This window comes from Erinaceus europaeus, chromosome 13 (assembly GCF_950295315.1).
Source record: "Erinaceus europaeus chromosome 13, mEriEur2.1, whole genome shotgun sequence".
NCBI lineage: Eukaryota > Metazoa > Chordata > Mammalia > Eulipotyphla > Erinaceidae > Erinaceus > Erinaceus europaeus.
The window spans coordinates 23,210,332-23,354,510 of record NC_080174.1 but is presented as its reverse complement, the minus strand read 5'-3'; the positions used below and the strand labels follow the sequence as shown (position 1 = coordinate 23,354,510).

Sequence of the window (144,179 nt, the reverse complement as noted above, 5' to 3'; positions counted from 1 at the left end):
GTCAAAAAGCAGTTGACTCTAGGTGTGGGAGCTGATTTTTGGGCTCTCAGTTATATTACATTATTCTATGTGTCTATTTTGGTTCTAGTACCAGGCTGTTTTGATTATAATGACTCTGTAGTATGTTTTGAGGTCAGAAAGGATACTGTCTCCACTCTTTCTTTTTCCTCCAAGATTGCTTTGGCTATCTGGGGTGTTTTCTGTCTCCAGATAAACTTTTGTATCTTTTGTTCTTCTCTCTTGAAGAAGTTTGCAAAGACATTGATAAGGATTGTATTGAATCTGTACATGGCCGTGGATGAAATAGTCATACTGATGTTAATTTTCCCACCCATGAGTATGGCATATCTTTCCATTTCTTTGTAACTTTTGCTGTTTCTTGGAGAAGTGTCTCATAGTTTTCAGAATAAAATTTTTTCATGTCCTTTGTTGTGTATATATCTCCATAGGTATTTTATTGTTTCGCTGCTAATGGTGGAGTCAATTTCTGGATTTTTTTTTCTTATTCTTGTTTGGTGTTTGCATAAAGGAATGCCACCTTATTTTTGTATGTTGATTTTATAGACTGTCACCTTATTATATTGCTTGATAACTTCCAGGAGTTTCCTACTGGATTCTTTCTGATTTTCTATGTATATTACCATATCTTCTGCTAACAGTGACAGTTTAAATTCCTCTGTTCAATACTGTGTCTTTTTAATCTCTTTCTCCTGTCTGATTGGTATGACTAGGACTTCTAAGAATATGTTGAATAGCAGTGGAGACAATGGACAGCCCAGTCCTGTACATGCCCATAGAGAGAAAGCTTTCAATTTCTCTCCATAGAGTATGATATTTAATTATTTAATTGTACTCCATGTACAGCCATTTCTGAAAAAGTTTATCTTAATTCTTCACTAAAATATAAGCTTTAAAAATTGGTAATTAACCAAATTCAAGTCATGGAGTGACATATAACATTCTGTTGGATTTTTTTTTTTTTTTTTGTCGTCTACAAGTAGTGAAAGTCCTAGATTATCTGGCGAATTGGAAAGTAATATGCAATATATGTCTAACTGAAGTGAACTAGGGCATCCAAATAGGTAGCCAGGATATTCTTACTAAATAAGATTGTACAGTAGCTCCCATGTATTCTTACTGAAAGGCACATAGACTCTAAAATATTATTTTATTTTACTAAAGTATCCTCAAAGTGGGTAACATTAACAGGGCAAACATTACAGAGATTTACACATAATGAACAGCTGTTGTAGCAAAGCTTCTTTTCCTCTGGAGTGTTTTGTCAGAGCTTCTGTTTTCTTTGCTTAGTACAGATGCTTCTCTAAGGGAAGCAATCCATTGGAAGCAACCATGCAGACCTGTTGCTGAGGACTTACTCTGATGCAGTCTCCGCCCCCAGGTTTTTCTATGCCCCGCTAAATCCTAGAGTGCCCCCTTTCAACCAATCCTGGCTCCGCCCCCAGGTTTTTCTATGCCCCGCTAAATCCTAGAGTGCCCCCTTTCAACCAATCCTGGCTCCACCCCCAGGTTTTTCTATGCCCCGCTAAATCCTAGAGTGCCCCCTTTCAACCAATCCTGGCCCTACACGTCACCCCTGGTTGTCGCCCAATAAAAAGCCCCCTCACCCCTCCCCTCTCTCTCTGGGCTCTGGCTCTCCCTCTCTGAGGTCTCGCTCCCTGCTCTCCCCCCGTGGTCGGCCATTGCTGGCTGGCTCCACGTGGTCTGAACCAAACCTCCCCCCCAACCTATAATAAAGATCTGTGTACCCCTTTGCTCTGGCCGTCCGCTCTCTTCTCCGTGGTGCAGCCCGACACCAGACCACCTCAACAACATCTGGCGCCCATCGTGTTCCGTACCCACACCACGCCCGGCCTGAGGTCTCCGAAACCGCCCAGACACAGATAAGTGGAATCCGCCCGCTTCTGTGGCCCCGCGTTTCCCTCCACCATGGGATTTTTTCCGTTTTATGAGGAGGTGTCCCAGACATTCTATCCTTCTCTCCTGCGACAGGCTTTCAATCTCAGAGACGCTTTAATTTTTGCTACACCATGGGTTCTCATGGCTATATTTACTATTTTCAGGATATGTACAAGGCCTCCTGCCAAAAGGTTAAGTGACCTTGAGGCTGAGATACAGGAGTTAAAGGATATTTGCTTAGGACTTAAACACCCTAAGCAATCTGCAGTCAGCCCCCAAACCACTGCCTCCGGGGACACGTGTTCGGTTTCTCCTACGGCAGCTTCCGCTTCCACGACCCCTCCCCCCACTGCCCCTGAAGACATGTGTTTTGCCGCTCCTTTGACCTCTCCCCCAGCTGTCCCCACAGACACGTGTTCGGCTCCTTCTGCAGACAAGTGTTCGGTCCCTTCTGTGGCAGACACGTGTTCAGTTCCTTCTGCTTCTCTGGCCCCGCCCCCTGCTTCCCCTGAGGCTTCCGGTTCTCTAGCCCCTCCCCCTGCCGTTCCGGTTTCAGCTCCACCCCCGGCCCCTGCCGCCGCGGTTTCAGCTCTGCCTGCAGCTTCCGTTTTCCTGACCCCGCCCCCGGCCCCTGCTGCCGCGGTTTCAGCTCTGCCTGAGGCTTCCTCGTCCCTGACCCCGCCCCCTGCTGATACGTCACCATTAAGGGACCTAGTGACTGAGATACGAGAGCTAAAGGATATTTTTTCAGCACTTAAGGATTTTAAACCATGTGCAGTCCACCCCGGGAGCTCCGTCCCCGTAGATATGCGTTTAGTCTCCCCTGCAGCCACTACAGCAGTTTCTACTGAACTTTCCACTTCTGTAGCTCCCTCTCCCGTGCCATCGGACCAAATCCACACATTCCCAGTAAACTTGGCCCCTTCTAAACAAAACCCTCAGCCGTGGCAGCCATATTCCTCGAAAGCACTTGGAACGCTCAGGAAAGCAGTCAGGGAGGACGGTATGCACTCTCCATGGACCAAGTCCGTTTTGAGAAGCTTTTACCAGCATTTAAATACACCACAAGACTGGAAAGAACTGGCTCGTGCTGCACTCCCAGACCCACTCTATCTTCAGTGGCAGGCATGTTTCCGCGATGAGTGCTCTAGGCAATCGCAGGAAAATAGTAACAAACAGATAGAATGGAATTCTGATGCTTTGTTTGGAGCAGGAGCTTATGAATCTGGAGCTCAGCAGGCAGAAGCCAGGTTTCCAACTGGTTATTTTGAACAGGTATGCATCTGTGCAACACAAGCATGGGAAAGGGTGACCACACCTGATGTAGATCCATCAGCTCCCATTAACTCTTTTCACCAAGGCTCTGATGAGTCATTGGCGAGCTTCATCTCAAGGGTGAAGAGAAGCTTAGAGAGAAAGGTTTATAATCCTGACGTCCGCACACTACTCCTGCGCTCTATTGTCTGGGAAGGCATGACACCACAATTCCGTCAGGTATGCCTTAATCTTAAACACCTACACCCAGATAATTGGATTCTAGCGACACAGGAACTTACATCAGGCAATTATGGGACACCCGCTACGACGCAGGTCTATGCAGTTGCCCCACGTAAGCAAAACGGGGCCTGCTTTCAGTGCGGTCGCCAAGGACATTGGCGTAACCAATGTCCTGATAAGTTGCGACCACGCCTCCAGTCAGGGAAACCACGCCTCCAGCCAGAGCAACCCCGCTTTCAGTCAGGGAGCCAGAGACCACGTACTGTTTGTCCAAAATGTCGTAAGGGGTTTCATTGGAAGAGAGATTGTTGGTCCCAATTTCATAAAGATGGTTCGCCCCTGAATAGTACAAATTCGGGGCCTGAGATTTTGTGGACCACTCCTGTTTTAGAACAAGGTCACCCTTCTATGACAGTAAAGATAGGCAACATTCCTTTTAAATTTTTGATTGACACGGGGGCAGCTAAGACGATTTTAAGTCAAGAAGAGGTTCCCCAAGATTGGGAACTCATCCCTGGACCCAGTTTACATGGAATAGGAGGGATGACGAGAGCATTTTACACACGAGACTCGCTTATGTGGGAAGACCCAGAAGGGTCTACTGGACACTTCCGCCCTTTGGTAGCTAATATTAGCACCAACTTACTGGGCAGGGATCTTCTGGAATGTCTTAATGTTAGGATATCCACAGACGCCTCTGCAGAGCGTAAAACTCATTCCCGCGATACCAGGTCTATTCAGCACCCCCAATACTAAATGCCACTGTTCGTAGCCAAACACCCCGCTTAAGCTGGCTTTCTAATGAACCTGTCTGGGTGGAACAGTGGCCTTTACCTAGGGATAAGCTAAAAATTTTAAAAGAGCTCGTCCGAGAGCAGTTGTCCTTGGGACACATTCGTCATTCTCGAAGCCCATGGAATACTCCTGTCTTTGTGATTAAAAAGCGCTCGGGAAAATGGCGCCTCCTTCAAGATCTCCGTGCAGTAAATAAAACCATGCAGGTCTGGGGCTCCCCCCAAAGGGGTTTGCCTCTTGCTTCTTCAATTCCCACGGGAATTCCAATCATAGCTATTGATATACAAGATTGTTTTTTCTCTATCCCCTTGCATCCGCGAGATTGTAAACGTTTTGCCTTCCCTGTTCCGTCTATTAATAATGCCAGCCCCGCTGATAGATTTGAATGGGTGGTGCTGCCCCAGGGTATGGCCAATAGTCCTACGATTTGTCAGGAGGCTGTTAAATCTGCCCTTGTCCCATATATTCATAAGGGCCTTAATATTTTTCATTATACAGATGATATTTTAATATGGGGAAAATCAGATACAGATCTCTATGCCTTACGTGATTTTCTCATTCCTGCATTAAAGAAAAGTGGCCTTAATGTAGCCCCTGAGAAGATACAGCTAATCCCTCCAATATCCTTCCTAGGTTCAGAGATTTCTCTAACGCAAATTCGTCCCTTAAAACCTAATGTTACCTTCCCTTCTAACCTTACTCTTGCTTCTTTACAAAGTTTCCTAGGAAATTTAAATTGGCTTAGGCAGTATCTCTATCTGCCCACAAGCTGCCTCCAACCACTGTTTGACCTGTTGAAAGGAAACAAACAGCCCTCTTCAAAACGTAAGTTAACTCCCGAGGCCTCCTTGGCACTGGAAAGGGTTAACCAGGCCCTCCAGGACATGCACCTTGTTCGATTCTCCCCCTCCTCTCCGGTAAACCTTCTAATCTTCAACTCCACCCCCACAGTAGTAGGGGCACTGTGGCAAGACCATGGGGTTCTCGAATGGCTTCACACACCAGTAGGAGGAGCTCCAAGACTCCTCACTGAGATAGATGCGTTAGCATTCATGGTTCGCCAAGGGAGAAATAGGTCTGTGCAGGTCTTAGGGAAAGAACCGGATTTAATCATTCTGCCCTTTTCTCTCACAGATACAGAGTGGCTTATACGCCATCATTCCTGCTTTGCCATAAGCTTCGTGGGGTTTCCAGGACAAATAGATAACCATTTTCCTTCTAATAAATTGATAGCTTCTTTACCTCTTCTGCCTCTACTAGCACCTAAACTTTTCTCTCGGGATCCCATTCCCTCTGCTCCTACAATCTTTACTGATGGCGGAAAAAGGGGAGCTGCTGCCCTTATATATTACCCAGACAAACAATCTCCTAAACCTCTCTTTACTGAGCTTCCTGATAATTCCCCTCAGTACAAAGAACTTTATGCTGTTTTTCTTGCACTAAAATCTGTACCAGAATCCTTCAACCTTTTTTCTGACAGTGTGTATACTGTTAACTTACTTCCATGGCTTGCTCGTTCGTATGTGAAAATTGATGACAACCCACTTTCCCCTCTCTTGATTCAAATCGCCTCTATGCTCTGTTCTCGAACCCAACCACTGTATATTCAACACCTTCGCTCCCACAGCCCTCTTCCTGGTTCCCTGTCCGAAGGGAATGCCGCAGTTGACCGCCTTGCCTCCACAGGAACTTTCCCAGTCTCTGTCTCTGATCCTGCTAATTTTCACTCTCTAACCCATGTTAATCTTAAAGGCCTTCAAGCTCGATTCCCTGATGTTCCTGTATCACAGTTAAAACATATCCTCGCTACATGCTCTTCTTGTGCAAGTCTCATAAAGACACCTGCTATCCAGACCCTTGGGGTTAATCCCCGAGGTTTAAAAGCTAATGCTATTTGGCAAATTGATGTCACCCACATACCAAACTTTGGCAAACAAAAATATGTGTTTGTCTCAATTGATACCTTTTCTAAATTTATGTGGGCTACAGCTCAGACAGGAGAAAGTGCTAAAAAGCTTGTAAGCCATATGCTCTCTTGTTTTGTCGTTATGGGGGTCCCATTAATTTTGAAAACAGACAATGCACCTATGTTTACAAGCAAACAATTTAAAGAATTTTGTTCCCTCTGGAATATTACTCATACCACAGGCATTCCCTACAATCCACAGGGACAAGGCATTGTTGAGAGGGCCCATCAAACTCTGAAGGCTCAACTAAATAAAGATAAAGGAGGAACATATCCCCCAAATATCCAGCTAGCAAAAGCCTTAACTACATTAAATCTCTTTAATATTTACAATAACTCGGCCTTACCCCCTATTATTCTTCACTGGCAAACACCATCTACCCTCCCATCTATTAAGGTCAAATGGAGAGACCCACTCGATAAAGTTTGGAAAGGGCCTGACCCATTATTGACCATGGGAAGGGGTTTCGCATGCATTTTCCCTCAAAATTTCTCTAAACCTGTCTGGGTTCCTGCCCGCCATGTCTGACAATACCCGCAGGATGGCGCTGTTATTCCTGAAGAACAAGAAATAACACAAGAGGACCAGATGCAGGATACATCCCAGGATCCATAATATGGCATGGCAGAACCTACAAAAGTTGGCTCACAGAGCCCTCTCTCCTACCCCTTCCCTGAATGTCTTATGTTATGAATGGCCAGTTGTGTTTTGTGAGTGAGTGTGCTGAATGACCAAAAATTTTTTGTATGACCCATCTGCTCAGAAGTACTCTAAATGTTAAAACCATTGTTACTAACATGCATTAACTCTCTAAGTAACCTGAGTCTGCTTATAGTCCAAAGTCAATTATAGTAAACCTCTAACTTGTTACAAGTTTTATTGTTCTTCACAAGTAAGTGATTACAGCTATCAAGCCTTCATATGAGGAATCATCTGTTCATACGGTAAGGTATTACACTGTAAGAAGTTCCTCCATATCCAACCTATGTGAATTAGCAACATTCACATATTCTTGTAAACTTAACTGGTGTATCTTGTCTTGCCACCATAGGCCTGCCTTTGTCAGCCAACAATTTAAAGATGTTCCTCTTTATAACATCACCCATGCCACGGACATCCTTTACTACCCCCAAAGACAAATGGCTGTTCCCCTGGACATCACATTCACTGACTGCTTCCCTTAGACTTGAGATATGATCCTACCTCTTCATATCAATGGATACATTCCCCCTTCCTTACCTGTATACCCTTAGTTGTGGGACCCTAGCTTGTTTTACTTCTTCTGCTCACAATAGGTCCTATAATTCTTTTCTTCAATATTTTAAATTTATTTATTAATGAGAAAGAGAGAAAGAACCAGACTCACTCTGGTACATGTGCTGCCAGGGATCGAACTCAGGACCTCATGCTTAAGAGTCCAAGGCTTTAGTCACTGCATCACCTCCCGGACCACAGTCCTATAATTCTTAACAAGCTCATGGCCTTTTGCAGCAACAGATTGATGCCATAAAGATGCAACCTATACAAAGTCACTATCATAGGCTGGACATGGCAGAATATTGAGTTGCTGTGGAGGATTTGCCCCCCTCCATCAGAACGTCCACCATGTAGAGGGCTGCCTAGCCAATAACGGGTAAGAGGAAACTAGCGCTATCCAGTCAACCTAAGACAGGGCATCTGGTACTACTGGGCAAAAATGACCAGGTGTTCCAATGACGGGTAAGACGGAAGGCTGATCCCCAACCTAAGACAGGCAGAGTCCACCCTGCCACAAAACAAAGTCCGCCAAACATCAAAACATGATATAAGACAGGGGGACATGTGGGGAGCCACATGTGCCCTCAAGGTTGCTATTGGCATGGCCATAGAGTTTATGTTAAAAGATAGTTCCTGGGAATCAGGTGGTGGCGCAGCGGGTTTAGCAAGAACTGGCTTGAGGATCCCAGTTTGAGCCCCCAGCTCCTCACCTGCAGGGGAATCACTTCACAGGCGGTGAAGCAGGTCTACAGGTATCTTTATCTCCCTCTGTCTTTCCCTCCTCTCCATTTCTCTCTGTTCTATCCAACAACCACAATATCAGCAATAACAACAATATAATTACAACAAGAACAACTAGGGCAACAAAAGGCAAGATACAAGATACAAAAAAAAAGGGATAAGATAGTTCCCGCTTCCCTACACCTTAGAGTCTTTGTTAAAAGATAAGGTCTTTTTCCCCATGAATCACCCAGGACCTTCCAGATAAACGGCTGACTACCATGACAAATAATATAAAATATAATCATAAATGAATAGGAAAGATACATCTCCCAATACTCAGTTGGTCAAGGCACCAAACCTCTTCTTCTATAAAGCATTCAAATCAGATGCCCTGATAACCACGAGAAGCAGATTGTTTGTGTTTCTTTCACAGGAATCCCGGAAAAACCATCTGAACCCCTGCACACCCTGACGTCACTCACTAGATGGCACGACTACCGTGGCACACCCACCGAAACCCTAGATGTCACTCAACGTGATCTGAAGAATCTGATTCGCAGACTCCAAGGACAGAACCTTTTTACTGCCTGTCTGCCTTTCCTGCTTTTGCTTTGACCTGTCACGTTTTGGCGGTTCCAGCTCACAATCTACAGAAAAGCAGAATTCCAGAGGCTGACCTTCCTCATGCAGCATTTCATCCCCTGCCATTTCTCCCCCTAGTCACCTACTTTGGACTGAGACTTCTATCGGACTTGCTGGTATACCCTTTGGACACTTTAGACAATTTTACAGCAGCTTCCTTGCCTTCACGTTGCTGGTTTTTCATAGACTGATCCTGAGTAATTCATAGACTTTACAGACTGTTGCCTTGAGGACTATACAATGCCAAATAGCCCCTCTGTTTGGTGGGTCATGCCTCCCGCCTCCCCCTCATTATGTACCCTTGCCCCTTTCCCCACCCAAACAGGGAATGCTCCTTTACACACCAATCCTTCCCTTCACACCACACTGGCTTTTACTTCTCCCCTACTTATCTCTTCCTATTTTGTTATGTCATTTAGGCTTATGCCCAAAAGGTTTCTGCCCCATGATAGTCTTTTATAGACTTTGTACATCTTATGCTATTACTAGGTAGAAAGATAGAAAAGATGTAGAGATATTGTGAAGAGATGGTTGAGCAGGCTGCGCTTAAACCTATGAGATGAGTCTCTCCAGGTAAGTCTCTCTCACTAAAGAGGGGTTGAGCACAGGAGGACGCATAAATCTCACAAGGTTGGCAGCCATTTAAGCCTTCCCTCCTCCACAGAAAGTCCTACATCTTCCCACCCGAGCATGGCATTCCTCTAAAACATTTAAGCCTGCTCCATTCCATTTTTCTTTACTGTGTCCATTTAGATATAAAGGGATAGGAGGAGATGTTGCTGAGGACTTACTCTGATGCAGTCTCCGCCCCCAGGTTTTTCTATGCTCCGCTAAATCCTAGAGTGCCCCCTTTCAACCAATCCTGGCTCTGCCCCCAGGTTTTTCTATGCCCTGCTAAATCCTAGAGTGCCCCCTTTCAACCAATCCTGGCTCCGCCCCTAGGTTTTTCTATGCCCCGCTAAATCCTAGAGTGCCCCCTTTCAACCAATCCTGGCCCTACACGTCACCCTTGGTTGTCGCCCAATAAAAAGCCCCCTCACCCCTCCCCTCTCTCTCTGGGCTCTGGCTCTCCCTCTCTGAGGTCTCGCTCCCTGCTCTCCCCCCGTGGTCGGCCATTGCTGGCTGGCTCCACGTGGTCTGAACCAAACCTCCCCCCCCATCCTATAATAAAGATCTGTGTACCCCTTTGCTCTGGACGTCCGCTCTCTTCTCTGCAGTGCAGCCCGACACCAGACCGCCTCAACAACACAGACCAGAGATAATTAACTTTCTTCCTAGTGCATCAGTCTTATAGAATTGGCTCAGAGGTAGCAGTAAATAAAAGATCATGTATTGACTGAAACAGAAAAGTGAATAGATGACAACAGTATTTTCCCAAACAAAAACTAAGTAAACTTCAAATATGAGAAACAGAGCACACCATAGCTCATAAGTTTTCAGCTTCAAAGCTTGGGTTCTATCATATCTTATACAACTTTCTGATTTACTTTTTGCCACCATCTAGGAAACAATCATATATTTATATACTTGCCTAACTTACATTCATCATGCATTCAACCTTTATCAGGAGCTTATAACATTACTACTGTTCAAGTCATGTCAGTGGGTAATACAATGAAGAAAACTTGACCCTTAGTACATATGCAGCTTCATAAGATTTCCTTATGTTTGACCCTCATGTTACCTGATCTTCTGTCCAGTGTGATACTTAGCCATCAGTGTGATTTGTGCAGACTACAGATAATAGAGATGGAAAATATTCTAGACTATAGTGTAGTTGCTTTATTATTTATGCATTTACTTATTTATTCAGTCCATTATTCAAAAGATATTAACTGAGTTTATTATAGTATTCTACTTTTGGAAGATAACAATATTGAAAAAGACAGGCAAAAAAAAAATTCTCTCTTCATCTAGATAGGGCTTTCACTACTTGATACTCCAGGGCTACTAGAAAGAACAAAAGAAATGACTACTCAATTTTGTTTCCCTAAACATGAGCCATATTCATGAGTGAAAACCTACTGACCACTTTTTTTCTTTATGGGGAATTGATGTTTTACATTTGACAGTAAATACAGTAGTTTGTACATGCATAACATTTCTCAGTTTTCCATATAAAAATACAAATCCCCATTAGGTCCTCTGTCATCCTTTTTGGACCTGTGTTCTCTCCCCCCCACCCCCGCCCTTCACCTACCCCAGAGTCTTTTACTTTTACTTTGGTGCAATACACCAATTCCAGTTCAGGTTCTACTTGTGTTTTCTCTTTTGATCTTGTTTTTCAACTTCTGCCTGACAATGAGATCATCCCATATTCATCCTTCTCTTTCTGACTTATTTCACTTAACATGAATTGTTCAAGGTCCATCCAGGATCAACTGAAAATGGTGAAGTCAATGAGTCAATGTTTTTAATAGCTGAGTAGTATTCCATTGTGTAGATACACCACAACTTGCTCAGCCACTCATCTGTTGTTGGACATCTGGGTTGCTTCCAGGTTTTGGCTATTACAAATTGTGCTGCTCAGAACATATGTACACACAGAACTTTTTGGATGGGTGTGTTGAGTTCCTTAGGATATATCCCAGGAGAGGAATTGCAGGGTCATAGGGTAGGTCCATTTCTAGCCTTCCCAGAGTTTCCCAGACTGTTCTCCACAGCGGTTGGACCAATTTACATTCCCACCAGCAGTGCAAGAGGGCTCCTGTGACCCCACAACCTCTCCAGATTTGCTGCTGTTACCTTTTCTGATGTATGACATTCTCACAGGAGTGAAGTGGTATCTCATTATTGTCTTTATTTGCATTTCTCTGACAATCAGAGACTTGGAGCATTTTTTCATGTGTTTCTCAGCCTTTTGGATCTCTTCTGTTGTGAATATTCTGTCCATGTCCTCTCCCCATTTTTGGATGGTGTTATTTGTTTTCTTGTGGTTAAGTTTGGCAAGCTCTTTATATATTTTGGTTATTAGCCTCTTGTCTTATGTATGGCATGTAAAGATCTTCTCCTATTCAGTGAGGAGTCTCCTGTTTTGGGTATTGGTTTCTTTTGCTGTGCAGAAGTTTTTTAATTTGATTTAGTCCCATAGGTTTATATTTGCCCTAGTCTTCTTTGTAATTGGATTAGTGTCATTGATGATGTCCTTAAAATTTATGTGGAAAAGTGTTCTGCAAATATTTACCTTTAAGTATCTGATAGTTTCTGGTCTAACATTTAAGTCCTTGATCCACTTGGAATTTACTTTTGTGTTTGGTGAAATATAGTGGTTCAGTTTCATTCTTCTGCATGTTTCAAACCAGTTTTTCCAACACCACTTGTTGAAGAGACTCTGCTTTCCCCATTTAATAGTCTGGGCACCTTTGTCAAAGATTAGATGTCCATAGGTGTAGGGGGGTTTACTTCTGGCCTCTTAATTCTACTGCACTGGTCAGTCTGTCTATTCATGTTACTGTACCAAGCAGTTTTGATGAAAATGGTCCTATAATAACAAGTTGAGATCTGGGAGTGTGATGCCTTCAGTTCTGTTCTTTCTTCTCAAGATTGTTTTGGCAATTCTAGGGCTTTTCTGGTTCCAGATAAATATTTGTAACATTTGTTCTATTCTCCTAAAAAAATGTGGTTGGGATCTTGATGGGGATAGCATTAAATTTGTATATGCCTCTGGGTAGTATATTCATTTTGATGATGTTAATTCTTCCAACCCATGAACATGGAATATCTTTCCACTTCTTTGTGTCTTTTTCAATTTCCTTCAGTAGTGACTCATAATTTTCAGTAAATAAGTCTTTCACTTCTTTGCTTAGGTTTACTCCTAGATATTTTATTGTTTCTGTTGCTATAGTAAAAGTAATTGATTTCTGGATTTCAGCTTCTTCTAACTTAGTGTTTGAATAGAGAAATGCCACTGACTTTTGAATGTTAATTTTGTAGCCTGACACCTTATTGTATTGCCTGATGATTTTCAAAAGCTTCATGCTGGATTCCTTAGGTTTTTCTATGTCTACTATCACGCCATCTGCAAGTAGAGAGAGTTTGACTTCTTCTCTTCCAATCTGTATCCCTTTAATTCCTTGCCCCTGCCTGATTGCTATGGCAAGAACTTCCAACACAATGTTGAATAGTAATGGTGATATTGGGCAGCCCTGTCTAGTACCTGATCTGAGGAGAAATGCTTCCAGTTTTTCACCATTGAGTATGATGTTGGCTGTAGGTTTGCTAGATATAGACTCCACTATCTTCAGGAATTTTCCATTTATTCCCATTTTGGTAGTGTTTTGATCATAAAGGGATGTTGTATTTTGTCAAATGCTTTCTCTGCATCTATGGATATGACCATGTGGTATTTGGTCTTGCTTTTGTTGATGTGGTGGACACGTTGATTGATTTACATGTATTAAACCAACCTTGCATCCCTGGGATAAGTCCCACTTGGTCATGATGAACAATCTTTTTAATATACTACTGTATCTGGTTGGCTAGAATTTTGTTCAATATTTTAGCACCTATGTTCATCAGAGATATTGGTCTGTGGTTTTCTTTTTTGGTTGTGTGTCTGTCTGCTTTTGATATCAAAGTGATGTTGGTTTCATAGAAGCTGGTAGGCAGTATTCCAGTGTCTTCAATCTTCTGGAAGACTTTTAAAAGTAGAGGTATTAGTTCTTTGAAGGCTTTGTAGAATTCATTTGTAAAACCATCTGGTCCAGGACTTTTATTTTTGGGAAGGTTTTTGATATCTGTTTCAATTTTATTAGCCGTGATGGGCCTGTCCATGTTATCTAGTTCCTCTGTACTTAATTTTGGAAGTTCGTAGGTATCTAGGAAATTGTCCATTTCTTCCATGTTCTCTAGCTTGGTGGCATATAGTTGTTCATAGAAGGCTCACATGATATGTTTAATTTTTGTGGTGTCTGTTGTGATATCTCCTCTTTCATTTATGACCCGGTTTATTTGGGTCTTCTCTCTTTTTTGTTTTGTGAGTCTGGCTAATGAGTCTGGCTAATGGTTTGTCGATTTTGTTCACTCTTTTGAAGTACTAACATTTACTTTCATTGATCTTTTGTATGCTTTTCTTATTTTCAATGTTATTGATTTATGCCTTAACTTCAGTTATTTCTGTCCTTCTGGTTGCTTTAGGGTTCCTTTGTTCTTCTTCTTCTAGGTCTTTAAGATGGACAATCAGGCTGTTTATTTGTGCTTTTTCTTGTTTCCACATTTGGAATTTTAATAGGTGTAGAGGTGAACTAGAAAGGAAGTGAAGACAGGACTACTGAAAATTGGAGGGTGGGCAGGATGTCTAAATATGTGTACATAGATATAAATAGATAGTTATAGAATCAGGCTGTATTGTGACCTTGGGAAAACTACTTGGGGACACAGACCACCAGTGGTGGGAACCGTATGGAATTATACCCCTATTATAATGTTGTAAATCATTATACAAAGAAAAGAATTATGATTAGCAGTACAATTCTAGAACTGATTTTAAACCTTTAGTGTGTATGCACTCTGAAAGAACAGTAGGGAATGTCAACATATTCAATAACAAAAAGTTGTAGTAGGTTTGGAAGAAGATTTGATGGTGATGACATGACAAGAATAGCAAACATTTGGACAGCACTAATGTAGATTTAACACTGTTCTAGGCATACAAACTTGTTACCAACTCATCTCATCCCTACAGAAATCTTACCATGCAGGTACTGCTATCTCCATCTTACTGACAAGAAAATTAAACAACCTGCTCAAGGACATTCAGCTAACATTATATAGTTGAAGCCAGTTTCAAACCCAGGTGGAATAATGCCTATGCTAAAAAAAAAAAAGGGTTCTGCTTGGAAAAATGCTAAAAGGATGTCTTTACTCAGCAAGTCACAGCAAGTCTGGGTTTTATGTTCTATATAATGAAATGAGAAAGGTGGGAGATGAATCAAAACACATTTCAGAATGCTGATTAATACAATGGTGCCATTCTATGTCCCTTTCTAGTCAGTAGTTACATCAAGAGTAGATATACATTGTAGGGATGACAAGCTGAGAGTATCTGCAAAGGTAGGCATGACACATCTTTCATGAAATTTGTGTCACATATTCTTTGGAAAGAGAGTGACAGAGCATTCTGCGAATAACCCAGTCATTTTCACTTTCTCCATCAGCATATCTCCCTCTCCCTTTCCCTCTCCCTCTCCTTTTCCCTCTCCCTCTCCCTCTCCTCTTCTCTCTTCTTCTCTCTTCTAGTCTGCTTCCTCTTCCTTATTTCCAGCCACAATCTACATAATGGCCCATGGAAACACTGATACTGGTTATGGGAATCGCTGGTGATAGTGACTTTCATGTTCCCCTGCTCTCTTCTGAATACTCAACAGTGTCCCTGGTTACACAAGTGAATAAAAATAAAGCAGACAAACTGAGAGTATGGATCTACTTGTCAATGCCCATGTTCAGTGGGGAAGCAATTACAGAAGTCAGACCTTCCACCTTCTGCACCCCATAATGACCCTGGGTCCACACTCCCAGAGGGATAAAGAATAGGAAAGCTATCAGGAGAGGGGATGGGATACCAAGTTTTGGTGGTGGGAACTGTGTGGAGATGTACCTTTCTTATCCTATGGTTTTGTCAATGTTTCCTTTTTATAAATAAAAATTTTAAAAATAAAGCAGCCAAAACAAATTTTGAAATCACTTCATTATTTCACTTGTAAAGCAGCAGTCTGTCCTGCGGCATCTTCTAAACACATTAATGTTTAATTCTTGGTCAATTTAAACACAATGAGTTTCAAAGTGCACATATAAATTCTTGATAGTCCCCATGTAAAAATAGGATGACTCACGAGGCTTTCCTTTTCCTGTAAACACACTTGCTGCAAAACACTTGAGCCCTGTGTGTTTTCAATGTCTCTAACCTCCAAATGTTCCTGTCTGGTAAGAACAGTTTATCAGCTAAGTATTAAAGAACAGGGTTGGTTGAGAATGAGCCTTAACAATTGAAATCGGAATTGTGCATTTCCTGTGAACAGGTGGAAGCCCCCTTGGCGCTAACTTCCGGCTGCGCCCTCTGCTGGCGTCACGCCTGCTCAGCCTTTTTGAAAGGTTCCTGGTCCCCAGCGGGCTTTGTAATCAGCATTAGTGGAAAATAAACAAGAAGCCTCTGATAATGAGCTCCGGAAATTCTGAGATTTCCCTAGCAGAAGTCAACATGTAGAAGTCAGCAGTACTCTTTCCAGCATCATATCTGCCCTATCTGACTCGCGTCCTGCACTACTAAGAAATTCACACCCGCAAGTTCCCAGGTGGTCAGCACAGAAATTTACTGAAATTGATTTTTCTCTGGGTTGAACCCTGACTTGTGGTGATGAAATATTGAAGTTACTTTTAGAAAACATCAAACATCTTAATTTATTGATCCTTTTAGGTGCCTAAAGAGATTATGGCCCTGGGAAGATGGCAGTTTATTTCATTTCTGTAGGGGGGAAAAAAGGAGACCACTAGAAACTGTTTCCTCCTGGACAGACATACTGATGAAAAATTGTTTGGTACACAGCCAGACTTCTGTCTCCTGCTGAATGCTTAATCTTGTTCCTTTTGGATGAATCCCCATTTCTCTAGTTCTGACCGCAGACACTGGTGGAGGAGTGTGATTCTATTTGGAGACTATAGATTTTGTTTGAGAGAGGCTAATGCTGCACCTGGAAAAACTGGCTGGAGAAATAATAGTATTGTTTTATTAGCTCCCTAAGCTCGGTTTCTATTCTTTATAGTTTTCTTGAGAAATTGCGCTAATAATAAAACATGTTTTCAGTGAGCAATTATAGTTCACAGATTTTTCCTTTCTTTACTGAAAAGGCATTACTTCTAAAGAGTTGACAAATAACTCTTGTGCATTCAAAATAGGAAAGTTATGTGTTTTAGTACTTTCTAAATCATTCGTGCAATTTGCAGTGCCAAAAAGGGAGTGAATGTCCTTATGTAAAATTCAAAAGAAATACTGAGACAATATCTCCCGTAGCAACAGCAGTTTTAGAAGTTCCAGCATGATTAACAAGCGTCTGTTTCATCTTTTCCTTTGTTTAAAGTAAAACCATAGCCTGCCCAATAAGGAGGTCAAAATAGTACAGTTTCACAAAAGAAAAATGTGATTACTATGGGTTTTTATATTTTTTCTGGAGTTCAATGATTTGCCGTGTAACTTATCTGCTTTCAATTAGTCACTATCCAAATCCATCCAACCATGATTAAGTAAAAAAAAAAAAAAAAAAGTTGATTGCTTTAGAGAATCAGAAATTACTGGTAAGACTTATATCTTAATACCTATATCAATTAATTTACCAGAATTAATTTTAATGCAGCAGTCACTTCTAGAATTTTCTGTCAATATTTAGTGTCGTCAAGACATTTGACTTCTCAGGGGCCAGGTGGTGGCGCACCTGGTTGGGCGCACATGTTACAGTGCGCAAAGACCCAGGTTCAAGCCCCCGGTCCCCATCTGTAGGAGGAAAGCTTCACGAGTGGTGAAGCAGAGCTACAGGTGTCTCTCTGTCTCTCTCCCTCTCTATGCTCCCCACTCAATTTCTATCTGTCTTGATCTATTAATACAGATAATAAAAAAAAAAATTTTAAGACATTTGACTTCTAAGTCAATGAGCACATTTCACAGTTTAGGTTTCCTAGACCAAGCACTTCTGAGAGGAAGTGTACATATGGGAGTGTTGCTGGAGTTAACATCTGTAGAAGGGAGGGCTGGATAATAGAGAACTTGGGCTGTGGTGTAATCCTAATGTCAACATCAATCTTAGCTAGAAAGCTGGGTCTTCATATTCCAGATGATCAGTCATTACATCAAACTGTTTCCAGCAAATGCTACACCCTCACCAAAGAGGAGTGATAGTTGAAGAACTTCTTTTTATTATTCCTTTTGTATGGATTTACTATGAGCTTACAATACAGAGACTTTCCCAGTTTACAGCTTCACACGTGTACGTGTGCACAAGCCTCCTCGCTGTGTCCACAAACAAAAGTCCAGTGTCATCTCACTCTCAAAATGACCCCATGCCCATTCTACATAAACCCTTCCCTTTTCGCTTAGACAGCCATCATAATATTGAGGATCTCAGAATTCGTTTCGTTGTGATTTGCCTTTTTTATCAGTATTACATATGAATGAGCTTGTTCTGTTATTGTCTTTTACATCCTGACTTATTTCCTTAGCATAATTGTCTCAAGTTTCAACCCTCTCATCCCAAGAGGCACACTTTCAACTTTAATAACTGGCTTCTATTCCATGAGTATTTATGCTACAGCTTCTTCATCCAGTCATCTGTGGATGAGCAAGTAGACTCCAGTGCTGCTATAAACACAGGGGTACAAATTCTCTTTTGATCTATTGTTCTCCAGCAGAACTCCAAAAGCTGAGAGAACAACTTATGCAAAAGAGACTTGAGTGGGTACATCACACAATTTACAATAATATGTAAAATGTAGCACTCCTTATTTTTCAATAAGTAGCACAGAAATTAGAGAACATAGCAAGAAGACTAAGCCCAGACAATCAACATTACTAAAAAAGTGATTAAACACTTTTGGGCTTGAAATAAAGCATCAGCTCAAAAACACAATACCTACCAGCTCCTACTATATTTGAATAAAATACAAAATGGATTTTACTTTCATCTTAAAGGTATTAAAATCTAATTTCAGGAAGATGGCGGCCTGAGAAGTCACTGACAGCGAGCGCTCTGACCGCATCGTCAGCAATGGTAGGATTTTCTGCCTTTAGCAGGCCAGTTAATAAGGGATGACACCAAAAAGTGAGTACAATTTAATTTGGGTTAAGAATTAGAGTAAAGGTGACACGGACTAGCGGGGCTCCAGAATTCCCAGGGCGCTGGGCAAGGCGAGTGCGCCGGGCATTGTCCTCCGCCCGCCCAAGAAGGCGGCTCCTCCGCCGGTTGCAGAGGGTGGCGGGCAGAGGACCCGGAGAGAGCACTTTAGCTCGGGGGCTTTCTCTTGGGAGTCTACAGGGTCCACCGCGGCCCTGAGACAGATCCAAAGACTTCTTGAGTATAGCTTTCATTGGATCAAAGGATTTGGAGCTAGTTTTCATTTTCGAGAAATCCTTTAAAAAGGTCTGGAGGGAAGGGTTTCCCGGAAGATGGCGGACTGAGAAGCGGCTAGCCTTGGAGCTCCGGACACATCTCGTATAAACAATAGGATTTTCTGCCTTTAGCAGGCCAGGCAATAAGGGGCCATAGCGGTCATACCAAGGAGGTGGCTATAACTTAATTTGGGTTAAGAATTAGAATAGGGGAAAAAAATTCTTTTTTCTTCCTTTTAATTTTCAAGCATACATCCTTCCCGCTGCCCCCCCCCCCATAAGCAGTGCCTGGGACCAGCTACTAGCAGGATACCCCATACCACCAAACAGGGTTTTTTTTTTTTTTTTTTTTTTTTTAAACTCACTGATACACATTTGGGAAGTTCCTCACACTACTCTTTAATTACAACCCTTCTTCTTATCTTCTCCCTTTTCTCTCTCTTATCTCTCTCTATCTCTTTTTTTTTTTTTTTTTATCTTGTCATACACTTCTTTCTTCTTTGCCTTTCTGAATTTGTGAATTACTTTGGGGAAGAAATCTGACCCAGAGTGGACTCTCTATGTGTGTATATCTGCTCTAGTTCCCTTTACACTCTTGTTACCCCTAGAATATACACTGGATAGTAGATTTGCATAACTGTCTATTCTTGCTATCCTCTCTTTCTTTTCTCTTTCTTCACTGGGATTTGGTTACTATTTTTCCACGGACTGGAGAAATTTTTTGGCTAACTGGTAACGATTAAACTCCTTCAATACTTATTTCAGTTGCTACTGTAATTCCGGAGGTTGGTGAGTGCAATTGTCATAAAGGTATTTAGTACAGTGTTACTTGTGCTCAAATCACAACAACTGAGGAACAACAGAGCATTAAAAAAAAAAAAAAAGAGAGAGAAACACATAAATAAAAAAAAATGGGTAGATTAAAAACAAATAAAACTGATACCCCAATGAATGAAGACAAGAGCCCAGAAGAAACCACAAATGAGTCAGAAGTAACCATAGATAAGAAAAGTATGCAAGCAATAATAAACTTATTAATCACAGAAATGAAAACAACATTGGAGGAAAGGAATGGCAGTATTAGGGAAACAACAGTTGAGACCCCCAAGGAAAATACTGATTATCTTGAGACAATTAGAGAACTGAAAGCTGAAATAGCTGTAATGAAGAAAGAAGCTGAGGCAAGGGAAAGCAGACTAACAGAAGCAGAAAACAGAATTAGTCAGACAGAGGATGAGTTAGAGAAAACGAAGAAAGAGGTGAAAGAGCTTAAAAAGAGATTGAGAGACACTGAAAACAACAACAGAGACATATGGGATGATCTCAAAAGAAGTAACATTCGTATAATTGGCCTGCCAGAGGAAGAAAGAGAGGAAGGGGAAGCAAACATTCTAGAGGAAAAAATACAAGAAAATTTCCCAGACCTGAATAACAGAAAGGATATCAAGGTGCAAGAGGCCCAGAGAGTATCAAAAAGAATCAACCCAGACCTGAAAACACCAAGACACATCATAGTCACAATGAGAAGAAGTAAGGATAAAGAAAGGATCCTAAAGGCTGCAAGAGAGAAACAAAAAGTCACATACAGGGGAAAAACCATAAGACTTTCTGCAGATTTCTCAACTCAAACTCTAAAAGCCAGAAGGGAGTGGCAAGATATCTATCGAGCCCTGAATGAAAAAGGGTTTCAACCAAGGATAATATATCCTGCTAGACTTTCATTCAAGCTAGATGGAGGGATCAAAACCTTCTTAGACAAACAACAGTTAAAGGAGGCAACTATCACCAAGCCGGCCCTGAAAGAGGTACTAAAAGACCTCTTATAAACAAGAACATCACTATAATACTTGTAATATATCAGAGTAAACAAATCATTTTTTAGAACAATGGCACTACAATACATTAAATCCATAATATCAATAAATGTCAATGGCTTAAACTCACCCATCAAAAGGCACAGGGTGGGGGATGGATCAGAAAACATAACCCAACCATATGCTGCTTGCAAGAATCCCATCTGTCACAACAAGATAAACACAGACATAAAGTGAAAGGATGGAAAACTATCATACAGGCTAACGGTCCACAAAAAAGGGCAGGAACAGCCATTCTCATCTCAGACACGATAGATTTTAAATTAAATAAAGTAATAAAAGATAGGCAAGGACATTACATAATGATTAGAGGATCAATCAGCCAAGAAGACTTAACAATTATTAACATCTATGCACCCAACGAGGGACCATCTAAATACATTAAACACCTATTGAAAGAATTTCAAAAATACATCAATAGTAATACAATAATAGTGGGAGACTTCAATACCCCACTCTCACACTTAGACAGATCAACAAAACAGAGAACCAATAAAGATACAAGAGAATTGAATGAAGAGATTGACAGACTAGACCTCTTGGACATTTTCAGACTCCTCGACCCCAAAAAACTGGAATACACCTTCTTTTCAAATCCACACAATACATACTCAAGGATAGACCACATGTTAGGCCACAAAGACAGCATCAACAAATTCAAGAGCATTGAAATCATCCCAAGTATCTTCTCAGACCACAGTGGAGTAAAACTAACATTTAACAACAAACGGAAAATTATTAAAAGACATAGAAGTTGGAAACTAAACAACATGCTCCTTAAGAACCACTGGGTCAGAGACTCACTCAAACAGGAAATTCAAATGTTCCTGGAAACTAATGAAAATGAAGACACAACCTATCAAAATATTTGGGACACAGCGAAAGCAGTACTGAGAGGGAAACTTATAGCTATACAATCACATATTAAACACCAAGAAGAAGCCCAAATGAACGACCTTACTACACACCTCAAGGACTTAGAGGAAGAGGAACAAAGGAACCCTAAAGCAACCAGAAGGACAGAAATCACTAAAGTTAGAGCAGAAATAAACATCATCGAAAATAAAAGAACCATACAAAAGATCAATGAAGCCAAATGTTGGTTCTTTGAAAGATTAAACAAAATTGACAAACCCCTAGCCAGACTCACCAAACAAAAAAGAGAGAAGACTCAAATTAATAGAATTGTAAACGATGCAGGAGATATCACAACTGACACCACAGAAATCCAGAGAATTCTGCGAAACTTCTATAAAGAACTATATGCCACCAAGCTAGAGAATCTGGAAGAAATGGAACAATTCCTAGAAACCTATGCACTTCCAAAACTGAACCAAGAAGAACTACAAAATCTAAATGCACCAATCACAGACAAAGAAATTGAAACCATTATTAAGAATCTCCCCAACAACAAAAGTCCTGGACCAGATGGCTTCACAAATGAATTCTACAAAACTTTCAGGAAACAGTTAATACCCATACTTCTTAAGCTATTCCATAAGATTGAAGAAACAGGAATACTCCCTTCCACCTTTTATGAAGCCAACATCACCCTGATACCAAAAGCTGATAGGGACAGAACAAAAAAGGAAAACTACAGACCAATATCTCTGATGAACATAGATGCCAAAATATTAAACAAGATCTTGGCCAACCGGATACAGCAACACATCAAAAAGATTGTTCATCATGACCAAGTGGGATTCATACCAGGAATGCAAGGCTGGTTCAACATCCGTAAATCAATCAATGTCATTCATCACATCAATAAAAGCAAAGCCAAAAACCACATGATTATCTCAATAGATGCAGAGAAAGCCTTTGACAAAATCCAACACCCATTCATACTCAAAACTCTACAGAAATGGGATTAGATGGGAAATTCCTCAAGATAGTGGAGTCTATATATAGCAAACCTGCAGCCAACATCATACTCAATGGAGAGAAGCTGAAAGCATTCCCATTCAGATCGGGGACTAGACAGGGCTGTCCACTGTCACCGTTACTCTTCAACATAGTATTGGAAGTTCTTGCCATAGCAATCAGGCAAGAGAAAGAAATCAAAGGGATACAGATTGGAAGGGAAGAAGTCAAGCTCTCACTATTTGCAGATGATATGATAGTATAAATAGAAAGACCTAAAGAATCCAGTAGAAAATTACTGGAAGTTGTTAGGCAATATAGCAAGGTATCAGGCTACAAAATCAGTGTACAAAAATCAGTGGCATTTCTTTATGCAAACACTAAATCTGAAGAAGAAGACATCCAGAAATCACTCCCATTTACTGTTTCAGCAAAATCAATCAAATACCTAGGAATAAAGTTGACCAAAGAAGTGAAAGACTTGTATACTGAAAACTATGAGTCGCTACTCAAGGAGATAGAAACTGATACCAAGAAATGGAAAGATATCCCATGCTCATGGATTGGAAGAATAAATATCATCAAAATGAATATTCTCCCCAGAGCCATATACAAATTTAATGCAATACCCATCAAAGTTCCACCAGGCTTCTTTAAGAGAATAGAACAAACACTACAATCATTTATCTGGAACCTGAAAACACCTAGAATTGCCAAAACCATCTTAAGGAAAAGAAACAGAAATGGAGGCATCACACTCCCAGACCTTAAACTATATTATAAAGCCATCATCATCAAAACAGCATGGTACTGGAACAAAAAATAGGCATACAGACCAGTGGAACAGAATTGAAAGCCCAGAAGTAAATCCCAACACCTATGGGCATCTAATCTTTGATAAGGGGGCCCAAATGATTAAATGGAAAAAGGAGGCTCTCTTCAATAAATGGTGCTGGGAAAACTGGGTTGAAACATGCAGAAGAATCAAATTGAACCACTTTATCTCACCAGAAACAAAAATCAACTCCAAATGGATCAAAGACCTAGATGTCAGACCAGAAACAATCAAATACTTAGAGGAAAACATTGGTAAAACACTTTCCCACATACACCTCAAGGACATCTTTGATGAATCAAACCCAATTGCAAGGAAGACCAAAGCAGAAACAAACCAATGGGACTACATCAAATTGAAAAGCTTCTGCACATCCAAAGAAACTATTAAACAAACAGAGAGACCCCTCACAGAATGGGAGAAGATCTTCACATGCCAGACATCAGACAAGAAACTAATCACCAAAATATATAAAGAGCTCAGCAAACTTAGCACCAAAAAAGCAAATGACCCCATCCAAAAATGGGCAGAGGAAATGAACAAAACATTCACCACAGAGGAGATCCAAAAGACTAACAAACATATGAAAAACTGCTCTAGGTCACTGATTATCAGAGAAATGCAAATCAAGACAAGACTAAGATACCACCTCACTCCTGTAAGAATTGCATACATCAAAAAGGACAGCAGCAACAAATGCTGGAGAGGATGTGGGGACAGAGGAACCCTTTTACATTGCTGGTGGGAATGTAAATTGGTCCAGCCTCTGTGGAGAGCAGTCTGGAAAACTCTCAGAAGGCTAGACATGGACCTTCCATATGACCCAATAATTCCTCTCCTGGGGTTATACCCCAAGGACTCCATAACACCCAACCAAAAAGAGGTATGTACTCCTATGTTCATAGAAGCACAATTCATAATAGCTAAAACCTGGAAGCAACCCAGGTGCCCAACACCAGATGAGTGGCTGAGAAAGCTGTGGTATATATACATAATGGAATACTATGCAGCTATCAAGAACAATGAACCCACCTTCTCTGACCCATCTTGGACAGAGCTAGAAGGAATTATGTTAAGTGAACTAAGTCAGAAAGATAAAGATGAGTATGGGATGATCCCACTCATCAACAGAAGCTGACTAAGAAGATCTGAAAGGGAAACTAAAAGCAGGACCTGATCAAATTGTAAGTAGGGCACCAAAGTAAAAACCCAGTGGTGAGGGGTAGGCATGTAGCTTCCTGGGCCAGTGGGGGGTGGGAGTGGGTGGGAGGGATGGGTTACAGTCCTTTGGTGGTGGGAATGGTGTTTATGTACACTCCTAGCAAAATGTAGACATATAAATCAGGAGCTAATTAATATGAGAGGGGGAAATCAATTGTATGTCTCAAAGTTTCTCAAAAGACAAACTGAATCTTTTTAATATATAGGCTATGTATTGGATATGCAGACTCTCTCAAAAGCCTAGACCAAGTAGATTAGAAGCTTCCAATAGCACAGCTATATACAAGATACTGGGTACTGTACAGCAAACCATAACAAAGGGACTTTTCAAAGTTAACCCAATTAACAAATAATGTGATGATAATATTAACTATTGATTGTCTTTTTGAACCCTAAGACAGCAGGAACCTCACATCTTCACTATAGAGCCCCTACTTCCCCCAGTCCTGGAACCCTTGGATAGGGCCCACTTTCCCGTATGCATCTCCCAATCCAAACCAAATAACATTGCATCTGCCGATCACAACCTAACCAAAGCAACGATTGCTACCTCAACATGCTTCACCTCAGAATGTATCCAGAGACTTCACGTGTGGAATGACAACCCTTCAGCTTCATTACTCGGGTGAGACCTTTCCTTTAATAGTACACTCTAATTTCATCTCAGGTAGTTCACTTTCCAACAAAGTCCCATAACCTAGATATACACCAGTTTCTGTGAGAGAGAGCTTATGTGCAAACGTATCCATAAACTACTGCAAAATATATACCTGAAAGCAGGACTACACTAGAGTTTGCAGTGAGTACCTCCCTAACACTTCCTCTCCACTATTCCAAGCTTGGGATCCATGATTGCTCAACAAATTGTTTGGCTTCATATGTTAACTCTCTTTTCAATCACCAGGTTCCAGATGCCACCAGGATGCTGGCTAGGCTTCCCTGGATTGAAGACCCCACCAATGTGTCCTGGAGCTCAGCTTCCCCAGAGTCACACCCTACTAGGGAAAGAGAGAGGCAGACTGGGGGTATGGACCGACCAGTCAACGCCCATGTTCAGCGGGGAAGCAATTACAGAAGCCAGACCATCTACCTTCTGCAACCCTCAACGACCCTGGGTCCATGCTCCCAGAGGGATAGAGAATGGGAAAGCTACCATGGGAGGGGGTGGGTTATGGGGATTGGGTGTTGGGAATTGTGTGGAGTTGTACCCCTCCTACCTTATGCTTTTGTTCACTAATCCTTTCTTAAATAAAAAATTTAAAAAAAAAAGTGAAAAAAAATTCAGAGAAGAAGGAAGAGGTAAAGTTAAGGAATTTTATCCTTTAGTTATTTGTGTTCAAGGACTTTTCTTCCTATATTTTATATCTGTTACTAAATGCCATGCTTTTCTCTGAAAGACAACTACTGGGTAGTTTGTTTACATAATATATATATATATATATATATATATATATATATATATATATATATGATTAAAATACATAAACTTCTTAAAACAAATAAAAAAGTATCCAATCTGTCAAAAAAAAACATCTAATTTCAGATTCCTGACAATCAACAAGTAGAATATATTTAGAGAGTCGGGCGGTAGCACAGCAGGTTAAGCACATGTGGCGCAAAGCACAAGGACTGGCATAAGGATCCCGGTTTGAGCCCCCAGCTCCCCACCTGCAGGGGAGTCGTTTCACAAGTGGTGAAGCAGGTTTGCAGGTGTCTGTCTTTCTCTCCCCCTCTCTGTCTTCCCCTCCTCTCTCCATTTTTCTCTGTCCTATCCAACAACATCAATAACAACAACAATAATAACTACAACAACAAAACAACAAGGGCAACAAAAGGGAATAAATAAATAAATATTATAAAAAAAATTTAAAGCTAACTAGTGTACAGTGAAGACATTATACCCATTAATTTATATATAAAAAATTCTAAGTGTCTGTAGATAAAAATAATGATAATAACTAGTAAAAAAGTAAATGATACATAAACTATAAAAATGACAGTAACATATAGCAAAACAAGGAATGATATTATACACACACTGTCTAATAATGTCATTGGGGGGAAGAAACTTGAAGATGTCCCACTCTCCTTTGGGGTGCCTAATGCTTCTAATTTCTAAAAAAACAAATGTTGCATGTGATTGCCCAATTTCATTTTTAAAATAAAAGCAAAAGCCCTCTTTACATTTCCTTTAGCTGACAAAAAAATAAGATGACAATGTAAATCATCAAAAGAAAAATGTGCCTGTGCTAAAAATCATATGGAAATTAAAATATTTCCCTGTGTCAGTTTCTAAAGTGAACTTCCAAGAGGCTCGATAGTGGTACACTTGGTTAAGCACACATGTTACAAGGCACAAGGACCCAGGTTCAAGTCCCCGGCCCCCACCTGTTGGGGAATACTTCCTGAGTAGTGAAGCAGTGTTGCAGGTGTCTCTCTTTCTTTTCGTTTATCTATTTTTTCCTCTCTCAATTTTCCTCTGTCACTAATCAGTAATAAATATAGTATTTTTTAAATGATTAAAGTGAACTTTCATGCCAAAATTATTTTAATACTCAGCAACCAGATGCATGATAAATGTTTATAATGTGATAAATGTATCTTTTATAAATACTGTGTGTTGATGCAAATTACATAAATGTTAATAATAACTTTAGAATATACATTCACCTAGGTATATATGCTTAAAACACAGTTTTGATGCATGAATATTCTGTCCCATTTCGGAATGTTTATAGAGAGCATTTTGGATAACAATAAAATGCAATCATTCAATAACAGTGAAAGTATCTTCCTGTGAATAAACATTTCAGAAATACCAAGAATTTTGAATCAGTCATTATTTTTGTGATATAAGTAAATGAAGGGGTAAAGGAGGAATGTAAACGAGGAGTTAGAGGAATGGAGGTTCCTATAGGACCATTGGAATAGACCTAAAATAGACTTCTGAGCTTCTTCCAACATGAAGACCCCAAATTTCATCTGCTATACTCTTACCTTCAGGTTCCTGATTATTAAACTATTTGTTTTGCTTTATATCCTAATACTTTTCAGTCAACAAGCTGCAGATTCTACCATGATGCCAACCTGACACCCTTGGACAGACGACCTCACCAATATGTCCTGGAACCCGACCTCCCAAGAGCCCTGCTCCATCCACTAGGGAAAGATAGAAAAAAGCTGAAGGGATGGATTGACCTGCCAGTACCCATGTCCAGTGGAAAAGCAATTACAGAAACCAGACCTTCCACCTTCTGCACCCCATAATGATCTTTGGTTCACACTCCCAGAGGGATAAAAAATAGGGAACTTACCAATGAAGGGGATGGGATACAGAACTCTGGTGATGGGAATTGTATGGAATTGTACCCCTCTTCTCCCACAATCTTGTTATCTTGTTTATCATTATTAAATCACTAATGGGAAAAAAAAAAGGAGAAGTCCCTATGGCAGAACAGGATGACTGGCAGAGTGTGAAATGCACTGACTTGTATCTGGGGAAGTGTGAAAATATGCCCAGGTGACAACAGCGATCCTATAAATCAACATTCCCTCAACAAAGTGACACTGAAGTTGGAAAAAAATAAACAGAAAAATAAAAATTTCCGATTGAGTGTATTTTACCAATTTGGAAGGAAGCACCAAAACTCAACCACCCCCAGATCTTTGGCACTATAGTTATAATTACATACTTTAATCTAGAAATAGAAGCATAGCCAATCTGTATTTATGTTCTATTAGTGGCAGAGTTTTGGAAATCATGCCAAGAGGATTCCAGAAAAGAAAAAAAATAAGATTTTGTATGAGTCATTACCAAAATTACTATATAAATATCCAAGAATTTGTAACAGAGGAGAGAATGGAGCATTATGTCAGAATTCAATTAGCTCTGATATGATTGGAAAGTCACATTTATCTGGGAGTCAGTTAAAAGATTCTTTCATTTTTTTCACTTCTTTCTTTCTTTTTGGCTACTTTTTTTTTTTAAATGACGTACAAATTTAAGTCTGAGTCTGATTCAAAAAAAGATCCACATCACAGTAAGCATGTCACAGTGTGATCACATCAGTGTGTGGTCAAGTGTTCAGTTCTTCTCTGGTGCCTGTGTTTCAAAGCTCACTTCTAAACATTTAAAGCACTTTTAGAATAGCAATACACAACAACTGTGTTCAGTAGAATCATTATCATCAACAATAACTTTCTATGCTTTTTAAAAATATTTTATTTTATTTATTTATTCCCTTTTGTTGCCCTTGTTGTTTTATTGTTGTAGTTATTATTGTTGTTGTCATCGTTGGATAGGACAGAGAGAAATGGAGAGAGGAGGGGAAGACAGAGAGGAGGAGAGAAAGATAGACACCTGCAGACCTGCTTCACCACCTGTGAAGGGACTCCTCTGCAGGTGGGGAGCCGGGGTTCGAACCGGGATCCTTATGCCGGTCCTTGTGTTTTGCGCCACCTGCGCTTAACCCGCTGCACTACAGCCCAACTCCCCTTTCTATGTTTTTAATACATGCTGGCCTAATTTTCCTCAAGAAATTTTTCTGAAAATTATTGATTCATTCTTAAAATGTTGGATATAAATAAATATAGTTTATATCCTTCAGTTTATTTAAAAGTCACTTGGAAAAAGATAGGGTTGACTTTCTTTTCTAGTTAATTCTAATTTTATTAGCTTCAAATATTTTTTAAAAATAAACAATAGTTTGTACATGCATAACATTTCCCAGTTTTCCATATAACAATACAACCCCCACTAGGTCCTCTGTCATCCTTTTTGGTCCAAAAAAGATGTTTCATACTTATGGACCATATATCTTAATATTGTTAAATATTGTTTAGAAATCTTAAAATTTATTAACTCAGTGCAACCAAATGCTCAGATTATTATTACTTGCAAAAATTGGCCAGCTGTTCTTAAAATAAACATGGAATTGCAAGGGACCTAGATTACCTAAAATGGTATTGAAAGAGGACTATATCAAAGCCCCCACACTTAAAACGTCTAAAAATCATCTTTTTATTGGCACAAGAAATTTTTGAAACAAGATATTGTAAATATGTGAACTAGCTAAATAATGGGAAGCACTTCATGATTAATGTCCGGGTTAAATATCATAGACAAAGATCTCTGCAGAGGTTAAAAGCAGGGCAATAATATGGAGCTGAATATAGTTTAAAAAGACTTCACAGTGGACTTAAACAGTATCCTAAATTTTAATTACTTTCTATTGATGTTGATTTAATAATGATCACAAGACCATAGGATAAGAAGGGTACAATTCCACAAAATTCCCACCACCATCCCTTTCCCTCCATTGGAAGCTTTCTTTTTTTTTTTTAAAGGCGAAACCACCATTTTTAAAAATTTATTTATTTAATCCCTTTTGTTGCCCTTGTTCTTTTTTATTGTAGTTGTTGTTGTTATTGATGTCATCGTTGTCAGATAGGACAGAGAGAAATGAAGAGAGGAGGGGAAGACAGAGAGGGAGAGAGAGAGAAAGAGATACCTGCAGACCTGCTTCACCGCCTGTGAAGCGACGCCCCTGCAGGTGGGGAGCCAGCCTCAAACCGGGATCCTTATGCCGGTGCGCCACGTGTACTTAACCCGCTGTGCTACCGCCGGACTCCCAGCTTTCCTATTTTTTATCCCTCTGGGAGTATGGATCCAGGATTATATGGTGCAGAAGGTGAAAGTTTTAGCTTCTGCAATTGTTAATATACAAAAATCAGTGGCATTACTTTATATATCCTAAAATTTGAGTGAAAATGTAGCAGTCATATTGAAGAAAGGATGCTATTCCCAACTGAAATAAAACCACCAGAAAAGTGTTCATTACAATAAATAAAATTACCTATATGTACATATTCCTGATTTGACATAAGTGTGACAATTGAGGTAAAAGCAACCTTAGAGACCCCCTCATGCTGTGCCATCTGGACTCTAAATCTATTTTCCATGCTGATCCACTCAGCTTATGGCTCAGGAGGCTAATCTTAATGGTCCTTATGAAACTCTCTTTATTAAATTCTCTTTGTAAAAATTTTCTTAGTGATTTAGTAATTATTAACAAGATTGTAAGATAACAGGAGTATAATTCCACACAGTACTCACCACCAGAGTTCCATGTCCCATCCCCTCCATTGGAATGTTCCCTATTCATTAACCCTCTGGGAGTATATACCAAAATTCCTTATGGGATACAGAAGGTGGTAGGTCTGGCTTTTATAGTTTCTTCTCCACTGGACATAGATGTTGGCAGGTCAATCCATACTCCCAGCTAATTTCTATCTTTCCCTAGTGTTCCCCACTATCGAGGTGAGTTTCAAGGACACATTGGTGATGTCGTCTGCCCAGAGAAGTCAGGATGGAATCAGAGTAGCATCTGCATCTTGGTGGTTGAAATGCAGTAAGATATAAAGAAAGACAAGTTGTTTAATAAACAGATATCCAAAGGCAGGAATAGAGCAGATGAAACCAGGGGTCTTTGGGTGGGAAGAAATTCTTAGAGGTAAAACTCTGGGTCTTAAATTACCCACGTTTTTCTTATACCCTACAAACATTAAATATATATGAAATACTGACAAGACCATAGGATAAGAAGGGTACAATTCCACACAGTTCTTACCACCAGAGCTTAGTATCATATCCCCTCACTCAAAAGCTTCCCTATTCTTTATCCTTCTGTGAGTATGGACCCAGGATCATTATGGGGTGCAGAAGGTGGAAAGTCTGGCTTCTGTAATTGCTTCCCCGCTCCATATGGGCATTGGCAAGTGGATCCATACTCCCAGCCTGTCTCTCTCTTTCCCTAGTGGGCAAGGGTCTGGAGAGGTGACATTCCAGGACATATTGGTGAGGTCATCTGTCCAGAGAAGTCAGATTGGTGTCATGATAGAACCTGCAACTTGGTGGCTGAAAAAGAGTTAAGATATAAAGCAGAACAAATTGTTAAATAGTCAGGAACCTAAAGGCAAGAACATAGCAGCTCAGATTTGGGGTCTCCATTTTGGGAAAAGCTAGTAGGCCTATCTTAAGTATATTCTAAGTAACTCATGGCTTCGTTAATTTTTGTCTGAGCCCAACAGTTAACATAAAGATGGACCAAAGGTATTGTCTGGGGAGATGGTGTCAGAGTTGGAAAAGGGACTAGAAAGCTAGATCAGGAGATAGAGAGTAGATCCCAAATATGAGAATAGTATATAAATATTGTTAACTGTAACCCCCATCGATTTTATGTGGGGCCCATATTCATCGCAGGAGCCTGTGTAACCTCTGATCCCTGTAGGTCTGAGCTCACACTCTGTGGTCATAGCTAAGAACATTCTAGGCTGCACTAACTTCAGGACCCAACTTCCTTGAGTGGTAGAGTATGTTGGCCCAAGCTTTCTTAGGAGAATGGGACTGTCCCTACCATTGTCGATCCTTATAGGGGGCAAGGTTCTTTAGGGGCCCACAAAGAAGTACACTATGTTGTTCCTGATGGAGAAAACCAGTGACAGTAGAGAAAAGAATCTGTTAGAGGTCTAGGCCCATCATGTCTGTGAGGGAATCCCAGGATTCCCTAATTAGTGCCCTGGGTGATAGGGTGGACTGGTAGTAATCAACAGAGTCATCATTAAAGTATGCCATTCTCTTGCCCTTATCCAGCTTTTGTAGGCCTTACTTTGTCTAACAAGATTAGCCTTGGAGTGATTGAGGGAAGTGAAATGGGAGGTAGATGAGGAGGGTATCTAGGTCTAAGTAGAAATTATTTGATTATGGTGTCTTTTTTAGGTCTTTCTACTTGGTAGCTTCACTTATTGAGTCATTTCAAAGTATTGTGCAATTTTGCTCTAAGCAATATATTTCCCCTAACTTACGAATACATGTGTACATATGCCCTTATCTCATGGGCCCTGGACTATATCTAGGTTCTGAGACTTTGTTAGGAAGTGCACCACCTGAAATGGAATTAAGGAGCCCTATGAGCTAGGAAGGTCTCACCGGAGTAATGAAGCTGGAGAATTGACATTCCATGTCTGATGTCTCTGGACACAATCCAAAGTGAGAAATGCCAAGGTGGCTTCATTATCACACACTCTTGAAATTATTCAATTTATGTGTCACCTATTTTATGCAGGGGCCTTGACTGACAATTGTGTAAGAATCACTTTGGAAATGTAATCCAACTTGACAAAAGGAATCATTTGGTTTGCTCCTCACATTCCAAGCAAGCATTTTAACAGAGTGTTAAATGAGTGCTGAGCTGTTGAATCAAACAAAGCATCAGTCCCAGTCCTCTGCCCCAAAATGCTTGACTGAGGCAACCTAGTACAAACTGACATGTTTTGTCTGAACACAATAAAGTGACTATGACAACAAATTCATCTGTTGCTCTTTTTTAAGTGTAAATATTTTAAGCCAAAAAACCTTAAAATTAAGGGATGATCTCTCTGTTCAAACTAACTTGTAGAATAGAGCAAGTGAACATACAGTGTCTACATTCAATTTATAAGCCAGTGAAGCTAATTCAAAGCAAGTGGAAACTTTGAATATAAAAAAATAACCATTCATGTATATTACAGGAAGGTCTGTCATCTGAGAGCCATTCTTTATCTTCACTACTCAGAAGAAACTTGTTCCCATAACCTTTGAAGATGCATTTTTACAGCCTGAAATCTAAGCTTTCCTGTGAAGAAAGGTGTCTTTTAAGGAACACATCAGCAAGCTGCTGTTTGTCTCTTTCATGCTGGCCTTCCCTGGGTTTAAGATGACCATTTCCTGGTGTTTATGTACACTCCTAGTAAAATGTAGTCATATACATCACTAGTTAATTAATACAAGAGGGGGAAAATTAATTGTATGTCTCGAAGTTTTTCAAAACACAAACTGAATCTTTTCTCAATATATGCAGTGTAATTGATATGCAGACTCTCTCAAAAGCCTAGACCAAATAGATCAGAAACAACCAATAGCACAGCTATATACAAGATACTGGGTACTGTACAGCAAACCCTAACAAAAGGACTTTTCAAAGTTAACCCAATTACCAAATAATGTGATAACACTAACTGTCGATTGTCTTTTTGAACCCTAAGACAGCAGGAACCTCACATCTCCACTATAGAGCCTCTACTTCCCCCAGTCCTGGAACCATTGGATAGGGCCCACTTTCCCGTATGCCTCTCCCAATCCATATCAAATAATATTGCATCTGCCGATCACAACCTAACGAACACAAGGATTGCCACCTCAACATGCTTCACTTCAGACTGTGTCCAGAGACTTCACGTGTGGAATGACAACCCTTCAGCTTCATTACTCGGGTGAGAACTTTCCTTTCATAGTATACTCTAATTCCATCTCAGGTGGTTCACTTTCTAACAAAGTCCCAAAACCTAGATATAGACCAGGTTCTGTGAGAGAGAGCATATGTTCACACGTATCCATAAACTAGTGCAAAATATATACCTGAAAGCAGAAGTACACTAGAGTTTGCGGTGAGTATCCCCCTAACACTTCTTCTCCACTATTCCAAGCTTTGGGTCCATGATTGCTCAACAACTTGTTTAGCTTCGTATGTTAACTCTCTTTTCAGTCACCAGGTTCCAGATGTCATCAGGATGCGGCCAGGCTTCCCTGGACTGAAGACCCCACCAATGTGTCCTGGAGCTCAGCTTCCCCAGAGACCCACCCTACTAGGGAAACAGAGAGGCACACTGGGAGTATGGATCAACCAGTCAACGCCCATGTTCAGTGGGGAAGCAATTACAGAAGCCAGACCTTCTACCTTCTGCAACCCACAATGACCCTGGGTCCATGCTCCCAGAGGGATAGAGAATGGGAAAGCTATCAGGGGAGGGGGTGGGATATGGAGATTGGGTGGTGGGAATTGTGTGGAATTGTACTCCTCCTACCCTATGGTTTTGTTAATTAATACTTTCTTAAATAAAAAAAAAAAGATGACCATTTCCGAGAATAGAAAATTTGGTCTAAATGATAAATGCTCTTCAAAACTGCTTTATTGCAATATTGGTTTTTCTTTGCTATTGTGGTTGAGTTATTCCATAAAATTTACTGCTATGATTGTCTTGTAATGGCAGCAGAGTTCATCCAATTTGTTATCTACTGGAGAAGATGGTAAATGGTCCACACAATGCAAAGCTTCTTTTTCTGAAGATGTTGGTTAAGTTTTCCAGAAGCTTTTGATTGGATTTCCCATGGAGTAGACCTAGAGAAAAAGCTGAATTTGAGTCATTCTAGAAATAGTATGAGAAATGCCTTGGTCTAATTTTCATTTTAAACAATGAGTAGAACTGTGTATCGAAAAAAGAACCCTTGTCTTGGACTGCATAGTGAAGAAGGAGAAGAGAAAGCATGGAAAATTCAGAACAAAAATGGGTAAACTCACCAAATTATAAAAAAATATGCACATATATTTTAAAGATATAGACTTGAAAGAATAGACTTTCAGACTCTAAAATTAGAAGTCAAGAAGCATATTTTTTCCTTACAAACTAGTGTTGCAAGAAGTATGGACTTAATGAAATTAATTTAAATTATTTAATATATTAATGTTTAATAATTCTAAAATACGTTAAGTTCATTCATTACAAAAAATACTTTAGTTTTGCCTGCATATCTGTGTCCTATTGTGGTCTCCTAAATTTCCTCTGTCTTCCTTGTTGAAAGCAAGCTAAATAATGAGCTTAATAGTTTCCATTTTAAGCACTAACTAGCATTGCATAAATGCTAATTCACTTTTATCCTCTAAATTCCTTTTGCCTTGAAATTCTGCAATTGAAATCCACAGCTAGTAATAAAAAGAATGTGACTGTGATTGCACATGTGACACCAAGTCAAAGCCATTATGTCTAAATTAATAAAATACCATCCACACTCTCTCAAAACTTGAATTCTATTATTATATATTTAAGAATTTTGTTCAATCCGTGGACTGTCCATTTATGAATGAATAAACAATGGAATTAACTACATCAGATACAAATACATAGTTAAAGAAAAATAAGTAGGATTGGAGCCCGGGTAGTAATGCACTTGGTTGAGGACACCAGTGTGCAAGGACTCAGGTTGAAGTCCCCAGTCCACACCTGCAGGAGGAGGAAATCTTCATGAGTGGTAAAATGTACTGCAACTATTTCTCTGCCTCACCTCTCTCTCTCTTCTCTGTCTCTCTCTTTCCTCTCTCTCTTTCCTCTCTCTCTCTCTCTTTCCTCTCTCTCTCTTTCCTCTCTCTCTTTCCTCTCTCTCTCTCTCTCTCTCTTTCCTCTCTCTCTCTCTCTCTCTCTTCCTGTCTCCTCCTTCCTTTAAATTTCTGGTTGTCTCTATCCAATAAATAATGATAATTTAATGAAAATGTGTTTTAATGAGTGGCATAGCTCTGGACTTGTAAGCACGAATTCTCAAGAGTGATCCCCAGCACTTTAAGTGTTAGAGTGCAGCTCTGGCCTCTATGTCCACTTTGTTTTTCACTCTATATCATGAAATAAATGTAATAGAATTTTACAAAATATATGTGCTTACAAGAGGTTCCAATTCTTTAACCCATTTTTCTTTGGCAATAAATCATGGTCAAATACAGGAGTAGTATAGTATCAGTTATCAAAGAAGGAATATTAGAAAACTGGCACCAGAAAATCCTTTTTGTTTGGGCCCATAACATCACCTGTGTGTGATTGAACAGCCTATTTAATTTTAGGGTTGGGGAGATAACATAATCATTACACAAAAGACTGTCATGCCTGAGTATCAGAGTTCCCAGCTTCAATCCCTAGCACCTCTATAAGACAGAGATGAGCAGTGTTCTGGTATTTCTCTCTGTGTCTTTCTTTCTGAATCTCTCTCTCATTAAAAGAAAATATAATATAATTCTCTAAGTGTTTCCTTGTGTTAATTGAAAATAATAATGATGCCTATTGATTAGGGTTACTGCAAAAACAATCAACACTGTACATGAGGAATCTCTAAAAATGAGAAATAAGTGGACTGTATGGTCTTCTGACACCTATCATGAGGAGATAAGAAACTGTACATGTATGATAATAAAATCCTCGTAAATTATCATTTTCCCTAATAAAGTGATTTAATTAAAATTTTGAAAAAGTCCTCTACATGTTAAACTCAGTGTTTGGTAAATATAAGCTGATTTATTGTCGTCACAGTGAATTCAAGTGTCAAATACACATGTATATGTACATTTAATCTGAGTATGAAAACACTCAAGACTGAGAATTTATATCATTTTATAAATGTGAAAACGAAAATATTCAAGTGATCAATCCAATTGTGTACATTTATTTATTACTCAACTATGGCTACTGGTGATGTCAGGGACCAAACTTGGAACCTTTTGCATGCAAGTATATTTTGTAAAATTTTATTGCATTTATTTCATGACATAGAGTGGAAAAACCGGGAGCCAGGTTGTGGTGCAGCGGGTTAAGCTCATATGGTATGAAATGCAAGGGCTGGCTAAGGATCTCGGTTCAAGCCACTGACTCCGCACCTGCAGGAGGTTCACTTCACAGGCGATGAAGCAGGTCTGCAGGTGTCTATCTTTCTCTCCCCATCTCTGTCTCCCCTTCCTCTCTCCATTTCTCTTTGTCCTATCCAGCAACGATGACAGCAATAACATCAATAATAACAACGATGATGATAAACAACAAGGGCAACAAAAGAGGAAAAATAAAAAAATAAAATTTAGAGTGAAAAACAGAAAATGGAAGTAAACAGAGGTCAGAGCAGCAGTCTCATATAAGTAAATAAGGTGCTGGGGATCACTCTTGAGAATTTGTGCTTACAAATCCAGATTGATGCCACCATGACATAGCCCAGAAAACAAGTAAAAGTCGTGTGTGTGTGTGTGTGTGTGTGTGTGTGTGTGTGTGTGTGTGTGTGTCTGAGGCTGCACACATGTGCAATTTCAACACTTCAATTCAGAAAGAGAATGACTAAGAGAGAAACACTACAGTACCCTTTTTTTGCTGCCCATAGTACCTCCTATTGTGTTCATGGCTCAAACTTTGGTCATACACATGGTAATGCAGGCACCCTACCTGGTGAGCTATTGGTTTAACATAAATTGAAGTATATACACACAAATAATTTTCAATGACTTACTTTTAAACTTGCAAGCAAAAAAAAAAAAGTAACAAAATTCTTCAGTGCAGTAGGTAAAAACATATTGACCAGAGTCATAGCCTGCTGAAGTCTAGCCTCCCTGAGCTCAGGGAGTGCCATCTGGACAATGTAGACCTTTCTAGCTGATTTTTTTTTTTTTTTGCTAGAGTGTTCACATTCTAGAATCCCTCCTTTTTGAACTGTCTCACTTTCCTCCAACTGATACATGATTCTCCAATGATGTCTGCATTTTACTTTTTTGAATTTTATGTTTTTCACTTTTTATATATCAGAGAGAAATTGAGAGGGAAACAGAATAGAGAGACAGAGACACCCACAGCCCTGCATCACCACTTGTGAAGCCCCCTCCCCCCACACACACACACAACAGGCAAAGATCTGGGGCTTGAAGTCAGGTCATTGAACATGGTAACATGTGTTCTCAGTCGAGTGCACCTGGCCCTACATTTTACTTTTTAACTCTTATTTACACACCATATACAAAAAGTTATCATAATGATAGTGTCACCTTCGAGTTCAGGCTAAATATTATAAAAAGAGGTGTCATAAAACATATGACATCTGCAATTTCTCAATGATTTGACTGAATATCAAAGCATGTTCCCACTCAATAAAGATTTATTCTCTGAATATTGAATAAGCACTGCCTGACAGTGACCATTGCTATTTTCTGTTTCCTGTTTTTCCTCAGTAAACATGAATGAAGGGTGCCTTTTATCTTATTTCTTTTTGCTGTTTTTTTTTCAATTTTAACTATAGCACTGCTCAACTTTGGTTTTTGGTGCCAGGGATTAAATCTGGGAATTTAGAGCCTTGAGCATGAAAGTCTTTTTGTGTAACTATCATGTTATTTTCCATGTCTCAGAATTAATAGTTAATATAATTATCAATTATGGCATGGACTTGAAAAATAGTGATCTGAGGTATAAATACATCAATCAAAAATCACCTTCAACCCTACCTCAAAAGCCAGTCAATGAGCAGAAAAAAAAATGCCAGGGAAAAATCAGAATCCAGATATATTTATCATGGTCATGCCTTATTCTCTAAACTCACGATAGATACAGCTTCCAAACTTCTGTATTTGCAAATTAAGAAGAAAGAGAGAGAACAGAATATGAATTTTGTATAACTGTCTTTCATCAGGTTTCTCAGCCTCAGTGCCACTGGCATTTTGAGCAGAATAGTTTCTGTATTGCAGGGGCTATTCTGTTTGTTGAAGGATGGGTATCAGGACTCCTAGCTTCTGTCCTTAGATAGCACCCTCTAGACATGGTCAACTGCCCTATGGTGGACAAATTTGTCTTCAGTTGAGAATTGCTCTGCTGAATAATTTTTCTCCTAGGAAATAAGTCAAAAAGTTAAAGAAAGCTTCTAAAGAGCTAGTATAGAAAACACATCACAGAAATTTGCCTTTATGATATATATATCATAGATATAATCTATGATAAAATATATAAAATAGATATAAATATATATAAATGTATACATATATAAAATAGATTAAGGGTGATCAATTGGATATAAATCTTTTCTTCAATGGACTAATTGTAATCCAAGTGGAAGATGAAAGTGTTTTTTGTGTTTTTTTCACTAATCAGTATGTTGGCAAAGTCCTAATCAGCACAGCTGAAGAATGCATTAACCTTATCTTTTTATTTCCTGAATTTTGATGCTTTTACATGTGGGACCTTTGCTAACTCTAAAAAGACAGTGTTGCCTAGGGTTTTCAATAATAAAATGTGCTTTTATAATACAAACCAACCTGGATCTCCTACCTGGCACATCCCTTTGACTGGGTTCTCACTCTCTGGGCTACTATGAAGCTACCCTAATCACCAGAGTCAACAACAAGACAACCAAGGCAGTTCCTGTGAACAGACTGCTGAAATTGTTCAAAATATGAATACAAATTTTAGACCCATTTTTTCTCCCTTGTCATGTCTTCCCACAATAAAGGTTTTTGTTCAGACCTTTGTTTGAAAAGTTTGGCCCTTTTCCCATCTCAAAACCAACCTCAGTATTTTCCCATGTGACTCCAACTTGAAGGCAACACCCCCTCTTTTTGTGAACTGTAAATATGCACTATTTATTTAATCAGCATTGTCTTCTCAACTGTTAGACTCACTATATCTCAGAGTTTCTATTTAAAAGCTCTGTTTTCAAACACAAGTAGAACCTGAACTGGAATTGGCATATTGCATCAAAGTAAAAGACTCTGGGGTGGGTTGGGGGGTTGGGGAGAATACAGGTCCAAGAAGGATGACAGAGGACCTAGTGGGTGTTGTATTGTTATATAGAAAACTGAGAAATATTATGCATGTACAAACTATTGTATTTACTGCCAATTGTAAAACATTAATTCCCCAATAAAGAATAAAAAGCTGTTTTGAAGAAAGAAGGCTGTCATAAGATGGTGTCAAATGTTAATTTTGACAAGCCCAAAGGAAGAATGCTAGTTGAGTGCACAAACAGAAATGACATTTTCTGCTTCCCATGTGTAAACCCATCCTTGAACTTTTGTCCGTATTTTCCCTATTTGCTGACACAGTATTTACCACCTTAGAAAGGACATTTCCGGAGAAGGTATTTGATTGGATATAGGAAAGTAAATGAACTTGGTGGGGGTCAGGCAGTGCCATTCCTGGTTGAGTACACATATTTCCTTAAAGAATCCAGTTCAATCTCCCAATCTTTACCTTCAGGGGGAAGCTTCACAAGTGGTGAAACTGTGCTGCAAATGTCTCTTTCTCTCTTCCTCTCTATTTCCCTCTCATCTCATCTTTGCCTTTACTTAAAATAAACTGCAAAAATATTTTTAAAACTCATTACAAATAAATAAAATAACCTTGCGGTAAAAACAAATACCTTTCAAAAAAACAAAGATACTACAATTGTAAAGTTGAGAATTTCTAAACATTTTTGCATCGCATTACTTAATATACAGCAGATAACTTCCTCTACCCGAATCTTTTTTTTACTGACATCATAGTTTTGCCTTTTCCAGAATGTCATATTGTTGAAATCATAGCATTTTCAGATTAGTTTCCTACACTTAGCAATATGCATTTAAAGTTCGTCTATTTCTTTTTTATTTTTTTATTTAAGAAAGGATTAATTAACAAAACCATAGGGTAGGAGGGGTACAATTCCACACAATTCCCACCACCCAATCTCCATTTCCCACCCCCTCCCCTGATAGCTTTCCCATTCTCTATCCCTTTGGGAGCATGGACCCACTTATTGTGATTTACCTATAGAAGAATATCTTGATTGATTACAAATTTTGAAGATTATGAATAAAGTCGATCAAAAGAGTTTTAAAAAGAAAGAAACCTAACTACTTAACTTTAAATATAAAGTTTTTGATAGGCCTTGGATCTTCTATACCCCTATACCTGTTTTTCTTTCACTATTTGAGGAAAAAAAGATATTACTAAAATCATTACTATAATACCACTTTATGAGTTATGTGGGTAAATATTAAGCATTAATCTACTCAATAAAATTTTACTAAGAGCCTGACTTCTGGGTACCAGGACTGCACTGCCTTTCTGTGGTGTACAAGAACAAGGCATAGAAGGGTAACCATAACTGGAATGTATTTGAGATGCGTTGGTAGGAAGACAGCTCTGAGGTCATTATGTGGCCACTTCACCCCACACAAGTATTTTCAACTAAATTTCCATGTAGATGAAACAAAAGTATATAATTGATTTAGTGCACAGTAATTATTAATTTTTATTAGTGATTTACTAATGATTAACAAGATTGTAAGATATCAGGGGGGTAAAAGTGCTTGATAGCCCTGTGTGATTAGACTTAGACCTCATAAGCCTGGAGTCTTAGTAGAAGTGTTTAAAGAAGGCATCATAAATTCTCTAATTGATCAGACTTAGACCAAATTAGTTTGCCAATCTAGCAGAAAGGCCCAAAGAAGACAGATCCCAAAAACCTAATTCTGGTTGGGGTATACAATAAATGAAACTCAACATTTAAACAGCCAGGAGAAAGTTTAAGGTTGTTGGATAAAGAGAGGACTACAAAAGTTAGGTAAGGGCAATAGACTGGCTCACTTAATAACTTTTTGGTCAATATCATACCACCCCATCATCTGGGACCCTAGTTAGAGAATCCTTGGATTCCCATACAAATATGATGGGCATGAACCTCTAATGGATCCCTCTCTCCACCATCAGTAGTCCTTCTGTTAGGAGTATCATCATAAACCCTCTTGTGGGTCTTGCCAGGATCTTGCCCTGATCCTAAAGCAGCAATAGTAGGGACTGCTCCAGTCTCTGAAGAGAGGCTGGTACATCCTGCCCTGACACTCGAGGAAAACTGGTCCTGAAATGAGTGCAGCCTGCACTGTTTCCAGCTATGGCTATGAACTCTGAGCTCAGATCAGCAGGGACACAGAGGTTACACAGACTCACATGCTAAATATTACATATATATTGGCCCTGGGTCGGTTGGATGAGGTAAAATGGTTAACTTTATTCATAGATTTTTTTTTTAAGACTGGGAGCTATTCTCTGTCCTAATTCAACTTTCCAGTCCTTTCTCTACTCTGACACCATCTTCTCACACTATATTTTTGTCCAACTCCATGTTAGCTATCAAACTCAAGCAAAATACTATAGTTATGGACCCCTAGGAACATGCCTAAAATGGACTTCTTGGCTTCTTTCCACGCTAATATCCATATTCTCATCTGTTCTGTTCTTATCGTTTTTGTATTCTGTTCATTAATCATTTCATCCAGCTGTATATCTTGCCACCTTTCAGCCATCAAGTTGCAAATGCTATCATGATTCTATCATGACTTGCCTAGGCAGATGACCTCACCAATGAGTCCTGCAACCTCACTTTTCCAGAACCCTAGCCCACTAGGAATAGAGAGAGAGAAGCTGGGAGTATGGATTGACCTGCCAATACCCATACCCAGTGTAGAAACAATTACAGAAGCTAGAACTCCCACTTTCTGTGCCCCCAAAATAACTTTGATCTATACCCCCAGTGGGGGAAATATGATAGGGGGAGATTTACTAGAGGGCTCTAAATTCCATCAAGACCTGGAGAGAGAAGAAGAAAAATGGAGGGACATTTGGATATAATATGTGTGTGTGTGTGTGTGTGTGTGTGTGTGTGTGTGTGTGTGTGTGTATGAGAGAGAGACTTGGAATGGAAGAGAAGATGGGACCATAGGAAAAAGAGGGGCCAAATAAATACTAATATAATTCATAGAAATAATAGTTAACCCATATCTGCAATCTTGGGAGCACTGCTGTAGCTTACAATGGAGGAATTGGGAATTCAGAACTCTGGCAGTGAAAACAGTGTGGAATTCTACCTCAGATGACTTGCAATTTTGTAAATCAATATTAAATCGCTAATAAAAAACAAAGAAAGAAAAGATATTGAAGTATGCAAAAAAATAATAACAAAAATAAATAAATAATAACAAATAATAACAAAAATAAATAAATATAATTCCACACAGTTCTCACCATCAGAATTCTGTGTCCCATCCCCCCCCATTGGACACTTCCCTATTCTTTATCCCTCTGGGAGTATGGATCAAAATTCTTTATGGGGTGCTGAAGGTGGGAGGTCTGGCTTCTGTAATGGCTTCTCTGCTGCACATGGGCATTGACAGGTCAATCTATAACACTAGCCTGTTTCTATCTTTCCCTAGTGGGGTTGATCTCTTGAGAGGTGAGACTTCAGGACGCATTCATGAGATTGTCTGCCCAGAGAAGACAGGATGGAATCCTAGTAATGTCTGCAACTTGGTGGCTGAAAAGTGGTAAGATATAAAGGAGAACAAAATGCTTAATAAACAGGAAACAAGAAGTAGGACTAGAGAAGATGAAATTAGATGGCAGAAAGAAGCTAGGAGATCTCTTTTAGGTATGTTTGAAAGGGCTCATGACTTTAGTAATATTTGCCTGAGCCCAATAGCTAACATAAAGGTCAACTAAAAATACTGTCTGGGAATATGGTATCAGAGTTTATAATAGAGCTAGAAATCTGAATTAGGGCAAAGCATAGCTCCCAAACATGAGAAAAATTATATTAATACCATTAGTAGTTTCAAGCTAAACTAGGGCATATATATATATATATATATATATATACATATATATACATATATATATATTCATATTCATATTTAGCTTGTGTGACCTCTCAGACCTGTCAGTCTGAGCTGACATCCCATGGTCACAGCTAGAAATATTCTAGGCTGCTCTCATAATAGGCATAAAGTATATGTCATTATCATAGCCATGTTGAATTATACAGCATTCTCAAAGCTAGAAGTTGGACTTTATCTGAACTCCTTTTGTAGATGCCTGATAGTTCTTATTTGAAGAGCTCCTCTGTAGACAAAACTAAGATTTCCTTGTTAATTCTATGTTCAGTAAGATCAATATCTGATAAAGTGTGCTAAGTGCCACAATTGATTGTCAATTGATGATAACAATTTGAGGGTAGAGATTAAGGTTTAAATCTTACTTCTTTTTTAAAATATTATTTATTTATTTGTTCCCTTTTGTTGCCCTTGTTTTTATTGTTGTAGTTATTATTATTGTTGTTGTTATTGATGTCGTCGTTGTTGGATAGGACAGAGAGAAACGGAGAGAGGAGTGGAAGACAGAGAGGGGAAAAGAAAGATGGACACCTGCAGACCTGCTTCACTGCCTGTGAAGTGACTCCCCTGCAGGTGAGGAGTCAGGAGTTGGAACCAGGATCCTTACTCCAGTCCTTGCGCTTTGCGCCATGTGCGCTTAACCTGCTGTGCTACCACCTGGCTCCCTAAATATTACTTCTAAACTGTGTTTTAAAAGGTGTTCATTATCATCAAAATGAATATTCTTCCCAGAGTAATATACAAATTTAATGTGATACCCATCAAAGTTCCACCAAGCTTCTTTAAAAGATTAGAACAAAAACTACAATCATTTATCTGGAACCAGAAAACACCTAGAATTGCCAAAACCATCTTGAGGAAAAGAAACAGAAATGGAGGCATCACACTCCCAGATCTCAAACTATATTATAAAGCCATCATCATCAAAACAACATGGTACTGGAACAAAAATAGGCACACAGACCAGTGAAACAGAATTGAAAGCCCAGAAATAAACCCCTACACCTATGGACATCTAATCTTTGATAAGGGGGCTCAAAGTATTAAATGGAAGAAGGAGGCTCTCTTCAATAAATGGTTATGGGAAAACTGGGTTGAAACATGCAGAAGAATGAAACTGAACCACTTTATCTCACCAGAAACAAAAATCAACTCCAAATGGATTAAAGACCTGGATGTTAGACCAGAAACAATCAAGTACTTAGAGGAAAACATTGGTAAAACACTTTCCCACCTACACCTCAAGGACATCTTTGATGAAACAAACCCAATTGCAAGGAAGACTAAAGTAGAAACAAACCAATGGGACTACATCAAATTGAAAAGCTTCTGCACATCCAAAGAAACTATCACACAAACAAAGAGACCCCTCACAGAATGGGAGAAGATCTTCACATGCCATACATCAGACAAGAAACTAATCACCAAAATATATAAAGAGCTCAGCAAACTTAACACCAAAAAAGCAAATGACCCCATCCAAATAATGGGCTTAAATCAAGATTAATAATGGGCTTGATTAAAAGCATCAGGTTAAGTATTGTAGTGTTTTGGTTAGCTGCTCCCATTGGGATCTGAGTAGGGGGAAAAAAGATGAGTGGTCAGAGATGAATACATAGAATAAATTTAGTATTTTTCCTTAAAGTACTAAATAGGACACTTTGTTCAGGATATATTAGAAGGCGATAAAGCTATTAATGGCAAAGATAATATAAGGGATGAACTACGGAGAAGGAATTTGCAAACATGGTAGAAAGTAAGATAGTATTGCGAAATATTAAGAAAATGCAGCTTGTTTTTTTCTTTTCTTTTTTCAGAAATAGGCTAGGCTTGATCATATATAACTTCCAGACACCATAAATCATCGTAAAGGACTAAGCAGTGCTTGGTTTTCTCTGCTGTTGCCTTCCACCTAGTCATTTGGTTTTATGAGCCCCAGGGGATACGAAGTAGGATCGGAATGACAGTGCATCATTTTAACAAATCCTTTTCAGCATTTCTGGGAAAAGAAGATACGCTGGCATACTTGGCATACTTTTGTAAAGTGATAAATTTGTATGTAAGTATTTTAGGAAAATGCATAAAAATGGTCTATTTGAAAACAATTTCTGCATAAAACAGCAAATTTTCATGTTATGTCAATATCATTGAAAGGAAAGATTTCTTCTGAAAGTGGAACAATGCGCACATGACTTTGGATGAAGTGCCTTTGAGAAAGTCACTGTGCACTTACCTAGTGGCACTCTTTCTCATATTTGAGATACTAACTTCCAAATGGTTTCACGAAATTACAAGGTTGAACAGAGCTATAGAGAGAGTTCCAACTGAGTTAGAAAATGAGGAAACATAAAGCATGAAGGAGGAATCTTAAATATTTGAGAAAAACACCATTTCTTAAAAGTTTAAGGTCTCTGGAAGGTTATGCAGAGACCCTTATGCCTGAGGCTTTGAAATCCCAGGTTCAATTCCCTGTACCACCTAAACCAGAGCTAATGGAGCTAACCAGTGCTCTTTCTGTTTTGTTTTGTTTTTTAAAGTTAGTTTCTCAAAGCTTACTTAATTCTAAAGTTTACTTTAGAGACTGGGCAAGTGCTGTTCTCGGTGGAGCACACAAATTACCATGTGCTGGAACATACACACTTCCCATACTTTTATTTCTTTCAATTTTATTTCATTCCCCTATATTTTTACATAATGACCAAAAAGTTTCAATATTTTACCAATCCTGAAAAAAATTTTAACACTTATTTTTATTCATCTTATTTTAATGTCAGTTTGGATACAACATAAAAAGAGAGTAGTTTCTGGCTTTTATTCTTACTATGTTATGATCACTTTATTTGGGAACTATTTATTATTTTTAAGACTGTTGCCACAGGAATACTGTTCCTTTTCTCTCCTGTGAGCATGCCACCACACCTCACCTTCTATCACCAAATTGTCTTCTTCCTCTTCCTTAGGACATTCAGTCCTTAGGACTCCAGCTTCTCCCATTTAGAGTCCTTTGAAATGCTACATTGGAGCACAGTTAATTAAATATTGACCCTGCAAGCCCTGGGATTCCCAAACAGACATGATGGGCTTAGACCTCTAACAGATCCCTCTCACCACTGTCACTGGTCATCTCCATCAGGAACAACATAATAGACCCCTTTTTGGGCCCCTATAGGACCTTGCCCTCAATGTGGATCAACAATGGTAGGGAATATTCCATTCTCCGAAGGCAGGTTGGATAACCTACTCTACCTACTACCGGAGGAAGATGGGTCCTAAAATTAGTGCAACCTGGAATGTTCCTAGTCGTGACCACAGAAAGTGAGCTCAGACCTACAGGGATGCAGAGGTCACATAGGCTCCTGTGCTGAATATGGGCCCCAGATCAAAGTAGTGGAGTTTACAGTTAACAATATTTATACACTTTCCCCATATTTGAGAGCTACTCTCTTCCTTCATCCAGCTTTCTAGTCATTTTTCCAACTATGACCATCTACAATAGCCTGGGTTCACCTGCATATTAGATGTCAGGCTCAGGAAAAAATTAATAAAGTCATGGGCCCTCTGGAATATACCTAAAATAGACCTACTAGCTTTTTCCAAAATGGAGATCCCCAATCTTCATCTGCAATATTCCAACCTTTAGGTTCATGATTAGTCAACAATTTGTTCTGCATTTTATCTTAACTGTTTTTCAGCCATAAGGTTCCAGATGATACCATGATGCCAACCTGACTTCCTTGGGCAGAGGACCCCCTCATGTGTCTTGGAGCCCCACCTCCCCCAGGTCCCTGCCCCACAAGGGAAAGAGAGAGAGGCTGGGAGTATGGATCGATCTGCCAATGCCCATGTTCAGTGGAGAAGCAATTACTGAAGTCAGAGTTTCCACCTTCTGCATCCCACAGTGATCTTGGGTCCATACTCCCAGAGGGATAAAAGCTTCAAATAGAGGGGATGAGATGTGGATCTCTGGCGGTGGAAATTGTGTGGAATTATAACCCTCTTTTCCCACAATCTCTTTGAATAAGTGATTCGGTGCTCCTTGGATGGATCCTTAAGAGAGGATTTGCCAAATCATATTGTAGATCCATTTGTAATATTTTGAGGAATCTCCAGACTGCCAAAGGTGCTGACACTATAAGTTACATTTAATAAGTGTAAAGTGTTAATGTTTCCTTCTTTGAAAAAATTTTTTATTATCTTTATTTATTGGGTAGAGAGAACCAGAAACCAAGAGGGAAGGGTTGGATAAAGAAGAAGAGAGAAGGGGGACACCTGCAGCACTGCTTCACCACTAGTGAAGCTTTCCCCCTGCAGGTTGGGACCGGGGACTAGAACCTGGTCCTTGAGCATTGTAACATGTGCACTCAACCAGATGAGCCACCGCCTGACCCCTTAATGTTTTGTTTTTGTTTATCATATCACTTATTTATGTACTTTTTGATGCATGGTATTCTATTAAGTGTGAGGTTATGTCTCACCCTTTTTTTGATTTGCATCTCTCTAATAAGTAGTGGCTTAGAACATTTTTTCACGTATCTGTGGCTGTTGTAACTTTAACTTAAAAAAAGAGTTTGGGGGGCACTGCAGTGTGTAAAAGGATTCACAGCAGGGATTTGGGAAAAGGTTTAAACAATACAAGGTTTATTAGGGCACTACAAAAGCATGGGACATATATTTAGATACACAAAATAAGCAGTTATCATCAGGGGTTAAGAGTACACTAGGTCCATAAAGTCTGAGTATAGTTATAAAAAGTTTAGTCCCATAAGATAAACAGTTATTAGCTGAGGTAAAGGTTGATCATGGCTGTAGAGGGGTCTAAAAGTTTACAGGCTAGCTGAGTCACATGTGTTCAGTTCCCAGGAAAAGTAGCCATGGTGGATACCTGGAGTAAATCCATCAAGATGCTTCTGACCAGGAGAAAAATCAGCAGCCAAAAAGAGTAACCTGCTCCAAGTCAGTGCTTTTTATACATTCCCTTCTCTGTGTGTCCTGCCTCAGGCTGAAGTCATTTGTTATTTGTATGTTAATAGTCCCAAACTTCTGTTGGGATCACAACATGTGGCCATCAGAATATCTTCTTTGAGGCAGGCTGGGAGTATGGATTGACCTGTCAATGCCCATGTTTATCAGAGATGCAGTTACAGAAGCCAGACTTTCTACCTTCTGCACCCCACAATGACCTTGGGTCCATACTCCAGAGCGTTAAAGAATGGGAACGCTATCAAGGGAGGGGATGGGATATGAAGTTCTGGTGGTGGGAATTTTGTGGAGTTGTACCCCTCTTATCCTATGGTTTTGTCAATGTTCCCTTTTTATAAAGAAAAATAAAATAAAATAAAAAATAAAATAAATATCTTCCTTGGTAAAGAGTCTGTTCTAATCTTCTTCCCATTTTTCTTTTCTTTTTTTCTTTAAATTTTTTAATTACATTCATTTATTATTGGATTGAGACAGCCAGATATTGAGAGGGAAGGGGGCGATAGAGGGGGAGAGATAAAGAAGAGACACCTGCAGCACTGATTCACCACTCACAAAGCTTTCCCCTTGCAGATGGGGCTATGGGGCTTAAACCTGGGTCCTTGTAACATGTGTGCTGAACCAGGTGCACCATCACCCAGCCCCATTTTTTATTTTCTTATTGCTAAATTTTGTGAGCTCTTTCTACATTTTGGTTATTTACCCTTTATTTGTTGTATGATATGCAAATATCTTCTCCCATTCAACATGATGTCCTTTGTTTTAGCTATGATGCTTATGTTGTGAAAAGCTTTTCAACTTTATGTTATATTATTTGATTATTTTTACTTTTCTTTTCCTTACTATTGTACTTGAATCTCTGAAGACACTAACCCTACTTTCCAGTCTCAGTTTAAAAAATCTTGAGTAAAATTAAAATTCATCTTATTTGGACCACATCTCAGGAAGTTATCCTAGAGAATATGTTCCTGAGGACACCACAACAAATACTGTATGAACTCAAACTTTTGCACAAATTATAATGAGACCTTTCTACCAGAACCTATTAGAGAATGTCATTATTAAGTTATGTAATTTTTAAAAAATGTTCACTGATACTTTTTTACCAGAAAGTGTGTGTGTGGGTGTTTGTATGTCTGTATATTACATATGGACATATTTACAACATATATATGTGTGTGTATATATATATATATATATATATATATATATATATATATATATATATATATGTGTTACTCATTTTATTCAGCTAGAAATATACTATGCCAACCTGATAAATGAGCTTACTGCTTTTGTTAATGTTTTAAGGAACATCTGATTTTGTTCTCAACATGTCCTGAAATACAAATTTCTTGAGAGACTTTAAATCATTTAAATCCATCAAGGTACTAATGAAGTCAGGTATGTTTCCCTAAACTTTACTCCTCTTAATTTAATCAATAGCATATATTGCATTTCTGAGGAGGAAGAATCTTACCATTAACTTGAGTTAGTCATAGTAACATTTCCAAGAAAAGCAATAACCAGAGACTAATAAAACAAACTGCACTTCCAAAGTTAAGCAAGTATGTATGCCTTGCTTTTGAATGACATTGAAAAAGACTTGAAAAGTGACGAAATATATAAACTAAGTGAAAGACTAAGGCCTTCTAATGGAATTTAGTAAACTGGCAAAATAATGAGCACTTCAACAATAATAAAAACTACTCCAGAGGGACCAAGCAGTGGTGATGCACTAGGCTGAGTGCTTACATTACTGTGCGCAAAAACCCAGGTTCAAGGCCCAGCTCTTCACCTGCAAGGAAGATACTTCACAAGCAGTAAACAGGTTTGCAGTTGTATATATTTCTCTCTCCCTCTCTATATGCCCCTGACCTTTCAAATCCTCTCTGTCTTCTCCAGTAAAAATATAAAGGGAAAAAAGGAAGAGGGGACTTCCAGGAGGTGTGACCATGGAGTAACAGCAGACACACAGACTCTCCCTCAAAACAACACTGAAAGTCTGTTTCCTCCCTAACTCAAGGCAGAACTTCGTAAAACTAATACTAGCTAGAAACAACAAATAACATTCAAAGTTCTAACAACTGGGAGACCATCTAAGCTTGTCAGACAAAGAAGGGACTACAAAAACTGGAAAAAAAAAACAAAAGACTGACTCACTTGATGATGTTAGCCACTACCAGGCCACCTCATCCCCTAGGGTCCTTATCAGGAAATCCTGGGATTCCCCCATAGATACTGTGGTCCTAAACCTCCAACAAATCCCTCTCTTTATCATCACTGGTCACTCCTATTAAGAATATCAACGTAATCCCTTTTGTGAGTCTCTCTAAGGCCTTACCCTCACTATAAACTGGCAGTGTTAAAGACTGCTCACACTCTGAAGAGAAGCTGGGTCATCCTACTTTGCTACTTGAGGAATACAGGTCCTGAAATAAATGCAGCTTAGAACATTCCAAGTTGTGACCATGGACTATGAGCTCAGAGTGACAGACTCAAAGGTTTTACAGGGTCCTGTGCTAAATTTGAAGACACATGAGCTCTGAGTCAGATAAATGTGACATATATATAATTTTTTTTCAAGTTTGGGAGCTACTCTCTGGCCTAGTCCAACTTTCAAGTTCTATTCTCAACTCTGACACCATCTTCCCAGACAATATTCTAGTCTATCCTCATGTTAGCTATCAAGTTCAAGCAGAGATTACTACAATCATGGGCCACTAGAAACATACCTAAAATAGAAATCCTATTTTTTTTCTACCCCAGGGTCTCTACTCTCATCAGCTCTATTGTTATTCATTAAGCATTTTATCCTACTTAATATCTTTCTGCTTTTCAGCCACCTACTTCCCGATACAACTGTGATTCCTTCCCAACCTCTCTAACCAGATAACCTTGCTAATATGTCCTATAATCTCACCTCTCCAGAACCTTGCCCTACTAGGGAAAGATAGAGACAGGCTGGAGTATGAGTCACCCTGCTAATGTACATGTCCAACAGATAAGCAATCAGAGAAGCCAGAACCCCTTCCTAATTCACTCCGGGCGGGAAAAAAATTGGTTCCTACCCTCAGCAAGAGGAAGTATTAGGGTAATATGACCAGAGGGCTCTAGAACCCAATTCCACCAGGATCTGAAACATTTGTCACCAAGAATCTTTGCTTTTATGCCATCACTATAAAGGAAGCAAATCTGAAAAACACCTGAGAAAGTCAGGCACTATTTTTTCTTATTTGATAGAGAAGTTAAAAAAGGAAGGATACTTGAAAGTAGTGATAGGTGTAGGTGTGTAGGTGGAAAGGAAGAGAAGGTAAGACCATAGAAAAAAAGAATAGGCAAAATAAAGAGATATATATAGATATAGAAGTGGGTCAATAAGATAATAGTTAACGCAAAATGACTTTCCTGCCGGAGGCTCTGAAATCCCAAGTTCAATCCCCCGCACCATGGTAAATCAAAGATGAGCAGTTTTCTGTTTGAAAAAAAGAAAAGAAAAGAAAGATAAATAGATATAGATTTAAAATCAACCCATCTGTGACCTTGGGAAAATTATTGCAGTTTCCAATGGAAGGAGATGGGGAAATAGAACTCTGCTGGTGGGAATAGTATGAAATTATACCACTATTATCTTATATACTTGTAAGTCAAAAAAATATTTTAATGAAAAAGAAAAGGGAAAAGTGGCCACTAAGAGCAGTGTATTCATGGTGCTGGCAAAACCAAGCTCCAACAATAATCCTGGTGGCAATAAAAGTCAAAACAAACATTAACAAACAAACAAAAAAACCTGGGGCGCAATGCCAGCACTACAAATGCACTGCTCCAGGTGGCCATTTTTTCTGTTTTATTATCTGGGACAGAGAGAAGTTGAAAGAGAAGGAGGAGACAGAGAGGGGGGGAAAAGGACCAAGTGGTGGTGCATCTGATTGAGCATACAAATTGCAGTGAACAAGGACCTGGGTTTGAGTCCCAGTTCCATCTGCAGAGGGACAGCTTTGCAAGCAGTGAAGCAGTGCTGCAGGTGTCTCTCTTTCTCTCTCCTTCTCTATCTATCTCTCCCCCATCAATTCCTGGCTATCTCTATCTAATAAGTAAATATAAGTAAAAAATAAAATAGGAGGAAAAAGAACATTAAAAAAGAAAAGACTAAAGATAGACACCTGCAGACCTGCTTTGCTGCACCACTTCTCCACATTATGAGTTTGCCAACATCCCAGTATTAGAATTAATTCAAGAACATATAAAGGAAAGAGTTTCAGAATAAACTGGAATATTAATATTCTTGGTTTAAAGTTTCCAGACTCTTCTGTAAATAAATATGAGACGTTTTTTTTTGGGGGGGAGTATTTTGTTTTGATTAGTGATTTAATAATAATTGACAAGATTGTAAAACAAGAGGGGTCCAATTCCATACAATTCCCACCACCAGAGTTTCATGCCCCATCCCCTCCATTGGAAGCTTTCCTATTCTTTATCCTTCTGGGAGTATGAACCAAAATTCATTATGAGGTGCAGAAGGTGGGAGGTCTGGCTTCTGTAATTGTTTCTCCTCTGGACATTGGCACTGACAGATTAATCCATACCCCCAGCCTGTTTCTGTTTTTCCCTGATTGAAAAGGGCTCTTGGGATGGAGGAGGTTCCAAGACACATTGGGAGGACACATAGCCCAGAGAGATCAAGATTATGGGATCATGGTAGTATCCACAACTTGGTGGCTGAAAATCAGTAAGATATAAAGCAGAAAAAGTTTTTTAAGAATCAGAAACCTGGGAGTCAGGCTGTAGCACAGCGGGTTAAGCGCAGGTGGCACAAAGCACAAGGACAGGCATAAGGATCCCGGTTCAAACCCCTGGCTCCCCACCTGCAGGGGAGTCACTTCACAAGCAGTGAAGCAGGTCTGCAGGTGTCTATCTTTCTCTGCCCCCTCTGTCTTCCCCTTCTCTCTCCATTGCTCTCTGTCCTATACAACAATGACATCAATAACAACAATAATTACTACAACAATAAAACAACAAGGGCAACAAAAGGGAATAAATGAATTTTTAAAAATCAGGAACCTAAATGTAATAATAGAGCAGACAGGACTAAGAGTCTTCATGTGGGAAGAAGCTAGGGTGTCTTTTAAGCATATCCCAAGGGACCCGTGACTTTACTCATTTTTACCTGAGCCCAATTGCTAACATGCAGGTGGGCTAAAAGTATTGTCTGGGAAGATGGTGTCAGAGTTGAGAATAGGACTAGAAAGCTGGATGAGGGCAGAGAGTAGAACAATGTAGAACAGCAATAGTAGGGAATGTTCCACTCTACAAAGGGAGGCTCAGTCAACCTATTCTGCCACTCAAGGAAGATTGATCCTGAAATAAGTGCAGCCTAGAATGTTTGTGGCTGTGACCATAGACTTAGAGCTCAGACTGACAGGTATGCAGAGGTTACATAGGTTCCTGTGCTAAATATGAATAGATAAGGGCCCTAGGTCAGATCAATGGGGTTTACAGCTAATGGTTTTTATATACTCTCCTCATAAATATGAGATTCTTAATAATAGAGAATATCCCCCCATAAATTTTATAAGCATAATTATGTGAGGTAAATTCAGCTGGATTTCTTCCTTGTAGCTCAGACTGACAAAATCTAATTTCTCCTCAGCAAAATCATTTCAATAGGCTCTCCATTCCTTAAAATGTTAAATCAGTTGGCACTTATCCATTCTTCTAAATATTATGACATACTCCTCAGTTCTCCCTTTTTTCCTAAAAAAAATTTCCTAAATTTATTTACTGTGTGTTATTCATCATCATTTAACATGGTAAATATCTTACTCACTAGATTGCAGATTACCTGTTCCTCAATCAATATTCCTGCAACTATATTTATAGACTATATTTATATAGTCTATATATTTATAGACTATTTATATAGTCTATATACTTATAGACTATATTTATAGTCTATGCATGAAATTAAAACAAATAATAAAGTGTGGAAATTAATGGTTTTTCAAGTGGCTTATACTTTCAAGAAGTCTTTATTTCTCTGTCTTTTAAAAAGTCAAATGCCTATTACCTTATGTGAGTACTTAAATGTATAACTAAATTTCAAACTAATATATCTAAAGCAGTTATACTTGATTAAATTCACAACATAAAGTAAGATCACTATGTAAACTGGACTGATCACCTCATGATACTGAGTCCTCAAATGTAATAAAGGACAATCTCATTTTGATATAGTAACACAAAAAGAATAGTTCTAGTTCTGCTCCTATTTGATTTCCATCTAAATTTAAACCATCCTTTTTTATTTCTTTATTGGGGGAATTAATGGTTTATACTTGACAGTAAAATACAGTAGTTTGTACATGTGTAACATTTTTCAGTTTTCCACATCACAATTCAACCCCCTCTAGGTCGTCCTTTGCCATCATGTTCTCAGACCTGAGCTCTCCCCCTCACTGCAGAGACTTTTATTTTGGTGCAATACACCAACTCTTGTCCAAGTTCTGATTAGTTCCCTTCCATTCTTACTTTTCAACTTCCGTCTTTGAGTAAGATCATCCCATATTCATCCTTTTCTTTCTGACTTATCTCACTTAACAAGATTCCTTCAAGCTCAAGATGAGGTGAAGAAGGTGATTTCACCATTTTGCTTGTTTGTTTTTATTTTCTATTTAAGAAAGGAGACATTAACAAAACCATAGGATAGGAGGGGTACAATTCCACACAATTCCCACCACCCAATCTCCATATCTCATCCCCTCCCCAATAGCTTTCCCATTCTCTATTCCTCTGGGAGTATGGCCCCAGGGTCATTGTGGGCTGCAGAATGTGGAGGGCCTGGCTCCTGAAATTGCTTCCCCACTGAACCCATTTTTAATAGCCAAGTAGTATTCCATTGTGTGTATATACCACAATGTACTCAGCCACTCATTTATTGCTAGACACCCAGGTTGCTTCCAGGTTTTGGTTATTACAAATTGTGCTGCTATGAGCATAGGTATACACAATCCTTTTGGATGGGTATGTTGGGTTCCTTAGGTTAAGCACACGTGGTGCAAAATGCAGGGACCAGCATGGGGAACCCTGTTGGAGCCTCAATTTCCCACCTGCAGTGGGGTTGCTTCACAAGTGGTGAAGCAGGTCCGCTGGTGTCTTTCTCTCTCCCTCTCTATCTCATCCTCCTCTCTCCATTTCTCCCTGTCCTATCCAACAACAATGACAGCAATAACAATAATAACAACGCCAAGGATAAACAACAGGGCAACAAAAAAAAAAAAAAGAGGAAAAAATTGCCTTCAGGAACAGTGAATTCATAGTGCAGACACCAAGTATATACTACGACACCCAGGATAGGAATTGCAGGGTCATAGGGTAGATCCACTTCATGACTTCTGACAGTTTTCCAGACTGCTCTCCACAGAAGCTGGACTAATTTACATTCTCACAAGTAGTGCAGAAGGGTTGCTTTTTCCCCACAATCTCTCCAGCATTTGTTGCTGCTATCTTTTCTGATGTGTGACATTCTCACTGGAGTGAAGTGATATCTCATTGTTGTCCTTATTTGCATTTCTCTGACAAGAAATGACTTGGAACATTTTTTCTTATGTTTGTTGGCCTTTTGGATCTCTTCTACGAAGAACATTCTATTAATATTCTCTCCCCATTTTTGGATGGGGTCATTTGTTTTCTTGTTGCTGAGTTTGGTGAGCACTTTATATGTTTTGGTTATTAACCTATTGTCTGATGTATGGCATATAAAGCCCTCTCAGAAGATCTTATTTTTAAAGATCTTCTATAAAGGGTCTCTTTGAGTGGGCTTTTTAATTTGATGTAGACCCATTGGTTTATTTTGGTTTTGGTCTTCTTCATAATTGGATTCGTATCATGGAAGATGCCTTTAAAATTTAGATGGAAAAGAAATCTGACAATATTTTCCTCTAAGTATTTAATAATTTCTGGTCTATCATCCAAGTCCTTGATTGTTTAGAATTTACTTTTATGTTTAGTGAAATATAATGGTTCAGTTTCATTCTTCTGCTTTTTTCAACCCAATTTTTCCAGCACCATTTGTTGAAGAGACTTTCCTTTCCCCATTTACTAATCAGGATACCTTTAGTTAAAGATTAGATGTCCATAGATATTGGCACTTATTTCTGGACTCTCAGTTCTATTTCACTGGTCAGTGTGTCTATTTATGTTCTGTTAGCAAGCAGTTTTGATGACAGTGGTCCTATAGTACTGTTTTCTGTGCATCTATTGATATAATCATATGGTTTTTGGTCTTGCTTTTATTGATATGGTGGATCACTTTGATTGATTTACCTATATTAAACCAACCTTGCATCCCTGGGATTAAACCCCATTTGTTCATTATGAATAATCTTTTTTTAATTATTTGTTTATATTTATTTATTTTCTTATTTATTGCCCTTGTTGTTTTATTATTGTACTTATTATTGATGTCATTGTTGTTGGATAGGACAGAGAGAAATGGAGAGAAGAAGGGAAGACAGAGAGGAGGAGATAAAGTTAGACACCTGCAGACCTGCTTCACCACTTGTGAAGCTACTCCCCTATAGGTGGGGTGTTGGGGGCATGAACCAGGATCCTTACTCCGGTCCTTGCACTTTGCACCACATGCGTTAAACCCACTGTGCTACTGCCTGACTCCCCAGTCTTTTCAATATACTGTTGTATCTGGTTGGGTAGAATTTTGTTCAGTATTTTAACATCTATGTCAATCAGAGATACTGGTCTGTAATTTTCTTTTTTTATTTATATTTATAAAATTGTAACACTAACAAGTCTTTCTTTTGTAGTTGTTGTTGTATCCCTGTCTGCTTTTGGTGTCAGGGTGGTGTTGGCTTCATACAAGCTGGAAGGGAGTATTCCTGTGTCTTCAGTCATTTGAAAGAGCTTTAAAAGTAGAGGTATTAACTCTTCCTGGAAGGTTTTGTTGATTCATTTGTAAAACCCTCTGGTCCAGGACTTTCATTCTTGGGAAGGTTTTGGATAACTGTTTCACTTTCTTTGGCAGTGATTCTCCTGTTCATATTTTTTAGTTCCTCTTTGCTTAATTTTAGAAGTTTCTAGGTATCTAGGAACTCATCCATTTCTTCCAGGTTCTCTAGCTTGGTGGCATATAGTTGTTCATAGAAGCCTCACAGGATAATTTGGATTTCTGTGGTTTCTCTTGTGGTATCTCCTGTTTCATTTACAATACTATTTATTTGGGTCTTCTCCCTTATTTATTTGTTTGTTTGTTTTTGATTTTGGCTAAGGGTTTGTCAATTTTGTTTACTCTTTTGAAGAACTAACATTTAGCTTCATTGATCTTTTGTATGGTTCTCTTATTCTCAATATTATTTTAATCCCTGAGTTGGAGTTCAGTGGCTTAAATGCCTCTTTTGTTCTTTTTCTTCCCTATAGGCTATGGGAGTCTGAGGGTTTTTAAACTATAAGTAGGCTTCTTAGCTTAATCACTGATTCCTGACCAAGAGATAATGCAGGGTGGGGCAGAAATAATCCAGTGGTTACACAAAGAGACTTTCACAGCCCCACCGCTAGGCCACCGAGGTACAGACCTTCTCTTGAGTTTCCTGGTTTGTTCTACGTCCCCTGGTGTCAGCACAGGTCCTCCCCATCACTGCTCCAGATTCTGAGGGCAGTAGCAATGGAGACTCACAGTTGCATTTGGTGAGTCTTAGGGGAGTCTTCTCTTCCCTTCATCCGTCTTTTTGTTGGTGAAACAGATGGGCGGTGATGTTACCAGCCACTTAATCTCTCCCTAGGCTCCTCTCTGTCCAGGAGCAACACATGTTTGCACTCACCAGTGATTTGGTGGGTTTTTGAAGTCATTCCAGTCCTATCTTGTTGTGGTCCCAAGTGGTCAACTATTTCTAGTTGACCCAAGAGAGGAGAGGAGAGAAAAACACAGCTGCTACTGCTCCTGCCTCCTGATGTCTAGAAGTTTCTTCCAATGCTGTGGGGCCAAGCTCAAAACTGGCAAATCTGGTTCTCTTATTTTCAATGTTATTTATGTCTGCCCTAATTTTAGTGATTTCAGTCCTCTTCTTCTTCTAAGTCTTTAAGGTGTGAAGTCAGGTGTTTACTTCAGCTTTTTCTTGTTTTCTAATGTACTCTTGTATGGTTACTAATTTCCCTCTCTGTACTGCCTTAGCTGTGTCCCAAATATTTTGATAGCTTGTGCCTTCATTTTCATTGGTTTCATAAAAACATTTTTATTTAGTCTTTAATTTCCTCTTTGACCCAGTAGTTGCTAAGTAGTGTCCTGCTGAGTTTCCATACTTTGGGCCTTTTACTAATTTTCTATTTGTTGTTAGTTAAATTCCACTGTGGTCTGAGAAGATACTTGGGATGATTTCAGTGCTCTTGAATTTGTTAACACTGTCTTTGTGGACTAACATATGATTTATCCTTGAGAATGTCCCATGTGAACTTGAATAGAACATGTATTCCAGTGTTTTGGGGGCGAATGACTCTGAAAATGTCTAATAGTTCTAGTTTTATCTATCTCTTCATTTAATTCACTCATTTCTTTATTAATTATCTTCCTAGACGATCTGTCAAATTGAGAGATTGCAGTGTTGAAGTCTTCTACTATTACTGTGTTGATACTGATATACTGCTGTAGCTCTTCCAGTAGATATTTGATGTACTTAGATGGCCCCTCATTGGGTGCATAAACATTAATAATTGCTAAGTTCTTTTGGTTGACAGATCCCCTGAGTATTATGTAGTGTCCATCCCTATATTTTATTACTTTACATAAGAAAATATATAAATATAACAACCTTATATGTACTAATACATATAACTGTATATAAAATATATCAATATGTATAATATATATAAATATGTCAACCCTTTTTTGTGGTTGATTTGCTTTTATAATAGTTTTCCACACTTACACTTTGAGTTTGTGTTTGTCCTGTTGAGTTTGGTGGTATTTCTGCAGATAATATATGCTTGGATGGGGTTTTCTGATCCATCTTCCCATCTGTGCCTTTTAATGGGTGAATTCAGGCTATTGACATTTATTGATGTGATAGATTTAAGATATTCCAGTGCCATTATTCTGAACTTTTAGTGTGCTCTGATATATATTTGGTGATATTGTCACTGTTTATAAGAAAAGTTTTAGAAGTTCTTACAGGGCAAACTTGGGGGTAATTGATTCCTTCACTGTTGTTTGAGAAGGTTTTATTACTCCATCTAATCTGAATGACAGTCATTCAGGATACAATGAACTTGGTTGAAAGCCTTTCTCACTGAGCACTCAATATGTATCTTGCTATTCTCTTTTCGCCTTTTAGAGTTTGTGTGGAGAAATTTGCTGCTAATCTTATGGGTTTTCCTCCATTAGTAACTTTTGTTTTTCTCTTGCAACCTTCAGAATCCTTCCTTTTATCATTATTCCTCTTCATTTCAGAGTCTAATTTGTCAGAGTCTAATTTGTTGTTTCCCCATTCCTGATGATATTACCTTCAAAAGCTTTTCTTACTCCTGTGATTATTGCATCAATTAATGTCTGGATTTGTTCTTATTTGCATTATCTGTTTGACATTTTATTATTATTATTATTTATTTATTTTCCTCTTTGTTGCCCTTATTGTTTTTTTATTGTTGTTGTAGTTATTATTGTTGTTGTCATTGATGTCGTCATTGTTAGATAGGACAGAGAGAAATGGAGAGAGGAGGGGAAGACAGAGAGGGGAAGAGAAAGATAGACACCTGCAGACCTGCTTCACTGCCTGTGAAGCGACTCCCCTGCAGGTGGGGAGCTGGGGGCTCTAACTGGGATCTTTATGCTGGTCCTTGCTGTGCTACTGCCCAACTACCTGTTTGATAGTTTTTACTGGACTTTTGTCCTTGTTCATTTCTCCAGTGTTCCTTTTCAATCTGACCATCATATTTGGTGTGTTATAAAATTTACACAAATTTCTTAGGTGCTGTTGTTTATATGTGGTGTGTGGTGGTTTCTGGTCAGTTGGTTCCTGGACCCCTGAAGCTGGTTGCCTTTGGCTTTTGTGTGTTTCAGGAATGGGTGGAGCTGTTTGTTTAATATTGACATAAATGCTTTTGTAAAATGGAAGGTAGGTTCTCTCAGTGTTCAAATTGAAGAAAAAAGTGGATGATTGAAACAGCAAGACAGTAACTTCTTATGCTAAGTAAAGTTTTTGTAGTCTTGGAGGGCCCCTCTCTCATTACTTTTCAATCCACTGATCACACTTGCCTGGATTGACTTGTATCTAACCAAGTTACTTAGGAGTTCAAAATTGCAAATCTTAACAGTTTTTTTTTCCCTCAATCCCTGAGGGGAAGTGCAGTGGCCATTAAACCTTTATGTTGACAGTGTATTGTCAATCACTTATCTCTCCTGCAGGTTATTTGAGCCTGAGCCAATCAGAGGGCTTTTCAACTATAAGTGGTTTGGTTTTTTAGCTTAATCACTCACAGGTGACCAAGAGATAAGACAGGGCAGAAGATAGATAGCACAGTGATTATGCAAAAAGACTCCTATATGCCTGAGGGCCCAAATTCTTTGCTGCTGTTCCAGCCTTTGAGGGGCAACAGCATTGGAAACTTAGAAGTCACTGTTGTAGATTGGTGAGTCTTAAATGATTTTCTCCCTTTTTCTGAAACAGTTTTTTTGTTGCAAAAACTCAAACCCAGAAGTGGTGTGTCTCAGTTGGCAAACTCCCAGAACAACATTACCTATTCCTGAGTAAGGTCTTTTAGTCTCCCAGAATCTTTCCTTCAGCCCCTGTCTGTCCATGAGCCACAGGTGTTTGTACTCACCTGTGGCTTGGTGAGTTCTGGTAGAACACTGTTGAACTTTCAGGTGATTATCATTGCCCTTCGTAACTGATGAGAGAGAGCAAAACCCAGCTGCTGCTACTCAATAGCCACGACTCTGGAAGTCCTTAAACAATCTTTTCTTAATTAAACCCCAATTGCTACATTGCTTATGCACATTCTACAACTAAGATTATCGAAAATCATCAGTGTATATAAAATATTAGAGGTAGTAATACATACGTATTACACATAGTAATACGTGTGTGTGTGTGTGTGTGTGTGTGTGTGTGTGTGTGTGTGGTGTACATCCAAGAAAGAAATTGCCAGGTAATAGAATAGATCCATTTCTAGTCTTCTGAGAGTTCTCCAGACTTCTCTCCACTGGTTTGGGCCAATTTACCCACTAAAACCAATAAGATAACAACAGGATGCGAAAAGTCCTTCTAAAAATAACATTGGATCTAAATGTTCATTTGTTTTTATTCAAGTCTGAACTCATTTCAAAGGATAGTTTAATTTTAATTTACAAGGAGTTTAACATGTTTAAATTCAGAAGATTAAATTTAACTATTCATAGTGTTCCACCCTTCACCTGAAAGTTTGGACCAATCTGTCAAGCTTAACTACAGATTAAACTACTCACAAGTACACATGTACTGAAATTGTTCCTTTCGGGCTGGTACTAATTGAGCAGCACTACAATACAAACCACTGGAGCTATAATTACCTTTTTTACTGTGAAAAAAATTATTTGGGGGAGCTGGGCGGTGGTGCAGCGGGTTAAGCGCAGGTGGCACAAAGCACAAAGACTGGCATAAGGATCCGGGTTCCAGCCCCTAGCTCCCCACCTGCAGGGGGGTCCCTTCACAGGCAGTAAAGCAAGTCTGCAGGTATCTATCTTTCTCTTACCCTCTCAGTCTTCCCAACAACAACTACAACAATAACAACAACAACGACAATAAACAACAAGGACAAGAGGGAAATTACATAATAATTTTTTTTAATTTTTAAAAAATTATTTGGGTAAAATTTTTCTGAGTAACAAATAACCAAAAAGACAATATTCATATTTTTATCCTCTAGCACAACTCACTATTTTTGAGACTTTATTATGGAAATGATCTTATTTGAAAAGGAAATTTTACAGTTCAGTTATATGGGGAAATGTTTCTTTTTTTGAAATTAAGAAATGCAATTAGCTATAATTTCAAAAAAGTATGGAGAGCCAGAAGATTAGATCACCAGCTTCTGTGTCAACTTTGCTACGTCAAAGTTTCAAGTTCTGGGACCATATGAGAGTGTCATGGCAACAGGGATAGATTTGGCTGTCTCTCCCTCTCACTGTCTCTAACTTCATGAAAACATGTCCTTGCGTTATGTGTATGGTATTTGTGTATGTTGACCCAAAAAAGATTCAAGACTTCTCATCAATATTAGACATTGGTAAACAAATTCCTGAAATAATTTTTTCCACTGATTTATTGATTTACTTATTTATTTCTTTATGGAGCTTAATGGTTTATAATACAGTGTGTTGGCACATGAGTACAATTTTCCATGTTGCCATGATAGTTGTCTGCAAAACACTTTCACCCCCCAATTTATGTCCCTTTCATTGTCATGTACCAGGACCTGAAATTTCCCACTCCTCCCAAAATTCCTCTCCTAGTTCTCCTTCTTCAGAGTCCTTTGCTTTGGTACTCCTGAAGTTTGGCCCTTGCAGGCGCAATATACCAAACCCAAAGCAGTCCAAGTTTTACTTTATGTTTCCCCTTTCTGTTCTTGTTTCTGAAATTCGGCCCATGAGTTCTTCTTCTTCTAGCGTTTGCCCTTCTTCCGTAGCCAGTCAACAGCATCAGGTTGAGCCTGATGTAAAGTTTCGAGACCTCCTTTGAATCTGGAGAGGTGGCAGTCGTTGACTATGTGGGTCATAGTCTGTCTGTAGCCGCAGGGGCAGTTCGGGTCGTCTCTGGCTCCCCAGCGATGGAACATAGCGGCGCACTGGCCATGGCCTGTTCGATAGCGATTGAGGAGGGCCCAATCATAACGTGCTAGGTCAAAGCCGGGTTGACGCTTGCAGGGGTCTGTGATGAGGTGTTTGTTCTTGACCTCAGCTGACTGCCAACTCTGTTTCCAAGAGACTGGAACAGAGAAGTTCAGTGTAGGCATAGGGGACCAGATTGGGTGACGAGACGTCAAGCGTTGGACAGGGTGGGCGAAGGTATCCGCGTATATTGGCAGGTCCGGTCGAGCGTAGACGTGGGAAATGAACTTAGATGATGCCGCATCCCGACGAATATCTGGTGGGGCGATGTTGCTAAGAACTGGTAGCCATGGAACCCATGAGTGAAACCATTCCAAATTCATCCTTCTCTTTCTGGATTATCTCAACATGATTCCTTCAAGTTCCATCCAAGATGAGGTAAAAAAGGTGATTTCATCATTTTTTAAAAATTTATTCCCTTTTGTTGCCCTTGATTTTTTTATTGTTGTAGTTATTATTGTTGTTGTCACTGCTGTCATTATCGTTGGATTAGACAGAGAGAAATGGAGAGAGGAAGGGAATACAGAGAGGGGAAGAGAAAGGTAGACACCTGAAGACCTACTTCACCACTTGTGAAGTGACTCCCCTGCAGGTGGGGAGCCAGGGGCTCAAACCAGGGTCCTTCCTCCGGTCCTTGAGCTTTGCACCACCTGTGTTTAACCACCGCACAACTACCTGACTCCCCAGTTTCATCATTTTTAATATATCAGTAGTATTCTATAGTGTATATATACCACAAATTTCTTTCTTATTAATTTTATTATTGCTTTAATATTAATTTATATAATTATAAGGTAATAGAAGTATAATTCCGCACTATTCCCATCATCCGAGTTCTGTATCCCCAGTCCCTTTATTGGAAGCTACAGTAGTTCTCCTAGGGCTACAGATATGGGTTGACTATACTGTCTATATTTATAAATGTTTGTCCATTTTGTCCCCTATATTCTTGCCATCTCTTCTTTTTTTTTTTAAGTCACACCTACACTTATTACTACTACTGAATGTCCTTCTTTTCCTCTGATCATTATCCCCTATAATTTCTTCCCTTCTTGGAGTATGGACCCAAATTCTTCTTTTCTTGTTTCTTTTACCAGAGCACTCCTCAGCTCCGGCTTATGGTGGTGCTATTGCCGGGGATTGAACCTGGGACCTTGGAGCCTCAGGCATGAGTATCTCTTTGCATAGCCATAATGCTATCTTACCCCTACCCCCAAAATTATTTTTGTAGTGCAGAAAGTCGGAGTGCTGGCTTCTCATAGTTGCTTCTCCACTGGACATGGTGTTGGTGGGTCAATCCATAACACCAGCCAGTTTCTATCTTTCCCTAGTGGCACAGGACTTTGAAGAGGTAAGATTCCAGGATACCAATGTGTCCTGGAGCTCTGCTTCCCCAGAGACCCACCCCACTAGGGAAAGAGAGAGGCAGACTGGGAGAATGGATTGAGCAGTCAACGCCCATGTTCAGCCGGGAAGCAATTACAGAAGCCAGACCTTCTACCTTCTGCAACCCACAATGACCTTGGGTCCATGCTCCCAGAGGGATAAAGAATGGGAAAACTTTCAGGGGAGGAGATGGTATACGTAGTTCTGGTGGTGGGAATTATGTGGAGTTGTACCCCTCCTATCCCACAATTTTGTTAATATCTCCTTTATTTAAATAAATAATTTTTTTAAGTTAAAAAAAAAAAAAGATTCCAGGATACATTGTGCTGCTCTGAGGATAGGTATATCCATATCTCATTGGTTGGGTATATTTGTTTCCTTAGGATATATCTTTAAAAAAATAAAATATTGGGGAGTCAGGCGGTAGCACAGTGCACATGGCGAGAAGCTCAAGGACCTGGGTTCTAGCCCCCGGCTCCCCACCTGCAGGGGAGTCCCTTCACAGGTGGTGAAGCAGGTCTTCAGGTGTCTATCTTTCTCTCCCCTTCTCTTTTCCCTTCCCCTCCTGTCTCCATTTCTTTCTGTCCTATCCAACGACGACGACATCAATAAAAACAATAATTACAACAATAAAAGTTATTGAAGGAGTAAGTCTTAAATGTTCACATCATAAAAATAAGTATGTGATGTGTTGAAAATGTTACCTAATCCTATCATAACATATTCACAATATATCCATGTGCCAAATTTTCATATTGTATACCTTAACCTTACATATTATATGTCAATTGTATGTCAATAAATATGGAAGAAATAGAGAGAATAATAGAAACCCAAGAATTATAGCAAACAGTAAAGATAGATATATAAAAGTCATGGATTAGCAAACATACAATAAGAAGGATGAGCAAATTCAAAAAATGGTTCTTAAAAAAGACAACTAATAACTCTCTTTTCAATCACCAGGTTCCAGATGCCACCAGGATGCTGGCTAGGCTTCCCTGGATTGAAGACCCCACCAATGTGTCCTGGAGCTCAGCTTCCCCAGAGACACACCTTACTAGGGAAAGAGAGAGGCAGACTGGGAGTATGGACCGACCAGTCAACGCCCATGTTCAGCAGGGAAGCAATTACAGAAGTCAGACCTTCGACCTTCTGCAACCCTCAACAACCCTGGGTCCATGCTCCCAGAGGGCTAGAGAATGGCAAAGCTATCATGGGAGGGGGTGGGTTATGGAGATTGGGTGGTGGGAATTGTGTGGAGTTGTACCCCTCCTACCTTATGTTTTTGTTCATTAATCCTTTCTTAAATAAAAAATTTTTTTAAAAAGTGAAAAAAAAAAAGACAACTAAAATAAGTCTCTTGTGAGACTTATTTAAAAAAATATAGGGCTTTTCCATACTACCCAGAGAGGGGTCCAGACCATGTTGTTCTGTGTTCTTGTCATAAATTAAAGTTTTCAAAGCACTTAATGTTTTTATCCCGTAGAAGACAGAGAAGGATGTATTTCTGGGCACAGAAACTCACTCAGATAACACCATCTTTTACTTTCAAATTGAACAGCTGAAAAAGGAAGGAAGAAAGGAAGGAAGGAAGGAAGGAAGGAAGGAAGGAAGGAAGGAAGGAAGGAAGAAGAAAGAAAGAAAGAAATGAAGGAAAGAAAGAAAGAAAGAAAGAAAGGGAGAAAGAAGATAAAATGATGACATCTATGACATAATTATGAACTGGACTTGGGAAGAATGATCACTGACAACAAGTGTCACTGTGGCTATTGGACACCTGGCTGTGTCACTCACACCACCCCCAGGAAGCAAGTAATGAGAACATATATAACATATTCTTATACATATTCTCATATGTAATACATTGTAGAATATACATATAAACAGACATTTTCACGTATCATCCCTTTTACTGAAATTATGTGGAAATATTTACTCCCTGACCTTAATCTTTGACATTTGAACCCAAATAACAAAAAAAAGCTTATTGTTTTTTTAATTTTTGATGATTTTTAAATTTATTTTATTTTATTTTTTACCAGCACACTGATCGGTTCTGGTTTATGGTGATGCAGGGGATTGAACCTGGGACTTCGAAGCCTCAGGCATGACAGTCTGTTTGCATAACCATTATGCTATCTACCCCTGCCCAAAAAAAGTTTTATATATCCGATACTCTCTGTTTATTTAGCCAACATAGGTACTCTGACATACTGTGTATTTACACAGGCCTCCATGGTTCTTTTTTTTTTTAATCAGATAGCACCATATTGCCCTCAAGGAATTTAAGTCTCAATGTGAAGGCAATATGATGCAAATTTAATTTTGCCTCAGAGTGATGTACTTAGATTAAGACCATTGCAGATCAGTTTGTGTCACACTTGGTAAAAATACCTAGACTGTAAGTTAGGATAGCTTAAATCAGCATAAGTAACAGAAAAATTGAAAATTTAAGCAAAACATTAGTGTCAGCTGCTGAGCAAAGTATCTCATATTAGAATCGCAGAACTTTCTGACAGAGGAGGTTAGTAGGGCCTGGTGGTGGTGTACCTGAGCATACATGTTACAATGTGTAAGGACCAGGGTTCGAGCCTCTGGTCCCACCTGCAGGGGGTAAGCTTTGAGAGTGGTGAAGCAGTGTCTCCTCCTCTCTATCACCCCCTTCCCTCTCAATTTCTGGCTGCCTCTCTCCAATAAAGACATAAAGATAGTAAAATTAAGAAAGAGGAGGTTAGCTTTATTCAAAATGTATACAGTAAAGTGTAGCTTTTATTATTTTTTTAATCTAGTTCTCTGTGAAAATTTTCCAGATTTTTTTTCCTCTAACTTCTGAACCTAAACTATGAGTCCAGGATTATTTAACAGGTATGTAGATGTAAATAGGTTGTATGAAAATTACCTAAAGCTATGTTAAACTGTACTAGGTATGGAGTTTCTGCAAGTTTGATCAATGAAGAACTTATACCACTCACCACAGTTTTCCACAAGCCTAAGAAATCCTTTTAAGAAATATAAGAAATACTTAAGCTTGAAATCACATGCATAGAGAACATTTGACTGTGGGAGCTTCTTTGTAATCATTCTCTCCTGAGGTCATCTCCCACACTTCTACAGTTTTAATCTTGGTCAGACTTCAACAACTAGAGTACACAATGCTTCCTTCATGGAGTGCTTTCTAATACCCATGCACTTGCATGTAGCTGCCACACTTTGTAGAAGTCCACTCTTCATTATCTTTTCCTCATTCAGATTCTATCTGTGTACATTTGATGGATTTTGTAACATGCAGCATTGTGTCTTCAGATGATCACAATAGACAACAGATGCAAAGAAAATGTTTGTTGAATGAATACACAAACCACTGGCACGTCGCCTTAGCATCCTGGAGAGCAAAATCTGTGGCACAATTATCTTTGTAACTGTAGAGCTTGTGAGTTTGAATCAAATGTTGAATAAATGTTTTGAGTCCAATTACTTTCATTTTGGTTACGAAGAAATAATTTGACTTACCTTAAAATGTTAGTCTCAGATGCTTATGTGTAATTACCATACATTTTTATTCTCCTTACATTCCTTACCATCACTAACAAAGACTGCATAAGTAACAAGTTAGGCATCCTGCTACAAAAGGAAAATATTAAGGCATCAAATCCACTTGATGACAGGTTCACTGGAACGTACATCTGGATGAGGTAATGCTCATGCAAAAATACAATTTCCATGGGAAATCAGAAGCCTAACACCTTCTCAGTAAAGAAAATCAGATTTTAATGGGAAGTGAATATGTTACATTAAAAAAAAAATAGGGAGCAAACCTGACCTGGCTTTTAAAATCTTAGCAACACAGCAAAAAAAGAAAACAAAAAACCACCACTCAGTTCATTAGTTGATAAGTTCATTTGAAGCACATAAGTTAAGCACACTTGTGAAGCTGACCCAGAAGAAAATTAAAATTTCCTTAGCTACAGTGAGTTCATCAGGGAGATGAAAAGGACATTAGAGATACTGCTGGCTAAAGTCTAATTTTTTTTTTCATCAATGACAGCTTTTTTACATTGGAGAGATTTAACAGCAGTATGAAGGAATGGTGATTCCCTTTAACCGAGTCCCAGATTTTGACAGTTGGAATGCAGAGCCCTTATTGTTATGTTCAAGATAACAATTTTTGACAGCATATCTCAAAATCCCAAATCTGACATGCTTTTTTTTTGTAAAGTTCCAAATATCTTATTCCACATGTCTTACCCATACACTTTTCTAGAATTTCTCCATTAAGAGAGCCAGAAGAAAATTTGACAGATAAATTCCCCTTCCTTATTCCCTCTAACAAACCTACCTGAAAAATGTCCCATGTGGACAAATGTATGCGTACCTGTGAAATAATAGCAATTATGTCTTTTGTTAAGGAAGGATTTCTTTGGAGTTAGCTGTGAAAAAAAGTAACCACAGCTGCCGGTCTAGCTTCGCAGGTGGGAGACAGACGACCAGGGACTCGTGGCTGAGCTGGGAAGCAGTATCTCGTTTATTAATCAGATACATCGCCTTTTATGCATCTCTTTACCGGAAGTGGCAAGGGAAAGGAAATGACTAGGAGAGGGGGCGGAGCAAAAAAAGAGCTCGAACAGAACATAGAAACCAGTGGGGATTAAACCAATATCCTGCAGGCAGGGCCGAACCCAGGTGAAACAGTAATTATGTAAACAGACCACATCGTAAGTAATACAAGCGAACCTAATGTGATGATCACAACAGAAGGTCTTAATAAGCAGAATTTAGAAGCATAGCAACACACAGTGGGTAATGCTTCACTTTTCCTGGCCTCCCATTCTATCCTCTATTGCTTTCTCTTCCTCTCATCTCACTATCCTGGGACTCCTGGATATAGCATTTTTCCTAAATCCTTATCTGACTTTCTACTTTCTCTGTCCTAGAATATTGAATCCATAATGATAATAGTACATGTGATCATGATAATACAAATGTGGAGGAACAACTTAATACTGTAGCCTTTTTGCTGAGGTAAAATGTAGAGATCATATTAAGAATAAATAGAAAGCAGCTTGTGGGAAAAGAGCAAGCAGCCTCTTCTCACTCTTATGAATGACCTTCATTGACCTTCATAAGAGGCCTTTTTTATTGGATATTGAGATTTCTTTTATGATAATGTAGTGGAGTAATAATTATATGAAGAATTACTAATGGAGACCTGGGGAGATAGTTCAGCAGGGGTCCAGGTGGTGGTACACCCGGTTAAGCACACATGTTACAACTATGCAAGTTCCCAGGTTCAAGCCCCTTGTTCCCACCTGAGGGGGAAAGCTTCTCAAATGGTGACACAGTGCTTCAGGTGTCTTTCTTTCTTTTTCCTTCTCTATCTGCCCCTACCCTCTTCATGTTTGGCTGTCTCTATCCAATAAATAAAGTTAATTAATAAAATACAAATTAATAAATAAAGTAGTTCAGCAGTTGAGCATTAAATTTGCTAGTCTGCATGTCCAGTGGAGGCACACCAGCTAGAGTGCACAAGGACCTGGGTTCAAGCCCCCAGACTCCACCTGTGGAGGGAAGCTTCACAAGTGAGGAAACAGTGCTACAAGTGTTCTATCATGTAGCTATCAATCTATCTATCATTAACTATTGATCATCTTTCCTCTCCCTCTCAACTTTTTTTATGTACCTATCCAAAATAAATAATTTAATAAAATACTAAAGAAAATAATTATGGGGGGAGGCAGGGCTACAGAGCAGCTGCAGCTGTGTTTCTCTCTTCTCCTCTCCTCTCCTCTCCTCTCCTCTCCTCTCCTCTCCTCTCCTCTCCTCTCCTCTCCTCTCCTCTCCTCTCCTGGGTCAACTAGGAATACCAAAGGAGATCATCTGGGATTGCAACAAGGAAGGACTAGAATGACTTCAGGAACCCACCAAATCACCAGTAAGTGCAAATACCTGTGACTTGTGGACAAAGAGAAGCCTAGGGAGAGATTAAGTGGCTGGTAATAGTCCAGCAGTTTACCAATTGAGGCACCACCTCCAGTCTGTTTCACCAACAAAAAGACGGCTGAAGGGAAGAGAGGAATCCCCTAAGATTTACCAAGTGCAACTGTGAGTCTCCATTGCTACTTCCCTCAGAGGTGGGAAAAGCAGTGGGGAGGCCCTGTGCCGACACCAGTGGGCAGAGAACTAACCAGGAAACTCAGGAGGAGATCTATACCTCGGTGGCCTAGCAGTGAGGTTGTGCTGTAGGAGACTTTCCATGTTGTTCTCCTGATGAGAACATAGTGAATAGTTACCTCAGAACCTACAGACTATAAACGGCCTGTTTAGAAACTCACAGGGCCCAGTAATGTTGCCCAGATGAACAGAGAAGCTGAATTGAGCCCAGAGCTTTGAATCCTTCAGATGTGAGAGTCTCTGCATAACCACTGTGCTATTTCTCCCACACCCTGCTTTATCTCTTGGTCAGGAGTGAGGGATTAAGCTAAGAAGCCTATTTATAGTTTAAAAGCCCTGAGGCTCCCATAACCTACAAGGAAGAAAAAGAACAAAAGAGGCTTTTTTTTTTCTGTTCATGGTCAGTTATTATCTTTTTTTTTTTTTTTTGTAAAAAGGAAACATTGACAAAACCATAGGATAAGAGGGGTACAACTCTACACAATTCCCGCCATCAGAACTCCATATCCCATCCCATCTCCTGATAGCTTTCCTATTCTTTAACCTTCTGGGAGTATGGACCGAAGGTCATTGTGGGATGCAGAAGGTGGAAGGTCTGGCTTCTGTAATTGCTTCCCCACTGAATATGGGTGTTGCCAGGTGGATCCATACTCCCAGCCTGCCTCTCTCTTTCCCTAGTGGGGTGGGTCTCTGGGGAAGCGGAGCTCCAGGACACATTGTTGGGGTTGTCTGTCCAGGGAAGTCTGGTCAGTATCACGCTAGCATCTGGAGCCTGGTGGTAGAAAAGAGAGTTAACATATGAAGCCAAACAAATTGTTGAACAATCATGAAGCTAATACTATAACTGAACTGAAGAAAGAAGCTGAGGGAAGGAAAGGCAGATTAACAGAAGCAAAAGAGGCTTTTAAAGCTACTGTGCTCCAACTCAGGGATTAAAATAATACTGAAACAACTGTTAATTTCCACAACTGTGAACCCTTTAAGTACCTTACTTAGACACAAGTCAATCCAGGCAAGAATTATCAGTAATTTGAAAAGTACTGAGAGAGGGACCTCATAACATACTCTATAGAATGGTTAAACCAACAAGAAGAAATACTGGAGAAATGAACCCAGACACAAGTCCAGCTAAAAGTCCCCCAAAGGTTGAAGCACAAAATAATGAGGTCAACATCTCAACATTAGTTAAGGAAATAATCACAGGAGTGACTAAAGAGTTTGAAAGAATTGTCATCAGAAATACAGAAACAACAAATGAGACTCTGGAAGAAAACACTAATTATGACAAGGGTGTTAGACAGCTAAAAGCTGAAAGAGCCTAGCTAAGAACACAACTAACTGGGAATCAGGCAGTAGTCCTGCAGGTTAAGCGCAATGGTGCAAAGCACAAGGACCAGCATAAGGAGGCTCCTGGCTCCTAGTGGGGGTTGTACTGTTATATGGAAAACTGGAAGATGTTATGCTTGTGCAAACTGTTATATTTATTTTCTAATATAAAGCATTTATTCCCCAATAAAAAATTAAAAATAATAATAACATTTTTTTTCTGTCCGAGGTACCATATTTTGCAAGTATAACTCCCATATGCCATATGCCAGAGCTGAGCAGTGGTCTACTCCTTCTCTCTTATTGAGAAGAAAAAATGTAAAATTAAAAATAAAGACTTAAAATAAATTCTATAGGGATTACCCATTTGACTATTTTTATTTCACAATTGTTAGTTTACTAAGAATCACTAAGAGAATTTAAAAATGTTGTTTAAGGAGTTGAGCTTTGAGAAACAGAAGCTTCTAAGTAAGTGAGGAAAACAGGACATTTTTAGATGACAGAATAAGTCCCAAGAGATGGACATAGATTTGTAAGTACAGAGAACAAACAATTAGAAGACAATATGCATTTGAGAGACAAACTGAGACAAACTATATGCATTTGTCTGATAAAATCACTTTTCTTGTATAAGCCTCATTCTTTTCATCAGTTCAGTGGGGGGAAATGATGTTGTGTTAAGGAAATGTGAAAGTTAAATGAGATAATATGTATTCCATACTATGTTATATCAAGGACATTTACAGATAGCAATTACACTTAGACAGATCATCTAAGGAGAGAATCAACAAAGAAAAAAGGAGAATTAACTGAAGAGATGAATAGACTAGACCTCCTGGACATTTTCAGAGTTCTACACCCCAAGAAAGTGGAATACACATTTTTTTCGAATCCACATGGCATTTCCTCAAGGATAGATCACATGTTAGGCCACAAAGACAGTATCAACAAATTCAAGAGCATTGAAATCATCCCAAGAATCTTCTTACACCACAGTGGAATAAAGCCAACACTTAACAACAAAGAAAATTAGTAAAAGTCACAAAACATGGAAAATCAACAACACACTGTTTAAGAACCTCTGGGTCAAAGAGGAACTCAAGGAAGAAATTCTAATGTTCCTAGTATCAAATAAAAATGAAGATATGAGCTACCATCATGGGCCCCTTGCAACAGACCTTAAATAAACCTACTAGCTTTTTCCAAAATGGACACCCCAAATATCATTTGTTATATTCTTGACTTTAGGTTACTGATTGTTAAACAATTTGTTCTTTATATCTTAATGCTTTTTAAGATATCAAGTTGCAGATGCTACCATGATGCCAACCTTAATTCCCAGGGCAGACAATCTCACCAGTGTACCCTGGAACCCTATCTCTCCAGAGCCCTGTGCCACTCAGGAAAGATTGAAACAAGTTGGGGGTATGGATAGGCCTGTCAATACCCATGCTCAGTGGGGAAGCAACTACACAAACCAGACTTTCCACTTTCTGCACCCCATGATGATCCTTGTTCCATGCTCCCAGAGAGATAAAGAATACGAAAGTTTTCAAGGGAGGGAAGGGGATATGGAACTCTGGTGGTGGGAATTGTGTGGAATAGTACTCCGCTTATCTTATGATCTTGTCAGTATTTTTTTATTTTATTTCATAAATAAATTTAAAATAAATAGGTAAATATTTGGGACACAACTAAAGCAGTACTCAGAAGGAAACTCATAGCCATATAGGCACACACTAGAGAACAAGGAAAAGCTCAAGTAAACAACCTGACTGCATGCCTTAAAGACTTAGAAGGAGAGGAACAAAGGAACCCTAAAGTAACCAGAAGGATTGAAATCACTAAAATTAGTGCAGAAATAAACATCAAAAATAAGAGAACCACACAAAAGATCAATAAAGCTAAAAGCTAGTTCTTTGAAAAAACTAAACAAAATTGACAAAGCCTTATCCAGACTCACTAAAAATAAGTGGGGGGGGGGGGAATGACTCAAATAAATGGAATTGTAAATGATAAGTGAGTTATCACAACAGACACCACTGAAATCCAAAATGCCATGTGAAACTTCTGGGAACAACTATATGCCACCAAGCTGGATAATCTGGAAGAAATCCTGGAAACATATACTCTTCCAAAACTGATCCAGGGAGAACTATAGAACTTAAATGGACCAATCACAGACAAAGAAATCAAAACAGTTATTAAGAACCTTCCCAAGAATAAAAGTCCAGGACCAGATGGTTTTACAGATGAATTCTATAAAAAGAAAACTTCAGTAAACCTTTCTTTTTAAAGCTATTCCAAAACATTGAAGACACAGGAATATTCCCTTCCATCTTCTATGAAGCCAAAATCATCCCGATACCAAAAGCAGACAGGGACACAATAAAAAAGGAAAACTACAGACCAATATCTCTGATGAACATAGATGCTAAACTACTGAACAAAATTTTAGCCAACTGGTACAGTAATTTTAGCCAACTGGGTACAGTAGCGTATTAAAAATATTGTTCATCACAACCAAGTGGGATTTGCCCTAGAAATAGAAGGCTGGCTCAGTATATGAAAGTCAGTCAATGTGATTCACCACATCAATAAAAGCAAAATCAAAAACCACATGATTAACTCAATAGATGCAGAAAAAGCCTCCGACAAAATCCAGAATCTGTTCATGATCAAAACACTACAGAAATAGGAATGGATGGAAAATTCCTTAAGATAGTGCAGTCTATATACAACAAACCTATAGAAAACATCATAGTCAACAGGCAGAAGCTGAAAGGGTTCCCCCTCATATTGGGGACTAGATAGGATTGTCCATTATCACCATTACTCTTCAACATGGTACTGGATGTTCTCTCCATAGCAGTCAAAGGAATCAAAGAAATACAGACTGGAAGAGAAGTCAAATTCTCATTATTTTCAGATGATATGATAGTATACAGAGAGAAACCTAAAGAATCCAGCAGAAAGCTTCTGGAAATCATTAGGCAATATAGCAAGGTGTCAGTATACAAAAATCAATGTACAAAAATCAGTAGCATTTATTTATGCAAACATTATGTCCGAAGAGTAAGATGTCCAGTAATCACTCCCATTCACTATCACAGCAAAATCAGTAAAATATCTAGGAATAAACCTGACCAAAGAAGTGAAAGTCTTGTATAATGAAAACTATGAGTCACTATTCAAGGAAATAGAAAATGATACAAAGAAATGGAAAAATATCCCATGGATTGGAAAAATTAATATTATCAAAATGAATATTCCACCCTGAGCAATATACAAACTTAATGTGGTACCCATCAAAGTCCCACCACGTTTCTTTAAGAAAATAGAACAAAAATTACAATCATTTATCTGGAACCAGAAAAGACTTAGAATTGACTAATAATCTTGAGGAAAAGAAACAGAAATGGAGACATCACACTCCCAGATCTCAAGCTATGTTATAAGGGCCACCATCATCAAAACAGCCTGGTACTGGAACAAAAATAGGTACACAGACCAGTGGAACAGAACTGAAAGCCCAGAAATAAACTCCCAGACCTATGGATATCTAATTTTTGATAAGGCGGCCCAAACTATTAAATAGAGGGAAAAGGGTCTCTTCAACACTTTATTTTTAAGCCTTGAAAAACAGACAATCATAGCAGGCCACATGGTGGTGCACCTGGTTGAGCACACATAGTGCCATGTGGAAGGACAGTGTTAAAGCTCCCATTCCCCACCTGCTGGAAGGAAGTCCCATGAGCAGTAGAGCAAAGCTGCAAGCATCTATCTTTCTCTCCCACTCTATCTTCCCATTCAGTTTCTCTATGTCCTATCAAGTAAAAAGAAAAAAGAAGATATAGGGAGAAAGAAAGACCACAGGGATTTGTGGATTGGTCAGTCATGCCACTTTGGTGACAAAAAGAAAAATAGACAAACCATTTTTTCTACTATTCAGGGAGAAAATCCTGCAACAACAATAATGAGTGAGAAATCCCAAAATATGAAAAAAGAATTGTTGAAAATGAGGGTGACTGGGTGGTAAAGCACCCGATTAAATGCACATAGTACTAAACATAAGGACTGGCTCAGGGATCTGGGTTTGAGCCCTTGCTCCCCAGGGGAAAAGCTTCACATTTGGTGAAGCAGTTCTGTAGGTGTCTGTCTCCCTCCCTCTCCATCTCCCTTCCCCTCTCAATTTCTCTCTGTCCTACCCAATAAAATGGAAAAAATAACCATCTGGAGCAGTGGATTCATAGTGCAAGCACCGAGCCCCAGCAATAACCCTGGAGACAAAAAAAATGTTGAATATGACCGTATAAGAAACTCAGAATCAAGCATATGGTTAAAAATTATTCCTCCCTATAGGATGATCTCACTCATAAGTTGAAATTGAAAAACAAGATCAAAAGAGAAAACATTAAGCAGAACTTGGACTGGAGTTGGTGTATTACACCAAAGTAAAAGACTCTGCAGGGGGGAGGGTTTCAGGTCGTGGAACATGATGGCAGAGGACCTAGTGGGGGTTGTATTGTTATGTGGAAAACTGGGAAAGTTATGCATGTACAAACTGTTGTATTTAATATTGACTGTAGACCATTAATCCATCAATAAAGACATTTAAAAAATAATTCCTCCCTACTTTTGAAAAATATCATATGCTCACATCATTTTGGGGCAAATATGCCCCCCCTTCCCCATCCACAGCATAAAGTCTACAGTTTGCATGTAAGCCTGTTTGAGGTCTACCAAGTCATAAGAATCAAACATCTTTCCATTGCCAAGAAAAGGGGGAAAAAATTAAAAAGTTGCCAAACCCAAACACAGCTTGAATTCAGATGGTCAAATGGAGTATCCTTTGGATTCTGAGGATTTTTATAGTTTGGCAGAAAAGACATATGTCTCCTTAACATTGAATATTACCAAAAAGAAAAAAATGAGCAGAGCAAGTGTTTTTACTTCACACAGAAGTACAAAACAAAATGGCTATTTAATAGTAATACCATAATTCATACCAGGTCACTCAAAATAGTTTTTGCACTTATTTAGAACTTACAGATAAATCTAATTTAGAAAAGTATTTTAGTCTCTGTTCCTCACTTACTCATCCTTTTTTTTTCATTTCTTTCCAATATATATTTTTGCAGGGGTTAATGGTTTACAGTAAATACAGTTGTTGGTACATGTGTAAAATTTCTCAGTTTTCTGCAAAACACTCCATCCCAGATCCTCCTCCACCAATTTGCACCAGGATCATTTTTTTTTTAAGTGTGGTATGTGTCATTCTAATCTGTCTTAGCATCCTGGAGAATTGAAAAAGTTCAGCTCTTCTATGCATTTGACACGTTCCATTTCTCATGGAATGGCAGCAAGAGAACAACCTTAGAAGATGTCATTAGTAGCTTGATCCCAACTAATCAGTATAAAAATGTCACTGACTGAACTATGGGCAAATAATCCCAAAACTGATATGGGAGAATAAAACATTAAGAAAATATTAAGCTTGCTTAACAGACTTAAGTTACTTACACCTTGATTTATCAACTAGACAATTAATTCTATAAATTATCGACTTCTAGCCTACAATATGCAAAGTACTAAGGAAGGCGTTAAGGCACTGTGTTGATAAGATATTGCTCCAAGGGAACCAGGCTGTGGCTAGTGGATTAAGCGCACATGGCGGAAAGCACATGGACCAGCATCAGGATGGGTGTTTAAGCCTCGGGCTTCCCACCTGCAGGGAGGCCACTTCACAGGCAGCGGTGAAGCAGGTCTGTAGGTGTCTAACTTTTTCTCCCCCTTTCTGTCTTCCCCTTTTCTCTCCATTTCTCTCTGTCCTATCCAACAACAAGAACAGCAATACCAACAACAATACTAACAACAAGGATGATAAACAACAAGGTAACAAAAAGGGAAAAAAATTAAAAAATAAATAAAATATTTAAAGATATTGCTCCCAATCTAAGTGAATCCTTGAAGGACAGGTATAAGTAAATAGAAATTAAAATATTTTTTATTTTTGGACGCAACATTGGTTTACAAGACTGTATGTTTTATTAAATCATTTCATCTCTTTCAAACTGTGTTGCTATACCAGGTCACCAACAAAATGTCAGTCTCTGTCATACATAGTTCACTGAGGCCCCATCTCATCTCCTCCGCCTTTTAATCTTCTCTTTTGCTCACTTCAGTTCCATTTTAGAGTCTTAGAATTTGTTTTTGTCTGACTTTGTCCATTCTTTTGTGTTGTTTGAGGACGTATCATATGATGTAAATGCAACAGACATTGTAGAAGTGCAAGAAGGAGCATCTAGTGCAGATCTGAAACTTGCAGAAAGATGAAGGAAAATTTCCCAGATGAAATGCTCTCTCAGCTGAAAGGGTGTATGAGTGTGACCCAGATAAAAAAAAAGGGGGGGGCAAGGAATTGTTCCAAGCAGAGAGAAAATCTGCAGAGGATCAGAGGACAGATAGAAAATGGTCCATCCAACTAATGCTATATAACTACAGACAAGAGAAACACCAAGAGATCATCAGAGCATACATAATATTCTATAATGCTATTGTCGCATCTTCCAGCTGACATTTTAAAGAGAGAGAGAGAGAGGGAGGGAGAGGGAGAGAGAGACAGAGAGAGGTGGATGAAGAGATAGAGAGAAGGGAAGTTATCACAGCACCAAAACTTTCCCTTAGTGAGGTAGGAGTTGGGCTGGAACCTGAGCCTTGCGCATGACAAAGCTGATACAGTCATTACTCAGGTGATCTGCCTTGTCTTCATTTTATCATGAGGATGGTGGTACATTTTTTGAAGGATCTTCTTCATCCGAGAGAAATGATCATTTGTCTATTTAAACTTTCTTGACCTCTGGAACTTGAGAGAAAGAGTCAAGGAATTTGAGGACAAGATGCAGATGTTAAGGAGAGAGTAGCTTGAACCAAAATACTGGTAATGAATATGGCCTGATAGAGACAAGTATGAGATGATTTGAATGTAGATTCTGCAAGACTTGAAAATAGATTATTTTTTGGGAATGAGAGACAGTTTAATTTGTGTTTACCAGAATATTTTGATGAAGAATTATAGTAAAGAGGTAGAAATAAAGATTTCAGTGACAGAAATACAGATGATCTATTCTTTGTCCTACATGTAGTAGCTAATGCTATAAGTGAATCACATGACCAGAAGTTATCACCGGTGTGATATGAAATTGAGCAAAATCACAGCACAAATCGCAGGAAGAGCAGTCATTACAGGATCTGTCAGGAAAGAAGAATTCTTGTCACATCAAGCAGATAATTTTCTTAGGACTGGAGGATCATAGAAACCAAAGAATACTGTTTCAGAGAAAAAGGCTGTTAAACAATGTCAAAAGTCACAGAGTGGTCAAGTTAAACCCTGGAAAGTGTTCATTTGACTCAGTGTAATTTCAAGCCAAGAGACCAGTCTTAGTCCAAAAGTAGTTATCTTCAGCAGAATTTGGAATCCCTCAGGATTAGAACTCATCATCTTTTTACAAGAACAATAAGTGTCTCCTACTTATTCACAAAAGAAATATACTACAATACCACAGAGCTTCAAATCCTTACCTGTATTGAGAATAAGACAGAAAAAAATGAACTTTTCCAAAATAAAAAAGAGCTCAGAGTATTGTTGTTTTTCCTCCTCTGTCAAGTAGTGAGCCAATACTTGATGCAGATTTTGCTTAGGGATATAACAAACTTATCCTCTGTTCAGGGTGGCGTATTCCAGACAGCATTCCTGCTGTGTGTCCTTGAAGTGAAGGTCAAATAGAGCTCACTGGGAAATATAAACTAAACAAGTGCTTCTCCATTCACATTTGTTTTGTTCCAGAAATAACCATTGTTAATGAAAAAAAAAAGGCTCTCCAAGTTTGCTTTTAAAAGATAGAATGTGCAATGTAACTAAAAATTATTATATATTATATATATATATATAAAACATATATATTATATGTTATATGTTATAGTAGTGTAAGATATACCCAGTCGTATTTGTGTTATCGCTCTTGGGGAAATAAAATGTGATTTTCCTAAAGAAAAAAAAAGTTTAAGCTAATTTAACTGATTCTGATGATTTTAAATGTATTACTGCTAAGTGTATTGCTTATACCTAATACAGAAACCATAAGGACAAAATCAGTCTCTTTGATATCTCAATATGGAAAATTCCTCAAAAAACTGTACGATCACTTGAAAAACATGTCTCTTACCAATTAAAGAAAAAAAATTAAACCTCAGCTTAGCTGACAATAGATTATCTTTATCTATTTGGGATGGCTTGGGGAGTGGTTTATGGGTCAAAGTTGTCATAATGAATTGGAATCATTCAAATCACTGAGTAATTTGACACAGTTACATAAGATAGAAATTTAACCTTTGAAAGAGTCAGAATGCTAGTTACATATTTGGGGATAAAAGTGATGGAACAACTCTGTCTTCTACCAAAACTCATGTATCCAGCTTTCCACGAGGTAAAATATTAGCAATAGGCCAGTGAGAGTATACCAAGTACTTTTATTTAATTTACTTCAGTTTCGTTTTGTTTTTCATGAGAATTCAGTGTTTTTTTTTCCTTTAAGTCTCAGAATACTCAGGAATTCAGATCAGCACTAAAAACAAAACATGAGTATCAGCCAAAATTGCCCCACACCTCAAAGTCTGCATTTAATCAACCAGCAGTACTAGGAACAGCTACAATTTTTTGTGTATTAATTGATCATATCAGTTACCTGGCGAAGTACATGGCATTAATCATTTCATTTAATCCTAACCACAACTCTATGAAGTGGCTTCTGTTATTACGCACATCTGATAAATGGAATCAACTGAGACTTTAAAAGTTTGACTGATACTACACATGTTCACATAACTGGTATATGTTTAGACAGAATTTAATCTGTAACTTCAAAACTCAAGATCATAGCCATTGTATATGCTGCCAATATTTTTAGAGACCCTGAAACTACTTTCATCCACTAGACAATAAATGGAAATTTTAGATGTTCATACACATGTACAAATTCACATGAGGCACTCACTCTTTTATGTGCCTAAGTATCCACAAACATTTTTTTCAAGAGTTTTTTTAAAATATTTTTTTATATTTATTTTTATTTATTTATTCCCTTTTGTTGCCCTTGTTGTTTTATTGTTGTAGTTATTATTGTTGTCATTGTTGTTGGATAGGACAGAGAGAAATGGAGAGGGGAGGGGGAAGACAGAGAGAGGGAGAGAAAGATAGACACCTGTAGACCTGTTTCACTTTCATTCAAACTAGATGGAGGGATCAAAACCTTCTTAGACAAACAACAGTTAAAGGAGGCAACCATCACCAAGCTGGCCCTGAAAGAGGTTCTAAAAGACCTCTTATAAACAAGAACATCACTATAATACTTGCAATATATCAGAGCAAACAAAAAAAATTTTTTGAACATTGGCACTACAATACATTAAATCCATAATATCAATAAACGTCAATGGCTTAAACTAACCCATCAAAAGGCACAGGGTGGGGGTATGGATCAGATATCATAACCCAAACATATGCTGCTTGCAAGAATCCCATCTGTCACAACAAGATAAACATAGACTTAAAGTGAAAGGATGGAAAACTATCTTACAGGCTAACGTACCACAAAGAGGTCTCGAAACTTTACATCAGGCTCAACCTGACGTTGTTGACTGGCTAAGGAAGAAGGGCAAATGCTAGAAGAAGAAGACGGACCACAAAAAAAGGGCAAGAACAGCCATTCTCATCTCAGACACGATAGACTTTAACTTAAATAAAGTAATAAAAGATAGGCAAGGATATTACATAATGATTAGAGGATCAATCAGCCAAGAAGACTTAACAATTATTAACATCTATGCACCCAATGAGGGACCATCTATATACATTAAGCACCTACTGAAAGAATTTCAAAAATACATCAATAGTAATACAATAACAGTGGGAGACTTCAATACCCCACTCTCACACTTAGACAGATCAACAAAGCAGAGAACCAATAAAGATACAAGAGAATTGAATGAAGAGATTGACAGACTAGACCACTTGGACATTTTCAGAGTGCTTCACCCCAAAAAACACCTTCTTTTCAAATCCACATAACACATACTCAAGGATAGACCACATGTTAGGCCACAAAGACAACATCAATAAATTCAAGAGCATTGAAATCATCCCAAGTATCTTCTCAGACCACAGTGGAGTAAAACTAACATTTAACAACAAACAGAAAATTATTAAAAGTCACAGAATTTGGAAACTAAACAACATACTCCTCAAGAACCGCTGTGTCAGAGAGTCACTCAAGCAGGAAATTCAAATGTTCCTGGAAACAAATGAAAATGAAGACACAACCTATGAAAATATTTGGGACACAGCTAAAGCAGTACTGAGAGGGAAACTTATAGCCATACAATCACATATTAAACACCAAGAAGAAGCTCAAATGAACGACCTTACTGCACACCTCAAGGACTTAGAGGAAGAGGAACAAAGGAACCCTAAAGCAACCAGATGGACAGAAATCACTAAAGTTAGAGCAGAAATAAACAGCATCGAAAATAAGAGAACCATACAAAAGATCAATGAAGCCAAATGTTGGTTCTTTGAAAGATTAAACAAAATTGACAAACCCCTAGCCAGACTCACCAAACAAAAAAGAGAGAAGACTCAAATTAATAGAATTGTAAACGATGGAGGAGTTATCACAACTGACACCACATAAATCCAGAGAATCCTGCAAAACTTCTATAAAGAACTATACGCCACCAAGCTAGAGAATCTGGAAGAAATGGAACAATTCCTAGAAGCACATGCCCTTCCAAAACTGAACCAAGAAGAACTACAAAATCTAAATGCACCAATCACAGACAAAGAAATTGAAACCGTTATTAAGAATCTCCCCAACAACAAAAGTCCTGGACCAGATGGCTTCACAAACGAATTCTACAAAACTTTCAGGAAACAGTTAGTACCCATACTTCTTAAGCTTTTCCATAAGATTGAAGAAACAGGAATACTCCCTTCCACCTTCTATGAAGCCAACATCACCCTGCTACCAAAAGCTGATAGGGACAGAACAAAAAAGGAAAACTACAGACCAATATCGCTGATGAACATAGATGCCAAAATATTAAACAAGATCTTGGCCAACCAGATACAGCAACATATCAAAACTATGGGTCGCTACTCAAGGAAATAGAAACTGATACCAAGAAACGGAATGATATCCCATGCTCATGTATTGGAAGAATAAATATCATCAAAATGAATATTCTCCCCAGAGCCAAATACAAATTTAATGCAATACCCATCAAAGTTCCACCAAGCTTCTTTAAGAGAATAGAACAAACACTATAATCATTTATCTGGAACCAGAAAACACCAAGAATTGCCAAAACCATGTTGAGGAAAAGAAACAGAAATGGAGGCATCACACTCCCAGACCTTAAACTATATTATAAAGCCATCATCATCAAAACAGCATAGTACTGGAACAAAAATAGGCACACAGACCAGTGTGGTGGTGGACCTGGTTAAGCACACAGGTTACAATGCACAAGGACCCAAGTTCAAGCCCTGTCCCCACCTGCAAGAGGAAATCTTTGCAAGTGGTGAAACAGTACTGCAGGTCTCTCTCTCTTTCTCTCTCCCTCACTCTCTTCCTCTCCCGCTCTCAATTTCTGACTGTCTCTATCCAATTAATAAAGATAATTAAAAAGATTATAAAACATAATAAGCTTACAGGAGATCTGTGTCTGCTGCATAGAAGTTCCAGATAATGTACTTCAAACTATTCATATGTGTGAAAAATTTTAGTGGGGAAAGGGAAATAATTAAAAATTGCAGAAATAAAAGCTCTGCACATCCAAAGAAACTATTAAACAAACAGAGAGACCCCTCACAGAATGGGAGAAGATCTTCACATGCCATACATCAGACAAGAAACTAATCACCAAATATATAAAGAGCTCAGCAAACTTAGCACCAAAAAAGCAAATGACCCCATCCAAAAATGGGCACAGGATATGAACAAAACATTCACCTCAGAGGAGATCCAAAAGGCTAACAAACATATGAAAAACTGCTCTAGGTCACTGATTGTCAGAGAAATGCAAATTAAGACAACACTAAGATACCAACTCACTCCTGTAAGAATGGCATACATCAAAAAGGACAGCAGCAACAAATGCTGGAGAGGTTGTGGGGACAGAGGAACCCTTTTGCATTGCTGGTGGGGATGTAATTTGGTACAGCCTCTGTGGAGAGCAGTCTGGAAAACTCTCAGAAGGCTAGACAAGGACGTTCCATATGATCCTCTCCTGGGGTTATACCCCAAGGACTCCATAACACCCAACCAAAAAGAGGTGTGTGTACTCCTATGTTCATAGCAGCACAACTCATAATAGCTAAAACCTGGAAGCAACCCAGGTGCCCAACAACAGATGAGTGGCTGAGAAAGCTGTGGTATATATATACAATGGAATACTATGCAGCTATCAAGAACAATGAACCCACCTTCTCTGACCCATCTTGGACATAGCTAGAAGGAATTATGTTAAGTGAGCTAAGTCGGAAAGATAAAGATGAGTATGAGATGATCCCACTCATCATCAGAAGTTGAGTAAGAAGATCTGAAAGGGAAACTAAAAGCAGGACCTGACCAAATTGTAAGTAGGGCACCAAAGTAAAAACCCAGTGGTGAGGGGTAGACATGCAGCTTCCAGGGCTAGTGGGGGGTGGGAGTGGGTGGGAGGGATGGGTCACAGTCTTTTGGTGGTGGGAATGGTGTTTATGTACACTCCTAGTAAAATGTAGACATATAAATCATTAGTTAATTAATATGAGAGGGGGAAAACCAATTGTATGTCTCAAAGTATTTCAAAACACAAACTGAATCTTTTTAATATATAGGCTGTGTATTTGATATGTGGACTCTCTCAAAAGCCTAGACCAAGTAGATCACAAGCATCCAATAGCACAGCTATATACAAGATACTGGGTACTGTACAGCAAACCCTAACAAAAGGACTTTTCAAAGTTAACCCAATTACCAAATAATGTGATGATAACATTAACTATCGATTGTCTTTTTGAACCCTAAGACAGCAGGAACCCCACATCTCCACTATAGAGCCCCTACTTCCCCCAGTCCTGGAACCCTTGGACAGGGCCCACTTTCCCATATGCCTCTCCCAATCCATATCAAATAATATTGCATCCGCCGATCACAACCTAACCAATGCAACAATTGCCACCTCAACATGTTTCACTTCAGACTGTGTCCAGAGACTTCACGTGTGGAATGACAACCCTTCAGCTTCATTACTCGGGTGAGACCTTTCCTTTCATAGTATACTCTTATTTCATCTCAGGTGGTTCACTTTCTAACAAAGTCCCAAAACCTAGATATACACCAGTTTCTGTGAGAGAGAGCATGTGTTCACAAGTATCCATAAACTACTGCAAAATATATACCTGAAAGCAGAAGTACACTAGAGTTTGCAGTGAGTACAGTACCTCCCTAACACTTCCTCTCCACTATTCTAAGCTTTGGGTCCATGATTGCTCAACAATTTGTTTGGCTTTGTATGTTAACTCTCTTTTCAGTCACCAGGTTCCAGATGCCATCAGGATGCTGGCCAGGCTTCCCTGGATTGAAGACCCCACCAATGTGTCCTGGAGCTCAGCTTCCCCAGAGACCCACCCTACTAGGGAAAGAGAGAGGCAGACTGGGAGTATGGACCGACCAGTCAACGCCCATGTTCAGCGGGGAAGCAATTACAGAAGTCAGACCTTCTACCTTCTGCAACCCACAATGACCCTGGGTCCATGCTTCCAGAGGGATGGAGAATGGGAAAGCTATCAAGGGATGGGGTGGGATATGGAGATTGGGTGGTGTGAATTGTGTAGAGTTGTTCCCCTCTTACCCTATGATTTTGTTAATTAATCCTTTCTTAAATAAAATTTTTTTTAAAAAAGGGAAAAAATTTGTTTTATATTTATTTTTATTTATTTATTCCTTTTTGTTGCCCTTTTTGTTTTATTGTTGTAGTTATTATTGTTGTCATTGTTGTTGGATAGGACAGAGAGAAATGGAGAGGGGAGGGGGAAGACAGAGAGAGGGAGAGAAAGATAGACACCTGCAGACCTGTTTCACCACTTATGAAGCGACACCCCTGCAGGTGGGGAGCCAGGGCTTGAACCAGGATCCTTATGTGGGTCCTTGTGCTTAGAGCCACCTGCGCTTAACCCGCTGCGCTACAGCCCGACTCCCCACAAACATTTTTTTTAAGCTACATGCTAGCTATTTGCTTGACCCTTGAGTTGAAATTGCATTGAGTCATTATGGATTTTTTCCTATCCAAGAATAAGAGAAGCTTTCCTTTGATGGTGCAGAAAGTGTGTGGAAATAAATAAAATAACACGACTGGCTAAACAACCTTTCCTTCAACATACTTGGCTTTTCCATGAGACTTTACCTCATTCATTCTCTCAGCAAGCTGAGTTTCTAAGACTACATTGATTTCAACCTCCCAACACAGGCTCTCGGACAGAAAGAAAAGAAACTGAAGACTGAGTTCTTGTTTTTAATATAGTTGGTAGCTTAGCTAAAAATATAATCAGCCGGGCCCTGATGGTGGTGGACCTCATTAAGCACACAGGTTACAATGCACAAGGACCCAAGTTCAAGCCCTGTCCCCACCTGCAAGAGGAAATCTTTGCAAGTGGTGAAACAGTACTGCAGGTCTCTCTCTCTCCCTTTCCCTCTCCCTCACTCTCTTCCTCTCTCCCTCTCCCTCTCTCAATTTCTGACTGTCTCTATCCAATTAATAAAGATAATTAAAAAGATTATAAAACATAATAAGCTTACAGGAGATCTGTGTCTGCTGCATAGAAGTTCCAGATAATGTACTTCAAACTATTCATATGTGTGAAAAATTAAAAAGTGGGGAAAGGGAAATAATTAAAAATTGCAGAAATAAAAGCTCTTTGTTTCTTATAACATAAATGAAAAGGGATACTTCTGCATTTGATTTCCTAACCACTGGTGCTTTCAAGTCTTTGCAATTTGTGAAGTTTCTATACACTGGGAGGCCATAAGACAACCATATATAGGATTCATGAGTAGCAACAGGTAGAAGGTGGTTAAGGATTTAATTGTGATGTTCTCACAGACATGACAAATCTGAACCTTCAGTCTGATGGTAGATAAAGTTTTATGTCTCTCTGCTGGACTCTGCACAGTTGCATATCAGATCAAATGACTGCATTAGCACAGGAGTGCTGAGTTGTTCCAAAGAGAAAATGAGTCAGCCAATAACTACAACTGGCCACCAGGGAAGGGAAAAAATGTGCTTTGAGCACTCAGTGAGTCACTGAACAGACAGGAGGGAATGTGTGCCAAGTGAAGCAGGATACTGTGTCAGAGCTCACACACAAGCACTGTCAGAATTCACATAGGAGAGTTCACAAGAAACAGTCAGCAATGGGTAACTGGAAATGTGGCATCTTTCCCAGTGATGCTGCACTAATACTCCCTCATTTGGAGGGTCTAGGGCTTTCCTCCAAAGAATCTATGTCCATATGACCTATGCTCACACCAGATAAACCCTAATCATTACTTTGGGTTATAAACCGTATTCCAAATAAGGTCAATTTTTCTCTGACTCATATCTTCATATAGTTGACAATGCCACCCAATAATGTTTGCTCCCTACCTAACTGAAAGAAAAAAAAGATGCACTGGATAAGTCTATAATGTAAAAGCTTGTTCAATAATCTGTGCATAATATGACTTAAGTGTTCATTTAGAAAAACAAAACTACTTATAGTAGCAGATGTGAAAACAAAATGAATGTGAAAGGGTATTGCTGCTAACATGGCATAATAAATCCTCATAAGAAGGCAAATGGGTCATGACAGAAGATGCACTTGGGGGGCAGGGCAGTAGTGCAGTGGGTTAAGCGCACATAGAGCAAAGTGCAAGGACCAGCACAAGGATCCCAGTTCAAGTCCCGGCTCCCTCACCTGCAGGGAGGCCGCCTCACAAGCAGTGAAGCAGGTCTTCAGGTGTCTATCTTTCTCTCCCCTTCTGTGTCTTCCCCTCCTCTCTGGATTGCTCTCTGTCCTATCCAACAACAACGACAGCAATAACAACAATAATGACAACAACAACGATAAACAAGGGCAACAAAAGGGAAAAAATAGTCTCCAGGAGCAGTGGATTTGTAGTGCAGGCACCAAGCCCCAGCAATAACCCTGGAGGCGAAAAAAAAAATTCACTTGATCTAAGAAAGGAGAAATACTTTTTCTTCCTACACAGAGATGAAGAAAGAATAAATTTCCACTACAGCTTTTGCACAATTCCCCTTGAATTCCACAAGTAACTTATAAAGAATGTAATGTGAATCATCATTAATTCTCCAAGTGGGGTTCTTGGGCCCCACTTTGAAAAAAATAGTTCCTTATAGTATATTGAAACACTTAAGAAGTTACATTTAAGGATAACTGTCTCCCTAAAAATAATCCTCATATTTAGGTACTTGGCTACTTTATTTTTGATATTGACAGATTTTCTGCTGAGTGAAGAAGAGAAGGGTAGTGATATACTTGCCTGAAGCCATTGTGTAACATAGATTTTATCTCATATATATGGATATATTTGGATATGTAATCTTTCAAGATGTTAGATCTTCTAATATTTTAGATGAAAATGGCAACCAATTAAAAGCTATAGACAGGGATCTGAAGGTTAGAGGAGAAAAGGTATATACTATATGAAAAAAAGAAGAAAGAAAAAGAAAAGGAAAGGAAAAAAAAGAAAAGAAAAGGGGACAATGAAGCAAATGAATCTTTTCTCATGTAAAATGCTTGCTTTGAGGATAGCACTATGCCTCAAAGGAACATCAAAACAAGTTGGGTACAAGTTTTACAATGACTATAAAAAAAACCCGCTACTTACTATAAAGATTAACTTGAGTTGCTCTTCCACTGGGATGCTTTCCATCACAGAGAGGGTCTTCTTTTTAGCATGACACTTTGACTAGCTGTTTTGCTCTGCAATGTGACATAAAGAAACTGGAAATCAGAGCATAGGCAAAACTACAGCTAAATTTGCTTGATTAAAAGAGAAAATTGAGGTAGACGGTAAAGACAGTTCATGACCCAGGTTCATACCGGGCCTCCCAACACAATGGAGAAAGCTTCAGGGCTGTAATCTCTTGCTTTTTCTCTCCCTCTGTCTCTCTGTCTGAAGAAAAGCAATCCAGAATGATAGATCCCTGGGTAAGACTGCAAAAAGTAGATGGGAGTGAAAATTTCAGTAGATATACCATGCTGAGAAGAAAAGTCTATAGGTGTGTGGGGCCTATCATATCAGATATACCAAACCTTGTGAAGAGATGTTAGCTAGTGAGAAAGCCCTCAGCTAAAGCATTCTAAAATAGATCTGAAGGACAGAAGTCTCAAATACCCTATTTATGTCACGTGGTACCAAATCTTAATCACTACCACTGCTCCAAGGTTCCAAGATAGTCTGCTACTAAGCGTGCCCTTTCTTTCTTTCTTTCTTTCTTTCTTTCTTTCTTTCTTTCTTTCTTTCTTTTCTTCCCTTTTGTTGCCCTTGTTGTTTTATTGTTGTTGTTAGTCATTGTTGTTGGATAGGACAGAGAGAAATCAAGAGAGGAGGGGAAGACAAAGATAGACACTTGGAGACCTGCTTCACGGCTTGTGGTGCAACTTCCCTGCAGGTGGGGAGCTGGGGGCTCAAACCAGGATCCTTCCGCTGGTCCTTGTGCTTCATGCCACATGCACTTAACCCTCTGTGCTACCTCCCGACTCCCTATGAATGCCTTTTCTAAGCACGAAAAGCCAGTAGATAAAAAAAAAATGTCTGACATTTATATGAATAGGAAATGGGGATAAGGGTAAGTAATTAAGGGAATGAGACTCCAGAATCTGTAGAGATTCTAGCAGAATTCTAAACTTCCCAGAAAATGTGAGACAATTACATTTATATTTCAGTATGCTAAGTAACTATAACTGATAACCAATATATATATAAAACAATAAAAGGTGTATTTGCATCTTTACATGTTCCCTCCCACTGGCTACACATATAGGCCTAGTTTTTAATGATGTTGCTCTTGGGAGTATAAAAATATTCATGGTGTTAAATGCAAGATAGTTTATTTGTACAAAATAAATGGGGAGCTGGGAAAATGAGAGATTGAGTCCATATGCAGAATAAGAAAAAAGAGGCAAGGTCCCTTCCAATAGAAGTGATAAAAGAGGATTCATGGACAAAGTGAAATATGAGCTTACTTCTAGGAATGATTATAATCAAGATAATCTACTGAAATTCAAAAACTAATGTCTGTGCCAGGCATAAATGTTCAAACAATAGCAAATGACAAAAAAAAAAAGACCAGTTGGGCATAAAAAAGGAGGAACTAGTCAAGGTCAACTTACAGAATGGACAGCAAATACCTCTGAAAAATAAGGAAAGATCTGAGGCAACCTTTGAGGACCTGACTGGATAAGGCTGGAGATGTACAAATGAGAAGTTGCACATACTGTGTGTGGTCTTGCAGATAAAACCTTACACACACTCCAGGGGTCTTATGGTCTTAGTCTCCTGAGGACACATCTGGAAAGATAATTATATATCCAGAGCCTTGCAAACAATACTCAGTTCCATCTAGGTCTCTATGGAAGATCAGAAGCTATGAGGTCTGCAATCTTAACTTCTACTGTTGAAATGACTTTCCAACACACAATCTTACAATATTTCATGCCTGAGATTCCCACAGTCTCAATGTTGTCTTAAGTAGAAAACAAAGATGATCCTCACCAGTACAGTAAGTCTGTTATGTGAGCAACAATGCCCTCTCTTCCAGTTCACATACCACAGTGGTGTGTGCTCAATACTTCTGTTGGGCCAGCAAGGGAGAAGTGTAACTAATTGTAGTTGGAAAGAACAACGATATAGTAACACCCTTTGTGAAAAGACTAGTGCTGATAATGATGTTTGGTTCTTAAGAGACAGAGTCTGGTCTCCTTATCCAGGGACTCTGCTCTGTACACTTTCATTTGTGTTTGCAGACTGTTTCTTTCCCTTTTGAGGGAATTGCCCCTGTATCAAATTCTGATTTCTGGGGACTGGAAGTTGGTGTACCTAGTAGAAAGCATAGCTGACCATGTGCTAGGACTGAGGTTCAATCCCCTAGCCATCCCTTGGAAGAATCATTCAAAGAGGCAGGCAGCTTCAGGAGTGGTAAAGTAATGCAAGGGTATTTCTCTTCCTTCTTTTTTCCACTCTACCACTTGTCCTCTACATGAAAATCAAACAAATAAACAAAAGGTTTGCCTAGAGCAATGAAATCATGCAGACATAAAGCCCCAATGAATCCATGGCAATCAGGAAGAATTAAAAAAGAACCCAATTCTGCATTTCAAGTCACCCCTCCCAACTCACAGAGGGAATTGTTTAGGTAGATTGCATGAAGCAGATTCCTTTACCAGTCCACGTCACATAAGGTCATATTCAACCTACCATGATCCCAAACCCCCACATCATAGAATGAAAGAGAAAGAAAAGATCAAATGTTAAACAGTCTTTATCAGTCTTCTACTTGGGGAAAAAAAAAAAAAAAAGATATGTTGTGGAACAGAGAGTAAGGAAACATTTGATCCGAGTAGTATTGAAGAGAGTGAAAACGGTGGGAAAGAGGAATTTGAGGAAGTCTCAGATTTATATTATCTGATTTTCTAAAAAGAGCAGGAAGAACAGGAAGAAATTTTGAGAACAATCTAAATACATTAACATCTTCACAGCTGTGCCAGGGACATAGCACAGCAGTTTCATGTGGGTCTTAGAAGTAAAAAGTCTGAGCAGGCAAATTGCTTAGTGCACTGCTTTAGCATGTCCACAAGCTGGGTTCAAGCCCTACCTCACCACACTGAAGGAAATTTCGGTGCTGTGAGATATATCTCTCTCTGGGTCAAGCAGTGAAGCTTATGGTTAAGCAAACACATTACATTATGCTAAGCACTAAGGTTCAAGTCCTTGGCTCCAATCTGCAGAAGCTTTGCAAGTGGTGAAATGGGGCTGCAGGTGTCTCTCTGTCTCTTTCCCTCTCTATCTCCTCCTCCCCTCTAAATTTCTCTCTCTATCCAATAATATACATATATATATATATATATATATATATATATATATATATATATATATATATATATATATTATAAAGATCAATCTCTCTTTCTCTTTCTCTCCCACCCTGACTTCTCTATCTACAAAACAGAAGATGCCAGATTCTATTACCTCCAAAAGTCTGAGCAAGGCTCTAGAAAAAAACTAGGGAAGATAGCATAAAGGCTATGTAAATTTCGCTCATGCCTAAAACTCTTGAAGTCCCAGGTTCAACTCTCCTGCTGGGAAATTGTGCAGATGCAGTCACATCTGCCATGTTGTGCCCTCAGGGCACTGTTGAGTCCCCGCAATAGTTGGAGTGCTTTGGTTACTCCTCCCACTTCCCATTCTCAGGAGAGTTATTATCCTACCCTGGAGTGCTATGGTTACTCCTCCCCCTTCCCATTCTTGCCAGAGCTATTCCCATAAAAGCCCTTCTTCGCACCTCACTCTCTTGCCCACCTTTCACTTCGGTGATTAGACACAGGGAAGGTTGCTGTGCTAGGCGGCCATTTTTGCTACCTCCACGCTGCCCAAACTGCTGTTCTCTCACCCAACTCTGAGGTGCCAGTGCAAATAAAGGATTGAGTTCCCTTTCTGCTCCAAAACTCCTTTTTCTGCGTCCCGCAGCCACAAGTGACACTCTCCACACCACCATATACCAGAGCAGGCATCCTTCTTCTCCTCCTTTCTTCTCTTCCTGCTCCTCTTTCTCCTCCTTTTTCTTCTTCATCATCATCTCCTTCTTCTTCTCCTCCTCCTTCTCCTTTTATACCTATCTTTCATTAAAATAAAATAAATATAAAAAGTTGGGGGGGGTGGAGTGATAGCGCAGCGGGTTAAGCACAAGTGGTGCGAAGCGCAAAAACCAGCATAAGGATCCAGGTTCCATCCCCCGGCTCCCTACCTGCAGGGGAATCACTTCACAGGCTGTGAAGCAGGTCTGCAGGTGTCTTTCTCTCCCCTTCTCTGTCTTCCCCTCCCCCTCCATTTCTCTCTGTCCTATCTAACAATGATGACATCAACAACAACAACAATAATAACTACAATAATAATTAAAAAACAAGGGCAAAAAAGTGAAGATAAATAAATAAAAAATTTTTTAAATTAATTTTTTTTAAGACTGGTTCTCTCCCAGAGGACGAGGCTTTCCTTGGACTTCCAACATTGCACCACTTCAATGTTTTGGGGGGATTTTTTGCCTCCAGGGTTATTGCTGGGGCTCATTGCATGAATCCACTGCTCCTGGAGGCTTTTTTTTCCCCTTTTGTTGCCCTAGTTGTTTTTTTATCATTGTTGTGGTTTTTGTTGTTGTTACTGATGTTGTCGTTGTTGGGTAGGACAGAGAGAAATGGAGAGAGGAGGGGAAGACAGAGAGGGGGAGAGAAAGTTAGACACTTGCAGACCTGCTTCACTGCCTGTGAAGCGCCTGTGAAGCGACTCCTCTGCAGGTGGGGAGCTGGCGGCTCGAACTGGGATCCTTACCCCTGTCCTTGGCACTTTGCACCATGTGCGCTTAACCCACTGCAGTACTGCCAATTCCTCCACTTCAGTGTTTCTTTATATCAGGCCCTATCTAACCTCATCCACCCAGTGTTCCCTTTCCTATTTCATACAGCCAGGTGTTCTGTCCAAGTTGCTCTGTACTTGCAGACGATCCAGACACATTGGGACACATCGTATTGATCATCAATTCCATCTACTAAATATTTATAAATCTCCTCCTCCTTTGACATATGGTAGGACTTCATTTCCCTCCCTTTGGAAGGTTCTGTGCTTTCCCTTGTTTTACTTTCTGCTTCTTGAAGTGTCCCTAATATTTACTTTAGCAATAACATGTGGAAAAGTGACATGTAGCATTTCTAACAGAAACTTCAAGAACCTGCAAGATTCATCATTCCCCACTACAATTTTAGTCATGTTAAAGCATGTATTCAGGTGGAACTTTCATTAGTCAGATGTCCTTGTAACTATGGACAGTAAACACTCCCTCATACACACCTATACATATCCATGTGAAAGATAAAACACGAAAATGAAATAAAACCTTATTATTCTCATCCACCAAAATTTGGCTAGTTGTTTGTTACTGCAATATAGCATGGTCTATCCAAACTGATATGCAAACATGCTATAGTAGTGGTTTTCATGAAAACAGAAACTAAAAGCACTTGATTTCCATGTATCCGTGTGTGTGTGTGTGTGTGTGTGTGTGTGTGTGTGTGTGTGTGTGTTGTTTTAGGAAGAGACTGAACTCTAAGGCAAAATAATAAGACAACACAAAAGGTAAAACATTTGTTGTACACTAAGAACTATTAAATTGTGCAAAATCCTTATTCTTTAAGTTATCTAAAATAACTCCAGTTCATTTGTACTTGATCTGTTATTCCAACTTCTTTGTTATAAATTATCCTCATTCTTTTGACACTGTTTGCCTTTGGAGTATTCTGTCCCCATCGTAATACTTTAAGAGCTATTAGGATAGGTTTCTATCCTAATATCCTTTCTAGAATTTTGAATTAGTTAGGAGAAATTAGATCTTGAGTTAGGGATTCAAGAACACCTCTGTGAGTGAAGTAAAGTGAAAATGTCACAAATTGATACTCTGAAATAATATTAAGTTCATATTTCATAATCTTTTGTGGTACATTAAAAACTCTATGACTATAATTACTGTTTTTGCACTACATCTAATTTGACTGTTTAGAAACGTTTTTCATGATGCTATATTCTTGCCCATAGTCCTTTTTTGAAGGTTAAGTTGATTGCAGTCTTTTGATTAGTATTTGTCTCTCTCAATTCTCATTTCCATGTAATTTTTTTGCCTTATTAAACAGTTATTTTATTAGTGATTTAATGTTAACAGGCGTGTAGGATAAGATAGGTACAATTCCATATAATTCTCACCACCAGAATTCTGTATCCCATCCCCTCCATTGGAAGTCTCTATTCTTTATCCCTCTAGAAGTATGGACTAAAATTCTTTTTTTTTTTTTTTTTTTTTGGCTTCCAGGATTATTGCTAGGGCTCAGTGCTGGCATTATGAATACACTGCTCCTGGTGACCATTTTTTTCTTGTTTTATTGGATGGACCAGAGAGAAACTGAGAGGAGAAGGGAGATAGCAAGGGAGAGAGAAAGACACCTGTAGACCTGCTTCACCACTCGAGAAGCACTGCAGGTGCCGGAACTTGGATCCTTTCCTGGGTACTTGTGCTTCCTCCTGTGTGCTTATAACCAAGTGCACCACCACCCAGGCCCAAGGAACAAAATACTTTATAGGGGTGTAGAAGGTGGGAGGTCTGGCTTTTGAAACTGCTTCTCCACTAAGCATGGACACTGGCAGGTAGATAACATACCCCTAGCCTGTTTCTATCTTCGCCTGGTGGGGTAATGCTCTGGGAGAGGTGAGGTGCCAGGACACATTGATGAGGTTATCTGCCCAGGGAAGTCAGGTTGGTGTGGTAGCATCAGGTGTGGTTATGGTAGCATCTGCAACTTGATGGCTGAAAGTCAGTAAGATATAAGGCAGAACAGTTTTTTTTTTTTTTTTTAAATAATCAGGAACCTAAAGGTAAGAATAGAGCAGATGTAACTAAGGGTATTCATATGGGAAGAAGGTAGGAAGTCTATTTTAGGTATATTCCAAGGGGGCTGTGACTTCAGTAGTTTTTTTTCCTGAGCCCAACAGCTAATTTTCAGGTATGCTAAAAAGTGTTGTCTAAAAAGATGTTGTCCAAGTTGAGGATAGGACCAGAAAGCTGGATTAGGGCAGATAGTAGCTCCCAAATATTTGGGAGGTTTATAAATACCATTAACTGTAGACCTTACTGATATGATCTAGGTCTCATATCTATCTATTCATATTTAGCACAGGAGCGTGTTGTAACCTCTGTATCTCTATCAGTCTGAGCTCACAGTCCATGGTCACAGCGAGGAGCCCTATCTCTACCATATGATTGGCCTTCTACTGGAAAAAATGCATATCCCAATGGAGAAATCTGTACCCCATTGAAATTGAACTGGTGAAATGATATGTTTACACCAGTAAAATGTGTATAGGCACAGCTAGAACATATCAGGTGGACTTAGAGATATTTGCTTCCAACCCTCTCACTCATCCAGCTCCACCATCAGATTATACTAAGTACATATGCAGACTGGGTCCTTGAAGACTCATGTAGCAGAACTGAATGGATGTCCTTCAGTCATAGTCAATTCATAGACAAATATATATTATGAATAATGTTCATATATATGTTCATAGTTGTTTTTTTAATTTTTATTTTTTAAATATTTATTTTATTTATTTATTCCCTTTTGTTACCCTTGTTGTTTTATTGTTGTAGTTATTATTGTTGTTGTCGTTATTGGATAGGACAGAGAGAAATGGAGAGAGGAGGGGAAGACAGAGAGGAGGAGAGAAAGATAGACACCTGCAGACCTGCTTCACCGCCTGTGAAGCGACTCCCCTGCAGGTGGGGAGCCGGGGTTCGAACCGGGATCCTTAGGCCGGTCCTTGTGCTTTGCGCCACCTGCGCTTAACCCACTGAGCTACAGCCCGACTCCCTATGTTCATAGTTTTAAGCCACTATGATGTTTGTCTTACCTGTTAGCACAGTAAAACCTTACTAATTAGTATATATTATAAGAAAGGTATTAGTGAGGTTAATAGGCTTCCCTTTGTCATTCCTTCTTTTTCTTCTACCCCCATTCTCAAGTGTGTGTGTGTGTGTGTGTGTGTGTGTGTGTGTGTGTGTGTGTGTGTGTGTAACAAGTGCCTGATGGCTGCTCAGTTTCACCCTCTGGGCCACTTCTTCATTCAGATAGAGAGATGGAGAAATAATGAGACTACAGCACTTACTTCCTCCATTGCCAAAACACACATTGTGGTGTCAGATCTTGAACCTTGGCTGCACTCATAGCAATGTAGTCGCCTAAACTGTCTTTTTAGACTGATATAATTCATTTTCAAAGGGTCTGCGCCTTTACATTTCACTTTAGATATAGCTGATAATAGTGGGGGGGCAGCTGAGAGGCTTAACAAAGGAGATTTGACACTGTGAACTGCTTAACTTTGGCAAATATGAAACACTCTCCCACAACATTTTTTCCTCTATAGCTCTTTCCATATGAAGCAATTTTCAATTTTCTCCCTCACATGCCACTTAAAATTTTATTAACCAACTTGGACTCAAAAAAAGACTAGCTGCAATAATTTGAAATACATTATTTATATCCATGAGTTTATTATAACACTAAAGAAAGAAAGTCAAAAATATACTCATTAGTCACCACTGAGATAGCTTTGGCACTGGCTCTTTACGGGAAACTAAAGAGAAAAATTAAATGCTTAGCGATTTCAATATGATCCATGTGAACTGATTTTCAGTAAATAAATAAATAAATAAATAATAGGCTGGTTAATGTGGGAAAATTCTTTACAAACAAATTCTAGGCAATTGGGGTTGAATGAATGAAGATAGCATTCCACGATTCATATTACCACTAACAAAATAATGATTTAATGGAGGTGATCATATCTTATGAAGGAAGTAGGGAAGTGAAAGACAGTCACTGGATGGTTTCATTCATATGTAGAACATAGGGAATTGAAATACATGGTCTTGGGGAGAAAAAAAAAGAAGCTGAAATACCCAAACTGTTTCTAAGACTTTGGGGAGAACTATGGTCATTATCTTTTTTTTTCAGGGGGGTGGGGGGGAATGGTACAGTTTGGAACAATGCCACTGTAATCTTATAAATTTATAAACCATCATTCTATCTCTAATTAAAATAAGGCAAAATAATGATATATGGTTTTGGTAAATGGTTAACAACAGATCTTAAAACATTTTGGTGAATAATTGATAAATAGAAACAGAGTCCCAGATTATTTTTATTTGGATGAGTGACATTAGTTTTTTATCGGAGTAGTGTTCCAGGTATCTCTCCTTCTCTCTCTTGCTCTCTCTCTCTTACTCTCATTCTCTCTCTCTCTCTATTCATATCTCTTACTATATAAAAGGAAGAAAGTTTGGACATAGGAAAAACGGAGTCATGCAAGCACCAAGTCAGAATGTAATGTGACTTTTCACTGAAAGGCCCAATATCTCCCTTCTATTCATGTCTCTAAGTTGGATGATCAGACAATATGCATAAATCTGCTTACCTTTTTAAATATGCAAAAAATTTATTAGGTCAGAATAAATACAGTTATATATTTTTTAATTTACAAATATCTTTGAACCAAAATTTCTACTGTCTGTTTCATAATCATGTAAGTTTACTGAGAGTCTGTTCAGTGAATAGTTGTGTGAGATCCTTGCCTAACCCCATATAATTAGATATCTGCAAGATGAATGTTCCTACAGAAGTTATCTAAGCCAAGATTCAATTACTTAAGAACGATTAAACAAAACTAAAGACTTGTGACTTATTTCCCCCTTTATCTAGTATGAAATGCCAAAATAAAGAAATTACATTTTTTTACTACTTTCCAGATTGTGATATGGGTAAATTGTTGACCCCATTACACATGTTTAAGAATTTTTTAATATGAGTGAGTGGGGAAAAAAAAATGGATGGTAGAAGGGACTAGAACAGAGGAAAATATAGCTGGAAGGTTAAGTGGTTGCCAGATGGTGAAGACACTAGTACATCACAATTTATACATATATATTTTTTTTCTTCTTTCCAGAATACTACTCAGCTCTGATTTATGGAAATGCTGGGGGTTGAAGCTGAGCTTTTTTTTTTTTAATTCTTTGTTTATAAAAAGGAAACATTGACTAAACGATAGGATAAGAGGAGTACAACTTCACACAATTCCCACCACCAGAACTCTGTATCCCATCCCATCCCATCCCCCGATAACTTTCTTATTCTTTAACCCTCGGAGAGTATGGACCCACGGTCCCTGTGGGATACAGAAGGTTGAAGGTCTGGCTTCTGTAATTGCTTCCCCAATGAACATGGGCATTGACAGGTCGATCCATACTCCCAACCTGTCTTTCTCTTTCCCTAGTGGGGTCATCATTTTACCCATATCACAATCTGGAAAGTAGTGACAAAAATGTAACTTCTTTATTTTGGCATTTCATACTAGATAAAGGGGGAAAATGCATCACAAGTCTTTAGTTTGGTTTAATCGTTCTTAAGTAATTGAATCTTGGCTTAGATAACTTCTGTAGGAACATTCATCTAGCGGAGCTCCAGGACACATTGGTGGGGTTGTCTGTCCAGGGAAGTGTGGTTGGCATCATGCTAGCATCTAGAACCTGGTGGTTGACAAGAGAGTTAACATACAAAGCCAAAAAAATTGTTGACCAATCATGGACCTAAAGGCTGGAATAGTGCAGGCAAAGAGTTGGGGGTGGGGGGTCTCTGTTTTGTAGATAGCTAGTAGGTATATTTTAGTTATATTCAGAAGGGCTTGTGGCTATACTAGTATTTTGTTTTGTTTTTTGCTTGAGCCTGAAATCTGATATGCAGGTGGATCCAAGTTATTGTCTGTGGAGATGATGTCATGGCTGGCAGAAGGACAAGAAACCTGGATTAGGGAAGAGAGTAGCTCCCAAATATGGGAAAGGTGTATAAATATTGTTGATTGTAAACCCCACTGATTTGATATGATCTGGGGCCCTTATTCAGCTTAGGAGCCTAAGTGACCTCTGCATCCCTGTAGATCTGAGCTCACATTCTGTGGTCATAAGTAGGAATGTTTTAAGCTGCCCCAATATCAGGACCAAATAAATCCCTCTCTCCATTGTTACTGGTCATCTCTATCAGGAACAACACAATAGACCGCTTTGTGGGCCCCCACAGGACCTTGCCCTCAACTTGGATCAACAATGGTAGAGAATGTTCCATCCTCAGAAGAGAGGCTGGACAATATACTCTATGCTACACCTGAGGAAGAAGCTGAGCCTTTTTTTGCCTCAAGCATAAAAGTCTTTTTGTATTTCCATGATGCTATCTCCCCAACCCTACAAATGAACTTTGATTGGTGGGTCATTGGGATTTCTGGAAAGGTTTAAATAGGGACTAGCATCAAATCAGCACTTTTGAGAAGATTGCTTTGGTAACTATTGTAAATGGAAGAGGAATGGTACTGTGATTATAATCATTGTAATGTCTACAGTCCTGCCAGGTCCCAGAAAACAACTATTAAAGAAGTAAAGCAGTTACATGTTACTGTATGCTTGAAATGTATTATTTCTGTTAAAATTTGACTTTTAATTCTAGATTTGTCTAAAATTATTAGCATATTAAATATCAAGTATAAGACTGGGGAGATAGCAAGAAGGACTTTCAGGAGCCAGGTGATGGCTCACCTGGTTGAGAGCATACATTACAGTGTATAAGGACCCAGGTTCAAGCCCCTGATCCCCACCTACAGGGTGTGGGAGAAAGCTTCATAAGCAGTGAAGCAGTGGTGTAGGTATCTCCTTCTCTCTCCTTCTCTGTCTTCCCTCCCCCTCTCAATTTCTCTCTGTCTCTATACAAAAATAAAATAATAATAATAAATAAGAGGAAAAAAATAGACTTTCATACCTTAATGTAAAAGTACACAACAGTGTTCAGTGACTTCATAATTGTAGCAAGCAAGCAGAAAGACCTAAAAAAAGAAGACACTTATTTAATAGGTACCAAAAAGTACTTAATCAAATAGTTTCTGCTTAGACCTAAATACACTTCTCACCTCATTCCTGTTTCACTTTCCTCAATCACTCCAAGGCTAACCTTGTCAAACCAGGTAAGGACTACAAAAAAGACTGGTGTACTTTAGTGATGGCTCTTTTGGCCACTACCGGGCCACCTCATCTTCTAGGGCTCTAGTCAGGGAGTCCTAAGATTTCCACATAAACATAATGGGCTTAGACCTCTAGCAGATTCCTCTCCCCACTGTCACTGGTAATCTCCAACAGCATAGTGGAACCTCTTGTGGGTCTCTACAGGACCTTGCTCTCAGTGTAGGTCAACTTGGTGGGGACTGCCCATTCTCTGAAGGGAGGATGGTTGGCATATTCTGCCACTCAAGGAAGTACAGAATATTCCTAACTATGACTACGGAATGCGAGTTCAGACCTGCAGGGATCTAGAGGTTGCACAGGCTCCTGCACTGAATATAGGCCCCAGATAAATCTATGGGGTTTATAGTTTAAAATGTTTATAGACTTTTCCCATAATTGGGAGCTATTCTCTTCCCAGCTTTCTAGTCCTATTTCTAACTCTGACATTATCTCCCCAGACAGTGCTTTGGCCCACCTGCAAGTTAGCTGTTGGGTTCCAGCAAAAATTAGTAAAGCCATGGGTCTCTTGAAATATATCTAAAATAGATCTACTAGCTTCTTCCAAAATGGAGACCCCAAATCTCATCAGTTATATTCTTATCTTTAGGTTCCTAATTATTAAACAATTCATTCTGCTTTATATCTAAATGCAATGGAGAAGGTGGAATGTGGAACTCTGGCGGTGGGAATTGTGTGGAATTGTAGCCCTCTTATCCTATGGTCTTGTTGATCATTATTAAATCAATTTAAAAAATCACTTCATTTTATGCACAAAAAGGTATATACTATATGCACTTGCTGTTGCACTTATTTCGCTTGTACCTTTCAATATTTAGAAATCACACTAGGCATCCTTAAAACAGTATTTCCACTGTGAAACCACTAACAACTTAGAGGACATTTTTCTGCTCTCATTTGGGATTCCAGAGCATTTTGATAGTATTATGAGAGTGCTTTCACATTATAAGTATTAGATTAATGCTTTTTGCCCCTTTGAGGGAAATCTAGAGTTTATTTAACTCTCTAAGTCCATGTAGAAATTCATAAATACACATTGAAGTAGTGCCTGATACTCAGACTGCATTTTCTAAGAATCTATTTTGCTTTTTAAATACTGGAACAATCCAAACTGCAATATGACTGGCAGTACTCAACTGAATGCTTTGGCAGAATAGTCCAGAACTTCTCATGCCAAGCACTGGTATTTTCCAGAGCCATTCATAGAATGGATGTAAGCTTTATTTCAACTTATTTCAATTATTTTAGCATACCAATCTTTAATATTGCTAGAGGGTGAAAAAAGATGAGTGCTGTTTCACTTTGTTTAAATGGTCAAGAGCTTTTAAAACACTTGATTCAACAGAAATATAAATGTCTAAACTTCTAAATCCTGCTATCTCAGAAGAGGATCCCTGAGTACTCAGGTTATATCTGGCACTGGATGAGACATTTTAAAACACCACAAATTTCAGTTTTAAAAAAGAATCCTTAACAGTTAAAATAATAGCCCAAGGGGTTGTGAGATTAATTTTTATCTAGAAAGGCAATTTCAAAGTAGTTTCATTACTCCTAAAGATTGCTCATTTATCCATTTAAAAAAAATCTTACAAAGGTCCCAATTTTTTTTAAAATACCACATTGAGAAATATTGTCTGCTTGTAAACCTGGAGTTGTCATCAACTCCCTTTGGAACTGCAATCTTCCAGCTGCAGTTATATGTTCAACCTCGAAGCTCACAAATCACAAGACTTTCTCCATTATTCCTAAAGCTACCAACAGTGAAGTTGCAATGTTCACACACACACACACACACGCACACGCGCACGCACACGCACACACACACACACACAAAAGTAAAACATAGTGTAAGATCCAATGTCAGTTATATTTTCCATTTTTATTTTAGTTTCCTTCTGACCCAGAACCTCTTTTCAGATCAAAACTAATTTCTTTGAAACCCTTGGTTTGAAGATAAAATCCCACAGCTGTTAGCATCTGACACTCTTTAAAACGCTCCTAAGGTTCACAACTTTTCATCAAACACTTTAAATATTTTATGGTTCTTAATGTTATGCTACATTTGAGACAAGGAGCCATGAGACAGATTTTAAAAGTCAAAGAATAAAGACATGCAAAGAATGGAAAAGTTATAGTCCCACTTGGTTTCTCATTTACACTGTAAATCCCTTCTGTCTTGTCACAAATAACCTTGGTGCATCGTTCTCTTATGCTTTTCCTGTTCAACTCACAAGTGTATTTATTCATGTAGATGCAGCTTTTTATACTTTGGATGATCGGAAGGATAAAACTCATTATATCTGGGTCAACATCTGGCTTCTATTATATCTTGGATACTGTAGATAATGAAGAAGGAGCCTTGATTTCTTCCTCTGGACACATATATTCTTAAAAACAAATATTTTTACTTGGTTGGTGTCATAATATCCACACAAATCTGAGATAGTTTCTACATACCATTTCCTAGTTTTCTCTCCATGTCAAAACTTGATAATTATTCATTCCTCTTAACAAGCATCTCATAACATGGGCTTTCTCGTGATTTTATGTAATCATTCTTGCATAGAAAAAATGTTTGTTGACACCTAAGAAAGGGGTGGAGCCAAGATGGTGACTTTGGAGCAACACCTGCCATGAGCTCCAACAAGCAGCAGCTTGCGACCTGGAATTCTCTGGATAGGATAGGATGCTGGGCTGTCTGTGGGAGGGTGAACACAGGCTGGTCAGGATGTCACCAAAATACAGTCCCATAACTAACTCTTGGGCTGACAAAAGGAGGCCAGGGGGGCAAAGAAAGGAAATATTTTTATTATTTCTGAGCTCACCCTTCCCCCCACCCCAGAACCATCTCCCAGGGGCTGGACAATCTTTTCTAGAGTGCTTACCGCTGAGCTATTTTCTTTACCAAGATTCCTGGCTCACCAGGGGTTTCATTCCAAACCTTTTCTTTTTTGTTTAACTTCTCTTTTTCTTAAGTTGCTGGAGCTCTATTTGAGTGACAAAATACCAGACCAATCATAGACTCATCCCTGCCTGGGAAAGAAAGACTACCAGTAGTTTTGTTTTGTTTTGTTTTGTTTTGTTTTGTTTTGTTTTGTTTTGATACTTCTTACAGTTGCTGTCTTTGCTCAGGCTGCCTGTAGCTAATCCAGAGTGGTGCAAGCTGCAAAGTGACTGTTAGGGTTTTTATTTATTATTACTATTATTATATACGCATGTCCCTTTCCCCTCCTCCTTCTTCAGGCTGACCAAAATTAACTGTTGTTTTTCCCATTGCTAGGTCACTGGGTATCCTATTCATTGTGAGAGGAACTTGTTTCTCTCTACCTCTTCTTTCCACTCTCCCTTTTCCTTCCTCTTAGGTAATTAAAAAAAAAAAATCTCTTTCCTTTCACTACTCTTCCCTTTTTTTCTTTTCTTTTTTTAATTCTTTTCTTCCTTCCTTATTCTTTTGCTTTCTGAATTCACTGATACTTGTGAATAATTTTGGGGAAGAAATCTGACTCAAAGTGGACTCTGTGTGTGTGTTCTCTACTTCTCTTTCTCCTCTTTCTATCCCTAGATTTATAGTTGACAGTAGATTTGCATAACTGTCTATTCTTGCTTTCACTTTTTTCCTTTTTGTTGCTTTTTCTTTTGTTTGGTTGCTATTTTTTTCTTTTACTGGAGGTATGGTTTGGCCAGTTGGTATTGGTTGAACTGCATCAATCTTGCTTCAGTTACTATTGTAATTTCTGAGGTTGGTGACTGCACCTGTCATAAAGGTCATTAGTATAGACTGGTGGCTTATATTCAAAACACAACAACTGAAGAATGACAAAACAGAAAAATAAAAACCACATCAATGGGGGCGGAGCCAAGATGGCAACTTGGAAGCAGCTGCTGGTGTGAGCTCCAACAACAACTGCTGGAAAAGGTAGGGCTACGTGGCCTTCAGCAAGACAGTGAATAACGGGTCCTAAGGGTGACACCAAGGAGGTGACTATACCACAGTTTGGGTTAGAAATCAGAAAAAAGAAAGGAAATTTTTTTACTATTTCCAAAGCACACACCTCTCCCCTCCCCCTATAACCAGACCCTAGGGCCTGGAGAACTGCTACTAGCAGGCTCCCAGCTGAGCTTTGTTTCTGTTACTAAAATTCCTGGCTCACCAGGGGTATGATTCCAACCGTTTTCCTTTCTGAGAGCCAATCAGGAGCCGTCCAAGCTGCAGGCTGACTGTTAAGGTTTTTTAATCTGTTCTATTTTATTATTACTATTATATGCGTGTCCCTTTCCCCCCACTCTTTCAGGTTGACCAAAATTAACTCTTAGTGTATTTTGCATTGCTAGGTGACTGGGTGTCCTATCCATTGAAAGAGGAACTTGTTTCACTCTACTTACAACCTCTATCCACTCTCCCCCTTCTCCCTCACCCTAGCTAATTAAAAAAAAAAAAAACCTCTTTCCCTTCAGTGCTCTTTTTTGCTTTTCTTTTTTTATTTCTTTTTTATTTTTCTCATTCTTGTCTTCCTTTCTTCCTTCCTCCTTCTTCAGCTTCCTGAATTCACTGATACTCATTTGTGAATTATTTTGGAGAAGAAACCTGACCCAGAGTGGACTCTCTTTGTGTGTGTCTCTTCTCTACATCCTTTTCTCCTCTTTGTAACCCTAGAATTTACAGTGGACAGTAGATTTGCATAATTGTCTATTCTTGCTATCCCTTTTTTCCTTACTCTTTCTTTTTCATTTGGATGATTTGGTTGTTATTTTTTTCTTGGATTGGAGGCATTATTTGGCTAACTGGTATTGGTTAAACTGCTTCAATCCTTGCTTCAGTTACTACTGTAATTTCTGAGATTGGTGATAGCATTTGTTATAAAGGTATTTAGTATAAGGTGCCTTGTACTCAAAACACAACAATTGAAGAACAACAGAACATGAAAATAAAAAAACACATCAATAAAAAAATGGTTAAACCAAGAACAAATAAAACTGCTACTACAATGAATGAAGACAAGAGTCCAGAAGAAACTACAAATCAGTCAGAGGTAACCATAGATAAGAAAACTATGCAAGAAATAATAAATTTAATAATCACAGAAATGATGACAACTATGGAGGAAAGGGCTACCAGAATTAGGAAAACAGCACATGAGATGCTCAAGGAAAATACTAGCTACTTCAAGGTAATTAGAGAACTGAAAGCTGAAATAGCTGAACTGAAGAAAGAAACTGAGGGAAGGGAAAGCAGACTAACAGAAGCAGAAAACAGAATTAGCCAGACACAGGATAAGCTAGAGAAAACTGAGAAAGAGGTAAAAGAGCTAAAAAGGAGATTGAGAGACACTGAAAACAACAACTGAGACATATGGGATGATCTCAAAAGAAGTAACATTCATATAATTGGCCTGCCAGAGGAAGAAAGTGAGGAAGGGGAAGCAAACATTCTAGAGGAAATTATATAGGAAAACTTTCCAGACCAGAAAAATAGAAAGGACATTAAGATTCAAGAGGTCCAGAGAGACCCAAACAAAATCAACCCTGACCTGAAGACACCAAGACACATCATAGTTACAATGAAAAGAAGTAAGGATAAAAAAGGATCCTAAAGGCTGCAAGAGAAAAACAAAAAGGCACATACAGGGGAAAACCCATAAGACTATCAGCAGACCTCTCCACTCAAACTGTAAAAACCAGAAGAGAATGGCAAGATATCTATCGAGCCCTGAATGAAAAAGGGTTTCAACCAATGATAATATATCCTGCTAGACTTTCATTCAAACTAGATGGAGGGGTCAAAAATTTCTTAGACAGACAACAGTAAAAGAAGGCAACCATCACCAAGCCTGCCATGAAAGAGGTTCTAAAAGACCTCTTATAAACAAGAACATCACTATATTACTTACAATATATCATAGCAAATAAAATTAAATCCAAAATATCAATAAATGTCAATGGCTTAAACTCACCCATCAAAAGGCAGAGTGGGAGGATAGGTCAGAAAACATAACCCAACCTTATGCTGCTTGCAAGAATCCCATCTGACACAACAAGATAAACACAGACTTAAAGTGAAAGGATGGAAAACTATCATACAGGCTAATGGACCACAAAAAAAGTCAGGAACAGCCATTCTCATCTCTGACACAATAGATTTTAAATTAAATAAAGTAATAAAAGATAGGCAAGGCCATTACATAATGATTAGAGGATCAATCAGCCAAGAAAACGTAACAATTATTAACATCTATGCACCCAGTGAGGGACCATCTAAATACATCAAACACCTACTGAAAGAACTACAAAAATACATCATTATTAATACAATAATAGTGGGAGACTTCAACAGCCCACTCTCACACTTAGAGCCACAAAGCAGAGAATCAACAAAGATACAAGAGAATTAAATGAAGAGATGTACAGACTAGACTTCCTGGACATTTTCAGAGTTCTTCACCCTAAAAACATTTTCTTTTCAAATCCACACAACACATACTCAAGAATAGACCACATGTTAGGCCACAGAGACAGCATCAACAAATTCAAGAGCATTGAAATCATCCCAAGTATCTTCTCAGACCACAGTGGAGTAAGCTAACATTTAACAACAAACAGAAAATTAAAAAAGACACAGAATTTTGAAACTAAACAACATACTGTTTAAGAACCACTGGGTCAGAGAGATACTCAAGCAAGAAATTCAAATGTTCCTAGAGACAAATGAAAATGAAGACATAAGCTATCAAAATATTTGAGACACAGCTAAAGCAGTATTGAAAGGGAAACTTATAGCCATACAATCACATTAAACAACAAGATAAAGTTCAAATAAATGACCTTACTGCACACCTTAAGGACTTAGAGAAAGAGGAACCGTAAAGCAACCAGAATGACAGAAATCACTAAAATTAGAGCAGAAAGAAACAACATCAAAAATAACCATACAAAATATCAATGAATGCAAATGTTGATTCTTTGAAATATTTAAAAAGATTGACAAACCCCTAGACTCACTAAAAAAAAAAAGACTCAAATAAATAGAATTGTAAATGATAAAGGAGATATCACAATTGACACCACAGAAAATCATGTGAAACTTCTATGAAGAATTATACGCGACCAACCTAGATAATATGAAGAAATGGAAGAATTCCTAGAAACATACCCTTCCAAAACTGAACCAAGAAGAACTACAAAACCTAAATGCATCAATCACAGACAAACAAATCAAAATAGTTATTAAGAATCTCCCCAGCAACGAAAGTCCTGGACCTGAGGGCTTCACAAATGAATTCTACAAAAATTTCAGGAAACGGCTAATATCTATACTTCTAAAGCTCTTCCACATGATTGAAGAAATAAGAACACTCCCTTCAATCTTCTATAAAGCCAACATCACCCTGATACTAAAAGCAGATAGGGACTCAGCAAAAAAGTAAAACTACAGACCAATATCTCTGGAGAACATAGATGCCAAAATATTAAACAGATATTGGCCAACTGGATACAACAGCACATCAAAAAGACTGTTCATCATGACCTCGGCCTCGCGTGAGCTTAATGTGCAGCTTGACTATACGAGAATCTGGCATGAAGTCCAGCCAGTCTATCTTGGCGTTACTCTCGATCGCACCCTGTCATTTCACAAACATCTCATAAAAACTGCAGCAAAGGTGGGCGCTAGGAATAACATCATTGCAAGACTGGCCAGCTCCTCATGGGGCACGAGCGCTTCCACACTACGATCATCATCTCTGGCATTATACTATTTCACTGCAGAATACTGTGCCCCAGCATGGTTCCGTAGCCCCCATGTCCACTTGGTCGATTCCAAATTATATTCCTCCATGAGGATAATTTCTGGAACCATCCATTCCACCCCGGTTCCATGGCTGCCAGTTCTTAGCAACATTGCCCCGCCAGATATTCGTCGGGATGCGGCATCATCTAAGTTCATTTCCCATGTCTACGCTCGACCGGACCTGACAATATACGCGGATATCTTCACCCAACCTGTCCAACGCTTGACGTCTCATCATCCAATCTGGTCTCCTATGCCTACACTGAACTTCTCTGTTCCAGACTCTTGGAAACAGAGTTGGCAGTCAGCTGAGGTAAAGAACAAACACCTCATCACAGACCCCTGCAAGCGTCAACCCGGCTTTGACCTAGCACATTATGATTGGGCCCTCCTCAATTACTATTGAACAGGCCATATCCGGTGCGCTGCTATGTTCCATCGCTGGGGAGCCAGAGATGACCCAAACTGCCCCTGCGGCTCCAGACAGACTATGAACCACATAGTCAACAACTGCCACCTCTCCAGATTCAAAGGAGGTCTCAAAACTTTACATCAGGCTCAACCTGACGCTGTTGACTGGCTACGGAAGAAGGGCAAATGCTAGAAGAATCATGACCAAGTGGGATTTATCCCAGGAATGAAGGCTGGTTCAACATACATAAGACAATCAATGTCATTCACCACATAAAGGAAAACCAAAAACCACATGATTATCTTAATAGATGCGGAGAGGCCTTTGACAAAATCCAACACCCATTCATGCTCAAAACTCTACAAAAAATGGGAATAGATGGGAAATTCCTCAAGATAGTGGAATCCATATATAGCAAACTTACAGCCAACATCATACTCAATGGACAGAAGCTAAAAGCATTCCCACTCAGATCAGGAACTAGACAGGGATTTCCACTATCACCATGACTCTTCAATATAGTATTGGAAGTTCTTGCCATAGCAATTAGGCAAGAAAAAGAAATCAAAGGAATACAGATTGGAAGGGAAGTAGTCAAGCTCTCACTATTTGCAGATGATATGATAGTATACATAGAAAAGCCAAAAGAATCCAGTAGAAAACTACTGGAAGTTATTGGGCAATATAGCAAGGTGTCAGGCTACAAAATCAATGTACAAAAAAAAATGGCATTTCTTTATGCAAACACTAAATCTGAAGAAGTGTATATCCAGAAATCATTCCCATTCACTGTTGCAGCAAAATCAGTAAAATACCTAGGAATAAATCTGACCAAAGAAGTGAAAGACTTGTATACTGAAAACTATGAGTCACTATTCAAGGAAATAGAAAATGATACTAAAAAATGGAAAGATATCCCATGCTCATAGATTGCAAGAATAAATATCATCAAAATGAATATTCTCCCCAGAGCCATATACAAATTTAACACAAAAATTTCCATCAAGATTCTTTAAGAGAATAGAAAAAAATCTACAGTCATTTATTTGGAACCAGAAAATACCTAGAATTTCCAAAAAAAATCTTGAGGAAAAGAAACAGAAATGGAAGCATCATACTCCCAGATCTCAAACTATATTATAAGGCCATCATCATCAAAACAGCCTGGTACTGGAACAAACATAGGCACACAGAGCAGTGGAACAGAATTCAAAGCCTAGAACTAAACCCCCACACCTATGTACATCTAATCTTTGATAAGGAGGGCCTAAAGTATTAAATGGAGTAAGGAGGATCCCTTCAATAAATGCTTCTAGGGAAACTGGGTTGAAACATGCAGAAGAATGAAACTGAAACACTTTATCTCATCAGAAACAAAATTCAACTCCAAATGGATCAAGGACCTGGATGTTAGACCAGAAACTATCAAATACTTAGAGGAAAACATTGGTGGAACACTCCCACCTAAACCTCAAGGACATCTTTGATGTTATAAACTCAACTGCAAGGAACATCAAGGCAGAATCAATTCAATGGGACTACATCAAATTCAAAAGCTTCTGCACAGCTAAAGAAACTATCACACAAAAAAGGAGACCCATTCCAGAATGGGAGAAGATCTTCACATCCCATACATCAGACGAGACTAATCACCAATATATACAAAGAGCTCAGCAAGCTTAGCACCAAAAAATCAAATGACCCAATCCAAAAATGGGCAGAGTATATGAACAGAACATTCACTATTGAAGCAATTCAAAAGGCTAACAAACACATTAAAAATGCTCCAGGTCGATGATTCCAGAGACATGCAAATAAAGAAAACATTGAAATACCACCTCACCCCTGTGAGAATGGCATACATCAAGGATAGCAGCAACAAAGGCTGGAGAGGCTGTGGGGACAGTGGAACCCTTCTGTACTGCTGGTGGAAAGTGTAAATTGGTCCAATCTCTCTGAGAGCAGTCTGGAGAACTCTCAGAAGGCTAGACATAGATCTTCCATATGACCCAGTATTCCCTCTCCTGTGGATATACCCCAAGGACTCCATAATACCCAACCAAAAAGATATGTGTACACCTATGTTCATAGCAGCACAATTCCTAATACCTAAAACCTGGAAGCAACCCAGGCACCCAACAACAGATGAGTGGCTGAGAATGTTGTGGTATGTATACACAATGGAATACTATGCAGCTATTAAGAACAATAAACCCACCTTCTCTGACGCATCTTGGATGGAGCAAGAAGAAATTATGTTAAGTGAGCTAAATCAGAAATATAAAGAAAAGAATGGAATTATCCCACTCATAAACAGAAGTTGAGAAAGAAGAACAGAAAGGGAAACTAAAAGCAGGATTTGACTAAATTTGGAGCAGGGCACAAAAGTAAAAACCCTGGGTTGAGGATGAGGGTGGATGTTCAGCTTCACGGGGTGGGTGTAGAGGCCAGGGGGTGGGATGGGACACAGTCTTTTGGTGGTGGTAATGGTGTTTATGTACACTCCTTTCAATATGTAGTCATATAAATCACTATTTAATTAATATGAGGGGAAAATTGATTGTATGTCTCAAACTTTTTAAAGCACAGACTGAGCCTTTTTAATACATAGGCTGAGTCTTTGATATGTTGACTCTCTTAAAAGCTTAGACCAGGGAGAACAGAAGCAACCGGTGGCACAGCTATATACAAATCATGTCAAAATTATGCTGATGTTGTATATTATACAGAAAATCCTAACAAAGGGATATTTCAAAGTTAACCCAATTGCTAGATAATGTGATTATAGCAATAACTATCTATTTTCTTTTTAAAATTTTTAAAAAATATTTATTTTATTTATTTATTCCCTTTTGTTGGCCTTGTTGTTTTATTGTTGTAGTTATTATTGTTGTCATCCTTGTTGAATAGGACAGAGAGAAATGGAGAGAGGAGGGGGAAGACAGAGAGGGGGAGAGAAAGATAGACACCTGCAGACCTGCTTCACCACTTGTGAAGCGACTCCCCTGCAGGTGAGGAGCTGGGGTCTCAAACTGGGATCCTTAGGCAGATCCTTGTGTTTTGTGCCACGTGTGCTTAACCCACTCCTCCACCACCTGACTCCCTATCTATTGTCTTCTTAACCCTAATATTGCAGGAACCTCTCACTTACTCTGTTGAGCCTGTATTTCCCCAGTGCTGGAACCTCTAGAGTGGGTCTCACTTTCCTGCATGCTTCTCTCAAGTCATACCAAATGATATTGCATCAATGATCCCAACCTAATCAATGTAATGAGTGCCACCTCAGCATGCTTCATTTCAGACTGTGTCCAGAGGTGTCAGTCATGGAATGTCAGCTCTTCACCCTCATTACTCAGCTGAGACCTTTCCTTTCATAGTATTCTCTAATTCCATTCCAAGAGATTCACTTCCCAACAAAGTCCCAAAACCTAGATATAGACCAGGTTCCATAAGATAGAGCATATGTTCACAGGTATCCATAAATTAGGGCAAAATATATACCTGAAAGCAAAAGTACACAATAGTCTGTAGTGAGTCAGTATCAAGTTCATAATGAAATAGTATCTAATTAGTCTTAGACACCCTCCTCACTTATTTCCCTATTACAGTTCTCTCACTCACTCCAAAGCTAACCTTATCAAAGCAAGGACTGCAAAAGCTGAATAAAGGTAAGAGACCAGAATACCTTATTGATGACTCTTTAGTCACTATCAGGCCACCCCATCAGCTGGGGCCCTAATCGGGAACTCCTGAGATTCCCAAACAGACATGATGGGCCTAAACATCAAATAAATCCCTCTCTCCATTGTTACTGGTCATCTCTATCAGGAACAACAAAATAGACCCCTTGGTGGGCCCCCCATAGGACCTTGCCCTTAACTTGGACAACAATGTAGAGAATGTTCAATCCTCCAAAAGGAGGCTGGACAACATACTCTATGCTACACCTGAGGAAGATGGGTCGATATTGGGGCAACTTAGAATGTTCCTACTCATGACCACAGAATGTGAGCTAAGATCTAGAGGGATGCAGAGGTCACAAAGGCTTTTAAACTGAATATGGGCCCCAGACCTAATCAAATCGATGGGGTTTACAGTCAATAATATTTATACCTCTTTTCCATGTTAGTGAGCTATTCTCTTCCCTGATCCAGCTTTCTGTCCCTTTTCCAGCCATGACATCATCTCCCCAGACAATAACTTGGATCCACCTGCACATCAGATTTCAGGCTCAGGCAAAAAAAAAAAAAAAAAAAAACTAGTATAGCCACAGGCCCTTAGGCCCTTCTGAACATAACTAAAATGTGCCTACTAGCTATCTACAAAATGGAACACACACCCCTGTAACTCTTCATCTGCACTATTCCAGCCTTTAGGTCCATGATTAGTCAACAATTTGTTTGGCTTTGTATGTTAACTCTCTTTTCAACCACCAGGTTCCAAATGCTAGCATGATGCCAACCAGACTTCCCAGGACAGACAACCCCACCAATGTGTCCTGGAGCTCAGCATCCCCAGAGCCCTACCCTAGTAGGGAAAGGGAGAGGCAGGCTGTGATTAGGTGGATCAACCTGTCAATGCCCATGTTCATTGGGGAAGCAATTACAGAAACCAGACCTTCCACTTTCTGCTTCCCACAATGACCTTGGGTCCATACTCTCAGAAGGTTTAAGAATAGGTAAGCTATTCAGGGAGCAGATGGGATAAGGAGATCTGGTGGTGGGAACTGTGTGGAGTTGTACCCCTCTTATCCTATGGTTTTGTCAATGCTTCCTTTTTACAAATAAAGAAATAAAAAAGAAATGTTTGTTTAAACTTCTGATTAGAAATAGCATATTCAAGATGCTTTTTTATGTGTATGTTTGTGCACAGATTTCAGAAATTAGAACACAAAGAAAATATAGGTTTTTGTTTTAATAAATACCACCAAAACTTTTTTTAAATTTTTTTTTTATTTGAAGTGAAGCATGCTGAGGTGGTACTGATTGCATTGATTAGGCTGGGATCAGTGGATGCAGTATCATTTGGTATGACTTGAGAGTATGCAGGAGAGTGAGCCTCACCCTAGAGTTTCCAGGACTGGAGGAAATATAGGCTCTATAGAGGAAATGGGAAGTTCCTGCTGTTTTAGGGTTTAAGAAGACAATAGATAGTTACTGCTATAATCACATTGTTCGGCAATTTGGGTTAACTTTGAAATATCCCTGTTATGATTTGCTGTATTGTACATACCATCACCATATATAAGTCCTTTGACATGATTTGCATATAGCTGTGTCACCAGTCGCTTTTGTTCTCCCTGGACTAAGCTTTTAAGAGAGTCAACATATCAAAGACTCAGTCTATGTATTAAAAAGGCAGTCTGTACTTTAAAAAGTTTGAGACACTCAATCAGTTTTTCCCCTCTTATATTAATTAAATAGTGATTTATATGTCTAAAAATTGACAGGATTGTACATAAACACCATTCCCACCACCAAAAGACTGTGTCCCATCCCACCCCTCTCCCCTCCCTTCCCACCCCACCCTATAAAGCTGAACATCCACTGTCACCCTCAACCCTGGTTTTTTACTTTGGTGCCCTGCTACAAATTAAGTCAGATCCTGCTTTGATCCACCAAGCCATTTTTACTGAAACAAAATCCTTTTTGAAAAATTAAATTTATTCATTTTTTTCACCACTCCCGTCACCAAAGGTCTGTGTCCCTATCACCACCACCTTATATAACCACTATAGTTCTCCCACAATCTCTGAAACAGGCTGACACTTTGTGTTTTTTTTCACATTCATATGCTTACTTCTCTACATTCCTCCTTACTTTAATTTCTTCACTAAGAATAGTTTTCTCCAATTCCATCCACTTTATCCCAAGAACATAATAGTATCCAATCATCTATTGAAGGGAATTTTGGTTGTTTTCAGGTTTTTGCCATTATTAATTAAGCCACTATGCATATATCCCTTCAAATCACTGTTAATATATCTTTTGGGTATATGCCTACTAGTGGAATTGCTGGATCATACAGCATTTCTGTTTGCATTTTTTTAAGGATACTGCATACTGCTCTCCATAGTTGATGCACCAGTTTGCATTCCCACCAGCAGTGTGATAGAGTTCCTCTCCATCCATATCATCTCCAACTCTTACGTTCTCTTGTTTTATTGATGGAACCTATTCTCAATGTGGTTTTAATTTGCATTTCTCTGGTTATGAGTGAAATGGAACACTTTTGCATATCTGTAGGCCACGTTATATCTTCTTTAAAGAACTGTTAATTCGTATCTTCTACTCAATTTTTTTATTGGGTTGTTCTATCTCTTCTGGTTGAGCTGTATTAGTTCTTTATAGACGTTTTATATCAACTGCTTATCTGAAATGTATGAAAATATCTCTTCACATTTGTTGGGTTTCCTGTTTATCCTTATGGAATTTTCTTTTTACTTATTTATTTTTTATTTACTTACTTTATTCTCTTTTGTTGCCATTATTGTTTTATTGTTGTCATCATTGTTGGATAGGGCAGAGAAAGATGGAGAATGAAGGGGAAGACAGGGAGGGGGAGAGAAAGATAGACACCTACATACCTGCTTCACTGCCCTTGAAGCAACTCCCCTGCAGGTGGGGAGCCGGGGGAGCGAACCCGGATCCTTTAGCCGGTCCTTGCACTTTGCGCCACTTGTGCTTAACCCGCTGTGCTACCGCCTGATTCCCATGGAATTTTCTTTTGTTGTGTAAAAGCATTTTAATTTGATATAATCCCATTTATTCATTTTTGGTTTTGTTTTCCTTGCGCCTGGCGTGGAGTCTACAAGTATATCTTTAATGTTAAGGTCCTGGAATGTTCCACAATGTATTCTTCTATGTATTTTATAGCTTCAGGTCTGATATCCATATTTTGATCTATTTTGAGTTAATTTTGGTGCAAGGTGTTAGGTGGTGGTAAGGTTTCATTTTCCTACATGTGTTTGTCCAATTCACCCAACGCCTTTTGTTAAAGAGACTTTCTTTTCTCCATTGGACAGTTTTGGCCCCTTTATCATAGATAATGTGCCTATGCATGTGCAGGTTTAGTTCTCTATCTCAACACAAATCTCTGTTCAATTTCCTTGAAATATGTTATTGAAATTTTAATAGAGATTGCATTGATTCTATATATTGCTTTTGGGAAAATTGCCATTTTAATGATATTTATTCTTCCAATCTATGAAAGGGGATGTTCTTCTATTTCTTTGTGTCACTTTCTATTTCTTTTAACAATGTCCTATAGTTTTTTTTTTAAAAAGGTCCTTCATCTCCTTTGTTAGATTATTCCTAGATATTTTATCTTTTTGAATTCAATTGTAAATGGAATTGCTTCCTTGTGTTCCCTTTCCTCTGTCCCTTCTTTGTATAAGGAAATGACACAGGCTTATGAATACTGAGTTTGTAACCTGTTACTTTATTGAATATATTGATGGTTTCCAATAGTTTTTTGCCTGAGTTTCTTGGGATCCTCTAGGTATAATAGCATATTATCTGCAAATAACAATACTTTAACTTCATCTTTCCCAATATGAATTCCTTTAATACCTCTTTCTTACCTAGTTGAAGTAGTGAGGACTTCTAGAATTATGTTGAATAGAAATGGTGAGAGTGGAGAGGCCAGGTGGTGATGCACCTGGTTGTGTGCACGTATTATAATGCGCAAGGACTCAGGTTCAAGTCCCTGGTCCCCACATACAGGAGAAAAGCTTTGTGAGTGGTGAGGCAGGGCTGGAGTGTCTCTCTGTCTTTCTCCCTCTCTGTATCCACCTTCCCTCTCAATTTCTGAGTGTCTCTATCTTATAAACAAAAAAATATAAAAATAATAATAAAGGGAGTCGGGCTGTAGCGCAGCAGGTTAAGCACAGGTGGCGCAAAGCACAAGGACCGGCATAAGGATCCCGGTTCTAACCCCGGCTCCCCACCTGCAGGGGAGTAGCTTCACAGGCGGTGAAGCAGGTCTGCAGGTGTCTATCTTTCTCTCCCCCTCTCTGTCTTCCCCTCTTCTCTCCGTTTCTCTCTGTCCTATCCAACGACGACGACAACAACAATAATAACTACAACAATAAAACAACAAGGGCAACAAATAAATAAAATAAAAATATATTTAAAAAAATAATAATAACAACAAAAGAAATAAAGAAATAGTGAGAGTGGACATCCTTGCTCATTTCATGATTTAAGGGGAAAGCTTTCAGTTTGTCTCTGTTCAGCACAACGTTCACCATGGGTTTGTCATATATAGCCTTTATTATGTAGAGGAATTTTTCTACCACTCCAAATTTCTTGAAGGCCTTTATCATAAATGCATGTTGGACATGATAAAATGATTTTTTTCTGCATTAATTGATAAGATCAGGTGGTCTTTGTCTTCTTTTTGTTGATATGATGGATTACATTGATTTGTGGATGCTGGACCATCCCTGTTTTCCAGGGGTGAATCCCACTCGGTCATGATGGATTATTCCCTTAAAATATTGTCAGATATGATTAGCCAAGATTTTGTTAAGGATCTTTTTATCAATGTTCATCAGAGATATAGGTCTATAGCTTTCTTTTTGTGGAGTTCTTTTCTGCTTTGGGTATCAGATTAATATTAGCCTCATAAAATGTGTTTAGTAGTATTCCCTCTTCTTCAACTTTCTGGAAGAGTTTGAGGAGAATGGGTGTTAGTTCTTCTTTGAATGTTATATAGAATTCGTAAGTATAGCTATCTGAACCTGGGCTTTTGTTCTTGGGGAAGCTTTTGATCACTGTTTCAATTTCTGCTCTAGTGATTGGCCTATTAAGTTTATTTACTTCTTCTTGTGTCAAAGTTGGCAATTGGTATGGCTTTATTTCTTGTTGAATTTATTTCCATATACATGTCCATAGTCTTGCATGATCTTTTGTATCTCTGCCTCATCTATCGTAACATCTCATCTTTCATTTCTGAGTATTTTTTACCATATCTTTCTCTATTTTTTTCTTAATGGATGTGGCTAGTGGTTTACCTATTTTGTTTTATCCTTTCAAAGAGCCAATCTTGGTTTCATAAATCTTCATGATGATCTTGTTTCTTATTTAGTTGACTTGTGCTCTGATTTTAACTATTTTCTCTCTCCTACTGACCTTTGGATTTTTTTTCTCCTCCAGTGTTATCTCTGGGGCTCAGTGCCTGCACTACGAATCCACCGCTCATGGTGGCCATCTTTTTTCCATTGTTGTTGTTGCTGTTATTGTTGTTGGTGATGCCGTTGTTATTGTTGGACAGGACAGAGAGAGTTTGAGAGAAGAGGGCATGACAGAGAGGGGGAGATAAAGATATACACTTGCAGACCTGCTTCACCATTTTTGAAGTGATGCCCCTGCAAGTAAGGAGCTGGGGGTTAGAACCAAGATCTTTGCTCTAGTCCTTCAACTCTGCACTATATGAGCTTAACCTGGTGTGTCACTGCCCAACCCCTTTTGCTGTGTTTCTAAATGGTTCAGTTGTGTTCTTTCCCTGCTTTGCTGTGTACCATAGGATCTGATGACTAGTTTCTTCAGTTTCATTGATATCAAGGAAATTCTTAGTTTCTTTTTTGATTTCTTCAATGACCCATAGGTTATTCAGAAGCTTGTTGTTTACTCTCCAAACTTTGGGGGATTTTCTTTTTTTATGGTTGATTTCTACCATCATAACATCATTATCTGTGAAGATGAATTTTCTGATTTTAATATTCACATATTTTTAACGTTGTCTTTATGGCCCAGCATATGGTCAATACTTGTAAATGATCCATGTGTACTAGAGAAGAATGTGTATTCATTTCTTTTGGGATGGAAAGTTCTGCATCTATTTGCTGGGTCCACTTTGTCTATGGTTTCATTTAAAATTGCTACTTCCCTATTGATTTTTTTCCTGTAAGTGGTGTTGTTAAAAACAAAAAAAAAATAAGAAAAGGGAAGAAATTAATGGAAAATAACAGTACTATCAAAAAATAGTCTGAGACTTATAAGATACAATGTGTTAGTTATTATACTTATGAAAACCACAACAAAGACCAAGGAACAGAGAGCAACAGAAAGTACAAGTAAAATTAGTGAAGAAATCACCATAGAAACCCATCCACAGGGAGTCGGGCAGTAGCACAGCAGGCTAAGCCACATGACACAAAGCCAAGGACCAGTGTAAGGATCCCAGTTCCAGACCCTGGCTCCCCACCTGCAGGGGAGTCCTTTCATAAGTGGTGAAGTAGGTCTGCAGGTGTCTGTCTTTCTCTCCCCCTCTCTCTTTACCCCTCCTCTCTCCATTTCTCTCTGTCCTATCCAACAACAATGACATCAACAACAACAACAATAATAATTACAGCAATAAAACAACAAGGGCAACAGAAAGGGAATAAATAAATAAATATTTTTTAAAAGCATCCGTACAGGGCAGATGGTAGATAACATAATGGTTATGCAAATAGACTCTCATGCCTGAGACTCCAAAGTCGCATATTCAATCCACCATACCACCATAAACCAGAGCTGAGCAGTGGTCTGGTAAAAAAAAGTAAAATAAATAAAATAATAACAGACAGGAGCAAATGGAAAAAGAAGCAACAACCTTAAAACAAAAATTAGAATGGATGTAAGTAACCCATATATATTAATAATCACCCTAAGCAAAATGGCCTAAATCCACCTGTCAAAAAGACTCAGAGTAGGTAAACAGATTAAAGGGCAGGATCTATTATATGTCTCCAGGAAATACATATTCAAAGAAAAAATAAACATAAGCTTAATGTCAGAGGATAGAGCAAGATGCTCCAAGTCAATAATACAGAAAAAGGGAAAGACCAGAGACACACCCTTCTAGGGAAAGAGAGAAGCAGACTGGGAGTATGGATCGACCAGTCAACGCCCATGTTCAGCGGGGAAACAATTACAGAAGCCAGACCTTCCACCTTCTACAACCCTCAATGACCCTGGGTCCATGCTCCCAGAGGGATAGAGAGTGGGAAAGCTATTGGGGAGGGGATGGGATATGGAGATTGCATGGCGGGAATTGTGTGAACCCCATCCTATGATTTTGTTAATGTCTCCTTTCTTAAATAAAAAAAAGAAAGAAAGAAAAGAAAAAGGGGAAGAAACAGCAATTATGTCCTCAAGTAAAATACACTTTCAATTAAAGAAAGTAAGTAGAGATAGAGAGGGACATTACATAATGGTCAAAGAATCAATCCAACAAGAAGACATAACCATTATACATATTTAACCATTTAACCACATTTAACCATTATCCACATTTAAGTGTACTCAAATATATAAAATAAGTTCTCACTTAAAATTTTAAATTTATTTTATTAGTGATTCATTAATATCTGCAAGACTGTGGGATAAGAGAGATTCAATTCCCACCACGATAGTTCTGTATCCCATCTCCTCCATTAGAAATTTCTCCATTATTTATCCCTCTGGGATTAGGGCCAAAGATCTTTATGAGGTGCAGAAGGTGGGAGGTATGGCTTCTGTAACTGCTTCTCCACTGGACATGGGCATTGACAGGTCGATCCATACTCCCAGCCTGTGTTTATTTTTCCCTAGTTAAGTAGAGCTTTGGGGAGGTAGAATTCCAAGACACACTGGTGAGGTTGTCTGCCCAGGGAAGTCAGGTTGGCATCATGCTAGCATCTGCAACTTGGTGGCTGAAAAAGCATTAAGCTAAAGCAGAACAAATTGTATAATAATCAAGAATCTAAAGGTAAGAATAGAACAGATGAGATTTGGGGTCTTCGTGGAAGAAGCTAGGAAGTCTATTTTTGCTATATTCTGGAAGAAGCTAGGAAGTCTATTTTAGCTATATTCTGATGGGCCTGTGACTTTACTAATTTTTGCCTGGGTCGGACAGCTAACATGCAGGTGGGCTAAAAGTATTGTCTGGGAGGATTGTGTTGGAAATAGGACTAGAAAGCTGTATCAGGGCAGAGAGTAGCTCCAAAATATGGACAAAGTATATACATTGCCTTAACTGTAAACCCCATCATTCTGACCCAGACCTATGCCTAATCATATTTAGCACAGGAGCTTGTATAACCTTGCATCCTTGTCAGTCTGAATTCATATTCCATGGTCATGGCTAGGAACATTCTAGGCACTCATTTCAGGACCAGTTTTCCTTGAGTGGCATAGTATGTTGACCCAGTACCTCTTCAGAGAGTGGGCAATTTCTACCACTGTTATTTTACATTGAGGGAAATGTCCTGTAGAGGCCCACAAGAGGGTTTCTATATCATAGGGATCACAGGATTCCCTGAAAAGAGCCCCAGATGATAGGGTGGCCTGGTAGTGACCAAAAGGGCCATTATTAGAGTGTGCCAGTCTCTTGCCCTTATCCAGTTTTTGTATTCCTTACTGATAGAGGGTTAGACTTAGAGTTATTAAGGGAAGTGAAATAAGAAGTAGGTAAGGAGGGTAGCTAGTTCTAAATAGAGAATATTTGATTAAGTAATTTATTGTGTCCTTTTATATTAAAGGATGAGTTCTTCTAACAAGGAAAATATAAGATATTTTGGCTTAAATACTACATAAATTATTGTCTTTATTCCCCGTATGACAGAAATCATTTCGTTAGAGGGGACAGATCTACCCCACGCATTTATTCAGAGGCCCAGGTTCCTGCCACTTTACTGTTCATCTTTCCTCTCATACACAAAAGAAATGAAGACCCAGGAAGAACCTTAAGAAATTGTGCCCACCAATTCAGGTCAGATTTTATTAATAAGAACTTAGTCTTACAATAAGGGAAAATATAATCAAGTCAGTAAATTCATATATAACTCCATTTTGTAGCAAAAAGAATGAATGAGTTTGATAGAATTATCAGTTCTGCTACAGTTACTAAATCTGCAAATATGATAGTAATCATTCAGATACTTAACCTCAATTAATGAGAGAAATTCCTTAAGTTAAATCCAGGAGAGTGTAGAATTGGCATGCATAGATTTTTATTAGTGATTTAATATTGAATTACAAAATTATATGACATCAGGGGTATAATTGCACACTATTCCCACCGCCAAATTTCTGTGTCCCCATTCTCTTCATTAGAAACTTCAGGGGGGCAGGCAGTGGTGCGCAGTGGTGCACCTGGTTAAGCACAGACACTACAGTGTGCAAAGACCTGGGTTCAAGCCGCTGGTCCCCACCTGTAAGGGGAAAGCTTCACAAGTGCTGAAGTAGAGCTGCAGGTGTGTCTCTGTCTTTTTCCCTATCTCCCCCAACCCTCTCAATTTTTTTTTGTCTCTATCTAATAATAAAATTAAAAAAAAATTTTTAAAAACAATAAAAAAAAAAGAAACCAGAAGTTCTCCGGAGGTCACAGATATGGATTGACTATTACTTCTATAATGACCCATATTTATATATACTTGCCCATTTTTTTCCTATGGTCTTGCCTCCCCTTCTTTCTAAGTCACATCTATACCTATTGTTATTTCTAAGTGCCCTTCCTTTTTTCCTCTTCTCTATCCAGGTCTTGGGGTCTTGATGGAATTGGGAGTTCAGAGCCCTCTGATATATTTTTAATGGTAATATTTTTAAATGTGTGTGCTCTAAATTATTTAGACTTTTCTTCAAATATTATATTTTTTTAAAGGGCTTACTGTTATTTGGTCATCCTTGGCTATCTAAAGTAACTAGTCATTTCTCCTTGTCTGCAGAAATGTCATATAAATATTCTAATCAGTTAGGACAAAATCTCCACAACACTCCCACTTATCACACTTTTTTCTCGAATTTGTGGCCATCAATTCTGGAGCACTTCAAAAGGTTAAGCAGCAATAAAATTTTAATTAGTGAACACTTTGAAAGCATACACAAATAAACTAAAAGAGACTTTTGTGTCTAGAAATAAAATGCATCAAATGTGTGTTCTACAGTAAAAAGTCAATTCCAAAACCAGGCTTGGGAAAGACAATAGAGGAAGCTGTAATCCCCTCTTGTTTGGATATAAGCCTACACTGGAAGACATGCCTGACTCCTGTCTTGCTGGCACAATAAACACACTTAACTAAAAGCATACAAAAGGACCTTTATTGTTTTTCTGGAAGATAATAAGACCATCTGAATAGTTTAATGCCTTTTTTGGCAGAGAGAGATAGAGGCAGGGAAATTTGGCAACTCACAAGTAGCAATAAAATGGCCACATGATATGAGTGTTTTGGAAATACAGCAATGAGAGCAATGTAAGATGTATAATTGTAATCAAGATCTTCTACTTAGAATGTTACATGGCTCTAAGGGGCTGTCACTACACTGAGCCTGGTAGCTAGCTCTTAGAAAAGGAGGGAGCCCACAATTAAGTACTAATGAAGGTCACTTCAGGACTTTACCTTGCAGTCCACTATTTTTTGGCCTCATAGGCAAGATATCCTGTGCAATGTCTATATGAGCCAAGGACCATATAAAATGTGATATAAAAGGTGACTATGTACTAAACATAAAGCTTCTTAGCATGTGCACTCTAAGAGATTTCTAATGTTTTAAAGAAATTTTACTCATTTCTTTTTCTGGAAACGTTGACACCTCAGTTACATGACCCTTGTAGATTACTCTGATTAGCCTCTTCAGTGCCTGTAAACAACTCATAGGTACATGCTTGTTGCTTTGGTAGCTTGTGTTCTATTCTCTTTTTTAAAAAAAAAAATGGTGGAACTTTATTGGGGATTGCATTAAATTACATATGGCTCTCAGTAGAATAGTCATTTGATGATGTTAATTCTTCTGACTGATAAGCATAGAAGACCCACTTGTCTTTTCTCAGATTTTGGAGCTACTCTCTTCCCCAATCCAGCTTTCTAGTCCTATTTCTAACTCTGACACCGTCTTCCCAGCAGTCAGGCCCAGGAAAATATTAGTAATGTCATGGTCCCCTTGGAATGTACCTAAAATAGATGCTTTTTCCATAAGGAAGTCTCCAAATCCCATTGGTTATATTCTTACCATTAGATTCCTGATTATTAAACAAATTGTTCTGTTTTATATCTTAATGCTTTTCAGCTACCAAGTTCCAGATGCTACCATAACACCAAGTTGACTTCCCTGGGCATATGACCTCACCAATGTGTCCTGGAACCCCATCTTCCCAGAACCCTGCCCCACTAGGGAAAGATATAAATAGGCTGGGAGTGTGGAGACCTGCCAATACCTATGTCCAGCAGAGAAACAATTAAAGAAGCTAAACCTTCCACCTTCTTCACCCCATAAAGATCTTTGGTTCATACTTCCAGAGGAATAAAGAATAGGGAAACTCCCGACTGAATGAAAGGGATACAGAACTCTGGTGGCGGGAATTGTGTGGAATTGTAGCCCTCTTATTCTATGATCTTGTCAATCATTATTAAATCAATAAAAAAGAGAAAATCAATTTCTTTGTATCCTTTCATGTTTCTTTGAATAGTGACATAAATTTTCATATATAAGCCTTTCATTTCTTTTGTTAGCTTTATTCATAGATATTTGATTTTTTTTTGTTGTGATAGTAAATGAGATCAATTTCTAAATTTCTTCTTCTGACTTAAATTTTGCATAGAGGAATGCCATTAATGATTGTATATTAATTTTGTGACCTACTAATTTACTATATTGCTTATCAATTTCTAGGAGCTTCCTGCTGATTCTTTAGTATTTTCTATGTATACTATCATATCACCTGTAAATAGTAACAGTTTGACTTCTGCCTTTCCAGTCTGTATTCATTTAATTCCTTTCTCTTGCCCAATGGCTATGTCAAGAACTGAAAACACTATGTTAAATTATAACAGTGACAGTGAAAAACCCTATCCAGTACCTGATCAAGGTTGGAATGCTATCATTTACTCACCACTGAGTATGATGTTTTGATATATATTTGTTGTATATAGACTCAACTAAATTTAAGAATTTTCTATCTATTCCCATTGTTGTAGTGTTTTAATCATTGAGGTATGCTGGATTTTGTCAAAGAGTTTCTCTGCATTTATTAAGATAATAATATGTGGGTTTTGTTTTTTCTTTTTTGATGTGGTGGATCACATATATTGATTTATGTATATTGAACCAGACACCCATCCTTGGGTTAAATCCCACTTGGTCATGGAAATAGACATATCCTATGCCCCAGAAATTCTTCTCCTAGAGATATATTCTAAGGAGACATAACAAAACAACAACAGAAAGATGCAAAGAGATGTTTGTATGGCTATGTTCACAGCAGCACAATTTATATAATAACCCAAATTTTCACAGGTACCTGCTGGGATAGCCTCATGGGCGGGAGAGAGAGATGACCAAGGACTCATGGCTGAGCTGGGAAGCAGTATCTCTTCATTGATGAGCGGGGTTGTGGTTCAACAATCTAATCTCTTCTAATCACACACAGTTCTCCCCTGCCTCTCTCCTGAGGCCGAAGAGTCAGCAAAAAGGAAGTATGTAGGATAGGAGGCAGGGAGAAGGAAAAAGCTCGAACCAGTGAGGATTAAACCAATGTTCCAAAGACAGGGGGGTGCTTAGTTTGCTTAGTTAACACTGGTTATGTAAACAGAACACAGTGTCAAGCAGGGGGGACCATACCAATGAAACAGAAGGGGTCTTAGAAGCATGCCAACAGGTACCATACAATGACAGTTAATATTGGTAATAACTATATTGGGTGAGAATAGAGCTTTTAATGCCTCAGAATCATCAAAATCTAAATGTATGTAGCTAATATAATTTTAATGTTTAGTATACTCCAAAATTTAGAGCTTCTGAAAAGGCATATTCACATATGGCTTATATATTGACATTATTAATAGCCCCCACCCATTTACAAGTTGTATAGTAGTATGCTAAATTAATTGTATTGATGTAATGGTATGAGTAGAAAGAAGTATATGTGGTGTATCAACTATAAAATTGAAGCTACATAGAGAAGAATTCAGAATTAGGAAATCATTGTAAGCACGTGTAGAGTACCTACAATATATCAGTCACTGTTTAGAGTAACATTCACGCTATATATCACATAACTTCAAACTTAATGTCTTAACTCAGTACCTAGAGGACTTTGTACTTGCAAGTCCTCTAAAAATTCTTCACACATGGATGTAATCAAAAATCTCTCATGTGAGCAAAAGCTCCCAGACAATAGTCTTGGGAAAGGAAAACAATAACTTTTTGAGAACAGTAATTTAGATACTGGAATTAGATCAGGGATGTATAGAATCTAATTACCACTCACCACTAGCCAATGCTGTTTACTCACATCCTTGCTATTTGTTGTGCTTCCGGCCTGAATTAGTCTCTTTGAAATTTATAATCTTGATTTATTGTAAAACTTGAATAAAAAGACTCAGGTCTTAAAATCAGAGCTTCTGTGTTTTCTATAAAAGTGAATATCAATGAAGTCACCTAGAACTTTCAGACAAAAAACTTGTGTCTTTAAATAATCTTTTGATAGCCTGTGCTGCCACTGACAAAGTGACATCATGGTGCGCTAGGAGTTTTATAATGTTAACTTTGAATTAATACCACAATCTAATTTAGTGTATCTATTGGCTTTTCATGCATAACAGAATTCTTTAAAATAGTGTGATGGTCCCCCCCAGAAGATGGCAGACTGAGAATCTGCTAGTGGCTTGAGCTCTGACCACATCTTCTGGAAACGGTAGGATTTTCTGCCTTAGTAGGCCAGTCAATAAGGGTCCTAGCGGTGACACCAAGGAGGTAACTATAACTTAATTTGGGTTAAGAAATAGAGTAGAAAAAAGAAAAAAAGGGGAAAAAAATTCTTTCCTTTTAATTATTAAGCACACCTCCTCCCCCTTCCCCGCTCCCCATAACCAGTCCCTGGGGACCAGCTCCTAGCAGGCTCCACTGCTAGGAGCCTCTTTCTTTACCAAATTCCTGTCCCACCAGGGAGTATCATTCATTCTAAGTCTAAACCCTTCTGAAACCTCTGGCCTTTTTTCTTTCTAAGTAGCCAAACCCCCCATCTCACCCAGCATAGCTAATTAAATAATTAAAAATAAATAAATAAACTCTTTCCTTTCACCACTCTTTTATGACTGTTCTTTTTCTTATCTTTTTCATTTTTCTCTCTCTCTTTCTCATTTTTTCTTTTCTCATTCTTCTCATCCTTTCTTCCTTAATCCTACAGCTTCCAAAGCCACAGGCCCCAGCCCCCACACCAGCAAACAGTATGCTTTTTTGAATTCACTGATACACATTTAGGAATTATTTGGGGGAAGAATTCTGACTCAGTGTGGACTCTCAATGTGAGTGTTTCTGCTCAACTTCCCTTCCTCCTTTAGCCACCCGTAGAATATACAGTGGATAGTAGATTTGCATAACTGTCTATTTCAGCTATCCTTGTCTAGTCCTGAGGTTTTTTTTTTTTTTTTTTCTCATTCTTAACAATCAGCTCCCTCTGATCACAAGGTTTGAGGTAATCTGGGACAGGTTTTTTTTTATCCTGCTCTATTTTATTATTAATATTATATTATATAAAGTCATATATCTTCCCCCCCTTTAGGTTGATCAGAATTAACTCTTAGGGTATCTTTCATTGCTAGAGTAGTGGGCATTTAATCTATTGTGGGAGGAACTTGTCTCCTTAAGACTACCTCCTCTACAGACTCTCCCCTCCGTTCTCCTCCTAGCTAACTAAAAAAAATCAAATTAAATTAAAAATAATCAAAAAACAAAAACCTTTCCTTTCACTGCTCTTTAATTACAGCTCTTTTTCTTATCTTTTCCCTTGTCTCTCACTTGTCTCTTTTTTCTTTTTTTTCTTTTACTTTTTTTTTTTATCTTGTCATACACTTCTTCCTTCTTTCTTCTTTGCCTTTCTGAATTTGTGAATTATTTTGGGGAAGAAATCTGACTCAGAGTGGACTCTCTATGTGTGTCTCTCTGCTCTAGTTCCCTTTCCCCTCTTGCAACCCCTAGAATATACAGTGGATAGTAGATTTTCATAACTGTCTATTCTTGCTATCCCTTCTTTCTTTTCAATTTCTTCTTCACTGGGATTTGGTTACTATTTTTTCATGCTCTGGAGAAATTTTTTGGCTAACTGGTAGTTATTAAACTGCTTCAATACTTGCTTCAGTTGCTACTGTAATTCCTGAGGTTGGTGAGTGCAATTGTCATAAAGGTATTTAGTACAGTGTTGCTTGTGCTCAAGACACAACAACTGAGGAACAACAGAGCATAAAAAAGAAACACATAAATCAAAAAAATGGGTAGATCAAAAACAAATAAAACTGCTACTACATGAATGAAGACAAGAGCCCAGAAGAAACTACAAATCAGCCAGAAGTAACCATAGATAAGAAAAATATGCAAGCAATAATAAACTTATTAATCACAGAAATGAAAACAACATTGGAGGAAAGGAATGGCAGTATTAGGGAAACAACAGTTGAGACCCCCAAGGAATATACTGATTATCTTGAGGCAATTAGAGAACTGAAAGCTGAAATAGCTGCAATGAAGAAAGAAGCTGAGGCAAGGGAAAGCAAACTAACAGAAGCAGAAAACAGAATTAATCAGACAGAGGATGAGTTAGAGAAAATGAAGAAAGAGGTGAAAGAGGTTAAAAAGAGATTCAAAGACACTGAAAACAACAACAGAGACATATGGGATGATATCAAAAGAAGTAACATTCACATAATTGGCCTGCCAGAGGAAGAAAGAGAGGAAGGGGAAGCAAAAATTCTAGAGGAAATAATAGAAGAAAACTTCCCAGGCCTGAATAACAGAAAGGACACCAAGATTCAAGAGGCCCAGAGAGTACCAAAAAGAATCAACCCAGACACCAAGACACATCATAGTCACAATGAGAAGAAGTAAGGATAAAGAAAGGATCCTAAAGGCTGCAAGAGAGAAACAAAAAGTCACATACAAGGGAAAACCCATAAGATTATCTGCAGATTTCTTCACTCAAACTCTAAAAGCCAGAAGAGAATGGCAAGATATCTATCGAGCCCTGAATGGAAAAGGGTTTCAACCAAGGATAATATATCCTGCTAGACTTTCATTCAAGCTAGATGGAGGGATCAAAACCTTCTTAGACAAACAACAGTTAAAGGAGGCAACCATCACCAAACCGGCCCTGAAAGAGGTTCTAAAAGACCTCTTATAAACAAGAACATCACTATAATACTGGCAATATATCAGAGCAAACAAAAAAAATTTGTTTTGAACAATGGCACTGCAATACATTAAATCCATAATATCAATAAATGTCAATGGCTTAAACTCACCCATAAAAAGGCACAGAGTTGGGGATGGATTAGAAACCATAATTCAACCATATGCTGCTTGCAAGAATCCCATCTGTCACAACAAGATAAACACAGACTTAAAGTGAAAGGATGGAAAACTATCATACAGGCTAAAGGACCACAAAAAAGGGCAGGAACAGCCATTCTCATCTAAGACACGACAGATTTTAAATTAAATAAAGTAATAAAAGATAGGCAAAGACATTACATAATGATTAGAGGATCAATCAGCCAAGAAGACTTAACAATCATTAACATCTATGCACCCAATGAGGGACCATCTAAATATGTCAAGACTTACTGAAAGAATTTCAAAAATACATCAATAGTAATACAATAATAGTGGGAGACTTCAATACCCCACTCTCACACTTAGACAGATCAACAAAGCAGGGCACCAACAAAGATACAAGAGAATTGAATGAAGAGATTGACAGACTAGACCTCTTGGACATTTTCAGAGTCCTTCACCACAAAAAACTGGAATACACCTTCTTTTCAAATCCACATAACACATACTCAAGGAGAGACCACATGTTAGGCCACAAAGACAACATCAATAAATTCAAGAACACTGAAATCATCCCAAGTATCTTCTCAGACCACAGTGGAGTAAAACTAACATTTAACAACAAACAGAAAATTATTAAAAGTCACAGAATTTGGAAACTAAACAACATACTCCTCAAGAACCACTGGGTCAGAGAGTCACTCAAGCAGGAAATTCAAATGTTCCTGGAAACTAATGAAAATGAAGACACAACCTATCAAAATATTTGGGACACAGCTAAAGCAGTACTGAGAGGGAAACTTATAGCCATACAATCACATATTAAACACCAAGAAAAAGCTCAAATGAACGACCTTACTGCACACCTCAAGGACTTAGAGGAAGAGGAACAAAGGAACCCTAAAGCATCCAGAAGGACAGAAATCACTAAAGTTAGAGCAGAAATAAACAACATCGAAAATAAAAGAACCATACAAAAGATCAATGAAGCCAAATGTTGGTTCTTTGAAAGATTAAACAAAATTGACAAACCCCTAGCCAGACTCACCAAACAAAAAAGAGAGAAGACTCAAATTAATAGAATTGTAAACAATGGAGGAGATATCACAACTGACACCACAGAAATCCAGAGAATCATGCAAAACTTCTATAAAGAACTATACGCCACCAAGCTAGAGAATCTGGAAGAAATGGAACAATTCCTAGAAGCATATGCCCTTCCAAAACTGAACCAAGAAGAACTACAAAATCTAAATGCACCAATCACAGACAAAGAAATTGAAACCGTTATTAAGAACCTCCCCAACAACAAAAGTCCTGGACCAGATGGCTTCACAAACGAATTCTACAAAACTTTCAGGAAACAGTTAGTACCCATACTTCTTAAGCTTTTCCATTAGATTGAAGAAACAGGAATACTCCCTTCCACCTTCTATGAAGCCAACATCATCCTGATACCAAAAGCTGATAGGGACAGAACAAAAAAGGAAAACTACAGACCAATATCACTGATGAACATAGATGCCAAAATATTAAACAAGATCTTGGCAAACCAGATAGAGCAACATATCAAAAAGAGTGTTCATCACGACCAAGTGGGATTCATCCCAGGAATGAAAGGCTGGTTCAACATCCATAAGTCAATCAATGTCATTCACCACATCAATAAATGCAAAGCCAAAAACCACATGATTATTTCAATAGATGCAGAGAAAGCCTTTGACAAAGTCCAACACCCATTCATGTTCAAAACTCTACAAAAAATGGGAATAGATGGGAAATTCCTCAATATAGTGGAGTCTATATATATCAAACCTACAGCCAACATCATAATCAATGGACAGAAGCTGAAAGCATTCCCCCTCAGATCGGGGACTACACAGAGCTGTCCACTGTCACCATTACTCTTCAACATAGTATTGGAAGTTCTTGCCATAGCAATTGGGCAAGAGAAAGGATTCAAAGGAATACAGATTGGAAGGGAAGAAGCAAGCTCTCACTATTTGCAGATGATATGATAGTATACATAGAAAAACCTAAAGAATACAGTAGAAAATTACTGGAAGTTATTAGGCAATATAGCAAGGTATCAGGCTACAAAATCAATGTACAAAAATCAGTGGCATTTCTTTATGCAAACACTAAATCTGAAGAAGAAGACATCCAGAAATCACTCCCATTTACTGTTTCAGCAAAATCAATCAAATACCTAGGCATAACGTTGACCAAAGAAGTGAAAGACTTATATACTGAAAAATATGAGTCGCTGCTCAAGGAAATAGAAACTGATACCAAGAAATGGAAAGATATCCCATGCTGATGGATTGGAAGAATAAATATCATCAAAATGAATATTCTCCCCAGAGCCATATACAGATTTAATGCAATACCCATCAAAGTTTCACCAAGCTTCTTTAAGAGAATAGAACAAACACTACAATCCTTTATCTGTAACCTGAAAACACCTAGAATTGCCAAAACCATGTTGAAGAAAAGAAACAGAAATGGAGGCATCACACTCCCAGATCTCAAACTATATTATAAAGCCACCATCATCAAAACAGCATGGTACTGGAACAAAAATAGGCATACAGACCAGTGGAACAGAATTGAAAGCCCAGAAATAAATCCCCACACCTATGGACATCTAATCTTTGATAAGGGGGCCCAAAGGATTAAATGGAAAAACAGAGGCTCTCTTCAATAAATGGTGCTGGGAAAACTGGGTTGTAACATTCAGAAGAATGAAATTGAACCACTTTATCTCACCAGAAACAAAAATCAACTCCAAATGGATCAAAGACCTAATTGTCAGACCAGAAACAATCAAATACTTAGAGGAAAACATTGGTAAAACAGTTTCCCACTTACACCTCAAGGACATCTTTGATGAATCAAACCCAATTGCAAGGAAGACTAAAGCAGAAACAAACCAATGGGACTACATCAAATTGAAAAGCTTCTGCACATCCAAAGAAACTATTAAGCAAACAGAGAGACCCCTCACAGAATGGGAGAAGATCTTTACATGCCATACATCAGACAAGAAACTAATCACCAAAATGTATAAAGAGCTCAGCAAACTTAGCACCAAAAAAGCAAATGACCCCATCCAAAAATGGGCAGAGGATATGAACAAAACATTCACCTTAGAGGAGATCCAAAAGGCTAACAAACATAGGAAAAACTGCTCTAGGTCACTGATTGTCAGATAAATGCAAATTAAGACAACATTGAGATACCACCTCACTCTTGTAAGAATGTCATACATCAATAAGGACAGCAGCAACAAATGCTGGAGAGGCTATGGGGACAGAGGAACCCTTTTGTATTGCTGGTGGGAATGTAAATTGGTCCAACCTCTGTGGAGATCTGCCTGGAAAACTCTCAGAAGGCTAGACATGGACCTTCCATATGATCCAGTAGTTCCTCTCCTGGGGTTATACCCCAAGAACTCCATAACTCTCAACCAAAAAGAGGTGTGTACTCCTATGTTCATAGCAGCACAATTCATAATAGCTAAAACCTGGAAGCAACCCAGGTACTCAACAACAGATGAGTGGCTGAGAAAGCTGTGGTATATATACACAATGGAATACTATGCAGCTATCAAGAACAATGAACCCACCTTCTCTGACCCATCTTGGACAGAGCTAGAAGGAATTATGTTAAGTGAGCTAAGTCAGAAAGATAAAGATGAGTATGGGATGATCCCACTCATCAACAGAAGTTGACTAAGAAGATCTGAAAGGGAAACTAAAAGCAGGACCGGATCAAAGTAGGGCACCAAAGTAAAAGCCCTGTGGTTAGGGGTAGACATGCAGTATCCTGGGCCAGTGGGGGGTGGGAGTGGGTGGGAGGGATGGGTCACAGTCTTTGGGTGGTGGGAATGGTGTTTATGTACACTCCTAGTAAAATGTAGTCATATAAATCACTAGTTAATTAATATGAGGGGGAAAATTAATTGTATGTCTCCAAGTTTTTCAAAACACAAACTGAATCTTTTCAATATATAGGCTGTGTAATTGATATGCAGACTCTCTCAAAAGCCTAGACCAAGTAGATCAGAAGCAACCAATAGCACAGCTATATACAAGATACTGGGTACTGTACAGCAAACCATAACAAAGGGACTTTTCAAGGTTAACCCAATTACCAAATAATGTGATGATAACATTAACTATCGATTGTCTTTTTGAACCCTAAGACAGCAGGAACCTCACATCTCCACTATAGAGCCCCTACTTCCCCCACTCCTGGAACCCTTGGATAGGGCCCACTTTCCCGTATGCCTCTTCCAATCCATATCAAATAATATTGCATCTGCCTATCACAACCTAACCAAGACAACGATTGCCACCTCAACATGCTTCACTTCAGACTGTGTCCAGAGACTTCACAAGTGGAATGACAACCCTTCAACTTCATTACTCGGGTGAGACCTTTCTTTCATTGTATACTCTAATTTCATCTCAGGTGGTTCACTTTCTAACAAAGTCCCAAAACCTAGATATACACCAGGTTCTGTGAGAGAGAGCATATGTTCACACGTATCCATAAACTACTGCAAAATATATACCTGAAAGCAGAAGTACACTAGAGTTTGCAGTGAGTACCCCCCTAACACTTCCTCTCCACTATTCCAACCTTTGGGTCCATGATTGCTTGACAATTTGTTTGGCTTTGTATGTTAACTCTCTTTTCAGTCACCAGGTTCCAGATGTCATCAGGATGCCGGCCAGGCTTCCCTAGACTGAAGACACCAGCAATGTGTCTTGGAGCTCCGCTTCCCCAGAGACCCACCCTACTATGGAAAGAGAGAGGCAAACTGGGAGTATGGACTGACCAGTCAACGCCCATGTTCAGCGGGGAAGCAATTACAGAAGCCAGACCTTCTACCTTCTGCAACCCACAATGACCCTGGGTCCATGCTCCCAGAGGGATAGAGAATGGGAAAGCTATCAGGGGAGGGGGTGGGAAATGGAGATTGGGTGGTGGGAATTGTGTGGAATTGTACCCCTCTTACCCTATGGTATTGTTAATTAATCCTTTCTTAAGTAAGAAGTAAAAAAAAAATAGTGTGATGGTGATTTGAAAAAATAAATATTAATTTGTCTGTTTTGTAGGTTGACAACTTAAACTGGGTTTGTGTGGGCATGTTTTCCATCATTTTATACTTTAAGAGAGGCTCAGTAGGTATTAGAAGATAGCTCACTCTCTTGAACTCACACTTCACCATACACAAGGACATGGGTTTGATCCCTTGGTCACTACATGGGAACACCTACACATGGGAAGCATCATGAGCCATCAAGCCGCGCTGTGGTGTATCTTTCTCTCTCTTCCATGCTCTTCTCTATCCCCTTCTATCTAAAAATCAGAAGAAAATAAAAGGTCCCCAACATCCCAAGGTGGGATTATGGAGCAGCAACAGCTGTGTTTCTCTCCTCTCCTCTCCTGGGTCAAGTAAGAAAACCAAAGGAGATCACCTGGGAACACAGAAGGCAGGACTGGAACGACTTCAGAAACCAACAAATCACCGGTGAGTGAAACAAGTGTGGCCCATGGACAGAGAGGAGTCTAAGGAAAGATTGAGTGGCTGGTAATAGGCACCAAATCCAGTCTGTTTTACCAAAAGACTGCTGGAGGGAGGAGGGGACTCCCCTAAGACTCACAAAATGCCACTGTAAGTCTCCATTGCTACTGCCTTCAGAGGCTGGACCAGCAGGAGGAGGCCCTGTAATGACATCTGGGAACAGAGAACTGACCAGGAAACTCAGAAGAGCTACACCTCAGTCACCTAGCAGTGGGAATGTATATTGGGAACCTTTCCACATTGTTCTCCTGATGAGAATATGGTGAGTAATTGCCTCAGAACCTACAGACTATAATCAGGACTTGTTTAGAAACTCACAGGGCCCAGCAGTGCTGCCCAGCTTGGCAGAAAAGCTGAATTAGCCCAGGGCTTGGGATCCTTGGGGTGTGAGAGTCTCTTTGCATAACCACTGGATTATCCCTGCCCCACCCTGTTTTATCTCTTGGTCAGGAGTCAGTGATTAAGCTAAGAAGCCTACTTATAGCGTAAAAACCCTGAGACTCCCATAGCCTACAGGGAAGAAAAAGAACAGCAGAGGCTTTAACAGCCTCTGTGCTTCAACTCAGGGATTGAAATAATATTGAAACAACTGTCAATTACCACAACTGTGAACCCTTTAATTACCTTAATTTGACACAAATCAATTCAGGCAAGAGTGATCAATAATTTGAAAAGTACTGAGAGAGGGACCTCTATAGAATGGTTAAACCAACAAGAAGAAATACTGAAGAAATGAACCAGGAAAAGAGTCCAGTTGAAAGCCCCCCAAAAGTTGAAGCACAAAATAATGAGGTCAACATCCAAACACTAGTTCAGGAAATAATCACAGGAGTGAGTAAAGAGTTTGAAAGAATTGTCATCAGAAATGCAGAAACAACAAATAAGACTATGGAAGAAAGCACTAATTATCTCAAGGCTATTAGAGAGATGAAAGCTGAAATAAGAACACAACCAGATGAATGAGATAAACCAGTATCAGAACAGAGTAACAAAATAGATGAACTCCAGAAAACAGTACAGGGGAGAGAGAATAGAATAAATGAGGCTGAAGATCGAGGATGAATTAGAGACAACCAAAGAGAAGTAAGAGATCTCAAAAAAGATATACAGAAAACAGCAACACAGAACTTTGGGATGAATTCAAAAGAAATAATATATGCATTATTGCCTTGCCAGAGGAAGAAAGAGAGGGAGAGGAAGAAAGTATTCTTCAGGACATAATAGCTGAGAATTTCTCTAGTATAGACAACATCAAAGACATAAAGATTCAAGAAGCCCAGAGGGTCCCAAACAGAATTAACCCAGACTTAAAGACACCAAGAGACAGCATATTTAGAATGAATAGGAATAAGGATAAAGAAAGGATCCTGAAGGCTGCAAGAGAAAAACAAAGAGTCACCTACAGAGGAAAACCCATAAGATTAGCAGCAGATTGCTCCACACAAACACTACAGGCCAGAAGAGAATGGCAAGATATCTATCGAGTGCTCAATGAGAAAGGCTTTCAACCAAGACTACTGTATCCTGCTAGATTGTCATTCAGACTATATGGGTGCACAAAAACCTTCAGGCAAGCAACAGTCAAAAGAATCAATTATCACCAAGCCTGCCCTGAAAGAGGTTCTGAAAGGTCTCCTATTACAGTCAGACCACCATAAATATGCCATATAACAGAACACTCAAGATATTTATAATAATGGCGTTAAAATATCTTCAATCTTTGACATCAATAAATGTCAATGGCATGAATTCACCTATTAAAAGGCACAGAGTAGGAAGATGGATCAGAAAACACAACCCAACAATATGCTGTCAACAGGAAATCCACCTAACTCAACAAGACAAACACAGACTCAAAGTGAAAAGATGGAAAACTATCATACAAGCCAATGGCCTACAAAAAAGGGCAGGAACAGCTATTCTCATATCTGACACAAACAAAGAGACCCCTCACAGAATGGGAGAAGATCTTTCTTTACATGCCATACATCAGACAAGAGGTTAGTAACCAAAATATATAAAGAGCTTGCCAAAATCAACAACAAGAAAACAAATAACCTCATCCAAAAATGGGGAGAGGATATGGACAGAATATTCACCACAGAAGAGATCCAAAAGGCCAGGAAACACATGAAAAAGTGCTCCAACTCTTTGATCATCAGAGAAATGCAAATAAAGACAACAATGAGATACCACTTCACTCCTGTGAGAATGTCATACATCAGACAAGGTAACAGCAGCAAATGCTGGAGAGGTTGTGCGGACAAAGGAACCTTCCTGCACTGCTGGTGGGAATGTAAATTAGTCCAACCTCTGTGGAGAACAGTCTGGAGAACTCTCAGTAGGCTAGAAATGGACCTACCCTATGATCCTGCAATTCCTCTCCTGGGGATATATCCTAAGGAAACCAACACAAATCTAGAAAGATATGTGTATACTCATGTTCATAAGAGCACAATTTGTAATAGTCAAAATCTGGAAGCAACCCAGGTAGGTGTCTAACAACACAGTATATAAACACCACTTAGCTATTAAAAACAGTGACCTCACCATTTTCAGGCGATCCTGGATGGAGCTTGAAAAATTCATGTTAAGTGAAATAAGTCAGAAACAGAAGGATGAATATGGGATGATCTCACTCTCAGGCAGAAGTTTAAAAAGATCAGAAGAGAAAACACAAGTAGAACCTGAACTGGAATTGGCGTATTTCACCAAAGTAAAAGATTCTGGGGAGGGGGGATACAGGTCCAAAAAAGATGACAGAGGTCCTAGTGGGGGTTGTACTGTTTATGGAAAACTGGGAAATGTTATGCATGTACAAGCTATTGTATTTAATGTAAAATATTAATTTTACTGCTGAATGTAAAATATTAATTCCCCAATAAAGAAATGTTTTAAAATGCTGGCTTCACCATTTTCAGCCCATCTTGGATGGAGCTTGAAAAAACCATGTTAAGTGAAATAAGTCAGAAACAGAAAGATGCATATAGGATGACCTCACTCTGTCAGGCAGAAGTTGAATACAAGGTCAGAAGAGAAAACACAAGTAGAACCTGAACTGGAGTTGGTGTATTGCACCAAAGTAAGACTCTGGTGTAAGTGGGGTGGAAGAGTACAGGTCCTAGAAAAGGATGACAGAGGACATAGTGGGGGTTGTATTGTTATGTGGAAAACTAAGAAATGTTATGCATGTACAAACTATTGTATTTACTATCAAAGGTAAAACATTAATGCCCAATAAAGAAACTAAAAGAAAAAAGGTCCTTTTGCAATGGTGGAATCACACATTTGTAATACCCCAGAGAAACCTTGGCAGGCAAAGAAATAAGGCTCAGTAAGCTTTATACAGTCTCACCTACACTAAGAAATGAAGGGTAAAATACAACATAGTGCCTAATACATAATAAATCTGTGCATAGGCTGAGATTGATTCACTTGCATTGACCTTAATTGGTACAACTGGGACAACCCCAGTTTCTTTTCAGTTTGTCTCATCTTTGGTATGTTAACCCAGACCTATTCACATTGGAGGCATACTGTTTAAAAAGAAAGAACAGAAACTTACAGAGTTTCAGAAGATTCATATACCCAAATCACAGACATTGTTCCACCACAGTGTGTAGTATATAGACAAAAATAAGTCCCAAGGCCAGTGTACGCTTAATATGTAAAAGAGAAGGCTACAGCTTGATAGTAGAGACTACAAGATAACATTAAAAACAAAGTGGAAGCTGTTATTTCTCCCTATTCTATAAATGGTGAATAAACTGAAGCTAGAATCCAGCACAGTGTTGACCATAAGTAAAGATTCAATAAATATTATAAGAATGAAAGAATGAAATCATAAATGTAATGAATAATTAAATTCTCTTATAAGCAAATAGAACTCTGATTTGGGACCTGATTACCTGGCTCCACAACCTGATTCCCATTATTCTATATTAGCTCCTGAATATTAAAAAAAAAAAAATCAAAGAAGAAATCAAAGTTGAGAAATTATTTGACAAATTTTAGTAAAATCGGCCTGTACCTGGCTAAGGACCTCCATAGTTGGCCATAAGAGAATTATGTGTGATGGAGAAGTTTTTAAATATTGAGAACATACAACACAAGCCTGTGATGCCAGAGAGAAGACTGGAGAAATACATGAAGAAATGACTATTGGTGTTCCAACTTACTCCCTACACGCTGCAGTGCAACATGGAGGAACCCAAACAGAAACTGAGAGGCTTTTTAAGACTAGAGTTTGAGAAAGCCAAGATAGTTGAAATTTGTAGAAATAAGTTCTGAACAGGAGACGCCTGCATAGAAAGTAAGATCCAGGTATCTCTAGGGAAATGTCCTTGAGTCTCTAACTTACTGCAGTTCTGTGAATGCATTAAGACAAAACTACCGAAATCCAAGGAATGAGGCACCAAATATCAGTAGATAGAGCAAGTTGGAAAACTCATGTAGGACTGTAAATATTTCGTATTCCCATCAGTGTGAATAGAGATTAGTATGTAGGAAATTGAACAGTTTTCCCAGAAGGGCACTGCCTCAGTAGTGAAATTAAATTTTGTTGAGACAAGAGGCTTCAGTGTAACTAAGAAAGCCTCAAAAGGACCAAACCAGTTTCAAGAAACTTGGCTGTACTTCAAAACTAAAGTCAACACTCTTATTTTTTTTTAACTTGGAAAACCAAATGAAAATATTTGCAATACAGAATAGTTAGTGAAAACTTACTCACATCACAATTCAAAAATATATTTGCCTCAGAAACAAAAGAAAAGTCAATTAAGAAAATCAGGTACATACATGATATGTGTGATGATATTTGCAAATTAAAAAAAACTAATTTGAACATTACAAGTATCTAAAGGCCAGCAAAATAGCTCTCCTGGACAATGTACTTACTTTTCTGTGCATGCACCACAGATTTTAATCAGCTTTTCACTACATTGGAGAAACTCTCACTGCTGTGAGATTCCTCCACACCGCCCCCCAACACACCTGTCCTAAAAAAAAAATTTTCACAGAGCAGTGAAAACCTGATGACAACTATATATATATGTATATATGTTTTATATATACATATATATAATGTTTATTTATTTATTGCATAGAGACACCCAGAAATCGAGAGAGAAGGGCAATATAGAGATGGAGAGAGACACCTGCAGCACTGCTTCACCACTGGCAAAGCCTTCCCCCTGCAGGTGGAGTCTGGGGGCTCAAACCTGGGTCCTTGCACATTGATCTATATATATCTAAAAGGAAGTTCATGGGATGAAGAAATATTACATGAAATTTAACAATATGCTATATGTGTTTCACTGGTCTTTCCTTCTGTCTTGTATATACTTTTGTTGAGAATTCCAAACTCTGAAATATTCAGAATAAAATATAAAGAGGTAAACAGACTAACAATAATAATTCCTCCATCTACAAAAAAAATCAACAAAGTATTAGTGGCCTGTGAAGAAAAAACAAGTGGTCTACCATGTATGCAATTGCAGTCTCAGTTTTGGAAAGTCAAAGTGAAAATATCAAAAGAAATAATGTCAATTTTTTTTCCAAATTTGACAAAGCCCACTTAACCAGATATTCAGAAAAGTTAATGAGCCACAACAAAAGAAAGGAGAAACCTGTAAAACTGCATATTATAAAAAAAAAAAGAAAAAATTGAAATCAGTCCTAAGGAAAGCTTTATGTAACAAAGAAGAAGAAGAAGAATGAGGAGGAGGAGGAGGAGGAGGAGGAGGAGAAGGAGAAGGAGAAAGAAAAACAGATAACAAAATAAAATGAACAAAATATGAATAACAGTAGACTCTCTGAGGAAGTTTTGCAAGCCAGAACACAATGGTGGAGCCAAGTAGTGCACCCAGTTGAGTATACATGTTATCATGCATAAAGACCCAGGTTCAGGCCCTCAGCTTACTGAGCCTGGTTTTTTTTCCTGTCGGGTTTTCTCTGGGGTTTTATGAATGCGTGATTCCACCATTCCCAAAGGACCTTTTATTTTCTTGTTTTTTAGATAGAAGGGGATAGAGACAGAGACACCACAGCACAGCTTGATGGCTCATGATGCTTCCCATGTGTAGGTGTTCCCATGTAGTGGCTGAGGGAGCAAACCCATGTCCTTGTGCATGGTAAAGTGTGAGTTCAAGGGAGTGAGCTATCTCCTGACACCTACTGAGCCTCTCTTAAAGAAGAAAACGACAGAAGAAATGTCCATACCAATTGATAATGCATTTGCTGATCTCAGCCTAATCAATGCAAAGAGTAGCAACTCGACATGTTTCACTTCGGATTGTGTGCACAGACGACAGACCTGTAATGTCAACTCTCCACCTCCAGTACTCTGGTGAGACCATTCCTAGCTCATAGGACTCCTTAACTCCATTTCTGGTAGTATACTTCCTAATAAAGCCTCAGCAAGTAGATATGGACCAGGGCCAAAGAGACAGAGCACATGTACACATGTCTCCATAAGTTAGGGTAAAATATATACCTTAATTCAAAAGTACACAATGGTTTGCAGTGTCCCAATAAGTACATCAAGCAAGTAGAAAGACCTAAAAAAGTCAACATAAAGTACTTAATCAAATAGTTTCTACTTAGACCTAGATACTCTCTTCACCTACTTCCTCTTTCCCTTCCCTCAATCACTCCAAGGCTAAACTTGTCAGACAAAGTAAAGACTACAAAAGCTGTATATGGACAAGAGACCAGCATACTTTAATGATATCCCCTTTGATTACTATCAAGCCACCTCATCTCCCAGGGCCCTAGTCAGGGAATCCTGGGTTCCCCACATAGACATGATGGGCCTAGACCTATAACAGATCTCTCTCTTCACTGTCACTGGTCATCTCCATAAGGAACAACATAATGTACCCTTTTTATGGGCCCCCATAGGACCTTACCCTCAATATGGATCAACAATGGTAAAGAATACCTCATTCTCTGAAGGGGGCTTGGGCCAAAATACTCTACCACTTGAGGAAGATGAGTCTGAAAATGGGTACAGCCTAGATTGCTCCTATCTATGATCACAGAGTGTGAGCTCAGATTTACAGGGATACAGATGTTACACACTCTCCTGCACAGAATATAGGCCCCAGATCAAATCAATGAGGTTTATAGTTAAATATATATACAAATATATATATTTATACTTAAAACAGAACTACCAGCCTTTTCCAAAATGGAGACCCCAAATCTCATCTGTTATATTCTTGCCTTTAGGTTCCTAATTAGAAAGAAAGAGAAAAATGTAGGGAAAAAAAATAACTGAAACTAAAGCCCAGTTCTTAGAACTGATTGTGACCTATCAAGGAGACCAAATAAATCAGTAGGTTATAGGACACAACATTAAATCCATTACATATAAATACTATCAATGATTCAGAAAATCCAAAGCCAATAACATACTATTTTTGTTACTAGAAAACATATGTTTATGTTTTATAGAAAATCTGGCACAGGTACAAATAGCCTAGTTTTACTTTTTTCTTGTTGCAAGGAGGGATTTTTTTACTTTTGTGGGAGTTGTACTTAGAACACAGCTCTGCTGAAGTTTAAGCCAGGAAGAAAATTTGAGTCTTTTACCAGGCCCATTTCAGCAGTAATGTTTTGTCAGGAAGCTCAAAAGTGAAACAGAAGAGCAAGTTTGGATTTCTCTTTAGATACAAAACCAAAGAAAACAATCATCTCAGCCTCTTCACTGTAAAAAAGAAATCTTGCTTTGGAAGCAATTTGGATGATAACATCAGTCTCAACTGATTGTCCAAACTAAATAAAAGAGGTCTCATCTCACAACATTCTCCCATTTCCCAATTTCAACACAAAGTCCACCAAAAATAAAAAAAGATACTAGAACTTGAACACCTGAGATGGTAGATATAATATTTTTACAGAAAATAAAGTTAAAGTGCTCAGTTTATTTGAATTTCATTGTCATTCATTACTGTGGTGACTGTTCACTGCTAACAATTAACTTCTTTGGAATAAAAAAAACTCTTTTCCACACATACTATTTTAAGCCCTTTTATTTAATAGTGCTTTTAAAATGACTTTTTTGTTTGTTTTTATATATATTTATTTATTTTTCCCTTTTGTTGCCCTTGTGTTTATTGTTGTTGTAGTTATTATTGTTGTCATCATTGTTAGGACAGAGAGAAATGGAGAGAGAAGGGGGAGAGAAAGATAGACACCTGCAGACCTGCTTCACCACCTATGAAGCGACGTCCCTGCAGGTGGGGATCCAGGGGCTGGAACCTGGGATCCTTACTGTGGTCCTTGCACTTCTTGCCATGTGCGCTTAACCTGCTGCGCTCCTGCCCGACTCCCTAAAATAACTTGTTTTCAGACACTCCAGAT

General features: G+C 38.8%; 1 long non-coding RNA gene across 1 annotated transcript; it reads right to left on the bottom strand.

The window, feature by feature from the left end:
- Positions 1-71,044: 71,044 nt before the first annotated feature.
- Positions 71,045-143,049, bottom strand: LOC132542699 (uncharacterized). The gene is made up of 3 exons (XR_009553665.1): positions 142,991-143,049; positions 101,480-101,543; positions 71,045-72,151 (listed from the first exon to the last, which is right to left on the bottom strand). It is a non-coding gene; the product is annotated as an uncharacterized LOC132542699 (long non-coding RNA).
- Positions 143,050-144,179: the final 1,130 nt, after the last annotated feature.